At 43.5% G+C, this 144179-nt stretch overlaps 2 protein-coding genes across 6 annotated transcripts; both read left to right on the top strand.

The window, feature by feature from the left end:
* Window positions 1-6648: 6648 nt before the first annotated feature.
* Window positions 6649-19005, top strand: HTR3A (5-hydroxytryptamine receptor 3A). The gene is made up of 8 exons (XM_078870226.1): window positions 6649-6687; window positions 7527-7571; window positions 8972-9081; window positions 10030-10199; window positions 11163-11320; window positions 12071-12281; window positions 17437-17658; window positions 18725-19005. The coding sequence occupies exons 1-8, from the start codon at window positions 6664-6666 to the stop codon at window positions 19003-19005; spliced, it is 1221 nt and encodes a 406-aa protein (XP_078726352.1). The 5' UTR covers window positions 6649-6663.
* Window positions 19006-54161: 35156 nt separating this feature from the next.
* On the top strand, window positions 54162-114974 carry LOC144942969 (zinc finger and BTB domain-containing protein 16-A-like). Of its 5 annotated transcripts, none has more exons than XM_078870041.1 (11): window positions 54162-54570; window positions 62236-62500; window positions 62937-64013; window positions 64564-64824; window positions 66519-66680; window positions 67763-67929; window positions 76107-76201; window positions 85910-85996; window positions 101684-101857; window positions 105774-105944; window positions 106425-114974. In XM_078870041.1, the coding sequence occupies exons 2-11, from the start codon at window positions 62246-62248 to the stop codon at window positions 106652-106654; spliced, it is 2679 nt and encodes an 892-aa protein (XP_078726167.1). In that variant the 5' UTR covers window positions 54162-54570; window positions 62236-62245; the 3' UTR covers window positions 106655-114974. The 5 variants fall into 5 exon arrangements, with proteins under 5 accessions (XP_078726167.1, XP_078726168.1, XP_078726164.1 ...); XM_078870042.1 differs by having other exon boundaries at window positions 62228-62500; window positions 101687-101857; XM_078870038.1 differs by having other exon boundaries at window positions 62228-62500.
* The last annotated feature ends 29205 nt before the right edge of the window (window positions 114975-144179 follow it).

Genomic DNA, 144179 nt, shown 5'->3' with positions numbered 1-144179 from the left:
AATATGCATAATATAGGTTTTTGGGTCAGATCGCGTTATTTATAAATGTGTCGTAACCCTCCATCACCCGACAGAAGAAGTGAATTATTTTGTCCTTTGAAAAACGTGACACATTTTTTACTGTTTGGCCGTGTCGGGTGGTGGAGGGTTACGACACATTCATAAATAACGCGATCTGACCCAAAAACCTATCTTATGAATAATACTGGTCGCGAAAGCCTACGTGTTAAAATCACAATATGTCGAAAACGATCAGTGTAGTCGCGTATACATTGACATTGTCGTCACATGTCCATTATCTCCCACCGCTCATGGCGTTAGCGGTCAGTTTGAGCGTGCTGCGGCGTTAAAAATCTACCAGTTGTTAGCGATGACTAAGACGCAACAGCAGAGGGCGCTGTTTAAACCGCAGAGACAGCTTATGGAAAATGCGTAGAAATAATTCCGTTTTTTTTCTGTTAGAGGTTGTTCCTTCTTGGCTTCTGCACCTGCCGTCTGGAGTACTCTTACTTCCACTTGAACTTTGTGCAGTTCAATGCAATACTCAACAGCCATTTGTTTTCATGTGCATCAAGCTAAATAAAATAAAATAAACGTTGTATTTGTATGTTGTTGAACTTCTTTCGTATCGTGCGGGGGGGAGGACAACAGACTAAACACAGAAAGCGGTTCTAAAGAAATTAGTTTTAAATATCGAAAGAAGCTGTTGAAGCTTCTGGAGATGTGATTGCATTTAGACGCGATTTAAATGTAAATCGTATCGTATATACAAAAAAATATTTTTTATATTTAATGTACTACGGTGTAATTGTAATGCCCAAAATAAGGATTCAAGATAATTCTGCAGCATACTGAACCTACATCAGTGGAACATTTGGCAATCATTTCCAAATTTGATAAATCAATACAATTTATGGGTTTTTTTATACCTCTTTAAAGTGAATAATTCGTTTTCAGTCACCCTTGATGTAATGTCTTCTCAGCAAAGTTTCACTTTAGCTGCAACTTCCTCTGTCTAATAGTATTTAAAAGCACTTGCAGGAGGTAGATATGGATTGAATATTCAATAGTAATCGGATAATCGGTCCTCATTGCTCACAAAAATCCATCCGTCGTTTGGTACGTATCCTGTCTTGTCATATAAAATTACTTAGATTGAGCCGACGTGAACGTCTATTTTTATTTATGTCATTCTATTACTTGAGCGTGGCAATCAGTTACATTTGCGTGCCATTCGTTTCATTAATTTGGTTCTATCAACTTCAATTTTATGTTTAGATTTTATCCCCAATTTATTTTTTTCCACATTTTTGTGCGTAGCTGTAGGCAAGTCTACGCAAGTCGACACAAGCCAAAGCTACCGTGTTTTTACCAAGTCTAACGTACTCAACATAAGATCAGTTTCATCTTCTTGGTTCTTTCGGTAAAGTCGCGTAGAAGGGATATAATAAAATAATAAAAAATAAAACATAATAAAATAATTCGCACGACGTTTCGGCCACAACGCAAGCAGCCGTCCTCAGGTGAAGAACAGGTCTGTCGGAAAGACAGTGTTATTCAGTCGGAATGAACACCACCAAGCTTGGCAGCGTATATTTAAGCTAGGTTGGAGGGGGAATCGAAATTTAAGATCAGTTTGTCTACACGCCCACCGCTTGTTTACAAGTCCACCCACAGCCCCATATGTCCTAAAGGTTGACCATATCATACTCTTAGGTTTTTTCGGTAAAGTCACGTAGGTAAAAATAAAAATAAATAATTAAAATAATAGAAATAATAATAATAGAAATAAAATAATAAATCAAATCTAGAGTTGACCATATCCTTTATATATGTGTACGTACATGTCCGGCCCGTTCTGTAAATCCGCTGCAAGATGATGGCCGCCCATGTGATGCAGGCAGTGAGAGTTTTTGTTTGTTTGTTATAATCATACTTCACCACGCCGGTCAGTGAGGATTGGTCAAGTTGCGGGGTGGTGGGCAAGGCGCATGGGGGAGGGGATTACAGAACAACAACAACGCATTTTGCTGCAGTGCTGACTGCTGGCCAGGATGCCTACCGCACCCGCCTCTATGTAAGTGTAGTAGGTGTGCAATATAATTCAATACATACGGTGGCGTGATGTTACCTTCCTCGCTGGGTACGCAGGAGGTCTGGAGGTTCTATTCCGACCCTGAAGCCTGCTGTATGTTAGGAGTTTGCATGTCTCTCTCCCCGTGGATTTTTTTATCCGGGTCCCCCGGTTTTTATCCCTCCGCATTTAGAAACACGCGCTTAGAGTATTTGGCTGCGGTACATTTACGCGTGATGATAAGCCACTTCGTTGAGCTATCATTTGTGGCCAGGTCGCTTCTCAAAAAGAGTTATGTAGCTCAGCGGGCCTTACCTGGTAAAATAAAAATTGTAGTCTTTAAAAAAATGCTTCTGAGGTCTAATTCCGGGTGATTTGCTCATAGGTTTCATTTCTATGCTCGTCCATTATTGTTGGTCAAGTTTCTGGAACGTTTGTTACTCTCATCGGAGTTTGGTGAAGTAAGGATTGCTGGAGGAATTGTGAAATAAATATTCTTGCTAAATGACAATTTGGCAGAATGTTCACAGTAAAATGGACATGTGGGGGCGCACGTATTTTCAATTGCTGTTACGTGTATATGTAAAATCATAATTGTGTTTTTTTTTATCCATATGCATTAATAGTAGTTACTAACCAGTTTAAGAGTACATAACATACAGACTATGGTATACTAGTTTATTGTATTGTTTATTCACCTTGCTGAACCACTGTAATATGAGGTCACAAAACTTTATAAAAAATCAAGAGTAGGGAGGTATTCAGTTGCATCTAATTTTAGGTTATTGACTCGGTGATAATTGAGTGCAAAGTGAGTCATTTAATGTACTACGTTTGAGGGAATAACACATTTTCGAATGATTTCATAATGAGGAAGAATTGATCCGGGCCAACGTATAAGTGCATTTTTGGATTTTAAGTCATTTAATGTTTTGGCCAAATTAAATGATACAAAGAAGCCTTTTTTTAATACTCTCATGAAATGTAATGTAATAATTTAACAACAACAAAATTGTCACTGAAGCCTCACTGTCTATCAAGATGCTTGTCCAGGCGTCTTCAAATGTTTGGTCATACAGTTGCTGTATTTTATCACGTGGGAAGACACTGGAATGCCCATAGACTCAGAACGATCAGGAAAATAAGACTGAAAGAATACGCATTTTTCTTGAAAACATTACTGTACTACAGGGTTTACCAGTCACAAACATTATTTGGTGGCGGAAGTAGGTATGAATACCGGACCACTTTTTTCTCTCGCGACCAAATTCTCCGAAGTGTACGACAGGAGAATGCTGCAAATATGGTATTTTTAGATGGAAAGATGGCACGAGTTTTGGATTTTGTAAGCACGGATTTGAGGTTACCAAAGCACGCCTGTGCCTCAAGGCCCATTTCATCAGGCTCTACCTCAGCGCCATCTCCACAACCATCGAACAAGCCCACTTCCAAGTTGCTGTATGATGTGTACTATGCCACGTGTGCTAGTGGACAATTTATCGGCTTGCATTTTAGTTTGTGCTTATTGTTAATGTTCATTGGTGAATTACAATCGTCCGGTATGCAGGAGGTCGTAGGTTCGATCCCGACCCTGACGTCCTATATATATGGAGTCTGCATGTCTCCCCGCGGTTGCGTGGATTTTTCTCCGGGTCCTCCGGTTTTTCCCTCCACATTCAGAATCATGCGTTTAGAGTATTTGGCTGCTATAAATCTCCACGTAATAAGCCACTTCGCTGAGCTATCGTTGGTGGCCAAGTCGCTTCTGAAAAAGGTCTATATAGCTCAGTGGACTTTACCTGGTAATATAAAATATATATTTCTAGATTTGAAGCTTTCGTGACTGCAAGGATTCATATTCTTAGGTTTTTTCGGTAAAGTCACGTAGGTAAAACATTTCGGAGGCAACACAAGCTTCCGTCTTCAGGTGGAACCGTCAGCTGTCGTGGATGTGACGATTCCACCTGAAGACGGAAGCTTGTGTTGCCTCCGAAACGTCGTGATTTTTATTTTTTATTTTATTTTACTTTTATTAATTTTAATGTTTTACCTACGTGACTTTACCGAAAAAACCTAAGAATATAAAAAATATAGTTTGAATGGATATATTACTGCCCCTGTAGTGTTAACATTGAGCAAGTCTATGAGCTCATTGCAATATATTGGCAATATTGATCAAAAGTTTCCGAATATATGCCTGTCAATTATTGATGTTGTTTGAACAACGTAATTTTCCTTCCATTCTCATTAGGTGTAAAAGACTGTTTGAGTGCTCGCATTTCTAAATAATCTCATTAAATTTAATTAGATTTGCACAGTCATGCATTACCAAAGTTCCTTTTTTGAGACTTTTAGTTTTATGCAAGGATACTCAAAAAGGAAATGTAGTAATTACATTTGGCTCGATTTGACGAGTACCAGGTCATGTACACATGACGGCTATAATGGTATACTTTGAACTGCTTTTAGCCCTCAGGTTAAAATATTAATAACACGTATTTTCCAATACATCAATGGTGGCATTTCATATTTTAAAAGATACTTGTTTATTCTTATCGCAATGTTAAAGTAAATGCATACACACATTGTATTCTTTTTTTCCACTGCACAATATACATTTCTGACATCAGTGTGAACATACTGTTTTCTAATTAACACTTTAAAATGGGCTTGAAATTGAAATCACGACATTAAAATAAAATTAACAATCATGCTGCATAAAGTACTGTTCTTGGGGCTCAGTAAACACGTGTATTTTAAAATGTAAATACAGATCGTGGTCATTTACGTCCATTCCTAAATGCTCTGCTGGATGAACGCCTTGCGAATGCTTCGCTGTTCATTCGATGGAATGGTCATACTTCACCACGCCGGTCAGTGCGGATTGGTGAAGAAGGGGAGCCAACCAGTGGTTCAGGTTCAAATATCACACTAATTGGCATGGCAGGGAGTCAAACTCAGAATGTTGGGTTAATAGCACAACACAGTGCCCTAATGCCTGCGCTCACCAGAATTAATTTATTAATGCCACGTTAATTTATGTCGCTCCACTTAATATTGTGATGATGACATTCTGTTCGTTCCTTCTTATTTCTTCTCCTGCTTAATTTAGAACTGCAGTAAACAAAGCCTGAGGCCCGAGTTCCTTGTAATTGTGTTATTTGAGAAGAAGTCAATATTGGACTCGGATTACACCACAGATATAAGCTGCTTAGATGTCCCAAAAAACAGAGGAGTCCATGAACCTTCATATATGCCATGCAAAGTTATCCATTGTGTACCGCAACGTTTTCAAAAATATATATACCTAAAATAGTATTTTGATTTAAAAAAATTGCAATCAACAGTTTTTTTTTACTTTAAAGTTGCTATATGGTCTTCAGTAAAGATTTATTTCACCAAAATGAGGACACATAGGTTGTTGACATTGTCGGTGCTGGTCTTGAGTGGACTGATGTTTTTAAAGCACGGAGGTAAGGTGAATGTTTAAAAACTTAATTACTTAACCGCTGATGTTATATGCCTAAAATTACCTTACTCTATACTCGACTTTGCCTATATAAATGTTGACTATAATTAATTGAAATTACAGTCAAATAGAGTTATTGTTTAAATTAAAATTTAACTGGTGTAATTTCCCTGGCGAGTCTCTTCATTTGACAACTCCTGTTGATTTCCCCACAATGTAGTACTGCACATAATTTATCAACCGCGGAGTTATGGGCTGAGTCAATCACCAACTAGGATTTCAGAGCTTCTGGGCTCACGGGGTACTCAAAAATAAACTGAACTGAAGGCACAATCGTCTAAATATGAGCTGCTCACTCTAGCCCAGAGCCACCTGACTGTTTTTTTTTTTATATTTAAGAGGTGTGTGTTTAAAGGTAACTCATTTAGGAGGGTTTCCATTTTTGGTGGAATATAATTTTCTTTAAAAAAATATATATCTACGAATAAGTTAGCAGGATGGAAGATCGGGAAACAGTGAGCGAGGGATGATAAAGAGTATAACTACTGCAGGTTAGACGGGAGCCGGACTCGGAGGGGTGTAAAGATAAAAATGCTCGCTAAGTCCGGCTCTTGTGTTTTTATTTTCTTTATGTCCGGTGTGTTTTGGTTATCCCTTACCTCTTACTTAAAACAAAGTTACCATTTCCCCCTTCGGTGGGATCTTGTATGGTTTGGGGCAGTGAGTCCGATCCCCATCTTTCGATATCCGCTGCTTTTCATAACCGTTTTGGCTTCATGTTCACGTTGGTGTGCACGTGCGTCATGACGTGATGTATCGTAAGTATACGTTAATTACAATGCAGTGCTATGAATTAATTTTTGAGCATGCCGAGTCGGGTGACGCAAAGCACGAGACGTGTCGTTTAAAATTCCACCTCTTCTTGCTTTTAAAAGAGCGCTCAGCGCAACGTGCTCTCAGGAACCTCGTCCGAAACGCGTCTTGTTTTGCAGCGCACTCGACGAACGCGCACAAAAAGACGCCGCTGAGGAACTTGTCAGCACGCTTGTCCTCTGGATACGACAAAGGCGTGAGGCCGGTTAAAAACTGGCGACAGCCCATCATTGTTGCGATCGATGTGATGCTGTACGCGATACTCAATGTGGTAAGTACCGGCAGACCTCTTCAGTGCAAACGGAACAAATGTCGCGTTTGAACACAGATCAGAGGTCGCAACCGGGTACCCGATACCCGTACCCTATCCGATACCCGGCTACCCGTACCCGTTTGCGACCCTGGTGCGGCCGGGTACAGGTACGGGTAGGCCGTGAGTCACTGGTGAGTAACTGTTTGTCACTCATTTCCCAACGTCTTGTCTCTTCTCACCATTCAAGTTCCTAGAATCAACCCGCCCGCGCCTGCAACATGGCTTCATCCCAGAGGTCGCAATCAGGTACCCGATACGCGTTTGCGACCCTGGTGCGGCCGGGTACGGGTACAGGTAAGGAATCAAAACCCGTTTGCGACCTCTGACACAGATGCCGCTTCAGTGCAAACGGTGTCAAACTTGCACGCAACGTGGTGCTGTTGCAAGCGCGTCGCAGGATAAAAACGTGCTCATGTGCACACACATTCTAGTGCGGAAAATGCTCTACAAACACTGTGGCACAGCATTGCACACTAATCATCGTAATGCCCTATGCGTCTGCAACCACACAATTGCTTAAAATATTCGTGCCCGTGTTCGCAGTTAATTTAGAGCATTGGCAGCATATGCCAGGGGTACACAAGAGTGGCACCACAAGTGTCAACCCACCCAGCATAATAATACGCAACATTTTGTGTATGCAATTAAAGCATTGCATTTCTACAGAGGAGCTGCAATTTTCTTCGTGTCAGCAGCTCGGTATTTTTTCATACTAAATCTTGTAGCGAGTACAGCGTGTGGTCTGTTTATATTATTAATAATACTTGCCAAAGTGACGGTTGTTTTTTTCCCATCAGGATGAGAAAAACCAAGTGCTTACAGCGTATATCTGGTATCGACAGGTACATTCAGCTATTACGTGGCATTTTCTTTATTTGGTATTCATAATCATCAACCGTGATCTAGCCCATGTTGAATACCTCCCAAAATCGTTGCAACCGCTGATGGTTCCGCATTTCACAATCCATCTTACTGTCATGCATCAGCTGATCATGGAGCTTCATCCTCTTGAGTAGACATCGTCTCTGTTGGGTGTGTTCCTTCCTTCAGTTGCCATTCTGTCACCAGTCTCATCCATTGGTCCTTATCTGTACTCGTGAAGTGTCTCAACCAAATTATTTGGATCTTTCGGTAAAGTCATGTAGATAGGTTAAAAAATAATAAATAATAAAACTACGACGTTTCGATCGCAACACAAGTGACCGTCATCAGGAGGAAAACAGGGAGGGGGGCCTAACCAAGTCTACATTTCTAACCAAGTCTACATTTCTTGACAGTCAAGATTCCGCCTTTAATTTGTATTTGTTCACGGGTTTCCCCTCTCTGTTCCTCTGACTGTAACTCCCAGCATGCATCTGCCTATGCTGAGTTGCATGTTTGTAAAAAAATTATCCATGTTCTTTGCCAGAGTCCATGGTTTCAATCCATGCCATAGCAGTAGATTTGGTCCTCGTAAAATAATAATGAATATATGAAGATCCTGAAATCTGATATATATTTAAACTTGAATACAAAACTATAGACGTAAACTTGTACGGCATTTGAGTTACAGTTCAGATTTGTGCCGATTCCTGGAAATGGTGTATGGTATTAAGAGTGCTATCCTCTGAAAAAATAACATGAATGACCCTGTGATATAATTCACAACAATTTATGACCGATCCCCTTGCGTGCCGTTGCGGCCTTCATAGGTGATCGCTAACAGCACTTGACCCAATAGTATGTTAAGGTTATACGGGGGGGGGGGGGGGGGTCTTTGTATTTTTGTGGCATTCGTTACATGATTCCACTGGACTGACAAAAAATAATAAATAAACCACTAGAATGAGAAAGTATATTCTCTGAAAATATCAAAGGGGTCATTTATTTACTTAAATTGTATTATTGATAGATGTTTCTATATTTATTTCTAACCAGTGAGAATATATTGAAATAAACTCGAATTTGTTTATTTTCAGGCTATACGGGGGATTTTTGTCTATGAATTCACCTGTGGTATTGTTTAACAATGATCACTATTACCAGGCATTTGCATGGGAAAACATAAGAGCAGATGGTGGGATGCTGTGAGGGCAGATCTTGGAGGTCACCACGTGTCTACTGTACAGCAGCAGCTGCTGCCGGATCTTGCAGAGAGTAAAACCGAGTTGGTAGCGAGGTGCGGTGGCACCAACGGCTTTGTCCACGATGCCGTCTCGTCCTCGATCTATTGTTTGACTCCTATATTTGTTATCCATTGCAGCGGTGGACTGATGAGTTCCTACAATGGGACCCTGTCCAGTATGACGGCATTGAGCAAATATCAATTCCCACGAACAACATCTGGGTTCCTGATATTATGATAAGCGAGTTGTAAGTAGAATTGTGTACACACATTCCACGTGGTGAAATCGTGGTACATGCTAAGAGCACTGATTTCATTTCGCGCATTCCAATAAAATGTTTTAATAAAATTGTGCAGAGTAGACTCTCAATAATCCACGTGCTGTTTATGCGATTTGTGGATTAATCACGCATCTGAGATTTTGACATCTATTGACAACTCATCAATTTTCCCTGAAACCCAAATTAACAATCTACAAACAGTTCTACATTGTTATTATTGGAAATGTTTATTACAAGTCACGTGCTTAAACTGAACAATTATGTTGCTCCAGTTCATCCGAAATCCATGTGATCGCCTCTACAGTACAGTAGTTGCATATCTTTACAACAGTGGGCGGAGTTTGATTTTTCTTGGCGTGGCTCTGCTTTCCACTTAAGAGGCCGGGTCGTCTGTGTGGGAGCGGGAAAGTGTTATCACTGGGCACACGTTTTTGGCAAAGAGATCCGCGATCATTTATATTTTTATTTTCCTCGATTTTGAATTATCCACGGCCGTCCTCCCGTCGACTGTAGTAACTTTCACCGGTACTTTGTTCAAATGTAAACTGTGACTCCAAGTGTGGTTTTTCGGGTTGGGCTGAGTGTTAATGGCTGAAAAATCTTAACATATATATAGGACTGCAGAGCCTGGGCAATGGTTGGCACCAGCTCCCTGCCTTCTAGCCGTGTCTAAGTTTCCAAAAAAAATTTATCGAACAACAACGCTATATAACACTAAACTAGACATTGAGTCATTTGCATTCCATTCTCTATTCCCAAGGATGCCCGCAGTAGTGCGTGCTAAAATCTCAAGGAAATATATGCTCAACCGGCTGTCTAACCTGTAACAATAAAGCGGCTATAAAATGTACGTGTTTCCGTATATCGTGACCGTTTTTAATGTTGTCTGTGTGTGTGTATGATTTTTCAATACAGCGTGGATGTGGGAAAGTCACCTGATATCGGATATGTCTATCTAAGTTATAATGGCACGGTAATGAATTACAAGCCACTGCAGGTGGTGTCCGCGTGCAGCCTGGATATCTACAGCTTCCCTTTTGATGTGCAGAACTGCACTCTGACCTTTACCAGCTGGCTTCACACGTGTAAGCGCTGCTCGCCGGTTTGAAAAAAGTTCCGTGCACCCACTGACTCGCAGATTTGTTAACAAGCCGCTCCACCGGCGCAACTCGACATGACTTCATTCATTTATCTAATTGATTTTGCAGTGTGTATCGAGCAGAAACAAATTACAGGGTGTGATTACACATTTTTTCTCTCAGAAAAATGAGCAAACTGCACTAAGATTCGATCAGTGAATCAATTGATGAGTGTATTTGGCTGCTCATCATGCCTCCGTGGTTGATAAAAACAAGTACCACTTTGTGGGTAAGTCAACAACGGTTGTAAACTGTTCTCAAATCACTTAGACTTTTTGAGAAGAACAGGTTTTGTTTGAGCACACTATGCACGACCACTTTGAATTCAACACTTAACATTACACTGGTCAACAAAAAAACAAACAAAAATTCTGGCCTGGACTTTTGCAGCTGTTTTAGACTAATTTCAGGGTGCTGATTCCAAATCTGATCTCAGATTTGCTCTATCACATCTCATTTTTATGCTATCGGCATACCCCATTTTCATTGATTTTACCCGAAATTAACTCCGTCACTTATGATTGCAAGTTGTTGCGAGTCAGTGACTGCTTCAGTGTTAAAATATGGTGCTGTATTTTTAGGATAGTGTGTTTATAATATCATTTTATGTAGATATCCACATTTATTTTATATTTTTCTTCTGCAGTTTTTATTGAAAATGCAATATTTGATATCTCAAAAACCTGATGTGATATACAAAAAAACTGATGCCAGATTTGGAATCAGCACCCCAAAATTACCTTAAAACCGTTGGAATACCTTATGCCAGAAAAAGTGTGTTGACCAGTGTTATATTTGTTTGTGTACACGCTGAACTTATTTTTCGCGCCGTGCATAACCAATCACGCTAATCGGAGGTGTGGATGATTTGTATGATTTCATTTCAACTGCTACTTTGTTTTCACCTAGCCAATGACATTAACTTAACCCTGTGGAGGACCCCTGAGGAAATTAAAGAAGATAAGTCCATCTTTTTAAACTTTGGAGAATGGGAGCTGATATCTGTTCCCAATGAGTTACTCCATCCTCTCTATGGTGAAAACCGCTTCTCCGAGTTGAAGATTTACGTGAGTCTTCCCCTTCTGTTTTGTTCCTAGAAAATAAGCATCATTTGGAGGGGGGGGGTCCTGTGGTGGTGCAATGGTCAGCACACTGAATATGCGATCCAGAGGGTCACCGTGTTCGATTTGGCGCAAGTTTACTAAACTACCTCATCCCTGCCCCACCTCCACCTCCACCACCTCTGTCCACCCGTCAGTAGAAATGTGTGCACCACAGTTCATAGCCCGGCAAGGTCGAGTGTGGTGGGGTAAAGTGTGGGTATTTCCCGCCTCTTCCAAGACTTCAGGCCATTGTGGGAAAGTAGGACAGCTACCGTCTACAGCGTCCTCTAGTGGAGGCCCTAAGTGAGCAATTGCAGTGCCTTTCCATCTTACTCATCTTAGCTTCAGCAGGACCAGTCCATACTTAAATAAATAAAGATCACCTAGCTATTTAATCTTGACTTAAAGCTTTCGTGACTGCAGGAATTCATATTCTTTGGGTTTTTCGGTAAAGTCACGTAGGTTCAAATAAAATAACAAAAATAACGAAAAACTACGGTCGTCATCTTCCTCATCTTCCTGATGACGACCGCTTGTGTTGCGATTGAAACGTCCTAGTTTTTTGTTATTTTCTTTGAACCTATCCACGTGACTTTACCGAAAGACCCAAAGAATATCTATTTAATATTGCCTTTGTAACTCTCATTTCTTTGTCGATATTGACAACAACAAAACCCTCTTTATTATCCACCAATTTTGTTTGAACTATTGCAGGTGGTCATACGCAGACGGCCTCTGTTTTATGTGGTCAACCTGATCATGCCGAGTGCTTTCCTGATGGTGATGGACATCGCTGGCTTCTACCTGCCCCCAGACAGCGGAGAGAGGGTCTCCTTTAAGATTACTCTGCTTCTGGGCTACTCGGTGTTTCTTATCGTCGTCCAAGACACGCTGCCGGCCACTCCGATTGGAACACCACTCATAGGTACTTCCGTGCGTATTATTATCGACGTGTCATCACTTTTGTTTGCTCGCCTAGAGCAGGCGTCTGCAACCAAAACAGCAAGGGGAGACATTTTTTTCGAATTCGGTCAAATAAATTTTACAATGTTGCACGTGGTGACTGCGAGACAGTGGTCCTTCGTGAAAAAAAAACGTCGCAAAGCCGCCCTTCAAGAGCCCCATGCGGCTCCGGAGCCACGGGTTACCGACCCCTGCAGATAATTAACCGGACTTCCATGGTGAACCGGACTGTCATGTTGAACTGGACTTCCATGGTGAACCGGACTTCCATGTTGAACTGGACTTCCATGGTGAACCGGACTGCCATGTTGAACTGGTCTTCCATGGTGAACCGGACTGCCATGTTGAACTGGTCTTCCATGGTGAACCGGACTGCCATGTTGAACTGGTCTTCCATGGTGAACCGGACTGCCATGTTGAACTGGTCTTCCATGGTGAACCGGACTTCCATGTTGAACTGGTCTTCCATGGTGAACCGGACTGCCATGTTGAACTGGTCTTCCAAGGTGAACCGGACTGCCATGTTGAACTGGTCTTCCATGGTGAACCGGACTGCCATGTTGAACTGGTCTTCCATGGTGAACCGGACTGCCATGTTGAACTGGTCTTCCATGGTGAACCGGACTGCCATGTTGAACTGGTCTTCCATGGTGAACCGGACTGCCATGTTGAACTGGTCTTCCATGGTGAACCGGACTGCCATGTTGAACTGGTCTTCCATGATGAACCGGACTGCCATGTTGAACTGGTCTTCCATGGTGAACCGGACTGCCATGTTGAACTGGTCTTCCATGGTGAACCGGACTGCCATGTTGAACTGGTCTTCCATGGTGAACCGGACTTCCATGTTGAACTGGTCTTCCATGGTGAACCGGACTGCCATGTTGAACTGGTCTTCCATGGTGAACCGGACTGCCATGTTGAACTGGTCTTCCATGGTGAACCGGACTGCCATGTTGAACTGGTCTTCCATGGTGAACCGGACTGCCATGTTGAACTGGTCTTCCATGGTGAACCGGACTGCCATGTTGAACTGGTCTTCCATGGTGAACCGGACTTCCATGTTGAACTGGTCTTCCATGGTGAACCGGACTGCCATGTTGAACTGGTCTTCCATGGTGAACCGGACTGCCATGTTGAACTGGTCTTCTATGGTGAACCGGACTTCCATGTTGAACTGGACTTCCATGGTGAACCGGACTGCCATGTTGAACTGGACTTCCATGGTGAACCGGACTGTCATGTTGAACTGGACTTCCATGGTGAACTGGACTTCCATGGTGAACTGAACTGCCATGTTGAACTGGACTTCCATGGTGAACTGGACTTCCATGGTGAACCGGACTGCCATTTTGAACTGGACTTCCATGGTGAACTGGACTTCCATGGTGAACTGAACTGCCATGTTGAACTGGACTTCCATGGTGAACCGGACTTCCATGGTGAACTGGACTTCCATGGTGAACTAGACTTCCATGTTGAACTGGACTTCCATGTTGAACTGGACTTCCATGGTGAACCGGACTTCCATGATGAACTGGACTTCCATGGTGAACCGGACTGCCATGTTGAACTGGACTTTCATGGTGAACTGGACTTCCATGGTGAACTGGACTTCCATGGTGAACTGGACTTCCATGGTGAACTGGACTTCAATGGTCAGGGATCGGCAACCAAAATAAGAGCCAGTTTTTTCGAATTTTAAGAGCCGCACTGCAGTGCTTAAAGAGCCGCATGCGGGTTTGGGAGCCGACCCCTGACCTAGACGATCAACGGTGGCTTTGCCCCCAATGAGACCCTTTATTCTGAATGTGTCCAACATGTATCGACTCTCCTCATTACAACAGGTGGTTAGGGCTGTTATCACGCTTTTTACATTTGGAATGTTCCTCTCCCCGTTTACATCACGCCATTAGCCACCCTGCTTGTGTGTTGTTTTAGGCACCATTTGGCACCCAGTTCACGTAGTGTTTGCAGGCCTCCATCACTCAGTTTGTGACAGAATAATCCTCCGTTTGTTTATTGTACAACAACAAAAACAGGTTGCAGTTTCAACCAGGACCTTTGCTCTACTTAGATAGCACATTCCACCGTGCCTCAGTCTGCGTGGTGGAATGAACCAAAGTGCGAAGGGCTGTGACGCAGCTCGGATAGAACTGATAAATTACGCTATTTCCCCCACAATTCGTAAACCTGAAATTTATACACACAGGCTGTGGAATTCGGCACCTTTGGGCATGGCCGTAAGCGAGGCGAATGTGCCACCCTCTTCTCGTCTTAGACACAGATTCCTTCAACGTTTGCCTGAAGCACTCCACCACCCAATTGAGCCTCCTTAGATCTTCCAGCTGGAGGTGGCGTTGCTGGTTTCACGCCTGGCAGCATTTGTCCCCACGAGTGCTGATGTTTACACAACGCGGTACTCGTTTAAGACCGAGTCGACTAGGGAGGCCCAGAACCGATTATCACGGTTGGCTGCGTATGGTGCGGAAGAAGTTCAATTTGTTCGGCGACATGGGTCCTTAAGTGTTGTGGTCGTTAAACGAGTATAGGAAACTAGCTTGTTAGCCCGTCATAGGACGGAAGCTGTAATATGGCAGTGGTTTTTGCACGCAACTACGTCATAAAACACCTGACGTAATGTCACAGTAGCACTGTATTTGTAGTGGGTTCGATTGAGGCGCACACTCGAACTGGAGGCAACACGTTTATTAACTAACACAACAGGAAACTCTTAACGTTAACAGGATAACGACATTGGGTGGTAACCACCGCTCCTAACTTAGCTAACACACGGGGGATACTATATTACCGGACCAGGACAGCTCAACACGCTGCCTGGTCCACTAGCGGAGACCCGAGACCGAGGATCGTAGATGATCGGCTTCCTTCCCGGAGTTGACCCAGCGGAACAGCCCCGCTCCCTCCCGGGACTTGCTCAAGTTTTGACAGATTTTTGCGTACGTACTCAATGGATGGCCCCTAATAATACAGACCCCAAGTGGCTTTTGTAAGCGTATATTCGCTTAAGGCAGGCACCGTACATGTGTTAGGGTGAGTGGTAGTGCCAGCATGACACGTGTCCAGACGCCTCCATCTTGAACCTGGCTGACGTCCATGACCGCACCCACCACGACGCCAAATTCACATGGAGTCCGCACCACAGAGGAGGGCCTGACTCGAAGCCATGAACTCGGTGTTTGAAGCCGGCCAATCGCCGACTGTGCAACACTTCTAGATTTGAAGCTTTCGTGACTGCAAGGATTAATATTCTTAGGGTTTTTTTGGTAAAGTCACGTAGGTAAAACATTAAAATTAATAAAAGTAAAATAAAATAAAAGTCACGACGTTTCGGAGGCAACACAAGCCTCCGTCTTCAGGTGGAACCGTCACAGCCACGACAGCTGTATCAAGTAAATGAGAGATTGCAAGAGCTACCACTCCGTATATATAATGGTTGGAGAGGGGGGAAGGGCCACTTTTTATTCATATGGTAAGGTGAGGCTTAAGAGGGGAGCCTTTGTTATGGAGAGGTACGGTTTGTGACTAAACCTGGCCTACATAACAACACTTATCATTCGTGTACAAGTCTCGTGGATGTTCACAGTCGTGTAAACACTGCAACGTTATCAGCCCACCACTTTATTGCAGTGTCTCTCAGGGGGCAACCGCTGTCGCTAATTGTTGAGGTCTTATGTAAGCGGTCGGCTTGAAAGGTTTTTTTATGCTTTTGCTTACAGCCTTTCTAACGGGGGGATACCAAACATTTCGGGAAACTAATGAATAATCAAGGTTACTGTTATTTCAGAGTACTGTGTGGGTATTCACGCATTAAGTGGTCATTGAATATAAATTTCGAATATTGTTTTATCAGCTCGCGTAAAAATTTTAGATGCGTCGACTGTACTGTGCTTTGAAAGAAAAAAAGATGCTGCAGAAGTTCCCCTTTTCATGATCAGGGGTGTTTTTTTGGGTTCTCCGCGGGTTTTTAAGCAGGGGTCTCTTGTATTGTTTCAACCCTTTGGGGTTGACACGTGTGCTTTCTGGAGCTAGGAGAGGGAAGGAGAAAACATGACAAGTCATGGTAGCATTCATGCCGATGACCTTGACGCATTCTTGACACTTTTGCAGCGAGATGCAATTTCATGACTGAAGCTCGGCAGATTGCTTCTTCGTGTTGCTGCTGCTGCTGTCTGGAACCCCTTCCCCAAATTTTAGGGAAGGTGAAGCCATGTGGGAAGCCACGCGTCGCTTCTGCTGCATGGTGGCTCCTTATATGTCGTTGTAGGGGGGGGGGGTTCATCACCGCGTGCTGCTGCTACGTGTGTCCACAAATTCACGATTGTGTCTTGAGTGCGTGGCTCATGTAAATTATCACGATGTTTTAGAAAGGCACTTAGAATCAATGTAGTCACATCCGCTCATGATGAGACAAATCTGAGAAGCCAATATTTTATATTTTGGGCCCCCCAAAATTACTGTCCCGGACATTGATTGGTGTTTATCATTGGGCAAGTCACCCAAAAGTTGTAAATTGTTTGAGGTGTTGTGTTGAATTCTCACCCTATGGAAAGTTGCATTATTTTATTGTGAAAATAACTAAAGTGTTGAGAGCTCGCCTGCACTTTTCCCAGGGGGTACCCTGATGGCAGCTGTCTGCATGTGGGCATTCATCTTCCAGTCGGGGGTCAATATATATACAGATGTTTTCCTAGTTAAGTACGGTAAATTGCGAGTAAGTTTTCAAGTTTGGCAAAAAAGAAAAGAGCACGGTCATGTGTCTTCATCACGGGATCTCAAAGTCCACTGCGATTTAGATGGCGCGTATTGTATGATTAATAACCCAACAATGTTAATCGAGGCTGCCAATGGGTTGAACCATAGACCTCTGCAACCAGGAGCAAAGGTATTACTGCACGGCCATATCACCGCCCAAAAATATGCGATCATTAGTGAACAAAGTACCTTAATTTTGCTTCTGTGCAGCATGACACAAAACCCAACCTAATACCGGTGACTATTTTTACATGTACTGTACAAGTATATTTCACTGGTTATGATATTCAATCTATAATAATGTCTATGTCTCCCCCCCCCCCCTCTCTCTCTCTGGACAGCGGTGTATTTTGTGGTGTGCATGGCTTTGCTTGTGATCAGTTTGATGGAGACCATCTTCATTGTGCGACTGGTCCATAAACAGGATGTTCAGTCACACGTGCCTCCCTGGCTTAAAAAGTGGCTTCTCTCCAGAGGTTCCGTCATATTATGCAGGAAGCAAATTCCCTACCCTCGCAGTGTCACCTTTCCCAACGATGGAGCCCAGAATGTCGCTGATAATGGTGAGGCCTTCCAAACACACCCTGGCAATAACACGACACGTGATCATTATTACAGTACCAGCAGCAACTACAACTAATTAATGGATGAGGGCCTCCCCACGATGTATGACCGTGGGTTGCTTGACCAAACTTCACCATGCTGGTCAGTGCAGGTTGGTGAAGGGGACATGCTGTGACGTGCCAAGGACCAGTTCAGATATCATTCCTCGCCACTCGTGTGAACCATGGGCCTGGAATCAATTCATTAATGCTTAAAATGGTGTTCTAAAAGTTATTAGACTGTGACCACATCATCCAGAATGCGCCCAATCTCTTCAGATCACTGAAGCTGAGCAGAGTTTGGGCTTCGATAGTGCTTGGGTGCAGGTTGTTAGAGGCAGGCTACATGGTAATCAGCAGCAAAAATCTGTATTTTTATGCACTCAAGTCTATGTGCCCCGCCTTCACCAATCAGAATTGACTAACATGAAGTATGGTCAGGGAATTAAAAAATGTTTTTTATAAAAAATGTATTCTGGACAAACGGATGAGGTTATCGCCACAACATGCATGGTGTGGAAACCCTCATCCAGGAGTATATGAAACATGGCCTCTACAAGCGCAAGAATCAAACTCCAATTAAGACAGTGTTTAATATTTATTGTATTTATATATGCTTGTTTACCCAGTGAAGTCTCACCGAGTCCTGTCATGTTGTCGCAGTCGGGGGGTAATGTTTGCAATGTTTCATCCCAATTGCGTCATTTGCAGATAATGTTTCAGCTTTGGGATATTTGGACAATAGCAGTTACATTGTGTGTGTCTAGCTGTGGTAGGAAACCAGAGAACCTGGAGGAAATCCATGCAGGACAGGCAGGGAGTCCATACAAACAAGCTCCACACAGAAAGGCTCCCCTGAGTCAGGAATTTAACTGAGGCACAAGTATTTGTGCCTCGGTTGTCCGACTGAACATCTGCGAAAAAGACCTTAATTGTTCATCAGATATCTCCAGGCAAAATAAACATTCTGGTTCTGTTTCACGACTGTGCCATCCTGCCACCCGTTTGCCCCCCTCGTGTCTGTCAGAGAACCCAAGTCCCTTTTTCCGCTGTGAGGAGAAGGTCGGCGAGCATGGAGGCGAGGGTCAAATTCCGGCCGGCACCATGCGCCGTGTCCTCAGGGAGATTTCGGGCCTCAGGAGGCATCTGGACAAGCAGGAGGAGGAGAAGCAGGTGACTGGGGAGTGGCTGCAAGTAGGGCATGTCTTGGACAGCCTCCTCTTCCGCCTCTACCTGCTTGTGATCGTGATGTACACTCTCACCCTCGGAATTCTCTGGTCCATCTGGAGTTATTCCGAAACATTGTGAATGGTTTGAGTAATCTTCTTGGTTCTTTCGGTAAAGTCACGTAGAAGGGAAGTAATAAAATAATAAAAATAAAACATAATAAAATTATTCTCACGACGTTTCGGCCACAACGCAAGCAGCCGTCCTCAGGTGTAATTGATGATTTCCGCTACACTTTTGGTCATGATATTATTTTTAAAGCCTCTTTTTTCAACAGCGACAATAGCAAACACCCGTAAGGTAACAAACATCTCAAAACGCAGTTCTTTAGCCTTGGGGGGGAGGGGGGCCCTGATGGCAGCTGTCTCTGTGCAGCAGAATGTCAACACAGCACTGGCCTGAAAGTGGGCATTGGTCTGCCAGTATGGTGGGATGTTGTAAGCAATTTTACATTTTAAATATACAAGAAATAGAATTACATTGCTGGAAAGGAAACGAATTAGATTGTATATTCTGTAACATCAGTAATATGTCGGTAATATTTCAATTTTGACTAATTTGAACCTTGGTGCCAGCACAGGAGGCCGACCGTTTTTTTTCTTTCGTAAAACATCGGAGGGATCTTCAACGTCCACCATGATGCAGACGGTGGACATTGTACAGTTTATGCTGTCACAGGTATTAACCTGGGGGTCCAGGTTTCTTGAACCACAAACCTCTGCAATAGGCGGCAAATGTGCTACCGTACAGCCTTGTCACAGTTTACCTTCCATTGCGATCTATCAGGCTAAGCACTGGGCTGGTATGCACAGTAATTAAACATGATTAGCGATTTGTCACAGCGCCAGCTTTCATTTAGGAGCTGCAAAGTAAGGCTGCGGAGATTCCATCACTGCTTGTAAGAGCTGGTTGCCTGAGCTCATTCAGCAGGCGAACGAGATTTCATAGAACACAAAGGTGAAGATGTGGCACGCATGACAGAAGAACAAATAAACACATTCCTGCGGAGGGAGCTGGTAGGAACGTTGGGTTGCTCGGTCAATGGCCAGGGTCAACGGCGACGTGGTATATTCCGCAAATATGCCCGACTGTGCGGGCGGGCACAAGCCGCGTGAGTAGGTTAAACGTTGATAAAGGCACCAGTGGGAGAGCAGCCCCTCCCCACCCAGCCCCACCCCTCCCACCCCCCACCCAGCCCCTCCCCACCCTCCCCACCCAGCCCCACCCTCCCCACTCAGCCCCTCCCTACCCTCCCCACCCTCTCCTCCCCACCAAGCCCCACCCTCTGCACCCAGCCCCTCCTTCCCCACCCAGCCCCTCCCTGCACGACGGACGGACAAAATAATCCCCTGTGGGCTGGTGTAACCAGGAGGTTACTACCAGTAACAGTATTGAATTACATTGGTTGCAAATGACCTTTGCGATCCACAAAACACGGTTAAAATTGGAGACTTCTGGAGAGGACAAACATTTTGAAGGTCGTCTCAAGATTGTCTCCGTCATTAAGCATAAACAAGTGACCGTGATAATAGGAAGAAAACCCCCATCACATCACGGCGCTGTAACGGTAATCATTCACAAGTAGAATAAACAACATGGTCAAGTAGTTGCACAGCGGTTGGCGAACTGCACTACGATACCGAGGATAAATATCAAGCCGTGACATCAGTGGCGAGCTCTATTTCAGCTGGTCATGGGGTACCACCTTATCGGTGGCGAGATGTTAACTACCTCGCTTTGTACACGGGAGGTCGTGGGTTCGATCCCAACCCTGACGCCTGTATATTTGAAGTTTGTATATTCTCCCCGTGGTCACGTGAATTTTTCTCCAGGTTTTCCCCTCCACATTAAAAAAAAACACGTGCGTTTAGAGTATTTGGCTGCGATACATTTACACGTGAGAAACCACTTCGTTGAGCTATCATTTATGTCTAGGCTGCTTTTGAAAACGAGCTATATAGCTTAGTGGGCCTTTACTTGGTAAAATAAAAAATGAACCCGTAAAAAACAAAGTTTTTCACTATAAATCCTTTATATGCGTGGCGGCTAGAGTCCTCTCGTCCTCTGGCTTGAGATGACTGCCACCTATGGGTCAGATGATTGCCTGCCACCATTAAGCAATTGGTAATTAAATATAAAAAAAAATTCCTAAAAAGTGTAAAATTTTGGGAAAAGATTTTCACGAAAATAAATTGTCACGCACAACGAGTCTGTGTGCAAAATGTCAGCTCGATTGGATCACGGGAAGTGGGTTAAAAAACGACCGAAAGATTTGCACGGTCGTAAGCGCGCAAGCAAGCAAGCAAGTGAACTTAATATAAAGGATTTAAAAAAATAGTTTCGTTTATCCCTTCACCAACCTGCGCTGGCCAGCGTGTTAAAGTATGGTCAAGCAATCCGCCATATCCAACTCGGCATGGGCAGGCCTTTATCCAGAACGGTAGATTGACTCAGGGCTGTAGATAGTGCTTCTTAAGATAACGGACAGCATTGAGAATTTAAAAGTAGATTTTATGCATGCTAATGCTCCTAAAAAATAATAGTGCTTTTGATCGAAATACAGTGCCTTGTGAAAAAGTGATTTTTGTTTAACTTTAACGAATATAATAACACACCGCAATGTATGCAATGTGAGCATTGCTGAAGGGAAATTTCCCGTGACATTCGACATTGTATGACGAGACTAAACAAACTGACTGGGCTGAGATTCAACAAGGAATACATCAAAGTGAAATAAAGGTGTGTGTATATTGTTATAATGTATGGGTGGTCGAAAAAAACCGATGTTCTGCTTGAAATAAAATAGCCTACTTAATATATTTCTGCTATTAGAAATTGTTAATGGTGATAATGATGTGGTTTTCAGCTTGCTCTACCACAAACTTGATTTTTTTAATTGAAACGGGGCATTATATTTTCTGAAATAGTTTTTATTGTATCTCATTAAATGAGATAAAATACAAAATTAGATACATTTATTGTAGTTTGACTCCAGATTTTCATAAATTAACAGTTTTGTGGGGATTCATGTAATTTTCAAATCACCATGTGTGCTTTGGGAGATTTTTTTTTAGCAGACCCCAAAAAATTGGTTGTGCTGTTACATCTATCCCATTGCAATACAATTGTTTGTCCTTAGCGAACATCTATGCCAGTGGTAAGTGGACATTTACGCAAGTGCCGAACGTAATGTTCACTCCGAGAGGGTCAAGTGGTAATCTCGGCTCATATTTGATTTTACAAATAAAAAATAAAAACTCCCAGCTCATATTTTTTTCATCAGTGTTTACAGCCTCAAGCCAGGCGTGGAGGTTTCTGCAGAGTCTCTCCAAAGGACAACCACTGTTGACTTTCCCACAAAGTGGTACTCATGTTATCGATGCCAGAGAGATGATGGGCTGAATCAACCCCAGATCAGAATTTGAACTCGTAGCCTTTCCGATTGCGAGCTGCTCGCTGTGCCACCTGATCAGATCAAGTTTCATTTATTAGGTATAGGCCTGTGAGCCATGCGGCTCTTAAGTCGGGTGCAACCGCAACAAACAAAATATGAACACAGAACCTCCCAAAGTGACGACGCGCAACAGAAACGTCCTGGAAGAAACCAGAAAATATAAAAAAGTATTAAAACGCTGTGTGCAAAAATCACAAAGTGGTGCAAGCCAACAACAACAACCATAAGACAATTTAGGTTAACCATATGTTTTCGAATCACCAAAACAAAGCTATAAAAACAATGTAACAACAGAAATCATAGGAACTGTGATTTAAAATTTAACAATAAACGATATACATAACACGTACGACCAAACCTGCAGCCATAGCTGGCAGCACGACACTCCCAGTGCATGATGTGTGAGTGAGTGAGTCAGCGGCAGCGTGAGTGAGTGCATGATGTGTGAGTCAGCGAACGATGAGTGAGTCAGTAGTAGCTTGAGTGAGTGTATGATGTGAGTCAGCACACGATGTGCTTTAACGCAGCTGTAATTGATTTGCATTTTAAGCGTGCTCTCTGTCTTAGGGATTATCTTTATTTACGTGTACAAATATGGAGGCAATGTCATACAATTGTCATAGCTTATCAAATATTGATGGATGGATAAATACTGTACACGATGTTGGATTGTGATCATGATTTAAAAAACCTTAATTAAAACGTATAGCTTCCCATCTACGGAGTCCTTCATTAGATGCGTTTATTTGAAATGCTATAAAGTTATCAAAGTAATGTCACTGTATCTTAGTTTAGCATGGTGCTTAATTAAATACAACTGCGTTCCTGGACAGCATGTCCCCATTGAAAATCTGGAATCTTGTAAAAATGACACCCAACCCTTAGACATTACTGCCACCTATATGCAAGTTGTTGAATGGCAGCAGTTGCTGCCAAGCCTGTCTTTGAATTCACAGTCTCTTAAAACTATCTTAATATTTTATTTTACCAGGTAAGGCTCACTAAGTTTCCAGCTTTTTTTTCATAAGCGACCTGTCCACAAATGTGGGAATTTATAGCGGCCAAATACTCTAACCGCGTGTTATAAAATGTGGAGGGAAAAACCGGAGGCCCATGCAATCGCAGCGAGACAGACATGCAAACTACAATTATACAGGCGTCACAATTTGGGTCAAACTCACGACTTCCTGCATACCAGGCGAGGTAGTTAACATCTCACCATCGTGGCGCCAAACCCCGCCCTTCATCTGGCTTTTGTTACAAATTCCATAGTCCTTTGTATTTCGTCATGTGAGCTAATCCCCAACCATCTATTATTATTCATAATATTGGCTATGAAAAACGCCGTGTGTTCAGTTATAATCCATGTAATCGTATTCGTATGTGTAATTAAGATAAATAGCATCTGCCTAATATGTATTCACCGTGAGTAGTGCTGTTGAGTGCGAGTTTCTCACGCGTAGTTTATTTAATTCCTCAACGAGTTTCAATAAAAGTGAACATGACAGTTGTTGTTGTATGCATTATATTTTGAATGTTGCGGAGTGCTGTTTTGAATATAGTTGTTGTAATATCCCGGATGACCTTGCAACTTATATGTTTTCTTCTAACATGATTAGAAACGTGCCTCAAACTCTTGTCTTATTTGACAATATAAATAACCCAAAATGACATGACAAATAGGCCAAATATAAGGGAACGCATAGTACAAATGAACAAAAATATTACTGATTTCAATATTAATATATTACGGTATTATTATCGTTGCATTATTGAAGGATATGCATATATAGTCTTCTCCAGATTATAAACGACTTTTTGACCATGTATTTAAAACAAAGGTTGGAGAGTCATCTTAAATTCAAGTAGGTGTGTGTGTGTGTGATCATATTTGTCTTGACAGGGAGCACAAGTTAGGAGTGCATCTTATTTTCTGGACTTTCTTATAATCTGGGGATTACAGTAATTGTATAATGTGTACGTTCTTGCAGTGAGTGCTCAATATATACAAATGTTTTCTTCCAGCTTGAAGTAAAAAAACACATCATCCTCTTTGCAATATTTTTATGGGCAATTAAATATTTTGGATATTTAAACAGTCCATAGGGTTTATAATTTGTGATTAATTTAAAATTGATACTTGGGAATGATAAAAGGTAAACAGATGGTGCCTCTGTACAGAGTGGCCAAAAGTCAGGACACAGAGTTATTTAATTCATGTTAACAAATCACGTTGGGTTATTCAATTTATTTTAACACATTTTCAAACGGGCTTCCATTAACATCAATGCATGCGTGAATTCTCTTTGCAAATTAATTCAATAATTTTGTTTTTAAATATTGCAGCTGCCCTCTTTAGCGGACATAAGACTATTCGAACTTGTTCGTATTTCGTCACTTTTCTTTCCACTTTGAAATGTCGTCTGAAAAGGAAGACGAAAACTAATTTTAATGCTAATGTTCAAATACATTCAATAACCCTATGTGTCCTGACTTCTTGGCTACCCTGTATACTACACCGTGGATACTTAAATTGCTGTATTGGACACACAGACACAGAACCCTTTTGTGTCAGAAGCACTGACAAACCAGTGCTATATTTCATGCATGATGTTATTAGCCTCTATATTGTGTAATGCTGGTTTATTGATTTTCTGAAAAAGGGCAAATGTGAAGTGATATGACTTTTGCGAGACATGTTCGTGCAATGATGGGGCTTTTTTTGTTGCTCCAGACTATAATCGCTTTAAAGATGTTCACAATTTCTATTTTGCAGCATTTTAAGGTTACCTACGTTTAATGTATACACACGTGAATCCGTTTCAATGGCCAATAGAGGCCGAATTCACAAGTATGCGATATCCAACTATTCATAATGTTGCATGTTGATCTTTTTTGCAAGAAAGTTCATCACACTGTAAAAAAGAGCATTCCCCAGCTATGAATCTATGCGATTACTTGTTGAATTGTCATGGTGCGTAGCCTGTAATAAAACTGAACACGTGTCGTGGTGGAAGCCACTGACCTGCCCTGTGTACCATCTTTCATGGGGCAAGATATCTGCTCCAGAATTCCAAATGGCTGTTCTCTTGTTTATTGTTTTATTTCATAGATCATTCACGTGACACCCATTGCAAATTCTCCGGACGGTAATCACACGATTCAGATGATGTACACTTGTTTAGCTCAGTCGCACCGTTAACTGGAATTCCAAGAAATGAGAGCAACACAGGATGTCTCCATGAAATGAAAGAGGCATGTTAGAAAAGCCTTGCGAGATTGGTTCTGGGAATTGCAACTGAGAGACAGAAAGGAGACCGCATGGATTTAAATACCAAGCAAAGATATGAGATTAATTGACTGCTAAGAAGAGTCAGTGGGCTTAGACAGGACACACTGCTCCTAGGGATGATGGCATATACTGTGGATGAGACGTTGGATGAAGATGCAGCCAAAGGAGGGAAACGAGTTAAAATACACTGAAAATTCAGCTCTTGGGCAGGACTAAGTTGTATTGAGGCATCACAGATCCATGAAAAATGGCATCCAAATATGAACACACAATGGCTAATGATGGTTATATGTTGGTTAGTCTATTGAATTCTGCTTCCTTGATTTAAAACAATTTACATTTGTCTATGAGTACTGTACGCAGTGTACATATATACACAGTGGTGCCTATTTTGATGATAAATATTGAGAAGGTTTTCAGCGCTCTGAAATACAATTTCCATAAGGAGATTTAGCATGAGAGAATTTGAATAAGCGTATTCAAAATTAATCCCAAAAATCATACGAATGTTTTATTTTAATGTTAATTTCAAAAGTAACAGCATGGCAGCTCTAATTGGAATTTACATGTATAATTTACATGCAAAATATACACGTAAAATATACATGTAAATCATCGTACATGTGTAGTTTACATGTATAATTTACCTTTATAATTTACATATGTAATTCCAGCAGGAATGTATTATTTAAACGGCAGCATCTGACATCATTGGCATTAATTGAATAGCCTTTAGGGAGCCATTGAGTATTATCATGGAAATTCAAATTTTATGCATTAACTGTACTTCAAATTCCTGGCAAAATGCTTTAACATTTTCTAATGAATTTACCTTCATTGGAGCCACCGATGCATGCAAATAATCTTGTACATGTATATTATGAATAGTCAAAATTGACATGCTAATTTGCCACTTGTTTATAAAAGATATACAAATAAATAGACTGCCCTTTGTCCACTTCCAGCTAGGTTCAGGACTTCCATGCCGTTCGTTCATAGTGAGTGCTTGTCCAGACTTCACCACGCTGGTCAGCGTAGTTTGGTGAAGGTGAGGGACCAGGAATAGTTCAAATGTTTATTCGTTTACCAGAGTGTCTCACTGTAACATTGCTTTGTATATATTTGTGATATCGCATGAACCTACAGTAGATCTAACTTCACAATTCGATAGGGTAAAATAAATATAAACGTTAAAAACTTACATTATATTACTTTTCAAAACTAATGTCAGTATAAGAGGAGTGCACTCCTGCCTACGCTGTATGGTTCAGAAACGCTGACATTAACAAAAAATATCTAGAATGCCAGCTGAAGGGTGGCTAAAGAAATGTTGAGAGACACAGGTTATAAGCGAACATACCCAGGTTAATGAAAGCATCAAAACCGTGATAATTGGTGTTTTACCCTTTTATCTGGGCAACAAAACTGACACCTTTTTTACGAGGAGTCATGTTTGCATAGACCACAATACCTGCAGGTATGCAAACATGACTCCTCGTAAAAAAGATGTCAGTTTTGTTGCCAGATAAAAGGGTAAAAAACCAATTATCATATTTTTTACTGCCAAATGAGGTACCAATGGAGCATCAAAACCATTTTAAAACATGGCTTGTGCAGCAAACATCACAAGAAGAGATGAAGAACGAAGCTCAAGAATAACAACAAGAGTGGCAGCTGAGGAATGGAGCGTGCCCCCGAGAACACGTGCACTCATGAGATGCAGCGATGAAATCAGTTTGTGTACAGATGCCGTGTGCATTCATGCATCACACGATTGTGAGAGGGGGTGGCTCGCTTGGGGAAGCGCTTCATCCAGCAGTGGATTGACCATCGCTGATGGTGATGACTGCATATGCTTACGATTATCACCACACACACTGTGAGCTGGGTAGGTATATACACAATCACATGTTAAGCCTCTGTCTCATAGCAGTGGACAGATTAATTAATGACAAAGAAACTTGATTAATTTAATCGCATTGAGTAAATAAAATCCATTCCCACCAATGGCATTTGGGTCCCCTATATCATGATCAATGAATTACTTCTTTATTGTCACCATCATCACCACCATGCCAACACTAATCCTACCACCATCAATCCCAACCATTAATCACCTTTCAATCAATACATGGCAGGTTATGCTGTGTAACAATTTATCTGATTCTACGTGTAGTATACCTCTCAGTGTGTGTGTGTGCATGTACAGCCCTGTTGTCAATCCATAGCAAGATTAATTGGAAGGCAAATTGAATATGATTGTTGTGGTGCAGTAGTTAGTGATTGGGCTGAGACCCTCTCTCGAGAAACGGTGCCTTAATGCGGCGAGAGAGTTTGTGTACGTCTGAGAAGCTGATCGCTATACCGTCGAGAGCCTAGTGCTCTCAGAAGGGTCACCCAAGGCGGGAAGACTTCAGTGGAGACGTCAGACAAAACCCGTTTCGAAAGGTCCCCACATGACCTTTTCAAATAAATTGTGATCCAAGAAAGCAACGGGAAACTACTTGGATTATTTCTCCCTTGAAAACTTCAATGATGACAAGCAAAATCAATAAAGGCCCTGAGTATCGGCGTCCTTTAAATAGGACAGGGGTGCTAAGAATCTCCGAGCTTGTGTCAAAGAACCCTTTCAAAGTAGCAACTTGGAACGTTAGAAGTTTACTTCAAGCAGGAAAACTAGCCAATGTCATACAAGAAATGGATCGACTTAAAATCAACATAATCGGTCTAAGCGAAACTAAATGGCCTGGAACAAAAAAAGTTTATATCGAGCGAACACCACATCTTCTGCTCCGGAGGAGAAGAAAACACCAAACAAACATACGGTGTCGCCTTTAAAGTACACAAGAAATTAGCGAATAAAGTCAACAACTTTACCCCAGTATCAGAACGAATAGCACTACTACAATTAGCAGGCAACAAAGTCAACGTGAACATTCTACAGGTTTATGCTCCAACAGCAGATAAACAAGATCATGAAATCGAATCGTTCTATGAGCAACTAACCAACACGCTGAAGCCGCTGAAGAAGCAAGACATCACTATAATCCTCGGCGATTTCAACGCCAAGGTTGGCCACGGTCGAATGCAGAACATTGTCGGAGAACACGGACTAGGAACAAGGAATGAACGAGGCGACAGACTGGTTCAATTCTGCCAAGAAGAACGTTTCAGTATTGCTAACACGTGGTTCCAATTACCACCTCGACGACTGTACACGTGGACCTCGCCGCAAGACTCCGACAACAACATCGTCAGGAACCAAATCGATTATATCCTAATTAACATCAGGTTTAAGTCCAGTGTGATTACAGCAAAAACCTACCCTGGAGCCGATATATCGTCAGATCATAACCCAGTAACAGCTACAATAAGACTCAAATTGCGATCAATACAATGTACAAAGACGAGACGAGCAGACCTGGAGAAACTGAAGAACAACGCCGATAAAAGACAAGTACAGCAACATCTCAACGATAGCATCCGCTCAATAACAACAGAAACAGCAGATGTTCAGGAGTACTGGCGCTCGTTCAAACAATGCATCACAGAAACAACAGAAGTCATGCTGGGACATCAGCCACCGAAAAAGAAACAACGATGGATGACACATTATATTCTCGATCTAATGAGCAAACGAAGAATGTACAAAAATAACAACTTGGAGAAGTACAAACAAATGCAACAGAAGATCAGAGAAGCAATCCGACAGGCAAAAGAAAAGTGGATGGAAGAACAATGCGCCGAGATTGAAGAACTAATTAAAAAACATGACAATTTTACTCTGCACAAGAAGCTCAAAGAAGCTGGTAACATCTATAGACCAGCCCCAACAGCTACCTTGTATGCGGACAACAACCAACCAATCCTAAATAAACAAGAAAAAATGGACACCTGGACAAACTATATACACAAGCTCTATGGCGCCGCGAGAACACCTGCAGAAAAAGACCAACAGATGTCGAAAGACGCTCTACACATTTTAACATCAGAAGTAGAACATGCAATCAAAACAGTTAAGTCAGGCAAAGCGTGCGGGCCCGACACAATCTATGTAGAATTGCTCAAACTATTAGACAGTAAAAACATACGACAATTGACTAATTGGTACAATCAAATATACAATGGCAATAAAATTCCATCCGACTGGCTACAATCCATCTTTGTGGCCATACCAAAGAAAGCAACAAGCCGGAAATGCGAGGACTACAGACTGATAAGCTTGATGAGCCACGTGCTGAAAGTCTTCCTGAAGGTGATCCAACAGCGCATACGCTCCACATACGAAAATGCATTGAAGAACACACAGTTTGGCTTCTGCAAAGGACTAGGCACAAGAGAAGCAATCTTCTGTCTACAGATACTACTACAGCGATGCTACGAACATCAGAAAGAAGTGTACATCTGCTTCATAGATTACGAGAAAGCCTTTGACTCAGTCGACCACGACCGACTAGCAGCTCTATTAAAACAACTGGGACTAGATAAAAACGACATCAACTTCATCATTGCTCTTTATTGGAAGCAAACAGCCCAACTCCGATATGACAACGAATTGACAGACCCAACAACAATACAAAAAGGTGTACGACAAGGTTGCCCACTTTCACCCAGTCTTTTCAACATCTACTCGGAGCAGATTTTTGATCGAACACTAGCAGATAAAAACATTGGTATTAAAGTCAATGGACAATACATCAACAACATCAGATATGCCGACGACACTGCACTGCTGGCCGATTCGGAACAAGACCTACAACAAATCTTGGACGAGGTTGCCACAGAGAGTCAAATATGGGGCTTACGAATTAATAAAAAGAAAACAAAGGTTATGAAGGTCAGCCGAACTACAAGCGAAATAACAATCAAGCTTGGCAGCGAAAAATTGGAACAAGTACACCGATTTAAATACCTTGGTGTAATCATTGACGATCAGTTGAACCATGAAGTCGAAATCAAGAGCAGAATTGAACAAGCAAGGCAAGCATTTATTAAATGGAAAACACTCCTTGCAGACCGCAACTTGAGTACATCACTGAAACTGCGCACACTGAAATGCTACATCTGGTCAATTTTGCTGTACGGAGTAGAGACGTGGACACTAACAACAACAGCAACAAAAAGGCTCGAAGCTTTCGAGATGTGGCTGTATCGAAGAATGCTGAAAATCCCATGGACAGCCAAAACCACCAATACACAAGTTCTGCAAGATATGGGCACTGACAAGCAACTGCTGAAGACCATCATTAGCAGGAAGTGTTACTACCTAGGCCACATTGCCCGAAACGACCACAAATACCAGCTATTAAATCAAATCCTGGAAGGAAAAATCGAAGGGAAAAAACGACCGGGACGGCCAAAAACGACACGGCTCAGTAACATTAAAACATGGCTACAATTAACAACAGCAGCACAAACTCTACACGCCGTGCTAGACCGGGACCAATATCATCGTGAAGTCGTACACGCCGTTAGGCAGCACTAAAGAAGAAGAAGGGCTGAGACCACAAACTCGCAACGTTTGAGAACCTGGTTTAATCACTGGAGGTCGTCTGAGTTTAAACCCATCATCTCAGCGGTGCTGGCTTTAGTGCTTTGACTTCTGAACTACATCACTTCCACATAATATTATTTTGTTGTTGTCGTTGCCTTTGCACAACTATCAACGGCCTAACTCTGTATGTTTAATAACACCATTGCAAGTCACAGTGTTGGCACTGTTGTGTCATGAAGCTGATTCGTAGCCTTGAGACTGGTTACAGCATCAGAGACCATATTTAACACATTCCTGCGGAGGGAGCTGGTAGGAACGTTGGGTTGCTCGGTCAATGGCCAGGGTGTATTCCGCAAATATGCCCGACTGTGAGGGTGGGCACAAGCCGGCGTGAGTAGGTTAAAAGTTGAGTTTTATAAGGGCACCACGGGGTGACCAGCCCCTCCTCACCCAGCCCCACCCCTCCCACCCCTCACCCAGCCCCACCCTCCCCACCCAGCCCCTCCCCACCCAGCCCCGCCCCACACTCCCCACCCAGTCCCTCCACACCCTCCCCTCCCCACCCAGCCCGACCCTCCCCACCCAGCCCCTCCATGTACGACGGACACAATAATCCCCTGTGGGCTGGTGTAACCAGGAGGTTCCTATCAGTATTGTTCAGCTGATTCACTCTTATAGTCAGCAGTTCCAATGCGGACAAAGCAGTGGGTTTTATCCAAAACCAACAATTACATTTTTTTAAATAACATATTCTTCTACAACTCTATATCTAAACCAGGTGCGGACTCAGAACATCCAACACATTATACAATTTAGTTTTACAATATTACGAAGTTTATATCACGACGTTGGGGGAAAAAACCCTGTAAACGATAATGTTGTGGCCTGACTCAAAAACAAACATGGATTATTGAATTGGTTACACAAATCTACATTTTAAGTTTCAAGTTTTCGTTTAATGACTGGAAATTTTACTCATGTGAACATGTGTGTTATTTGTGCCATATTACAATTTTATAATTTGACTTTTAAGAATGTTAAAATGGCTCCACAAAAACAGCGAGCGCACGAGATCGGAAAGTTTTCTCATTCAAATCTTGGTTGGAGGTTGACAACCCATCATCTCTTAGGGGTCAATAAAGTGAGCACAACTTTGTAGCGAAGCCAACATTGGTAGTCCTATGGATAGACTCGTACCCATCGCGTGCGTTCAAATGCACTTCTGCGGCCGTCTGGAATGCTCTTCCAATATTAGGGAAGCCACTGGAGCTATGCACTTTTAATTCTAGAATGAAAACTCATTTATTTAGAACTGCTTTTTGTGTTTAGTTTGCTGTCTTTCCCCCCGCACCTCCGATTAGCACAGTTGGCTACGTACGGTGCGAAAGCAGGTTAAAATGCAGTACATAGGAACGTGGAATTTCCACCATTTGCTAACGGATGTAATAGAGGACATTATAACTGTCTCAATGCTCATTTGAGAAGAACAAACAAAATCACTTTGGTTGTTCACTGAACTCGTGAACAAAATCCATCTGAGCCGACAGCTTGGAAAGGGTGGATGAGGTCAGCACAACGCAGTGTGTCCTCAAAAAAATATATCGGGCCTCATGAGGCACGCGAAGCAGACAAACAGGTGGCCTAGGAGCAGCTGTAAGTGGAATATGTCCTGGACATGCTCCTCTCAACCTCTCCAGGCTCATGATTATGACACACGGCCTCGCCATGGGAATTCTCAGGTACATCTGGAGCTATTTCTCAGCAGTGTCAAAAGTGGCCCCTTGGAAGAGCAAGCGGAAATTGTGATTCAGTAACGATGCAATGCGCGCGGTTGACTGATTTGCTCAATTATACGTGGAGTGCATTCGTGAAGCGGAACGAAATTAATTGTTTTAAAACGAGTGCTCTTGGCTTATTTACATGTCTTCCCTCTTGACTAAGTCCTTTTTTGTCTTTCAAAGCTGAATTAGAATAACATTTCATATGCTCGCGTGTGATTTTATTAAAGTTACACATTTTATTGAGATTTTGAAATGTTTTCAAAACATATGGAAATATTTTCCCCTTGTGCTTTGGGAAAAAGGTTATTATAATAATAACAACAGCGATTTTGATTTCAAATGTTCTCAAACAAACACACTCAAGTGTATCAGCATGCTATGTGTGAATACCCAGGGTGTTACCACCCGTTCAGTTCCTCATCGAATTTTACCTAATCTTTGTCTCAGTCATGTGGATCGGTTTGGATGATTGTACAGACACAAACAGCATTCATACTATTTGGTCTTTTCGGTAAAAGTCACGGAGGTAAAAAAATAAAATGAAATAAATGAAAACTAAATTAAATCACGACGTTTTGGGCGCAACACAAGCGTCCGTCATCGGGTGGGGACAACCACAGCGAGAGAACTATCACTCTTCTTGGTTCTTTCGGTAAAGTTACGTAGAATGGAAATAATAAAATAATAAAAAATAAAACATAATAAAATAATTCTCACGACGTTTCGGCCATAACGCAAGCAGCCGTCCTCAGGTGAAGAACAGGTCTGTCGAGAAGACATTATGTTTTATTTTTTTAATTTTATTATTTCCATTCTACGTGACTTTACCGAAAGAACCAAGAAAATGAATCCCTGCAGTCACGAAAGCCTTAAATAGATTCTGAGATTTGACAAGATCGGGCAAGATTTGGGGTGATTTGATTGGAAGCCAAGTTCCAACCGTGTTAAAGAGTTATCCACTCTTTAACACGTGCCACTCTCTGCATCTCGTGTTCCCCCCCAACATAATACCTTCTCCATAATAGAGATGTTTCTGGGTTAGATCGCGAAAATATAAATGTGTCGTTAAACCCGCCACAACCTGACACGGCTAATTAGTGAGGTTTGTCATGTAATACAAAACATGCCAATTAGTTATGTGTTCGGCACACCGGTGTGTTGGAGAGTTCTGGCTGTCGCCTGATGAGACTGGTTATAATTATTGGCGAAACGTCATACTCGAATTGTAAATGTTGTGGGTCTACTCTCCAACACACTGGTGTGCTGAACTAATAACGAATTAATATTCTTAGGTTTTTTCGGTAAAGTTGCCTCCGAAACGTCGTGATTTTTATTTTATTTTTATTTTACTTTTATTAATTTTAATTTTTTACCTACGTGACTTTACCGAAAAAACCTAAGAATATGAATCCTTGCAGTCACGAAAGCTTCAAATATAGAATTAATAACGAATTAGCACGTTTTGTATTACATGACAAACCTTACTAATTCAATCTTAATTTAGGAGCTTTCGTGACTGCAGGAATTATTCTTTGGTTCTTTTCGGTTAAGTCACGTCTAAAAATAAAATAATAAATTAAAATAACATATTACGACGTTTCGATTGCAACACAAGCAATCATCATCAGGTATAAAAGAAATAGCAACAAAAAATCTAACTAGAAAACTATAGACAGACATACAAGCAGACAGACATCACAACGGCACACACCTTACTAATTGGCTGTATCGGGTGGTGGCGGGTTTAACGACACATTTATATGAACGCAATCTAACCAAAAAAACCCTCTATTATGGATAATATTTGTTGTGAAAGCCTACGTGTTAAAATTATACCTTCTGCCAGTTTTTTTAGATCGTTTTAGGGCCATTTACAACTGACAAGGGGTCACTAATAAGCGCCCATAACATTGCATGCTTCATTGACGTAATTTAATGTAACATGAAAGAAGATGTATATTTAAATATCAGTTGAACGTTGTTTTGGTGATTTATTTACATCATCCTGAATATTTCACTTTTGTTAGTTTATTATCAATGTTAACATCATGGTTCTCATCCATAAATTTACTGCGTAGACATTTAAACCAGTTTATATTTAAAAAATATTTTTTTTCACCGTTGTCAGTTTGGCAATTCTTCGTATTTCTGACAATTGTGCATAATCCTGTTCGATGTAAACTTTGACCTGACTCATTTCATTTACCAGTATACTGACCATTAAATTAATCAGCGTCTACCTCTTTTTCAAGGCTGAAACCCAATACCCCACTGACGTCCACTTGATTTTAAACTCACTTCAACTAAATTTAGAGATATGGCTGCAAACAGAGTGGACGGACAGCAGATGGAAGTGTTGCGATCCAGACTCACAGGGCTCTAGGAAAAAATATGTTTTCATCAAAGGTGTGGTTTGCACAGCCTTAGTCACGTTCGCTAGAGATAATTGTTTGGCAAATCAATACAATAAAATCCACTGCTTTTTTTAACCACATCTTTCTTTTTAGGAATGAGTACTTGCCTCGCCTCTCGATGCTGCAATCGTGACGAGTTAATGCAGGGCTTTCTCAGAAATACACTGCCCATCCTTCTGGGATGATCGATATCCATCGATCGGCGAAAGTGGATAACCCACACTGAACTCACCTGTTGATTGGCCGATTCACAAGATGGAATATGCACGGGAATTATACGTCACTGATGTGCGGCATGTTAGTGGCCGTCCATAAATAACGTCAAGCGATTTTGGACGATTTTTGACCTCCCCCCCCTCGTCACACGGCGTCACAAAAAGTCAGACCCCCTCAAATATGACGTCACAAAGCTCTGCCCCCCCCCCAAAAAAACCATGCTTCAAATCGCTTGAAACTATTATAATTGTAGTGCGTATTTAATGTGGCACTGCACTCTGATGTTGTAGGAGAATTTTTATTTATTAAAAAGTCAATTTAATTAAGTAGAACGTGTTGTCTATATTTATTTAAAGTTGCGCATTTTGATGTGACGTCACATTTCTCAAACCCCCCCCCCTCGTCACACATCGTCACAAATGTCTGACCCCCCCCCCCCAGGTGCGTGACGTCATTTATGGACGGCCCCTAAACGCGCAGTATGTTTTTTGGGGGAGGTTAGGGGTTGTGTTTATCTTTGTTCACGTTTACAATGGCTAAGTAGTCCATTACAATCGCGTGACAGGAACCAGTGTTTCATCCTCCAAGCAACATCATTTACGTATTTAACAAACCCGTACCGCAATATGTCCAGCTAGATATGCCATTGAGATCAGGCGTTGCTACGTACTGAATCATATTTCAAAATAAGCCAATGTGATGACATATTCACATCTACACTTGATACAAAACACCCACTCTTAAATGTAAAAGTACATTTGTATGTCCTATTGTGAATCCAGCACTGTATAAATGGCGCGTCCCCCATGTCATCTCACTCATGGGGTTTATTTGACCATACTTCACCACTCTGGTCAACACGTGTTGGTGAAGGATATCACTTGCCACTTATGTTCACCATGGCCTGGAATTGAACTATGTGGTTCCTGGTTTTGTATACTTTGCACTTTGTCAGCACCCCACTGCAGCAATGTTGCAGAATATTAATTTACAGAGACTTGGACTTAAACATTTCCCGAACATTAATATCGTGTAAAGTAGAATCTTTCTTCAGTCTCATCTTGAATGTGTCCGTCACCAGCCAAACGTATTTACCATTCTGCTAAGATCCATTTTAGGTGATGTAATTTAGTCTCTATGTATCCTTGTCGATTATGTCTAAAACAAACATTAATTCGCAACCTTTACCCCGCAGCAAAGCATTTCCAACTGACGGTAGCGGGGTGGTGGGCGAAGAACAGATGTGTCATTTCCGTATTGTTGGCATGCGCTTCCCTTTATAAGTCGAAGCCCCACGTTGTCTTTTGCCAATGACTGAAGAGGACAGTGTTTGAGCAAGGAGGGGTTTGAGTGGCCTTCACCGGGGGGAGGGATGGAGGGAGCGGAGAGAGGATGGAGGCCAACACAGCGCACCGCACCTCGAGTGAGATTTTTGTTTTAGCTCTCAGGAGGCATCTTGCACAGGGGTGAACCAAGAGGGCAAACAGGTGGCTGGAGAGAGGCTTGTGAGGATGGGTGGGGATGACACGCTCTGGATGCCATCCTCCCTCCTTCATGCCCCCCCCACCCTCGCTCATGATCCTCACGTGCGGATTCTCTTGTGGAATTCCACGGTGTGTCCATCTGGGGGGTTCATCTGTATTGTCACTCACGTTACATAACACTGGTCAACATACTTTTTCTGGCATAAGGTATTCCAACGGTTTTAATGTAATTTCGGGGTTCTGATTCCAAATCTGGCATCAGTTTTTGTCTATCACATCAGGTTTTTGAGATATCAAATATTGCATTTTCAATAAAAACTGCAGAAGAAACATATTAAATAAATGCGGATATCTACATAAAATGATATTATAAACACACTATCCTAAAAATACAGCACCATATTTTAACACTAAAGCAGTCACTGACTCGCAACAAGTTGCAATCATAAGTGACAGAGTTAATTTCGGGTAAAATCAATGAAAATGGGGTATGCCGATAGCATAAAAATGAGATGTGATAGAGCAAATCTGAGATCAGATTTGGAATCAGCATCCTGAAATTGTCTAAAACAGCTGCAAAAGTCCAGGCCAGAAAAAAAATGTTTTTGTTGTTGACCAGTGTAATTATTGTTGCGCCATGTGTGGATGTGTCCACGTGTGTTTGTGTGCACACGTGGGGAGCGGTTGGGGTTCGATTCCCCCTCACTGGCCAATACCCAGTGACGATTATCTGAACCGGTGCTGGGCCTCCCCTGGGTCGACTCGGCCTTAAATGAATACCTGGTGTGGTGTGTAAACATCGCCACTGGGGAGACAAAGGCGGCTGGCGTGGTTGCCGGCCACCCACCACCTCGTGTGCCATGCCGACCTTCATAGGTCCTCGCTAACAGCACTTGCCCCTACAGTCCGACAAGGCTAATGGGGGATTCTTTGTTCTTAGTTTTTGTTGTGCTGGCCACCCGACCCCTCGTGTGCCGTGCCGGCAATGCACAGGGCGCTCACAAACAGCAATTGCCCCAAAACAGTTCGTCGAGGCAACAGAGGGGGGGGATCCGCTGTCTTTGTGACTTAAGTTGTGTGGGGCAGCTCAGACGTGCAAAGCGCGGTCTGAACAGGCGGTGGGAGCAAGTGCTGGGGGAGCGAGAATAACGCAACAGCCCCCCCTCCTCCTCCTGCCTGCAAAACCAACATTGACGTCTCACCCGTGACCTCTTGTCAGTCTGCCTTCACCACTCGCAAAGTCTCTTGCCAGTGCAGCAAATCTGTCAAAGCCGCCTTGGCAATAATGCATCTTTACTCTTTGGGTTTTTCGGTAAAGTCACGTAGGTGAAAAAAATATATTTAAAAAAATTAAAACAACTAAATTAAACCACGAAGTTTCGGAAGCAACACAAGCCTCCGTCATCAGGTGGAACTGCCACAGCGAAATTACTCTAGTCACGAAAACTTCAAATCTAGAAATAATGTATCTTTGTTATGAAGTTAGACCACTTTTATATTATTTGGGTCTATCGGGCAAGTCGCTTAGATGGGTTCAAATTAATCATAATAAAATAAACAAAAAACTACGACGTTTCGATCACATTATACCACTTTTATGATGCCGACGACAATTAATGACGATAGTCTCATGAACCGTGTACGCGGTAGTGTTTTATTCTTGCGCATGGCAATATTGTTCATGGAAAAGTATAATACACCATTACACGTATGTGTATCTCTTCATACGGAATCTATTCATACGAAATGTAATTTATGTATGTATTTACTTCACTGTTTAAATATGTATTCGCCCATTGGTTTATTTATATCTTAATTATTCACGTCAAAAACAAAACAAAACAATACAATAGAATATGAACACTAATACATCACGATCACTTGGGATAAAATATAACTACCAATTTACACAAGAAGCGATTATGTAGCTAAACAGATAGGGAAGACAACAAGGATGAATAACCGGAATCTCAAATTTCAATATGTTAACATTGGTGTAACTGCATATGGAAAATACTCTTTCTTAAAATGTGCTGTATTGTCATAATAAATACGACGACCTGCATGGACATCGTAACATTGGGTGTGAGGCAGGCCCTTTTGTAGTTAAGTAATGTTTTATTTAGATGCAAGCCAAGTGTGTCTAGTCCAATAGAAAAACATAAATGAGATTCTACCGGTGTACATGATTTCAGCTCACCAGTTCCAACCGCATTCATTTAGAGCTGGTAAAATTATCTCGGGGAAATGCGCATGTGTTGTGCATAAATAAAATATTATGATTTATTAATGTACGGGGGGGACATTGTTTATTATTTATTATGGCTTTGTGGGAGATAAACATAGAATTATATTTTCAACTAACTTGACTCCGAAAGAGACTGCCACTTTAAAATGTATTGCGCATTAAAGCTGCAAACGGATTGTGTTTGATGTCTCTATGGCATGACGTACATGGATAGTGTGGATGTGAATAATTTGCGTCGTGACAAATTCTAATTGAAAACAACGTGTCAAATTGTGTATCATTACATACAACAGTATTGTATCATTAAAGCACATTACTGGCATGACCAGTTTTGCGTATAAAAAATAACGTCACATTTTTTTAATACATTCACATTTTCCAAATTATAAAAACGCTTGACATATTTCATATTTAAAAAAATAATGGTACCAGTAAATGACAATTATTCGTCATTGACTTGTCAATGAGCGATTCTGTTTTTTTAAGAAACAGCATTAAGATCTTCACCAGTTCCTAAACATATAACGACTTTACTGTATATGCATATAAATTGTTGTCCTTTATCATACACGCTTCTTAATCCTACACCCATTTTAAGTGTATTGAAAACAGCCAATTAATTAACATACAAATGTGTTATCAGTCTCTATCTACACTTCCTAGTGATATATATTTAAGAAAACAACGTCAGTTAAAGTCCTACAAAGTGGGACTTTAACGCCCGGTGTGCCATTATTACCATTAATAATTCAGTAGAGGGCAGCACGAAACAACATTGCAATTTGAGGCAATGGAATTGTAATTTCTATTCCTACCTGTAGGGTTTCATCCCCGTGGCAGTGAACATAACGAGATGTTAAAGTATCGCCGTTGTTAACATTGTTGAACACTGCTATTACTGTGCTGCATATGTACACTTTACATTGTGCCGTAATTTTAATGAGTGCCTATTGAACACTATGAGATCTCTTTTACCAGTGGCAAAATATAATGGTAGGTTTTTACCCTTTTAACTGGTACAATAAAGGTGTCAGTTTTGTACCAGTTAAAAGGGTAAAAACCTACCATTAGTGCCTATTGAAGTTTAAAAAAGCCCCTTCAAAATGTCGTCTACGTCCTGTATACAAGGCAAAGAATTACCCACAATTGTAGATTTGTAATATTAGCAACCACACTAGATAACAATACTTTTTTTTACCATCCACTATCATTTGTTGTGCTTTTGTAATGTCCACAGTGTCATTAGATATGGGCGGAATCCACAACGTGAATTATTGCAAAGTAGCTCAACAGGAAGAAACCTCACCAAGAGGATATCCAGCTTACATTGTCTTTACTTTAGCTGTGAATGGTAAGCACATCCCCTACTAAATCTCAGTTAAATATACCGCGTAGACTTGTTTGACATTGTGCGGAAGCATACGCGCACCGAATGAGCTGTAAATATTGGGAGTATTTGTTAATGGGATGCAAAACACAACACCATTTACAGGCTTTGTCAATTTATTTTGGGATGATCTCCCTGTGCCGTTGCAGTCATGGGGGTTGTTTGACCATACTTCACCATGCTGGTCAGAACAGGTGAGTGAAGTGAGGTAACCAATTATGCTCGCCGTGGCAGGGAATCAGAACGCAAGCGGCCATCATGCAAAACACATTTAAAGTGGAAATAATTTCTATAATCAAAAGGAATATAAACTAGAAATAGTTCTCCATGCCAATAATATGTAAAACTCTCTCTTGCTAGGCTACCATCTTTTCTGTGTGTACCTTTTATGCATCATTGACAATAACGGTGTGATCGTAGCATTATAATGATAACAGTTGGCAAATTATTCCCATTATCTTGCATCGGTTTGCTTAAAAATTTGCAACGGTATGAAATCCATCAAAAGCAACTGTGAAAAGTTGAAAATATTCGTGTGAAATAGACTTATTGTGTGAACGTTAAGAAAAATGTCCCTCCAAAAGTATTTTTAGAAAAGTTTTGCATATTGTCTTCACTTGTGTAATACATGACTATGCAGTATTGTGTATAAAATTAAAGGTGCATCCCCGCAACTGCTTGCTCATACCACCGCTGACAGAAGGGCTTCCCCAAGAAGCTCATCTAGATAGCCCCACCCTATATGGTAGTTTGACCCACTTCTCCACACTGGTCGAACGTATTGGAAGAGTGGGCAGATACCCACACTTTACCATACCACATTCGGCCTGCGAATCGACTAACTAATTACTGGGCATCTGTGAAAAAGAGCTCAATAGCTCATGATGATTCCTCCAGTATAAATAAATATTTTAATTTTAACAGTGGTGTACCCATTTATACTTTTGTTTGCACAGAGATAGTGGGTGGGTTAAGAAACCCATTATTACAACTGCCAAGCAGGGAGATCGAACCGTCCAAAACACCGTATACCGTGTTTATATACATGTACAACAGATTGCGTAGAAGGAAACCCACCCAATACATCATGGCCTGCCCTCACAGAATGTGGTATGGTTCCAATCAGGATGGCTGTTGACCTTTTGTGTTCGGTTTTTTTTTGTGGTGGTGGAAAGGCCACACGACTGGGAGCGGTAGCTCGAAATCACACGGCAATGCAAGCAGCCCCCTCCCAGTTACAACATCTTAAAGGGAGATGGTTAGCAGGGTCCACGGTGTCCTTTTACATCCTGGTGAGCACCACTGGAGCGTTTACATCAGAGCTGTGGCCAGATGTGTCTGGTTTCCGGCGTGCAGTTGTGAACTGGCTGTTCCTCTATAGAGAGAGAGGGCATTGCCGTACAACAGATAAGGAGCACATAAACTGAACAACAACTACTGCACAATTGGCTCAGCTCCAGCAAAGTGTTTGCTAAATGTGGATTGGTGTTATGGGAAGTAACGAGTAAAATTGGGTGGCACACAATTGAATTTGTGCACTGTGTGGCCCTGATGTATTATATTTTGTAATTTTTATAATTAAAACAAAGATGTTGCAATCACTTATGTATAGCGTGCATATCTTAATTAAAATAAATATAAATAAAAAGCATGTGTCCATTTAATTTTAATAAACATACTGTCGACACATGCTTTTTTAGTTTTGGTTTTAAATGCAGGCAGAAATCTAGAGAGCCCCTTCTTGAGGGTTAAACTAAACTAGGCTATATTGTTTATTTTACCATGTAAGGCCCACTGAGCTATGTAGCTCTTTTTCAGAAACGACCTGGCCACAAATGATAGCTCACCGAAGTGGCTTATTACGTGCACATTTTACAGCAGCCAGATCATCTTAACGCATGTGGAGGGGAAAACCGGAGGACCTGGAGAATAAGCCATGCAACCACGGAAAGATCATGGAAACTCCAAATATACAGGCGTCAGCATCGGGATTGAACCCACATACTCCTGTATACCAGGCGAGGTAGTTAACATCTCGCCACCGTGGCATACTCTTTCACACTGGCCAGATATCTTGGGAGAGGCATGAGATCCCATACTTTAACCCACCACAAACGCCACCTACCAATCTACAAACTGGTGTTCCCATTTATACTGTATGTATTTTGAACTTCTTTTGCACCATACATAACCAACCATGCTAAACGTAGGTGCAGGGGAAGGACAACAAACTAAATACAAAAAGCAGTTCTAAAGAAACGACTTTTCAATCTAGATTTAAAAGTACATAGGTCCAGTGGCTTCCTAATATTGGAAGGAAGCGTGTTCCAGAAAACCGCAAAAGTGCATCTGAAAGGGCGCAATCCAGTGACCGTCTTTGTTCGATGGCGAGCCAAAAGGCGCTGCGAGGATGAGCGGAGTTTGCATGACGATTTATGCTCCTTCACGAGACAAGCAAGGTGTTACGGTTCGTTTGTGGCAAATACTTTTGGTGAATACTGCTGGCAGGAGAGAGGTTGGGGGAAGGATTTAAGGAACATTTGTTTCAACTGTCTTGGCCGGACAACTCTGGATTGCAAGTCCAGTGTGCTAACCGTTACACCACGGCAGGATCCCATCATTAACTTGTAAACTACAGCGATCGTCAATGGAACACGAGCAATATGTTGTTGTTGTTTAAAGATACTAATTAATTACAGTTACAATATCTACTGCCGCCTTGGATTGGTTGAAGGACCTTAACATTCAACTATGACATCTATACAAACTGTTGCTTACATGCCATACAAAAGAAGAATTAAGTACAGGAAGCTTTGTGAGCTATTAATAACACGAAATCATTTGTGCAGTGCACGGATTAAATATATTTCTTCGTCAGGATATCAATGCTACTTGCCATTATGTTGCAGAATAATTATATAAGACACATTTCCGATGAAATTCTGATTTTTAAAGAAGCTGACATATTGGTGTTTCCTTTCACCAAAAACTACGTGCTGTATTATACAACCATTTTACAAAAGATGCTTTTACAGAGCTCGTAAACAACGGCATGTGTCAGGCAAACTTGAAAAGAGGAACTCCACATAAAGAAGTGTACTATATTCAGATGGCCCACTTGAACAGTTATCTGTCACATATGGAATGTTTCCTGAATGGCAGTTTGTTTAGGAATTTTGGGAATGTATTTATGTGTGTGTGTGTGCGGTAGTAAGCATGCAAAGGGCTTGTCCATGATGTTGATGTCGATTGCAACATGACAGAGGTTATTTCTGGTAAGATCGGTTCAGTATTATGTCGGATCGAGCTTCGTTTTAAACGTTTTATATTTTGCATAGTTGAGTACGTACTATATACCGCTCCCTAAATGTGTAAACCTAATTGCAATTTAATGCTATAAAGCATAAATCAAATTTGTTCGATACTTATACGTGTTCAACAACATCATTTTCGCAGACACTTGTTAAAAAATAAATCGATTCTATACATTGCTTTCATTATACTGTAGTTTAAAAATATATACACATTTGCACAATGTATCCACGCGCGGAGATGTACGGCACTTCGTGGTGTTGTGAAATCCATAAGCAGAAGGGAACCAGATTGGATTTTAACCTTTGATCCCCCAACCCCATGCAAGCACACACGCTATGAAGTTACTCTCCCTGCTGTCTCATTGAACCCAAATGGTCATAATCAATATTTATTAAGAAATCAGTTAACCCTTTTAGATAAGATGTAGTTTAAATTACACCATATTCAGTTACTGCGGGTATGCCGGACTCGACCTGCTCTCGAGTATTTTTTTAAATCCTTTATATTAAGTTCACTTGCTTGCTTGCTTGCGCGCTTACGACCGTGCAAATCTTTCGGTCGTTTTTTTAAAATCCTTTATATTAAGTTCACTTGGTTGCTTGCTTGCGCGCTTACGACCATGCAAATCTTTCGGTCGTTTTTTTAAAATCCTTTATATTAAGTTCACTTGCTTGCTTGCTTGCGTGCTTACGATCGTGCAAATCTTTCGGTCGTTTTTTAACCCACTTCCCGTGATCCAATCGAGCTGACATTTTGCACACAGACTCGTTGTGCGTGACAATTAATTTTCGTGAAATTTTTTTTCAAAAATTTTACACGTTTTAGGAATTTTTTTTATATTTAATTACCAATTGCTTAATGGTGGCAGGCAATCATCTGACCCATAAGTGGCAGCCATCTCAAGCCAGAGGACGAGAGGACTCTAGCCGCCACGCATATAAAGGATTTATAGTGAAAAACTTTGTTTTTACGGGTTAATTTTTCCCACTTAAGATACCGCGTAACATTGTTGAATGCAATGCATTCTCAGCAAATGTAATTTACATTGCAAAGTATAACAGACAGATAGGTGGGTAATCCTGTATTTTTTTTAATTTAACTTAAATTTCCTGAATAATATTCCAACCACTTTGCTGTGCATCTGAAGCCAAATAAATTACATTTTATAAGGAATAAAAATGTTATTGGATACAAAAAGTAGTTTTTCGTGTAAATGTGGACTATTTTTTTAAATCATTTATTTTCTGAACAAACTTAATTCTCACGTCGATGGGGGATCACATCGTGTACAGTTCGCAGAAATGATGTGGTCATTGATGCCGCAAAAGATTGACAGTTTGCACCCTCTATGCTCGTAGCACCCGATCCCTCAGGGTGATTGGGGGTTGCAAGAAAAAAAACTGACAGCACATCGATGTAAAGACACCCTTGGAAACCCACAATCATGGACTATGTTGCTAGGGTCCTTTTGTGATGCCTCTCAGAGGCCACCTTGAGCTGAGAACCTATTGTTTGCAGCTTGAGGAAAAGCGGTTCCCGTGATCACACGTTCCTGCCCCTGAATGTAAGGACTCTCTTAATAGACTTCTGCCAGGGCACAACTGTGCAATTCCTCAAGTAGCACGTGCAAGATGTCAATTGTCTGTTGTTGCAGTCATAGAGGTCTTATATTGCAATTAGACAGCTGGGTGATGGGTAGAAGAGAATGTGCAAAGCAATCTTTCCTTGGGTGATGAAAAAATCCATTTTGGCTCAACACAGGCACATTACGGCTTACCACATTGTTATTTCAGGCTGCGCTCCCAGAACAGAGCCTATTTTTGCCTGCCTTACTATGTATTATGCTGTTTGGTTATTTTTTTTAAAAGAATACAAGGTTTTGTTCCCGTAGATAAATTGGCTGCACATCATCAGCTCAAATGTACCACCAGTAACGCAATGTTCGATACTGTGCTGGAGTGCCAATACAATTAGAAAACGAAGGCACATAGTGTATTTATTAAATTATATATATTGTTTTAAACCCTGCTTACTGGAGTGTGTATAAGGCTGCGGCATACCTGACTCCTCAGGTTACTGTGAGTGGTTTGCCTTTGGAATGTAGTGCTCTCAGGTATATGGCGTTCCATTCATGGAATGCACTTCTTTCAAAACCATGATCAGCTGTTTTCCTTTTGGATATTACAGATGGTGGTGGTGGGCGGGAACTTAATATTAACAGTATATATAATATATATCTAAATAATATACCCTACAGTATTTGATTATGCTTTGTCTTTCAGTTGCAGTTATTTAGGCAACAGGTGCGATATGTACACAATTACTGCAAAAGCTTCAGATGACATGAATATCAAGGTACACTGGTTATCGCTGGACACTGCTCATGCATTTACATGCTTTCTTTCGTTAAACAATGAGACGACTGGTCTGTTGGCCACCTTCTCTTTGTTACATTTGCAATGGAAGGTTATATTAAAAAGTAAATTCCAATCACATCTTAACCCTTGATTTTTAAGCTTTCGTGACAGCAGGAATCCATACTCTTAGAAAAAATTTTAATTTGTATTTTATTTTTAAATAAAAAATTAAATGTATTTTTATTTTATTTCTAACTACGTGATTTTACCGAAAGAACCAAAGAGTACATCTTAACCCGTTTGGTATTACATCTTGATTGCATTGATTTGATTGGTCCTTGGGAACATACGTGACTTGAGAAAAATATACTTTTTTAACTCGCCTTAAGCTCTTTTGCTGAAAGCTCATTCATTATCAGTCGTGTTAAGGGCTGCTTAAATAATCATTTTAATAACAATGATGTTTAATTATTATTCCCTTGAGTCCATCTGATTGACGTGTGTTATAACGATGTTTCGTAGCGGCGAATAATGTTTTAAACCTTAATTGAAATTGCGCACCACCATGTAAAAACAATTTTAAAATGTCGTGAAGAATTTGTGGCTAGAGGCATAGTTAGATAGGCACCAATAACAAATCCATGCACACACTCTATCTCATCATGATTAAAAATCCAAGGCTGCCCAGACTACCCTAGAATTGACGAAATGTTGGCCCTTTGTTAAATGCAGCCTAAAAATATTGCACTGCCGTTTATTTCAAATGTATGTCTATTCCAGTGTTTTGAAGATATCGAGTTAACTATGGAAATAGTTGCAAACACAAACATAAAGTACTGTAATGAGCTTTCGTGTAGAGACAAGGGGACAAAACACGAATTACGTATTAACATTATGCCTTTGTCTGCCATAAATCCTGTTCCCACGCATCATAAAACATGATGAAAAAATGGGCAATTTTTTTAAAGAAAAATACATTCCCATTGCAATGTCATTTGCTGACAGTTTGTTTTGTTTTAGAGCAATTTGTCGCGCTATATTCCAAGTTCAGTGACTGAACACTCCGCGTGATACAAATGCCATTGTTCTGGGAGAGCTGATGTGGATTAAACCGAACTTTGCTCCTGCACACATGCCATCTACTGTAAGTATACCACCTTGTCTACACTGCTGCAGCATGCTACATGCCACTATGTACATTGAACGCACTGGGTCGTCAGTCCTGTTATATGACTTACACTGTTGACCCATTATATTACAAAACTAGAAGAAGAAAACATTCTGCAAACAGTGCATGCTATTATTTCATACATCAGCTAATTAGTTTATATGATAATGTTTGTATGCTTGCCAAGAACTGACAAAAAATATATTTATAAAGTGGCAGGCAACATCTTCATATCCATCGCTACACGATGTTTTAAATGGAAGCAGGGTGAGATCATTTATGTGGCAATTACTTGCAGGGACAGTGAGGTGCCCGAGCTGACACTGCGACAAATATGTTCCCGACCTTTCACTGTGTCAAATGTAATGTGATTGTTATTTCCTTGTATGCTTGGGGTTGTATGCAGACAGTCTGGTTTTTTTTCCTCCCACATTAACATTCAAACAAGAAATTGGCCAAAACATTTTCAAACAGGGCACTCATGATAAAAAGAGTTTCCAGACTCAAGCTTCTCTCAATAAAGAAATCTGTGATTATTAAAGTGAGTTCATAAAAGCTACTTCAATGTCCTACCAAGGATCTTACAAATAGCCGTTGTTAAAAGTGTACGTTTTAAATATTTAATTTGCTGTTTAGTTATGTTTTGCAACGATGCCCAGGAGGTGAGATTGTTTTCGCCGGTAATTTATGAAGAGTTCTTCGCGCAAGCAAAGGCATCTGCGGCATCACTAAGTGCAACTAAATATGTAAAAACTGCATTGGTATACAATACTCAACTATTAACTTTTGAAACATTTGTAATGCAAATCCATAATGATTAATTAAATGCGATGCTGCATTCAGGGCCACAAAATAAATCAATGAAATCCTTTAAAGCCAAGATAGTCCTTTGAGATACAATATAACTTTTGCAAGGGGGGAGGAATTGAGTAATAACATAACAGTTGTAATGAATGCAGTTAATGTTGTTTTGTGTTGACAACAATGATTGTAATACAGTACTGTAATAAATAATGGATTTGCATCCCTAAAGATTTTAGAGAGTGCATGCTGACATAGTACACTCAGTACAATTTAAGTACAAGTAAACAAAGCGCGTGCGGATACATAACAAATTAATTACGCTATGGGAACCTCATTTGCCAGTAAAAATATGATAATTGTTTTTTTACCCTTCTATCTGGCAACAAAACTGACACCTTTTTACAAGGAGTCATGTTTGCATAGACCGCAATACCTGCAGTCATAATACAAACAGGTATTGCGGTCTATGCAAACATGACTCCTTGTAAAAAGGTGTCAGTTTTGTTGCCAGATAGAAGGGTAAAAACCAATTATCATATTTTTACTGGCAAATGAGGTTCCCATAGTGTAGATGCTTGCCCCGAGCTCTCATACTCTGATGGTGCATTGTCTTTGAGTTGTGCGCCTTTTGGCGTCATCTGGTCCAACCCATCTGAGACTAGGCTCTAAGGAAAGCTGTCTCGGGTGTGGACCAATCAACTTCAAGGACAGTGCACATTATCAGAGTTATGTCTTTTGTTTGTATTATGACTGCAGGTATTGCGGTCTATGCAAACATGACTCCTTGTAAAAAGGTGTCAGTTTTGTTGCCAGATAGAAGGGTAAAAAACCAATTATCAAATTAATTACGATTAAAATGTTCAGTACCGCAATTAAGGGAAACAAAACCTGTATTCAATGTGTGCACACATATTTTTGACTGTTATACAATCGGCATTATCAGCCATTGTAGTTACTATATTAGTTATTATCCAACCTTTAAGCCAAAGACATGAATAAAAGATGTGAACATCCTTCGTGTCATTACCTATTTTTAATGTTTGTACGATTCTACATGCAGTTTTATGAAGGCATACGGCACTCTGTAAATACCAGGCATGACACGGTTGCACACTTTTATGTCTTGCAAAAAAAGTCAAGTTACATAATCAGCAATCATCACGTACTAACGTCTTCATCATCAACACCATAAATATTGATCATCAACTTCTTATAAATTGCCACCATAATCACTGTCACCACCAATCACCATAAATTATTAATCAGCTGTGCCATTATTATTTTGTGTGAAAAGCATTAAAACCATGTTTTCCCCTTTCACATTGGCTAAGCATTGTAATCAAATATTTTATACTGTGCTGGGAAATAAAAACTGTGCGTTTTGGTTGACTGAGTCTAACATCTTTATGCATCGTGTGCTGTGTGGACAAGAGATAATTAAATAAGCGTCCTTGTTAAATTGGTTTTAGTCTCTCTAAAAGGCAAAAGAACGTTACTTTATTCTTCAAAATGCGAAATTATCTCGAAGCCTCTCGTCTCAAGCCATGACTGGCAAATCTTATCAATCACACTACACAACGGCATTTCAAAATCCGGGCACTGTGGTTAATTGTTTTTCTCCACTTGCTCCCGATAACATACAGCTTACATTTGCGCCACGTGTGCAACGTTGCAATTCACAATGTGATGCTGATGAGTGCTAAAAATTAAAAAAGCTTCACCCAACTGGATGGTTAAATTTCGATTTAAAGCTTTCGTGACTGCATGGATTCATCTTCTTGGTTCTTTCGGTAAAGTCACGTAGAATAGAAATAATAAAATAATAAAAATAAAACATAATAAAATAATTCTCACGACGTTTCGGCCACAACGCAAGCAGCCGTCCTCAGGTGAAGAACAGGTCTACAGACTCTGTCTTCTCGACAGACCTGTTCTTCACCTGAGGACGGCTGCTTGCGTTGTGGCCGAAACGTCGTGAGAATAATTGTATTATGTTTTATTTTTATTATTTTATTATTTCCATTCTACGTGACTTTACCGAAAGAACCACGAAGACAACTGGATGGTGTTGCGCAATTTGGCTGTGGTTCATATTGACCATTTAAGGTGCCTGGGTCAAAAAGGTTGTCTGGGTCAAAAGGTTGTTTTTTTCTCTCTCTTACTTTCAGCAAATAACTTTTTGTTCTGGTTGAAGTACTGTACAGGTACTTTCATTTGATTTGCCGAAAGCAGCAGGCTTTACTCGTTCCACCACGCAGCATAGCTCACTTTGACTGTCATGAAATTTTATGTTGTGCATGGGGAGTAGAGTTTCTGGTTTATTGATTTCCCCATCAACCCCACCCCCTCGCCCCTTCCTATAGTATTGTAGCAACAGTACAACATGTCCTGGTATGTAACTTCGACTTTACTACCTGCTGCCTGTATCGTAAACACATTTGCCCTTATTGTGCGAGTATGTCACGTTTAAAGTGCCCGCATGTACAAACGGAGGCACGCCATAAAGCATGTACTACAGTAAATAAGCGTCACTTTGTTGTCACTCTGAATGTATTGCAAAGGCAGTGACGCACGCATCTGTCACTGCCTTTCACGACCAAAGCACACGCTCTTACATTATTGTTATATCATCTCCTATTACAGCAGCTATCCTTGCGCAAGCGTCGCTTTGCATGCGCGTGGACCCGAAATTCACGCGTAGGGTCCATAACGTTTAAGCCAACAACCTAAATGCCATTGTCATATCTATATATATTTTTTAAAAGGATAAGGATGTCTGCACACGACTCAGTTGGCTTACAAATATATGTCGATCTATCAAGAGTCAGATCTTTGATTCACTTTGTGTTGGAAAATAAATTGACAAATTGTGTCTTCAGAGAAATCTTTGGTTACAAAAATGAGTTAAAATGTATGCACGAATGTTTAATTATAATCTGCGTATGTTACGCCGGGTACAGCTAGTGTCATATGTTTAAGCATATACTCTTTATACTGTACTCCATGTGACTGGACGAGGTCTCATATTTTAGATGGAGTGCTCTTGCCAACAGCATACGCTCGGGTACTCCGACAGCATTGGTATGAAAATGTCGAAATCGGGCCAGACTTTGCTTGGTTAAACAAATGCTGCTTGATATTGGTCTCGAAAGCAAATATGCTGATGCAAAAAAACACATGTTTTATTTATACACGGATACAGAGAATGAAATTATGCTCATACACGTATTTATCTGTGTCTCTATATTCTACACGCAGCATATTGGAACATCTGTAAGCAAGCGTGTACAGAGAACGTGGGACCAATATCCGTCTGAGGCTCGAGATATATTTTGTACTTAAAAATAAACACGTACACATTAGCGTACTATATATAGTACACAGCCTATGCATGGAGTGTACAGTCCTGTAATACGCACAGGAGGTATGCCCTAGGGTATTTCAATGTCAATCTAACCAGGTCAGAGCTTATTGAGACATTTCCCTTCGTGTGTGCAATAAAGGCTCCATAACACCTACGGTTTGAAAATGCTCGCAATCCTGTACATTCGACGAAATACATTTTTTCTATTGTTAGTAGACCGCTGTGATCCGAGTTAAAATTATGTAATACATGGTTCCATATACTGCATGTAGTGTGCATTGTGTAAACGGTACACATGTGGCACGCGTCTGTATATGGGGGGTGCAGGCGCAGTGGTTTGCTCAGTGGACTATGAAACCGACCACATGAGTTCAATTCCCGGTGATGGTGAGGATCCGTGGTAAGTGGATATCTGAACCGTTGCTGCGATTTCACCGCCCATCCCCATTCACCAACCAAGCATTCACAAGCGTGGTGAAGTATGGTCATACACCCCCCCCCCCATCTATTCATGCTGTCATTACAGTGATACAATTGCTCCAACGGAGGAGATATTTGGACCGCAGTGACGTCAAGCGCGATTTGAGCGTGTGTCAAAGATGGATAGGGATGGAATGAGGGATAGAAACAGGGATAGAGGGATGGATGAAGAGGGGCAGGATGGAAGTGAGAGAAATATATAAATATTGCCGTCGGGGTTTTTTTTGGTATTGGGGAGTTGATAAGAGGATGAGATGGAGGCTGGTAAGAGCGAGGGATGACTGAACACGTGGAATGGAAGGATGGAGTTGGGTAGGAGGGAGGGATGGAGGAGAGCGGGAGAAAGGGATGGAGTCAGGTCGCCAGGAGGAAAGATGGATTGAGGAAGGATTGGGGCAGGAGGGATGGAGTGAGGAGGATGGAGTGGGACAGGAGGGATGGAGTGGGGAGGGAGGGATGGAGTGGGGCAGGAGGGATGGAGTGGGGCAGGAGGGATGGAGTGGGGCAGGAGGGATGGAGTGGGGCAGGAGGGATGGAGTGAGGAGGATGGAGTGGGACAGGAGGGATGGAGTGGGGCAGGAGGGATGGAGTGGGGCAGGAGGGATGGAGTGAGGAGGATGGAGTGGGACAGGAGGGATGGAGTGGGGACTGAGAGATGGATGGAGGATTTAATGGGGCAGGAGGGATGGAGTGAGGAAGATGGAGTGGGGCAGGAGGGATGAAGTGGGGCAGGAGGGATGGAGTGGGGCGGGAGGGAGGAATGGAGGAAGGAATGAGGCAGCAGGGATGGAGTGAGGAGGATGGAGTAAGACAGGAGGGAGGGATGGAGGATTGAGTGGGACAGGAGGGAGTGAGGCAGGAGGAGGAGGTAGTGGTGTGGGGGGGGGTGCAGGAGGAGGAGGTGGTGGGGGGGAGGCAGGAGGGCTGGAGGAGGATTGAATGGGACAGGAGGGATGGAGTGAGGCAGGATGGAGGGATGGAGCGAGGCAGGAGGAGGTGGTAGTGGTGGGGGGTGCAGTGGGAGGTGGTGGGGGTGGGGGGGGAGCAGGGAGGCAGGAGGGATGGAGTGAGGCAGGAGGAGGAGGTGGTAGTGGTGGGGGTGGGGGGGGGAGCAGGGAGGCAGGAGGGATGGAGTGAGGCAGGAGGAGGTGGTAGTGGTGGGGGGTGCAGGAGGGGGAGGTGGGGGGGGGAGCAGGGAGGCAGGAGGGAGGGATGGAGTGAGGCAGGAGGAGGAGGAGGTGGTAGTGGTGGAGGGTGCAGGAGGTGGTGGGGGGGAGCAGGGAGGCAGGAGGGATGGAGTGAGGCAGGAGGTGGTAGTGGTGGGGGGTGCAGGAGGAGGTGGTGGGGGGCAGGGAGGCAGGAGGGAGGGATGGAGTGAGGCAGGAGGAGGAGGTGGTAGTGGTGGGGGGTGCAGGAGGAGGTGGTGGGGGGGGAGCAGGGAGGCAGGAGGGAGGGATGGAGTGAGGCAGGAGGAGGAGGTGGTGGTAGTGGGGGTGGTGCAGGAGGAGGTGGTGGGGGGGGAGCAGGGAGGCAGGAGGGAGGGATGGAGTGAGGCAGGAGGAGGAGGTGGTGGTAGTGGGGGTGGTGCAGGAGGAGGTGGTGGGGGGGGAGCAGGGAGGCAGGAGGGAGGGATGGAGTGAGGCAGGAGGAGGTGGTAGTGGTGGGGGGTGCAAGAGGAGGTGGAGGGGGCAGGGAGGCAGGAGGGAGGGATGGAGTGAGGCAGGAGGAGGAGGTGGTAGTGGTGGGGGGTGCAGGAGGAGGTGGTGGGGGGGGGAGCAGGGAGGCAGGAGGGAGGGATGGAGTGAGGCAGGAGGAGGAGGTGGTAGTGGTGGGGGGTGCAGGATGAGGTGGTGGTGGGGGGGGCAGGGAGGCAGGAGGGAGGGATGGAGTGAGACAGGAGGAGGAGGTGGTAGTGGTGGGGGGTGCAGGATGAGGTGGTGGTGGGGGGGGCAGGGAGGCGGGTGTTCGGCTCACACCGCGCGCGCACACTCGGCTCTCAATGACTCCCGCGATCGGCACGCGCAATCGCGCGCGCGCCACCCAACTCCAACAACAACAACAACAGCGGCAGCAACAACAACAACTACCGTAGCTGCGTGACCACAACCAGAACAATACAAAAACACAACAACAACAACAACAACATCACCCGACAACAACAATCGTAGACAACAGTTTAGAGAAGCACTCGGTGCTGTCGAACAACAAGTACTTTAGTAGCGCTGTAGTTGCTAACCACCGCAGTCGAACGGTGGAGTCGCTTATCACAGGCGACCGCTGCGAAACGAACGCAGCAGCAACAACAACAGCAACAACAGCAGCAACAACAACAGCAACAACAACAGCAGCAACAACAGCAACACGGCGGCGGTGACGTCGTTAGAGGAGGTAACGCGGTGTTTGGGGGGTGATGGTGGTTGTAGTGGGGGTGATAGTGGTTGTAGTGGGGGGTGATAGTGGTTGTAGAAGGGGGGTGATAGTGGTTGTATTGGGGGGTGATAGTGGTTGTAGTGGGGGGGGGGGTGATAGTGGTTGTAGTGGGGGGTGATAGTGGTTGTAGTGGGGGGTGATAGTGGTTGTAGTGGGGGGTGATAGTGGTTGTAGTGGGGGGTGATAGTGGTTGTAGTGGGGGGGGGGGTGATAGTGGTTGTAGTGGGGGGTGATAGTGGTTGTAGTGGGGGGTGATAGTGGTTGTAGTGGGGGGTGATAGTGGTTGTAGTGGGGGGTGATAGTGGTTGTAGTGGGGGGTGATGGTGGTTGTAGTGGTTGTGGGGTGATGGTGGTTGTAGTGGTTGTGGGGTGATAGTGATGGGGGGGTGATGGTGGTTGTAGTGGTTGTGGGGTGATAGTGATGGGGGGGGTGATGGTGGTTGTAGTGGTTGTGGGGTGATAGTGATGGTGGTTGTGGTGTGATAGTGATGGTGGTTGTAGTGGTTGTGGGGTGATAGTAATAATACATCGCAGTAATTGCGCTGTGCCAGTTGTTGGTGGTTGTGTGTGCGTCGCATATTGCAGGCAGGCGCGTTGCATGCATACTTGTGTGTTTATGTTGTATAATACGTTCGTGTGTGTTTATGTTGTATAATACGTGTGTGTGTATATGTAAAATGTGTTTAACGCGTGTGTCAATGAGCGCAGCTGCCTTATGGCACGTGTCTTGCACACTTACACCCACACGTCATATTGTGTCATTAATGTGTCATGTTTGTGTCATGAATGTGTTATGTTTGTGTCATGAATATGGTCATTTAATGTAGCGGCAAATTGCTCGTGCGTCTTAATGTGTCTTAATGAGCGCGATTCCGGCTCAAGGCCGAGCAATAATAACAAGTGGCGAGATGTGTGTACCGGTTCTGGCTCTCCGCTAGGTCGACTCGGCCTCAAATGAGTACACGACGCGCCGTGTAGTGTAACAAACAAAAAAATCGCCACTGGGGAGACAAAGGCGGCCGGGAGTGGTGCCGGTGGCCACCCCCATCCCCCTCGTGTGCCACAGTGGGGGGCATTCATTGGTGATCACTAAACAGCACTTGCCCCCCCAACAGTCTGTTACAGGAGGGGATCTTTGTCTGTGTGTGTTGTGTGCACACACACACACAAATACAACACACACCACATACAACACACCACATACAACACACACAACATACAACACACATACAACACAACACGCACACACACAACATACACAACATACAACACAAATACAACACACCACATATAACACACGCCACACAACATACAACACACATACAACACAACACGCACACAACATACAACACACACACAACATACAACACACACACAACATACAACACACACACAACATACACACAACATACAACACACACACAACATACAACACACACACAACATACAACAACACACACCATACAACAACACACAACATACAACACGCACACACAACATACAACACACAACATACAACACACATGAGACTCGCTCACATCGCCCACGAGTGGCCGGGTGACACGCGTGTGCCGTGTGGTTCAGCGTGCGCGTTCCTTTGTTCGAACGCAACCATCAACCACAACCACTACCAACCTCCTCCCCCCCTCCTCCAACCACCACTGACCACCATCAACCACAACCACTACCAACCTCCTCCAACCACCACTGACCACCATCAACCACAACCACTACCAACCTCCCCCCCTCCTCCTCCAACCACCACTGACCACCATCAACCACAACCACTACCAACCTCCCCCCCCCCCTCCTCCCACCATCACCACTGACCACCATCAACCACAACCACTACCAACCTCCCCCCCTCCTCCTCCAACCACCACTGACCACCATCAACCACTACCAACCTCCCCCCCCCCTCCTCCCACCACCACCACTGACCACCATCAACCACTACCAACCTCCTCCCACCACTGACCACCACCACCAGCACAGGGACAGTGGTTCGGGGGCTCCATTCATGGATTCAGAGGCAGCGGGGGTCGTTGTTTAGCGAGCGGCGAGGTGCGTAAGTGTGTGCGTGTGTGTAACGTGCACAGTGTGTGTAACGTGTACACTGTGTAACATGTACACTGTGTAACGTGTACACTGTGTAACATGTACACTGTGTAACATGTACACTGTGTAACGTGTACGCGTGTACACTGTGCGTGTAACACACACTGTGTGTGTAACGTGTTCACTGTGTGTAACGTGTACACTGTGTAACGTGTACACTGTGTGTGTGTAACGTGTACACTGTGTGTGTGTAACGTGTACACTGTGTAACGTGTACACTGTGTAACGTGTACACTGTGTGTGTGTAACGTGTACACTGTGTGTGTGTAACGTGTACACTGTGTGTGTGTAACGTGTACACTGTGTGTAACGTGTACACTGTGTGTAACGTGTACACTGTGTGTAACGTGTACACTGTGTGTAACGTGTACACTGTGTGTGTGTAACGTGTACACTGTGTGTGTGGAACGTGTACATTGTGTAACGTGCACAAAGTGTGTAGCATGTACAATGACTGTAGCTTGTACAATGACGGTCGTGTGTGCAATGTGTCGTCTCTACAAGTATTGTACTGTAGTGTGTGCAATGTGTGTAGCCTGTACAATGTAGCCTGTACAATGTGTGTGTACAATGTGTGTGTCGCCTGTACAATGTGTGTGTAGCCTGTACAATGACTGTAGCCTGTACAATGAGTGTGTACAATGACTGTAGCCTGTACAATGACTGTAGCCTGTACAATGACTGTAGCCTGTACAATGACTGTAGCCTGTACAATGACTGTAGCCTGTACAATGCGTATGGCTTGCAGTGTTACATCACAGTCGCATGCGCACGCTTCAATAGTTTGCGTTATAGCGCAATACAATCTACCGTGTCGCTGTTGGTGTCTTCAATGCAAGTGGAATTTACGAATTAGCGTAGAGTAATTACCACGGGAGTAATTCCATTCACATAGTGTAGAGTAATACAACACGTCTATGTAATAATACATATACCGTGTCGTAACTATTGCAGTAATATTCACTGCATAACGTTTAAAGAGCTACGCTTTGCTGAACCGGGACGTAAAGTACATGACACATGGAGCTTTAATTAAATGCAGCAAGTTAACGCAATGGATTCTATTGTTAAAGGGTAAAATAATGCGTATTTAAAATTATTATCGTGTATATGATCTCATTGTCTCAACTGCAAGGTGGCATCGCCTCCCCTATTACAGTACAGTGTGTGGTTTTGTATACATGGCATATTTACTTAACTCGTGTGGTAAAATATAATGTAGTCGTGTGTACAGTCGGTACTAAGATGACTAAAGTTACATTGACTTGGGACAGCACAGGAATGTACTGTAGATCCATTGTCCACCGATAGTGTGTTTTAAGCACGGGGCACTATGTAATAACTTTACTTTGTACGTAAATGTTTCATGTAGTAGAATAGCACGTGGAACGAACGCACGTATTATCAACACGACAGTTACGTTAGTGAGACGTAGTTTCATTCGTGTTTGTTTTACATGATAACAAAAACAAAATCACTATTAAACACGTGTATTCATTACATAGTGTGTGAACAGTATTCATTACATAGTGTGTGAACAGTATTCATCGTAATCATTTAAATGTGTTAAATAATTACGGCATAGTATGTGCACGGTGCAGTTTACCGCATTAAGGGGAAATGCACGTGTTGGTCAAATGTGCTCATACAGTAGCCACCGATTTGTGCAAGAACTGCACATTACAGCTTTAACAACTACGTTACAAATATAATCACCGTGCTCATGAATAACCACGTACACTATTGCATTGTACATCTTATACACGCCCTCCCAAATTTTTAACACGTAATCCGTTAACGTTTCGCAACTGTGTGTGTGTGTTCTTTAGCTCTGTGCCCTTTGTTGTGTTCCACGTGTTTCGCCATCCTCTAGCCGCCGATACCACGTTGGGGTTGTCCCATTGACACTTACATCACTCGCCAACTTGGTTTTCCCCAATGCAGTGGAGGGACGGCTACTTACTGGCGCCTTTCACTGACCAAGCATTTGCTTTAGCAAAGGGCTTCATTGGCACTCGTGGTATAATCAAGAAATACCAAAAAAAATATGGCACGAATACTTTACGGATTGAGATTCTGAATGTCCTGGGATCGTGGTCTTACCGGGACTTTTTATTCCTAGCAACTGGGGGGTACACTACTTACTCGTGCCTTTTTATATGACTAGAATTTCCTTTTCAAGTGGTTAATTTGTACTCCCTTTTAAATTATATATGGCACTGATACTGCTAATGATTGAAATTCGTGGATAATGCTTTTGGCATCTCTTGTTTCCCCCAGCATAGTGGAATACACGATCTATTGATGCATATTCTAACTAGAATTTGCAAGTGCCTGTGGTGAAATAAATATGGCACCAATACTAATAATGATTGAAATTCGTGGATCATAAATTTGCCAGGGCTTGTTTATTCCTAGCACCGTGGAGTACACTACTCACTGGTGCTTGCTGTTTGGTAGAACTTGCGGTTAGTACTCTTGTGTAGTGCAATCTTAGTTGGCGATGATACTGCTATTGCATGGAATTTCTAGATCTTCACGTTGCCAACAATTCCTTATTATAACACAGTGGAGTACACTACTTTCTGACATCTAAATGGCCCCAACAGTGCGACAATATTGTGTTCATTTGCTACCTCTGGATCTTAATATTCTCAGCTCTTGTTTTTCCTCGCGTAAGAGGAGTACACGACTCACTGGAGCTTGCCCAGCTTCTTTATTCTGCTGATGATAAAATAAAATCTGAATGGGGGCCCTGTTTGCTTACCCCACTGATGCACGTGGGTGAAAACGTGTGGCAGCAGTGTGGCATGTGGTACCTTGTGTTGTTCACTGTCTAACACATGGACATGTACCGTTGGCACCTCGGCGACCACGCTTTTGTATGAACAGGGCACAGGCATTTAACACAATAGAAGTGAACCCTCCCTTTTCCCACCAAAACACATTCACCCCACCCCCCCTAACATTCCCCCACTATCAATTCTTGCGCTATTAACTTTTACATCATGTGTCCAGGTCGCCTTTTTTTTTATAAAGGGCAGCATGCCGAAATTGGACGTGGTTTTAATACCCGGCCAGCATGTATTTATACTCCGTGTACCACACATATTTTTGACGTTCGGACCATAATGTTTAAAGAGCATTTAAAAGGTCAGGTTTGTGAGTGGACAATGTTTTGGGGGATGATGTAGTTGTGATGGCGTGTTATGGATGGAACACACATCATTGTTGTTGGTGTTATTAAAGAAGGAATGCTTTTAAAATGAAATCACCTTTCCAATAAAGCAGCAGCTGACTGCTTTTGTGCAGCGGTATGAGACAATGGAATCACGTGGGCCGAGATGTCATTGCTGATTATAGTAATACTGATAGTATTGAATTACTTGCGTATGCTCTGCATGTCGTTTATCATCAGCCGTGATATACAGTATTCCATGAACATTTTCTCCAATTTTCATTAGATGGCTGTCCAGGCTACACTTGACGTAAAGCAATTTGTGAAAATTTAGTGTGCATTTTCATTAATTTCCTCTATAAGAGATATGTTTAGGCTTTTTAGTGGCTTAAGGCAAAATAATTGTCCGTGGGTTTCGTGGCTTTACAGTGGTGCAATTCATGTTGGTATTGCTTCGATTTTCAGAACAATGTCTAAAAGGATGGCTAACGCTCGCCTTTCTTTACTGTTTGGGTACACATTTCCATGGCCAGCGTGTGTGTGGTGACTGTTTGCACAACATCGGGACTGCAGTTCAACGAGAGTTGCTATTTATATTGGGGAAAAACAAGCGTTGAGATAAATTTAATACGTTTGTGTTTGAAATGAAGCATTCAGTCACACATTCCATACAAGACCCTGCTGAAAGAGTTCTGGGTTTAAGCCTGTCTCCTGCACATTTACTGAGCACGTTTATGTATGCAGCTGTGGGTGGTGTGTAAGGTTGCCACATACCAAACGGGCTAACTGGAGAGAGGCGGGTAGATTCTGATAGCGAAAGCTTTTAAAAAATGTTTTATTGGCATGCTTCTCTTAAAACTCGACCTTGTTTCCTTTGGCAGCATGCTGTTTTACATGTAAATAACAAAACAGCTGCTGTGCGCTCTCGTGGGCAAATTCATTGAGTTCCAATGCACAGCAGTTAATGAGCTCCAAAAGGAACCATTACTCTGTAGCCATTCAGTGCTGGAGTGTTTTAAGAAACCCAAAGAAGAAGAAAATCCTCCTTAGATGTTCTCGTTTTATTAGACATGATATTTGTAAACATTTTATCAACTGTGCCACGTGTGTCGCACGGTTTTTTAATGTACACCCATTTGGTTGGCGATTTTACTCATTTAAGGATAGCTGTTTTTTGTTGTTGTATAAAGTATATTTTTTGTTGGGATGCCAATTGCAAGTGGTAGTTTGATTTGTTACTTGCGTTCTGTTAAACCGTTTTGAACAACAATTACGAGCTAAGTTACGAACAAAAGCCCTTTTTGCTGCTCATTTTGAAATGATTAAATTAGATGGGACAGTTTTGCTATGCATGCCACCCAATATGATGATCACAAGGGCAGGCTGTGTTCCATGAGAGTTACTTACATTGCATTCAACCAGCCGGTACGGGCAGGGAGCGCTGTATAAACACGCCTTGCGTCATTGCTGGAAGTATGTCAGGCTATTTATAGGCAGGCTGGCACTGTTTACAGTACAGTGAGTTCCCATGTGGAGGGGCAGAGTGTGGCTCTTGATCGCAGGAACGCAGTCACAGTCAACCGATCCTCTGGAGTAGGAATGTGCAGCTTGATATTCGCGCAGAGGAGTTGGTAGCGGGCAACGCGGTGGCGTACGACCTCTCACGGCGAAGGGAATATTTCAGCACCCACCCCGTATTCAGCAAAAGTAACGACTTTAAAAGGCTACTCGTACGTAGGAAACGTTAGGGACTTTGCATACTTTCCAGTTTCAATTCTTGCCAAAAGACCGGTTAAATGCCACTGCAGTGAAGTGTTGCATTTTTTTAGGGTACGCATCGTGTTGCTTATAAGAATGACATGGGTGATGTTTAAGGAACGGAAGCCAAGCCTGTTGTACAGGCTTGCATTGTATGTCATTTTAAAACCGGTTTGGCACTGTTTTGTAAAGGGCTTTTTTTGTCTTCAGACATAGATTAGCGAGGATTATGCTTTCACAAGAAGGACGACACAGTGGATGCGGGCTTTAGATGGACCTTGACTATATTCTGTATAAAATGCCTACAATGATTTATTCTGTTTAACTTGATGGCTGACTCCTAGTTTAGTTTTTTGGGGAGAAAAAACACGGAATAATGTAATCAGTGTTCAGTCTTGCACGCAAATTATGAACTGCAATTTTTTTTTTAAATGTAGTACAGAAGAATGCTTGAACATTGGCATGCAATTATTACCATTCTGCAGAGTGGCCAATTTTTGGCTTAAGGGGCGGTAATGAGCGAACGGACGAAGAATTTCGAGACGAGTACATTTCTTTCAGGCTAGCAGGAGCAACACGATGAACGTGCCAGACGCCCCGGTGGCCATCCGGCTGGTGAACCCCTCGCACCCAGGGGCCATGCTTCACCGGGCAAACCAGCTGCGGCAAGCCGGCACGCTGTGTGACGTCGTCATCCAGGTGGACGGGCAGCAGTTCCCGGCCCATCGCGCCGTCCTGGCGGCGGCCAGCAAGATGTTTGAGCTGCTGTTTGGTCAGCGTGGCGATACTACGCGCTACACTTTGGACTTTCTCTCGCCTCGCACTTTCGCGCAGGTAAGGGCAGAGTGTGGGCGTGGCCAGCTGCGATGGCCCTGAACCTCTATGCGGCTGAGTCGTTGGATGTAAATGAATAGTGGGCCTTGTGGGAAAAAAGCATGGGGAATATAAAATGTTTTGTTTGTTAATTACATTTTTAAAATTAATTAATCACGGGATATTTCCTTTTGTTATTGATGTTGGGAAAAAAATCCATGCTTAATATGCACTGTGTACATTTGTTAAATTTTTTGTTCATTCAAAAGGTACTTAATAAGTGATGAGATTTGAGCCATTATTACCTCAAAATAGTACAGATTTTGACATTTTCTCTAAATTATTAATAATCGTTTTAACAGCAATTCTCATAAGTGACCCCAAATGAACACAACGCATTCATAAATCTATTATGTCTAGGTATATGGTTAATATTTTTCTGTCATTGCCTCCTCAGGTGCTGGAGTATATGTATACATCAACATTGGAGGTTCGGCCAGAAGATCTGGACGATCTCCTATATGCGGCTGAGATATTAGAGATTGAGTACTTAGAAGAACAGTGTTTAAAACTCCTTGAGGGCCTGCAGGGTTCAGAGGGCAATGAGTCAGAGGTTACGGAAGATGAAGGACACCAAAGTGGTGCCAACATTCGTGAACATGGTGACACTGCCAGAATGCCACACGGTGTCTATCTGCAACACACTGTGGCTGGGGTTTCTGTGGCGGAACATTCACATCGTGATTTGTACCCAAGAACATCGCAAGCTGCTTTGCAGATAGCAACCGAGGCGAGGCTGCCTGGTGTTGGGGGCCGCAAGAAACTCTACTCGAGAACGTCACGAAGTGCAACACACCGACTCAGCGAAGGTTCACTGTCGACTGAAAACGCGGACGCTGCTGTGCCTTCTCACAGCCTAGAAGGCATTCAGTCCGAAGAGTCCATGGCACCAGAGCAGGTCGAGAACAGTGCTTTCGAATCGGCTTATTCTGTCGGCGAGGATGGGCCTCAGAGGTCCATAGACCGTACCAATAGCGATCCCAGTTTGTATCTCAGACCGTCGAATGCCGACGAAGAGGCTGTAACGGTAAGGGAGCAGGGACGAAGCAGTAGCTTCTCCAGATATCGGGAGGACACCCATGAAGATCGCCACAAAAATGGCATTTTTCTGAGATTGCAGGAGAAGGCTGCAAAGGCTGTGGTTACAGAGGTCATCGCCGACGAAGGTTCCATGCCTCAGGACCTGGCGTGCTCGTCGCAGAAGTTGAGCAGGGGTGAGCTGGAGGCAGCCCGGGGTAGGGAGGACCCTTCGGGCCTCTATCTCAGAGCGCCTTCCCATCACGCGCTGGAAATGATGGCCGCCATGCTAGGGGAGCAGCATCGCCTGACAGAGGCCCAAGCGGCAGGCTTGCAAGCCGGCTGCTTCTCGCTGAGCCCCCGACGAGTCGCCGTGGACAGCCTCATGAGCCTGCGACATTCGCTTGTTGCTGGCCAGCACCTTGGAGGTTCGAGCCAAATGGAAACCTCAGGAGCGGTATGTCTTTTTGTTTCACCCCGACCTACACTTGCTTCTTTAAATGCAGAACCTTCTGCTAATGTGTGATTTTACATTAATGTACAAACAGTTACTCACTTGGCTAAGTGAGGTGACATAGGATTGCTTTGCCATATTGTCTATTTTAATTGGTGAGAATTTGACGCGTCAAAGGCAAGCATTAACCGAGCATTAATATTCAAGTCAGGCTAGTTGCGCTAATATAAAATATGAAATTACTTCAATGTGCAGTTATTTTGTGTACTCATGTTCTGGTCACATTGCAAAACACGGACATTTTGCAAATGAAAATTGACTTTAATTATAATTGTGTGGTATGTAAGCCATTATTTCATTCAAATAACAAACATTTGACGGCATTTTAATGATAAATTTCCGATTAAGCGTTCAAATATTTGTTTGACCGACAGTGCTTGGTTATTATTGCCACTGCAGAAGCGAAACGCCGAGCCTGGCTTGGTTTTCGCAGTGTGTATATATTTTAAAAAACGCGTGACAAATGACCGGCCTGGTGGCTTTTCGGTAGCAGGATGGGAACCAGGCCTCCGTAGCAACACGGCAAGAGTCGATGGAGGAGAGGCAGGAGCGGTCGGGCTCTGAGGTGGAGGAGGCGCCCGGGACACCCACAAGAGGCAGCGTGATCACCAGCGCTCGTGACCTCCACCGCCACTCGTCGCAGGACGACCCCGAAGATGTGGTGATGCGGCAGCCGCTCGACTCCGACGAGGAAGCTATGGTGTCTCCCCCGGAAGTTGCTTCAAATGTTGAGATCGAGGGCCACACTCCTTACGTAGGTGTTGCGATTAATGGTGATACGCGTGCCCAGGGAGATGGGAGAAGTAGGGGAAAGAGAGAGTTTTTTTTAACTACAGCTGTCATCCTACTTTACGATTTAGAAATTCCAAATCGGGAGTGCTTTATTAGGAAACAAAATGCAGTGTTTAAGAAATATATTTGTAACATGTAAACGTTTTGTATATACATCACATTGCTTCATGGTAGATCTTGCATTTCCGTTGAGCTAGCTGTGCTAGACATCACATGAATATAAACATTTAACACGTCGTGACATAAAAAAAACTAATCTATTAATGCAATTTTTATAATTTGTGATCACTTAAATTTTCATCTCGCTAGGATTAAGTATATGGACATCAGGTTTTAACCCAGATATGTCAGGTCCCAAGCATGTTTTTTTGCTGATTTGTCATTCTGAGAGCTGTGCGTCTGGAATGACAGCTTTTAGGGAGTTAATCTTGGCTATTTTTATAAAGCCGTCACAATGACATTTTTCCCGTAATTATATTGCTGTAAGACTGGAAGTGCACCGCATTATAATAAGTCATTTATCCATGCATATTACCTTCGTATGCCTTACCGAATGTTAATTGAATATGCAGCTGAAAAATGTCGCCTGGGATATCAATTTATGCTGACAATTTGGCCGTCGTTTTTGACGGTTGTCCATCATGACTGCACATTTATACAACGTCCAATATAAATATTGACTGACCTCTATTTCCTGTGGAGGTCTCATTTCCCATATATGTTTACTCTGTTAATAAAACACTAAGAACAACTAAGAGCATTATTGAATGGACTGCCTGTTCATTCTTTTATCTATGACGCGTATATACATCTAGATTTTAATATGTGCAGTCTATAATACACAATGACCTCTTAAATACATATATGGCTTATCTATGGAGCCCTTTTATTGCAAACTTGATGCCATGTAATAAGTGTCTTTGGTGTTTGAACATCTTAACACCTGTATTATTGGCAGAACGTGTAAAACCTTATTTTGTATATATATATGGCTTGTTTACAATAAGGTCCTGATTGGTAGGTGCACCTCAGTTTTCCACATTATCTTGTCATTCACAAGAACTACCTTGGTGTTTACCTGTTAGCTGTACTGTGTTTTAAAAAATGAGGTTATTGTTTGTGTAATTTCCACCATGATTGATCTAATGCATTATGTTATATGGAGGATGTAAACAAATGTTTTAAAAAATTCCTGCTGTCTAAGTAAATGTGTGTAGTGGCATGTTAGCCTTCCCTGTTACCAGATCCACATTTTGAATAAAGCTGAGCAATAATCTCAGTGATGCCTTCAGTCCAAAAAGATGGGATATTAAACAACACAGATCTGGCCACTGAAACGACCCATTTTCCTTTGCTTCAGCTCAGGACATGCCTTGCGAGCTTTTCAATAATGTAGCGACAATATCAGTAAAAGGCACTTTCGTAGAATGCTCATTGTACATAAATGTATTTTCAGTCATGGGTGGGTCATACATATTGTGAGCCAAAGGTCCATTCCTAATTATATCAAGACCTTTTAACGATCATTTGCTTGTGGAAATTATTCCACTAGTTTAAGCCGCGGTAGCATTCATGCAGACAAAGGTTAAGACTCTGCCCATTGTGTGGTTTTTAAGCGGGTAAATTAACACGCGCTAATGCTTTTTTCCACTCTAGCATCGGGTCAGCCGGGAGGCTACGCGACTGGAGCTGATGGACCCCGCGCTCATCTACAACATGCACATGCTGGGCGCTCTGGGCTCTGGTCTTTACCCCCTCGCACTGCATCAGCAACACCAGCACCAGCAGCAGCAGCAGCAGCAGCAGCGAGCCTTCCAGGTTTGTGTGGCCTTTCGCACTCCTCGTGCACCGGGCCCTCGCCAACTGTGTTGTGCTTGTGCGATAACGCGGTGTGACCTCCGATTGCAAGAGCAGGTGAAGACTTAATCATTGGCTTTAGCGCAAATTTGCTCCTTTTGTAAATTAACTGCGTGCTGCACTCGCAAATATATATTCGTGCCATTCGTGCCCCGGCAGCGTCGGTCCGCAGACATTGAGGGAATAGTTGGAATTAATGGTATGTTATCGGGACCACTTTTTTGGGGTGGGGGAATATAACTGTTTCAGATATATTCCCAATTTCAGCTTTAAAATACGGTAGCAAGGCCTCAGTGTGGGGGCGTTTCGGCAAGCCCCTGAATTCCCAGCATAAGAAGACGACCCTCGGGGTTTTGAACTTCAATTGTCTTCACAACTCACCAATGGGAGCAGATCATTGTGCCAAATTAACTGAAAAATAGCACCTGTTCTGCCCTGAGGATGTCATTGACTTCTTCACCTCGCTCAAGTTGGTGCACACCGCCACTGAGGAGCTTCGTAGCTGATCGAGGGATTTAAGATTGCAAAGAGGTGTTCGTTGCATTGTGCGCTGCTTGTGAAGCTCACCTGCGACAAACCACCTGAAGCGATAGCAGGCCCTAGGCACGTGTGCACGTGGCTTCGGCAGTTCAGTGTGAAATTTAACCGCTCGCAAAAATCTTGCCTGTGCTCATGGTACAATTACATTTGCTCTTGTAAATGCATTGGACAGTTGATTGTGTGGACCTGTGTTCGTACATGATTTGTATTATGGTGATACCACTATTTTAAATGATTATTTTTAAATGTAAAGCGTGTAACATCCTAGCATTTTGCGAATTATCATGATGCTGGGTTGATTTTTTGTTTTACGATTAATTTAATTGTCTTATTTTTGGTGAATTGTCTTAGTTTTGGCCGTATCATTATTTTGACTCTCGTGATTTTAATACGTGTATCTTGAGCATTCGTAATCAGTTCCTACAAACGCATTGTTGCACGTCTAGTTATTCGGTGGAACACTCTTTAAATTCATTACCTGTTTCTGTCATTGTCTCATCCAGGCCCAAGAGCTTGCCAGCCGCCTGGGAGAGATGAGCTCTGCGCTGAGAGCAGACCAGTCAGCCATGCAGCTCTACCTTCCCTCTGGTTCCTCGTCAGCTCCCGGAGAGGAGAAGTGTGACATATGCAATGTTTCCTTCTCAAGTCGAGAGAGCCTGTGGGAGCACAGGTTTGAAAAACAGCAACATTTATGGCGGCGTAAACTAAACTAAAACTTGGCTTGGCAAAGCCACTGTGTGCAAGCTAGTTTCCATGAGCACGCATCATGCACAAGGCATGTTTGTACGAGTGGCCAAAATCCAGCTGGTACGAATCCTCATCTGGAATTTTGCACTCGGAGTGTATGCCAGCTCATAGCTAAACTGGCTCCAAATTTGTTTAGGTGCATCATCCATAGCTTTCAGCTGTACATGCTCGAAGACAGAATGTTAACGGACTATTAACTGTCATTCATACAGTCATTGAGTTTATGTTTTAACTGCAGCACATTTTCTCACTTTGGCACGTTTTGAATTCACAAGCGGGCACATTGAACCCACACTTATCTTACTTGCATCTCATTTTTGGCCCCAATTGGCTTGGCGTGCCAGTTGTTCCATCGGTGTGATACGTGAGTGGGTTTTGTATTACTTGAGAAGCAATTATGCTTTGTATTCTAGTTTTGTGGTGTCTATTTCAATACCTTTTATCAATTGGGGGATAAATAGACTACATTGTTGTGGTAAATATGAGGCTGTGAGTTTGTCACTTTGGTCAGTCACAGTAGGTATGGGTTGTACACATTTTTAATACAAACCACCTGAATTTATATATCAGGAGTAAATTGTACTGTTTTACGTTACCCTCTTTCACGTAAAAATAGAGTTATTGCAGTTGGTAGTTGGTATTGGTCACAGACTTGTTGAGTGATGCATAATCTTCCACTGCAGTGTGACACTTTTTAAAGAGGCCCCTGAGAAGGACCTCTGTGCTCACCTTCCACAAAAAAATGCTCAGATATTAGGTAATAGTGCTGAGTCGGAACGATATAGTGATGAGCTTCCTGCTGAGACTGACCAGTGTGGCGAGACACACGACGGAAACGCAAGTACCCTAGACTTGTTTAGGCCCTAAAGAAAGTCCGTCTGGTGTACACCAATCAGTTCCATAGACAATGCATATATTATTAGAGCATGTTTTTGTTTGCATATTCACCACAAGTACGTGTGGATAATGCAGACATGATTCCTTGCAAAAGGTTTCTGTTTGGTGTTTGAACATATTAACACCTGTTTTATTGCCAGAAAGTGTAAAACCTATTCTTATTTTTTCATACCCTATATATGTGACATGCGTAACGTTGGCCAAATGTGCCAGAGTTAAACTTTTGGTATTTGCAGAAGCCTTGGTGACTAGTACTGGTGTTGGATGGTGGCCGTGTTTGCCCGTAACAGATAACGTTTGAGTAATGGGTTAGGGACTGGGCGGGCGGGTTGAAAGGGCACAGATAAAGCCATTATCACTTGTGTTTACTTGCCAGATAAACACTTTTGTAGGGACCTGGTAATGCTTGAAGCTGATTTTATTTCACATTTTTTATGTTGCAGGTGCAATATTGTGCCGCATAGTCACAGTTGGTAGCCAATAAAATGTTGCGCAAGGTGTTGAGGAAAAAGTGTTATGCCCTTGGAGAACTGTTTAATGTAGTATTACTAAATAACTTTTAAGTCATGATATTTTGATGAATACAATCTGGGTGCATTTTCTGTATGCCTTCTAAATTCGAGGTAATTTGTCCGTAACTAGAATGAACAAATAATTGTTGATGCAAATGTAATCAAATATTTTGGCATATTTGTTGTTCTTAAATGAAGATGACAATCCATTGAAACACTTATAATGGACTTTATACACGGAGGCTGAAGAAGCAGCAATTGACTTGCACTTTTCATTAATTTTGTGGATGATTCATCTTGGCGTAAGTTTACCATGGCTAGCAATTGAAGCTAGGCAATGATTTCCCAATGTACCCATATGGCAATGCACTTTTTGCATATATAAAATGTATTTAGACACAGTATTTCAAATAGTATATTAAATCAAATGCATTTTACATGCGTGAATTTTAAATAGGACCGTTAGCACCATCTGTTGTGTAGAACAGATTTTTTGTTTGTTAGGAATGGTTCTATCGCATGGTTTTGCATGCAATTTCCTCTTTTCATTCAAGATACTGGTAAAAAAAATGACGTTAAAGAACTCTTTTTTTATAGGATATTTCAATGGCTTGTGTACAAGTGTAGAAAGCACGCTGCAACATTTTGCCTGTAAAGAATGTCCCTCGCCATTGTAGTACCGTAATTATATGGATGGAAAAAAACAATCACTGGCGTTGTAGACTGCAAGTTGGCATTTTTTTGTGATTGGAGGTCACGTGGAGAACAATGGAAGAAATCTGCTGGGTCATTTGTCTCCCTGGGAATACACTGTAGTGCCATTCATTTAACTGGCTGCTTATCAGTGGCAAGGTCAGAGGTGATCTCCAAAGGTTCACTGTAGAGCCATTAAAGGGCTGTAATCAAGTGTATCTTTGCCTCTTCGTTTGCAAAGAACTCCTCTCAAGGTCTCCAAATGACCGTGCATGGCCCAAGCTAAAACGTCTTAATGGACAACACCTGCGAGAGTCAAGCCCTCCTGTAAATTGCAAAAAGGGTAATTAATTAACGTAAGGTGTGTGCTTATTTGGGGGGGGGCGCTCTTTTTTTTGTGTACCTTTGCACGCAAAATAAAATTGATCAATTGGTGCGGCGAGGAAGGTTTCTTTTTGGGTCCGAATAAAATCACCAGAGAAGCCCCGGGCAATTGGTCATCGGGGCAACTACTGCGTGTGCTTTAATGTCGGCGTTTGAAAAGTTACGGCAGTTCACGGAACCCCCACCCTCTGTACACGATTTAGCAGCAGTGACTCATGAATTTTGTTTCAACTGGCAAAAACACTTTTTTTTACATGTGGCGTATGTTTTATATCTAATTTTATGTGCCCATGAACGAATATATGGACTGATGGTGACCACATGCTTCTACAAAACTTGCCCTTTTACAAATTTGGATGCTTTTCGTGATACCCTAATCTCTGCAGGCTCCATCCATGAAAAAGTTTTTAAATTGGCAGAACCTGCTGAATATCTTGACACCAAATAAATAACTTACAGAATCTCTAAAATGTTATTTGAGTTTTCGCTGACTAATGTAGTATGAATAAAGGCTATTTATACATATTTTTTGCCAAAAAACACTCCCAACTGACTTTTGTAATGCTTCTAATAGTAAAAAAATGACAGTACTTGCTTGTCAGCTCTTATGTGCTTTGTCAAAACAGTGTGTTTTGTTTAAAACTGATATCAGTTTTTTTTCAAATGTGGTATTGAAGTTGTGGCTTACCATAAAATGTGTACATATTAGACCATAAGGGGGAAAAAATCCAAATCTGATCAACAAAGTTAAATAACAGTACGTAGTTGGCAATTTTGTGGTGTAGTTTGTGCCCGTTTTGTGGCCTTAAGAGTAGCTGCATTGTTCCTTATTAGCACTGGTATTGTGGGTTACTGTTCTTATTGTTCTGTGTGGTCTTTTTGGTGGCTGCATTGCAGTAGTAACTTCTTGTCAATTAAATACAAAACAGCAAATGATCGATAATTCTGTTCTTGCGAATGCCTCCGCTTCTTTCCAAAGCATTTCACAACATTTTAAAGTGTTTTTGAGGTTTGTCAAACATAACAAGGGCATTGTTTTATTTTGCTTATCGGAAGCAATTCTTATTGTATTCTTGCATATGGCAATATATTCAGGAGATGATTGCCAATGTCGAGGCCTGCTAGCCATGAGATGGCTTCAGGAGAAAGTTTGTGTCGTTAAGCTATTCCTTCGTGGAAGGAGAGCACAGACTGCAGTGGTGTGAAGAAAGCAATTAAAGTTACCCATGGGTTTTCATGTACGAAAATTATTCTGTAATTTTGTGGACACATTTGGTTCTGAAGCTAAGCACTAAAAAGTGTTGACGGTCTGAAGCTAATGCCCACATTGTTTTTTCCCTCCAATTTAATCTTGCAGATGTATCGCAAACCACATTGCCATAACCTGCTAATGCGATTTTCCATTCACCATTTTTAGCATTGAAGTTTGCTTTGATAACTTTCTATTTTACAAAAATAAAACCCACAAGAATACACGTACATGTAAATAAAAAAAATTGCTCATCGATAGAAAAATTCTGAAGGTAAATCTCACACCGATGTGGATTTGCATGAGAATTTGCAGTACGGTCCACATCTCAAGTTTCTGCGTACGGATCCCCGCAGACGGCGTAGGTGTGGCTGAGGCTATTGCAAAGTTGGGGTGAGATAGTTTCCCATAACGTGTGGTCCCCTGCACCACGCCGCCAGTGGTCAGACGGTTGTTGCCCATGTGCCCTTTGGCCAACATAGCTTGGTTCACCGCAGACTTGTGTGTGGTGGGTGCAATGCACCCATTCAACAACACGTCCAGGCTTTGGGTGGCATAAACTTTCCTGCTATACAGCGCGCTGGGTTTAGTGTAGCGCAAAATTTGACGGTTACGCCGGGCAGATGAACACGATTAACTCCTTTCCTGTTGGCAACCGATACGGATCTTAAATCTTTGCTAAAGTAGTCTACATTTTCACGTGGAAATATGCTTACACTGGATGCCTAAGCAGCCAACCTCAATTGTGTAAACATTGTCAAATGAATATATACATTTATCAACTCGCCAAGCTTACGTTTCATAAACTCGTGTAATCAGCCGTTACATATTTCCACCACTAAAATTACAAAAGTACAATTATGATCGGTACCATAAATAAGTGCTTCGAATAAAGGCTCCAGTATTTTTACTTAATTTTTTCTGAACATTTTGATCTTCTCATAGTTCCCTAGATTTTGTTGTTGTTGCGCTGGTCCTGTAAATTGCGGTCTATTCCACCTCATTGGTGCCAGTAACACATCACTTTCCTGCGAGCGTTGAGCAAGGGTAATGTGTTAATAACGCTTGTGGGCAAGCAACAATGAAGTCTGAACTTTTTTGCGAGCACCATGAATGGAATGCCATGCGTTCCAGAGAAAATGTTCTCAGGCTCACGACTTCTAGCAACTGCTACCTGATTTTTTTACAGGTTGGCGTTATACAGTGTATATGTAAGACACGTGGTAAAAAAAGGTTTTGAGAAATTTGACGTAAAGGAAAGAAGTCGCATCCACCCAGTGTTAGATTTATTTCATTTTGTAGCACTCTGTACAGAAGCCATTTAATAGAATGTGCATTGATGTTCGTGTTTCCTGAATTGCAATATAAATCAAAGCATCTGAGGCTGTGAATATTTAAAATGTTACGTTATCAACAATAGTCTTTTCCCCAAGTAAAATGTACTTGTGAATGTGTGGCACGATGATGCAGTGCTTATCTTCTGTCCTACGATACGATTCTTGGGTCTTAATCTTGAGTGCCAAGAAGTATGTCATCCTGGCCTGGCACTTTCTTCGGCCAACTCTGCCTAAGTTTATTATTACCTGTTGTAGTGCTTTAACAGTCTAAGGCTTTGCGTGGTGTGGTAATCACATCACTACCCTTGTATGATATGCAGGCTTTAAATATATACTATACAGTCAAAGTCAATAAGACTTACTGAGCTCGCATCTTAGTCTTGGTTGTTGTCTTTTGTGTAAATGTTCTTAGTAGCTTGAAAACTAATTCTATTAATCCTGAACTTGAATGTATCTTTAACTGCAATGTTTAGTGCAACAGTGTTTGCCATGGCAATCCTTTCCATGCGGTGAATTAACGAAGCTTTAAATTGAGTGACATGTTAATTTTGTTGAACTTTTGAGTCGTCTTAATCTTAAGTTGTGAGAAGCTTATTTCAGGCACTCGTAAACTTTTAAACCAAAATGTATTGTCCTTTTCTTTTTGCGTGCCATTTGCAACATCACAGACAAAACTATCGTTGGGAAACTAATATTGTTATGAAGGGGGGGCAGAGAATGTATAAATTATTACAGATGCTTCGTAAAGAATGTGTTCATTGTATTTTTGAGGTGGAATGTGGAATTGTGGCGTCCCACACTGTTCTTTGCAAGTGTGGTTTGCAGCTGAAAACCCACAAGATTTGGATCTTGTTGACTGCACTGTAGTCGAGGCGGTCGTTTCTTTCCCAAAAAATACAAATATTTACCCGGAATCCAGGGAGATATGAAATAAAGGCATTCCAGTTTACAAAGTCTTGAGAAAAAAAAAGAAATGTTTTTTTTGCGCTGAAAGTAAATTGAACATTTGGTATTGTGACATAGTTGCTATTCATTGGGATGGCCGAAGACTTGTTATTAATGACCATTTGGTTTACAAGCATGTTATGTTGCCAGATACATAAACAAAGTTTATTTATAGCTGTGTACGGGGCAAGTTCGGTTTAATGGACAATTGATCAACAAAATTGTTTGTTTTGCAGGCGCCCTAAGCATATTTCCATTCCTTTTGCTTTTTCATTTCCTTTGCCTTTTTCCGCCACTTTGTAACAGAAGTGTGTAGTGTAGCTTGTTGAAGCCATGGTTAAAATGGACAACTTAAGCCTCTGTGACAGAGGTCATTTTCCTACAAAATGCTTTTGTGTTTAACGTTTGGACATGTTTCCAACCGGAGTCTGAGATATTTTTTTTCGCAAATGCAAACACGCGTGTACGAAAGGGGACCACACACTGCTTAAATCATGTATCCTACATATTAAATTATGTTCTTCGCAGCGCGACGCGCATTTGCATGCGCGTACATTAATACCCAATCGCCTCCCCTTTCACCTGGTTTGCACAAAAAACTCAAATTATTTCCGTCTCCTGAGCTCCAAAGATGAGGCGCATATTTTTGTTTAAATATCTTAACGTTTTTGTTCCTCCCCATCTCACCCCCGGTGTCCATGCTGTAGATTTCAAAATTTATAGTGCGCCATATAAATAGGAATAGAATGGGTTGTGCAGTCAGATTAATAATGCATGCCTGCTGCTCGACACACCAATGCGGTTTTGTTTTGCAGCCTGCCATTCAGAGTCGCGTTAAGCTCTTGTTGAAAGCTGCTCACTGACCTGGAACATGCCATACTGTATGAGCCCCCCCCACCCCCCCCGTATGTTTTTCTCTCTTTCCTTTTTTTTTGGACCGACGAACATTCTCGTAATAACTTCCCCGAGCCGCAAATGGATTTCTGTCACTGAGGGACTGAATTAGCATAGTTTAATTTCACTAATATGCCCACAAGGCGCCATGCATTTTCTCTTATGCTTAATAATTAGAAATGACTTATATTGCACGGTCGTCATTGTACCGTGAGTCGGGCAATGCAGTACCTGGTGGGGGATAGGGTTGTGTCGCTGTGAATTGATGCGTGGAATGCTACATCGTGTGTAACGTTACTTTGCCTCACTTCACTCGGCACCTGTTTAACCCCCTGCACACGATGTGTCGTTCGATCGTGGATACGTTTCACGTAGGTGGTGCAGCCTCTCACGGTCATTGGCTGATGCCAATGCTGGCAAGAATAGCCTCTTCTTGGTTCTTTCGGTAAAGTCACGTAGAAGGGAAATAATAAAATAATCAAAATAAAACATAATAAAATAATTCTCACGAGGTTTTGGCCACAACGCAAGCAGCCGTCCTCAGGTGAAGAACATGTCTTTCGGAAAGACAGTGTCTGAATGACACTGTCTTTCCGACTGAATGACGCTGTTTTTCCGACAGACCTGTTCTTCACCTGAGGACGGCTGCTTGCGTTGTGGCCGAAACGTCGTGAGAATGATTTTATTATGTTTGATTTTTATTTTTTTATTATTTCCCTTCTACGTGACTTTACCGAAAGAACCAAGAAGATGAATCCCTGCAGTCACGAAAGCTTTAAATCGATAGAAGAGCCTCCTCCACTCCGATTAGCACAATTGGCTACGTACGGTGCGAAAGGAGTTCAACATACATACACTAGAGGGAGCTCTAAGAAGCCCCCTCAAGAGGTAGTTTGGCCTACTTTAACATGCTCAAGAGCCACACTTGTGTGCAAAGAGGGCTTAATTAGGATTTTGACTTTTATGTTTTTGAGTGCAATGATTTTGATGGGATTTTTTTTTATTTTTATAGACAGAAACTCGAGTCAAATTTTTACCCCTGCAGTAACGGCAGAATGGCTTGACACACAAATGAACATGCAAGGATTCCTGTACGTTATTTCACCAATGATTAAAAAAACAATCCGTAGAGTTTCTACAAATCCACACGTCTCTTCCCATTTGTTTTTTGTTTGTTCTGTGCCCACAGAAAGCTGCACATGGAGAAGGGCTACGCCTGCGATCTGTGCGGCAAGCGCTTCTTGGACAGCCTTCGCCTTCGCATGCATCTTCTGTCTCATTCGGGTGAGACTCCTGTCCACATTTGAGCGACATTCACGGGGTATGGGTTGGGGGTGTTGTGTGCGTTGCGCAGCGGTGTGTCGGAGCGGCGTGGTATCCGGCAACTTTTGTAACCGGGCTCTGGCAAGTATTCGGTGGCCGAAGCGGTCACCGGTGTCCGCTCACTTTCACTGCACACTGCGGTGCCGCAGTTTGTGTATTCTGGTGCGGTCTCTCCCGCACTTTGGTTGCATTGCGTTTCGCAGCTGTCGCGGGCCGCCCCAGCAACCCCGCCCGCCCGGTACCTGGCGCATCACAAAACCCCTCCCCCGCCTCTCCACATCGCCCCTCACCTTCCTCCATCCCTCCATCCCTCCCTCCCTCCTCTCCCCTCACCTCCCTCCCCTCCCCTCCCTCCCTCCCCCCCTCCCTCCCCCTCCTCCCTCCCCCCCTCCCCTCCCTCCTCCCCCCTCCCCTCCCTCCTCCCCCACTCCCTCCTCCCCCACTCCCTCCTCCCCCCTCCCTCCCCCCCTCCTCCCCCCTCCCTCCCCCCCTCCTCCCCCCTCCCTCCCCCCCTCCTCCCCTCTCCCTCCCCCCCTCCTCCCCTCCCTCCCTCCCCCCCTACTCCCCTCCCTCCCCCCTCCCTCCCTCCTCCCCCCCCTCCCCTCCTAGTGGCACATTTCTCTAAACAACGCGACCCGCGCATTGGCTCGTGCGCCGGCGCATCGTGCGTCACCACGCGTGTGCAAAGTCGCCAACCGCCCCCACGGCCACCACCACCACGGCCTGCCACATTAAAACGGTTGGGGCAACCGACACGCCAGAGGACTGCGTGTACGAGATACAGATGTGGCAAGCGATGACCACCTCCTTGCTGCCCCCCCGGGCCATTATATTCCTACAGTGATCCAGTAAATTCATCCAGGGTGGCGGTGTGCAATTATCGTCCGCGCAGGGTGCCCCTACTGCAGGCTGTGCGTTGGAACGTGATGCTGGGTTTTGGATACGGCTGTCGAGAGCCGGAGTGGGCAGCTTGCCAGAGCAGCAGGGTACAGTATGTACAGTCTGTACCCAGCCAAGAGATTACTTACTGGTTTCCTCGCCCGTAAACAAATAACTAACCCAATAAACATGCTGGCTGCTGCTTGGGCGCCACTCAATACCACGACGCATGCCAGCCACAAGCCCTCGCAAAATGCCATGAATATATCAGATCTTTAACTTGATTCCAGGGGAAAATAGAGGGTTGTTTTTTCTCCTTCATTTATTTAGATTTTGAATGCATGCCTTATTCATACAGTCCTAAGGGAGATCTCTAATACTGTGTGAGGGTGCATACAAATTAGTGTTTTGTATTGAAATTATGGCACAGGCGTTTTTATTTCTCGACAAGGGTTTTTATTTTTGTATGTAAAGCTGTATGATCTTTCCACATAACGGGCTAATTTATTTACACATTAATTTGACTTCACGAAAGGCCCCCATGCCCATGATTCATGTTTAGTGTGGTCGTTATAACAGTACATGCTGTCAGTGGGAATTGTAATGCATACCACCACAATCTGCAGTGTCGCGCTCGCCTCTATTTCAATGCTCTTTCATTTTGAAGCCCTGTTGGTCATGTTCCAGTAATTTCTTTGGTGTTACTGTACACTTTGTTCTTGGCTGAGCTGGAGTGCTCACAGCATGTGCATTTTACCCCTTCCCCTGCCCATTTCCTCCTCTGCAAGAGAGAACAGCTTGTGAAATATTGATTAACCCATTCGCTGTGACTTTGCAGGCACAGATCATGCTTCTCAGCGTGAGCAAAGGATGCAAAGTACGAACTTTACGTAACAAAAACATTTATAGCTTGCGTAAATGTAGTCTGTTAGCCTACGTTTTTCTTCTTTGTATGGCTAATGGTGTTGAAGAGCAACAGCTATAATGTTAGCCTATGATTTGCGTCGCAAATCATTGTAGCACAACAAATTTTTTATCACAAAATTTGCGATATAAAATTTGTTGTGCTACTTTGCTTTTACAAAAAAAAGAATATCATCATACCCATCTTATTTAATCCAAAGTTGAATCACATGGAACTTGCCATGGTCGCCTTAGATCTTTATCATCCAATATCTTTATTTCTATCACAGTTTTTTCTCGAGTCATGTACATTTTTTATCTGTAATAGCTGTTAATGCTCACATGCCAGTCACTCGTATATACAATATTAGGTCGCTACTTCTGCATAAAATATAATTTTTTGAGTAAGCGACAGTTTCATGAAATTGTTAAAGAAGTAATTTTTGCTAATTTTTTTTTTCTAATCGTTGGTTCAAGGTTTTGCACAGACGTGTTATTGGATAAACTACAAGTCACAGAATATTGAGACATTTATTTATTTATAGTCGTCGGTCATATGCTGATTTAATTTATGTATTTATAGTCGTCGGTTATATGCTGATTGAATTTAAGCTGGCTCTGAAAATGCGTGCTAAAGTTTGTGCTGGGAGAGAGTTAATAGCGAGTCACGCGCTTATAAGGGAAACTATGCTGCCTAATAGGCCATCCTGACATGCATGTCACCGTGATCTGGAGCAAGCAATGTTACGAGCTTTAAAAAGAACAGATCTGGTCTTCATTTCACTTGCCACTTCACTCGTGCCGAGATGTTGCACGTAATTAATGTGGGTAGAGATAAAGGACTTGTTGATATACGGCCATAATGCATGTAAGCAGCTGTGTACGGGCTTGCGTCTTACAAAAAACAAATCTTGATCTATGCCATTAATTTACTTGGCAAGGGAAAAAAAAACCTCATTATTTATCCAGCACTCCCGTATTACTTATGTTAGACAAAAGAGGACAGTTTTTAATTATCCTTTTCAATTCATATTTTTATGTTTTTAATTAAATTTAATTACTGTTTTGCATGGCACATAACTCGTCCGGTACAAAATGTTTTGAAGGATTAGGGGGGGGGGAAACATCCCAGCGACTATTTCGATTTATATTCTTTTGCCTGCGGTTTGTTTGTGAATATTTGAAGGGTTATCACTTCAAGATTGGTGCACAGAATAGAGTTGGTACATGTATTAAGTATAATGTGTTTTCTATGGTGGTTCATTGCTCAGTTGCTCTGCCAAGCATCTCAAGCTGAATTTTTTTTATCTGTTGACTGTACTGACTGGCTGTTGGTTAAGTGGGCGGGCAGGCTGCCTGGCTAGGAAGGTTCCAGGGTTTAGTAAACACGCAGTGTTTGGGAGGTCAAAGTGACCTCATTGGCGAGCACTCGGCTGATTCAGACATTGCACGATGTGCTATTGGTAGGACCGCTGCTTGGCAGGGCACATCTGCATGATAAAGCATAACTGTTATGTAAATGTATCTCAAAACAGACCGCTTTGTGCTTTATATGGCTATCTGAATCGGGTTTCCATATTAATTTAATGTTTTCTTAACATTTTATGACCATTTCGTCTGCATCGGTAGCAAAGTTATAAAAATAGTTTACTGATCATTTTTGGAGTTTTTACTTTTGAGTTATGATGCTTTTTTTTCTTTTTTAAACGTAGGTTATATGGGCTGCTTAATTTTGTGTTGGATTTATATTGTACTCGTTAAACGTAAATAATGTATTGAACTATTATTATTATTAAGCCTAGAAATCTCTTTGTTTTAGGATGGCTTCCAAGACAATAGCTCACTGTTGTTTAATAGCAAAGGCACACACATCTCTACAACAACATTATTACCTTTGCAGATTAATTTCCTCGCCCCTTTATAGCTTTGCTTCAAGGATGACCTGCCGTGGATGTTTACCACTTTGTTTTATTGTAAAGCCGTGCAGAGTGTGTAAGAAGATGAATAATATTTACCATGCCACTAATAAACTGGCCTCCCGTGCATATGTGTGGAATTTGGAATGGGATGGATGCACTTTGGCCCACACTAAGGAGGCAAAGTTGCTCAATAACCACATGTGCCATTTAAAAGTTGGGTTTGTGTTCTGTTTATGACCTCTTTGAACAGGAAACTGGCAGAGACACTTACGAAGCCTTCCACCTGTTGACATACGTCTCATTGCCTTCTTTCTATTGGCTGGGTACGACATCGGGTCGCACTGTTTATATCTTTTCATAAGAGGGCATATTTTATTTTTATTAAATCATTGCCTGCTGTAAAATGAGTAAGGAAGCCTTTTTTTTAATGGTCACAGATTCAGAATGGTCTTAGCTCTCTTGCTGATTTTGAGTCTTCATATCAATCACTCTGGGCAAACAAAATACGATTTTTTAAAGCAGCGTGTCGCTCTGGCTGAACACAATAGAATTTCAGTTGCATTGTGTTAAATTGTACACCGTGTCTGACCAGGTTTTGTTGGGGATGGTAGGCGGGATTGTTTAGTATTAAAGTGATGGAGGATCGTAACCGTTGCCCTCATGTTGATAGCAATTGACAGGAAGTTTTCTCGTGCGGTGAAATTCGCATCCGTACTGTGATTACATGTCGTTACAGTCCTTTTTTTTTTAGTGCCGGAAGAAGAAAGCAAAAATCAGTCGCCAAACTGACGAGATGTTCATTCTAGATTTGAAGTTTTCGTGACTGCAAGAAGAAAGCAAAAATCGACGAGATATTCATTCTAGATTTGAGGTTTTCGTGACTGCAAGGATCCATACTCTTTGTTTTTTTTTCGGTAAAGTCATGTAGGTAAAATTTTTAAATAAATTAGAAAAGAAAACAACTAAATTAAATCACGACGTTTCGGGCGCAACACAAGCGTCCGTCTTCGTTGTCCGCACCTGAAGACGGACGCTTGTATTGCGCCCGAAACGTCGTGATTTAAATGAGTTGTTTTCACTTTTATTCTATTTTATTTTTTACCTACGTGACTTTACCGAAAAAAACCAAACATATTCATTGGCGAAAAGTGTGTGTGTGCACGGGAGGGTGGTCGTTAATATCTTTCTGGCAGTGCCACAGTACTTGTTGTAGTCGACAGCTGTTGTTTACATCTGTTATAAGACTGCATAAACGATGGGCCAAAGGAAGAAGTGAGATCATCATCCACCGGAATGGTGAAGCAATCAATCAACATCTAGACTTTCACAACCCACATTCCACCATGGTGCACTGCATAATAAATGCCTTACATCGTAACTTTCCCCCCCTTCCCCATTGGTAATCATGTGTTCCCTAAGTGGGGTATAAATTGTGGCGTTCTATCAAAATCTCAATTGTTGTAGATCAGTAGCTTTTTTTAGGTTCGAATTTAGATTTTTTGACAGTACCCTTGTACTTTTTACAGGTTTTAATAACACATGAGTATGAAAAAGTGTAACAGTACGGGGTACATAAAATAAACATATGCTTACGTAAAAATCTTGTACTTAAATGTTATTAGTTTCATCAAATTTTATTGACAACGTTTAACCGGTCTCCCACCATTTCACGGCAGAGAAAAACAGAAATAAAGTTGCAAAATGTAGTTCCGTACTTCATAAAAACCCAAACAAAAGTATGTGCGCACGCAAATAAGAAACTTAAAGGCCTAGAGCACCTGCCATGGGTGACCTAAAGTGGACTGACACTGTATCACAGGCCAGCTGCCTCTCAGAGTTTCCCGTGGGCTTTTTGACCTGCTCAGGATGTTGTTAGATCTGCATGCCGATAATCCCGCTTCCCTCTGGCTCCGGAAGAGCCAGGGTTAGTCTGACTGCACAGGACGTACATACAAGAAATCCCTCGGGGGCGTTACAGGGATTTTCTTTTGTCGTAGCTAGGCCGCAATTATGAAGAGTTGAGGAGCACGTGTAAGAAAAATCGTCGAGGGCTTCTTCTGGTCAGGCACGTGTTACTGCAAAAATAAAGATCCCCCGTTTCGCCTTAACAGAGACCGTTGGGGCAAGTGCTGTTAGCGAGTAGCACCTATGAAGGCCGGCACGGCACACGAGGTAGGTGGGTGGCCAGCACCACGCCCTGCCACTATATCTCCCCAGTGATGTTGTTTTTACGCACCGCATCAGGTACTAATTTGAGGCTGAGTCGACCTAGGAGAGGCCCAGAACCGGTTCAGATAATCGTCACTGGTGTTGGCCGCGAATCGAACTCGGGTCGTGAGGTTGATCGCGCGCTAACCGCTACACTAGTGCTGGACATGTATGCTGGGGAGCATGGGCTGACTTGGCCCCTTGAATAGAGCCACCAAAAGAGGCACCAGCAGAGGCACCATGCGTTCACAGCAGGGCATGTGGCGTTCACAGCACATGGGGTGGTGTGGTGGCACGGTATTAAAACATTTTCCCACTCCCCGAAATCAAAAACGCCCCCTTCATGTTGCAAGAGCTTGCTTGAATCCATAAGATAAAAATAGACCTTAATTAGCCCCGCTAACAGATTTCACAGTGATATTTAACATTGTTTAGATTTTTTATCCTGCGGCAGATAGAAAAAAATCATATTTGCATTTTGATGTATTATTTCTCTAGTGCCCACTTTGATTTAGTAGGTAATTTTAAGCTGCTGTTTGAAAATGAGTTGGCGTTCTGTTCAGCTTGCTACATGTGGTATATAGAATTGAGGTTCAAAGAAGAGTATTACTTGTTTCGAGATGTGTTTGTAGCTTGGAATTCCAACCAGGGGAAATGTGATCTCTGGTTTGCCTACTCCTGATGGAGAAAAACACATCAACACAGGAAAGTGGCCGTAGCATGCTATCATTTTACATGTACCGCAGCTTGTGTTGCAGCCTGCCGTTTAAAACCATTTATTCCCTTTACACGTAGACCTTCAAATACACGCGCGCACAGCTCCACTTTCAACAGCCAAAAGATGCGGCCATTCCTGCAAGGACGCTTTTAAACGGGGGTGGGGGGGGGTCCACTTAGTGCACGGCAAAATTGGATTGGGAATCGGTAACAAATTTGAAGTCAAATATTGGCAGGACCTCGTAGAACTTTCCGTAACCCAGAACTTAAAGTACGCAGGTGGCTGAATGGGAAGAGGCCCCATTTAACGTAACACGAGTGGTGTTTTGGGCTAAAGGCTTGGCCAGACCCCAAGCCAATGATCATTACCACGTGTTCGGGGACTATTTATTGCTCACAGTTGGCTATAAGCCCTCGCTACATCCCGGTTACATTCTTCTTTGACAGTTTTGTCAGGTCATGTTTACAATTCACTGAAAGAAGTGTAATGCCGTGCGCTACGGTATGGTATGCTGTACGTCATGTTGCCACGAGTGAGTGCCGCAAATGGCTTTTAATTCTGGACCGGCGCATGCGTACGATGCCGAAAGGATCTGGTGCATTTGTGTGTGCTTTTTTTTAAATTAGTTGGTCAAAAAAAGTGTGTTTGGTGTTCACAAGTCAAATAGGTTTATTTATATACTGTGCACATTCCGTTAGAGGTTTGTTTTCAGGGTCTATGCCCATTTTTACATTGGTGCTTTGGGGTCGAGCTCTGAGATTCTGCTAAATTGCGCTGTTATTCCAGCAACCCGAGTTCGATTCCCTGCCCTGGCTGACCTCAGCAAGGTGATATCTCAATCAGTCTTGTGTCAACCTCCTCCCAATTCACAACCTCCTGTGACGAATAAGGCCATGGGGGGGGGGGGGGGGTCTTCATTCAGCAGTAGATTGATAACAGGGTGTAAACCATTACGAGTGTTTTAATGTACATGCTTCACGTAATAGGTATATTTAAGGGAACATTGTTTAACCACGTTGTGATATGTGGTATATATTACGTAAACATTCATGTCCTATGTTATTTATTGCCTCAGTGTGGCCAAGTGAAAATTGAATTTAAATGTTTGAATTCCTTATGCGGTTGGACTGAGATTTACTTTTCAACGTAGGTCCTTGGGACTGTGTTTTTTTTACATACCCCCCTGACACCACCTCCTCTGCTTTCAGTCGTGAGTATGAGTTACCGGGTGATTTGTAAATGATCAGACTTGCTTCATGCCTGGCGGGCGGGGAGATGCTAACCCCTAGGGTAGGACGTGTAGGGTTGGGTGTTTACAGAATGGCACCACTCCTGGTTTAAGAGAGCGGAGAGAGAAACCCGGCTGTCCTTTTTCCAGCTCTGGAAAACACCGGATGATGGCGCTTTCTATTCCTGAACGTCCACACCCCCCCCCTGCCCACCAATCACCCACCCATCATCGGCGACACTCCCTGATCTAAACCTCGCTGAACCTACGTGCCAGCGCACGGCACGTGTTGATCGCGGTGTTTCTTACAGGACGGCTGCGTATTATTTCGCGTACCTATTTTAATTAGAATTAAAGTAACCCCCCCCCCCCCCGTGTATATAATAAATGCGCATGTGCAAATGTGCAACGCGCGTGTAAGAAGGGGGAAAAAATGCCACGGAACATTTTGCATGTGCTGGGACAAAGGCCATGTCAGGTTTGGCTCAGGTGCTGTGACCTTTTGCAGTGAACACGTTCCAGCATTAGGGCCCCCAGTGTTCATTGTTTACCCATGGTGTGACACTTAAAAAAAGGTTAATTAAATTCATTTAGCATATTTATTCCTCTTACCATTTTTTTGGTTTCGAGCTCAAGTCTGATAAAAAAAAATGTTAACTGCACGTGCATTACGAGTACTCTAGTACGACTTCCGTTTTCTATTTATAATTCATAATTGAATTTTTTTTTAGCAGATTTGTTTAAAAAAACGCATTCTTTTTTCCCCTCATTATACAACATCAGCAGGACCTGATCATCTATGTTTTCCTGAATGTACGCACGCACGCACGTGTTCGTGCACTTGCGTGGGCGCAGGTCCAATACTGTACACTTTTTGTCACGGGATGCCAAAGCCATTAGCGCTAGCGAAACAAATGAGGAACTGAATTTATAACAAAAAAACGTTTTGCAGTGCAACATATCCAGCTGCTGCACACAAAAAAATTAGGAACCACGGTGGTTTGGGGTCTGGCCTCCAAAGTGTACAGTGACTGACCCATGCCAAACTTAAAACCCATTGGATATCGGCTCCACGAAATAATATGAACATCAGAAATGGTTTGGAGTTTTTGTCACCGAATTTTTATCCTCGCTGTGCTCTCGCTATCTCATGAGATGAAGAATCCATTCAGATCTCTCACATTTAGCAGTGTAATAAGCCTCGTGTGTTCGAGAACAGGTCACGGAAACGGTTATAACACAACACTCCTTATTCTGTGCTAGCGCTACGTGCCTTGACCGAAAGAACCAAGAATATGAATCCCTGCAGTCACGAAAGCTTTAAATTAAAAAAACAATACAATACTCCTTATGCATTCCCTGAAAACATTACTGCTTATGAATTCGCTTAACACAGTACCACTTATGATTTCCCTTTAACTGACGCCTGGTCATTTTCCCACCCTGCCCTACCACAGAGAGTTTTGTTTTTTTCTCCATTGCAATACATAGTCTTATAGCCCTGCAGGTATTAACAACAACACAACTGTACCACCATTGTAACCTCATTTGCCAGTAGCAAAATATGATAATAGTTTTTTTACCCTTCTAGCTGGCAACAAAACTGACACTGTACTCAGTGGTAAGAACACTTACTTTGTGCAAATGTAACAACCACAATGGACAAATAATTAAATATTTTTTTATTTTTATTTTGGGTGTTCGAAATTCAGTGAGGTGCACGTAAACGTTTATGATGGTGGGTGGTGTGTTTCAGTTGCTGTCTTTTTATTTAAATCGTCCGCATGTTTACTGTTTTCTTGTTTTGTTTTTAGCAAACGGGCAAAGTTACTCCTGCGAACAGTGTGGCGCCGCATTCACCAAAGAATCCAGTCTGGAGCATCACAGGGAGGCACACAGAGGTAAAACAACAACAACAAACCCTTTAATAAACACTCACAGTATCTGTCGCTTTCACGAACAAATGTTGTCGATCAAAGCTCCGCAACTTGTCGGGCGAAACACATGTTTATTCAAGCACAAGAGCCGAGCGTGATTTCTGAGGCCCTTCAAAAGTTCTTGCCGAGCTCACGTTGGCAACTCCCATTGACAAAGTTTCCTTTTTTAATTGAATCGAGTTACTGTACAATACATTCCTTAAAGTCAAGTGCAGTTCAGTGCACGCGTGAGTGCCAAAAGAAGGTGGCACGGCTGCTACATAATGTATATTGCATCGCATTTTGTGGCTTGGTATTACGCCAGGCAGCACAGGGGTTGGCATTTTGCCAAATCTCCTAAATAGTCACAAGCCGTCACATACTACAGGGTAGAGGAGGAGGAGGGGGGGATGAGAGCGCCACGTTATTCAGCCGTGTGGAGTTGCGATGACATTGCGGTGCACAAAGGAGCCGTCAGAATTATAGTATGGCTATCCGGCTGCGCTCTTGATCTACTGTATATCCCGTAGTGTCAACACGGTTCGTGTTTTTCTGGCCCGTGTTGCGATCCGTCACCACCATCGTATTATTGACCTTCGACATAGAGCCTCTGCTCTGGGCTCCCTCTACCGCACCGCCCCCCCTGTTTACCCCCCCACAAAACCACCCCGTGTACCCGGGCTCTCCGCCAAGAGAACATTGTGTTCCTGTGGCGTGCAGCGTAGATCAGAGGCAAACACTGTGTGTGCGTCTTGGCCGGCACGGCCAGGGGCTGCTGAAAATGCGGTGGTAAATAAGCAGATCTGTTTCCACTCCGAATACAATAAATGATGCATGAAGATGCTTTACTTTCCATCACGTCACACATGAACTAGCCATCCTTTTATCATGACTAATTTACGACATTAAAACCGAGCTGCGACACGCGACTTGTGGCTGCTGCTTCGTGCCCACATCTGGTTTGGGTGTAAAGAGCGGGGGATTTCAGATGTGCGATGCAATGTCAGAGGACATCGGTGCCTTTGGAAAAAAAAACACGTTTCACGTGTTTCGACAACAACTCTCGCTGCACGCTTTTGTTTCTTACACAAATGTACGAGTAAGGTGTGGTTTGGCTGAATGCATTACATATGTATCAGTTGTGGTATTCAACATCAGTGTTGTGTTGTGCAGTTTAATTTGGTTGCTTCGTAGTCTAGGTCTCCATTGAAACAAATATTTTTAGACTCAATGAGATGTAATCTGATATCTGTACAATATAAATATGAAATAATAAAGCATTTCGCGTAGCTCATACAATGATGACTTAACTGTAGAAGCGTTTGTGACATAACCCGCACAGATATGCCAAATGAGAATTGACTAATCCTTTGTAGCTTTGTCATTCACAGCTCATAATCCATTTGTATATTAGCTGATGTGGTGTGCAGTAGTTATTGGAGTGGCATTAGCCACTCTGGCCATTGGGTAAGTGAAGTGGCGTTGCCTTAGGCCTCCGGGTATCAGGTTATAGGATGCATTAGAGTATAAGGAAAACTGAGAATTAGCATGTCCCTATTATGGGTAATTTGGCCAGGAATACTCCTCCTCTGGGCATATTTTAATTTGTTAACAAAGCACAAGCATGGTTTTGCGTAAAATAAATCTTACATTACAAATGCTACCGTATAGGCATTTTAAGAGCTGTGGTTTGAAAGTCGGGTGCTTCATTGGACATTGAAAGGAGTTTAAGGCATGCGTGTAGTTATTTATATAAACTTCCAACAGATGGTTTATCGAAAAAAAAGGTTTATTTGACATAGCAAAGTTATGAATCAGACAGGATGTACTTCAGCAAATTGTTCTTTCCAGAGTGCTTAAATAACAGATGTATTTAAGTACAAAAAACATTTTTTTTCAAATACCCCGAAATAATACCACTTTGGGTTTTTTAAAATGGTTTTTACTTTATTTTAATGTTGTGAGTCACTAGCTCAGCAGCGTACACAGGTCGTGTGCCTGCTGTGCTTGAGAAACTTGTTGTTCGACTCCGTGCTACTTCTGTGGCATCATCAAGTGGACTGTGTTCAATGTCCCTGCCAGGCCAGGCCAGCCCGATGATTGTGTCTGCAGGCTGCTCCAGATGTTGGCCTTGCCCTTCCGGCACTTCGCATAGACTTTGCCGCTAAACTGGGCAGCACATGCCAGCCCTCATCAGGGGTAGTTTGAAATTGATCTTTTGTGTTATTTTGTGGTTCTTACCACCCCCCTTCACCCCCCGCCCCCCACCGCTACTGCCACTGTTATTTGTGGGTTTACGTAAGAATACTCAGTAGCGTGCTTTTTCTGCCTATGATAGAACTCGTAAGCAACTGTTATGGTTTTCCCACTTTTGATCTCCGACTCACTTGAAGGAAACTCCTAACCAACGTGAAGTGATACTAATCTGCGTGAAATATTCCATCCATTCTATGTTGATTTAATGGGCCATTATGTACATACTGAAGTGTACAAGTACGCATGTATGTGATGGCAAATTTTATTTAAAATATACTTTGTCAACAATCATTGAAGGGCATTGCCGTATACAGTTTTATCAACAATCATTATAAAATGGCATTGCCTTATACAATTAGAGAGAGAGAGAAAAAAGAACAACCATACAGAAGTATATGTTATAATTAAATAAATATAGTATTCCCCAAACGTTAGTTCAGGAGCAGGTACATTTTATTACATGTGGGTGGCTGTGTTGTTATTCTATGCACCTTTAAGGCTATTAGGTTAGTTGTGTTTTCTTTGAGCATTTACTTTATCTGTGGTACGGTGAACAATTGGCCAGTGTTTTCGAGGAATGCCCACTCGAGCATATTGTGCAGACGTCTAAATTGGCTCCTTTTGGCCGAGGGTTCGGATGTACCGCATAGTTGCGCAGTAACAGTAGATGAGTTTATTGGGTCAAATGGCCAAAACAGCTGTTCTCAATCTTCTTTGAAGCCGTTTAATTCGTTCACGGGCGCATGCAAAGTTTGTTTTTCGTTGCCTACCAGCCATTAAGTGTGATTATGGCGAGTCTGGAAGTTTTTGGGAAAGTTTGCATCGTGACCTATGCACACACGACATGTGTTTTAATTTGCAAAAATATTGCTCGAGTTTTTATCGGTTACAATAACGTGCAATGAGAAACGAATAGGATAATCAAACATTTTTTCAAAGGAAATTGACAATATAGATTTAATCATTACGACATGTTATATATTGCATGTGTCACTTAGAGAATAAAGCTTGAAGTGCAATACCCCGTAACTCACACGTGCCGCAGCATTACATAATGTTTTATCGTGTGCATTCGACTTAGTTCAGTTTCCAGGTAAAGGCCAATGATTTAAATAAATTGACTCTCTTTTGGCACGAGAGACTTTCGCGAAAATACAAAGGGAAAAAATACGCAGAAACGGGAGAACAAGGTGCACCCAATCGGTGTGACCGAACTGGCGGTAAATATTACGCAGAACGCCTGTCTCGGCAGAGATCGTAATGCGGCGCATTTGGAATGTTGTTTTCCAAACAACTGTAAAGCCACTAACATAATAAAGCCAGCTTACAACAAAAAAAGAGACCGGAGCTTGAAAGTATTAACCCTTCCCCCTCCACCACCACCACCACCATCGTCGCCCTCCCCCCAATGGCTCTGGCCGGAGACGCAGGGGCAGCGGTTTCCATTTCCAGGCTGCTCAGTAATCCCAGTTCCCAGCCCATTCCCTGCTGACTGCCCAGAAATTCAGCCCATTCAGGGTCCCTTTCAGCAGCCAGGGGTCAGGCCTCGCTTGACCTACCCCACTGAAAACTGGAACACCCCTCCCTTCGTCCTCCCCGAGCTCTTTGTATGTACAGTGCTACCAGCCTGGGTGAGCGGCGTTCTCATGCCTCACTTTTTAATTCACAATTGTAAGGATTCCCGTTGTGTCTTGTTGCTTTGTGGCTCAGTCTTTGGCATTCATCAAGGGTTCATCCCTCATAGTAAAGAGGGAAGAGAAGGGAGTGGGGTGGGACATGAAATGTATTCAGCAAAAGAGATACGTTATACTTATTAACTTATGCAATGTAAACATTGGCTACAAAAAGGCCATAGTTCCAGACTGTGAACACGTGTGTGTGTTTCGGAGGACAGAATGTATCTTCGTTTGTGATACTTTACGAACCGGGCAGAATATTCGATTTGACCTCATTGCAATAGAATGGGGGAAAGTGTTGAAAATATCGCCCGAACTTTTTTGTCCGTTTCAATTGTCCACTGTTCTACGCACTGCCCCCCACCCAAATGTGCATTTGGCCTGGGTAAAAAACTCTGACATTCCATGCTGACCATGCTTTCCGGTGGCTGACTGCAGATTAAAGCTGCCTTGTCTCGTGTTACAGCCTCCAGTGAGAATTCACGGGGAGATTTACAGAATACAGGTTGTGGCAACGGGTTAGGGATTTAAGTTGTTGTTTTTCTCAACGTTGCCAGTTTGTAAAGAAAATGCCACTGTAAAATGTTTTGGTATCCTGTCTGCATTACTGCTTTACAGAGAACGGAAGTGTGTTATCTAAGATTTGTGCAATGCGTATCGTTGTTGTCGAAGCTTATTCAAATGTGTACCATACATTTAAAAAAAGTATTTTTTTTATACGGGACATTCACAGAATTCGTGAAAATGAATCATCCTTTTTTCTTTGTTGAAACTAGTTTCCCAGTGTAGAATGCTTAGTGTCAGCCTCAGCTGCTTTACGGCTAAATTTAGCATGTACTGCACACACATCTTCCCCTCCCATCGAACGGATAATGACTTTACAGTAGGGAAACACTGCCGCCTCCGACTTTCCCATCCTAACCCTGCTTTGTCCTCTAGCACCTCCAAGTGTCAACATGAAAGGCAGTAGGCAGCATCGGTGCGGGATGGATAGCTTCCCATTATAAGGGGAAGCATATTGTCACTGATAGCATCTCTGGAAGGCTGACAGATGACTAGCAAGCCGAGAGCCACCACCTCATTAAATGAGCCTGTGAGGAACAGCTGCCCCGGGACTTAAAAGGGCCCACGACTGTAATGTGCAGAAACAAAGCAATTGAAGAAGTACTGCCATGCATGCGTTAACCCGTTCCATCTTACGAGAGTTTGCCTTGCGATGGCATGCGCTCCCAGCATTCGGGAAATCCAGTGTACGTGTATTTCACAGTTTGCCTTTGTGCAGCGGTGTAACCTGTGTTCTGTTTAGTTCGCGATTCAGGCATGTAAGGCAGAAAAAACACATTTATGTTTATCTTACTCTTTAAATTTGGATGGTGTTGGGTTTTGACACTTCCCCCCCCCCAAGCAGGAAATATGTGTTCAAGCCCAATGCACTTTTGCGTTTTATTGATCTGCTTTATGCTTTAAGATATTTGGCGCAGTGTGGGGCGCACTTTACTACGACAAAGCAATTCAATATTGGAAACGTTTCCAGTACAATATGTCTGGCACATCGGAGCAATGAGAACGGGTTGGCTTTTATTTATTTTGTTTCGTGATAGCGATGTCGAGGCATTTCAATAGAATTAACCAAAGCCATTACACTCGCAGAAACACGATTTGGTTTACGTTATCTTTTTTTTTAATGCATCGATGTTCACGTATCTTTTAAAACCAAATATCTGGATTTATAAACGTGAATGCGTTGAGCTGACAAAGCAACATGCGTCTTTCCCTCTGCCCGGGCAAAGCAGTCGGAACAAAAGGCAAACAAAGGGTTGCAATGGGGGTTTGGCAGTGTTTGCAGGGAGTTAAGCACAGGCCACTGTATATGTTTATCAGCCAGTTCGTAGCTGTAAATTATCCCAGATGAAAAAAAACAACTTGTTGCCTCTTAAATATATTTACCATTGCCTTCACTATGGACGGACCCCCCCCCACCCTTTCATGCAGTATTATTATCATTATTTTTCTTCTGGCATTTGAACTATACACGCTTGCAATGATAGGGGTGAGAGAGAGAAAAAAAATTAGGCTTGGAAGCGAGCATAGTGTGACGCATTTCGACCTTCATAGGGATGCTAAAGCCAGCTCCGCAGCATGCTGATATTAGTGATGCGACGACATTTACACGTGAGCAAAGCTGCCGGTACGCTAAGCTCTGTTCCCGCCTCAGCCCGCTAACTACTGTCTTGCTCTTACATCGAGATGTGTTTTTTTTATCTTTGGACCTAATCTGCTTAGACTACTGAATTTGGTGGGCAGCAGAAAACCTCCAAAGATTATAGTTTCATTGAGCATGGGCCTTGATATTTTGACACGCGTGACCTACCGTTGACCCTGAAAAATACTTTTTTTTCGTACAGCACTTAAATGAGTGTTTTATGTGCTTTAGTGCCACGTTATTAAAATGTGACCATGCATGGCATGTATTAACTTTAATTACCCAATGCGACCTAGGTGAATAGAAACCACCACTTCTAACACTTTTCCCAAAGCATACTGAGCGTTATTGCGAAATTTATGCGTGCGGCTACGAGGTTAATCTGTCTGTATTTTAACTAGGTTTTCAGTTTTGATTCCAGGGTTTTTTTTGGACCCGTTTCAAATTTGTTTTGAAGATAACATTCTTTTTTCATTCAGGAGTTCTATTTTCAGCACTTTTTTTCTTTTCTTTTAAAAATCATATTTCACAGATTTCACCAAATGTGTAACAAGGGTGCGTGCCCACTTTTAAGCGACTTTTGAACCAGTTGGTGTTCTTTGGGGTTTTGCGTAAGTGTTCCTGCGATGATTATTAATTTAATGACTCAATGTGTAATGTGTTCTCGTACTAAGCCACTGCATTTAGCTGTGGTGCATCAGCACATATCCTGTTTTAGAAGGAGGCCCTGGGGGTGGTACGCTCGTATTATGTGCGTGGTCAGTTTGACCGTGATTCAAGCACATGACGGCCTGCTCCAGCAAATAGTTCTGGCACGATGACCATGCATCTTGCCCAACACCCCCCCCGCCCACCACTAGCCTCCCCTCTAATGGATAGGGCTTCATGAAATGATTTGGCCCCACTGGCAACATGGATTACATTTTGCATTGGTCACACGTTATATTCAGATTGGTCACGTGTGGAGTCAAGATGACCACGTTGCCCCCCACCCCCCCAATATAAATCTGCCATCTACACGAAATAAGAAAATACCTGGTCATAGTTCATAGAGTCGTGCTACTGGATAGACTGTGCACATATCCACAATTGGAATAAAAACAGTGCAACACAGTCAAATTGATAAGGCCTGTCTGCCTGAATTAACTTTGATTAGTTTATAAGTATTTTTTCCTTCGTTACATATCCAGGATATAGATGGTAAGAGGATGGTCATTGATGGAGGTGGCTTAAGCGCCTATTTTATCTGTACTCTATTGAATTTGTCTATGCATATGAAATACTTGTTCACATTGCTTTCTTAAACCAACTGAGAGGCATGCAATCATTGAGGCTTTGCATCTCTTTTGTAAGGGTGACCTAGTTAAGGTAAGAATGTCTTTAAGAAAGTCTTAATTACAAATCATTGAAAATGCCTTAATTAAGTACAAGAACCACGTTATTGACTTTCTCAGAGAGAGAGAAGAACGCCTTACACTTTCAAGTGTCGGTGCAGTGGTGTTTCCAGGACTCACGAGTCCACTTGTGTCCATGGGAATGGGATGTCGCAAGCATTCTGGTATCGTCTGGCTTTGACAACGACCAGATTGTTTGTGATTGTTTGTGTAAGCCAAGCCTGCATCCTGCACTAATTGTGCCAAATAACAAGCACATGTGCTAAAAAGAAAAAGAGCGGGGCTTACAGGTTGTTCACGAGTGTCTTGCGCCACAAAAGAGAAACCTTTGTGAGTTTTCAGACAACTTAATTTTCGTACTTGTTGCACCATTATGTTATACTTACCAAAACATGATGTTTCTGAATGTAGTAATGCTGATTTTTGTTTCTTTATTATTTTTACCACGATTCATCAATACTTTCCACAACCTCTTCACGACTTTCGTGGACTACGTTCTGCGTTAGATATTTGTTGCCAACAGCCATGATCAATCCACTGCTGGATGAAGGCTTCCTTCCGCATGTTGTTGCCAGCCGTCGTGGTCTCGCCGATGCCGTTGTTCGTCTCGTCACTGCACCTTTGCACTCATCAAGTCGCATCATCTCTCTGTGCTGCTCCTTCCTGTCGGACGTTTTTCCTTATTTTGACTGCCATTTCATCACCACCCGTCTTGTCCATTGGACATCATCGTTCATCTTAGCGACGTCCTGCCCGTGCATTTGTTTTTCTGAACTACGTTTGTTCTGTTCTGGCTTTTAGCGTGTGTCTCTCTCCGTCCCCCTTTGTTGAATGTTTCCGTTTTTGTTCTGCTTTCTGTGGCACTGTCCATGCGTCTGATTTTTGTCATCGTAGTTAATATGCACCAATTGACATATTTTCCTTTAGGCATATTGTTGAATGATGCTTTTTGAATTATGCCAGTTTTCCAAAATCACTCCATCCAGATCTCTTTAATCTCACATTTAGATCCCAGTCCACATTAAAAAAATTACCCAATTGGAACCAATGCCATTTGTAATTAGTTTACAGTTAAATTCCTCTTTTTTTGCAATGATAGGGGGAAACTAGGGGTAGGGGCCCTATTATCTGTGTTTTTGGTCACATTTTGCTTCTTTAATCCAAATGAAGTAGCATAAATAAATGTGGATAATAGAATGACTGGCGTATTACTGAAAGACCACTTCTGGGTAAATTTTGGATTAAATGCGCAGATTTTCTTTTTACAGATAAATTAATTTAAAGTGACGTACGGGGCATTTTTCTTATTCGCAAAAAGCAGATAGTAGGATACATTTGTCGTCACTGTGTACACTTATCAGCACTTGAGTGCAGATAATAGGTTGAATGATAAATCACAAGTAAGATATTGTAGCACATCTGGGCCAATTCTCACTGGGTTAGCTGCATGATCAGTGTAGATATTGTGATACATTTACCACCACTTGCAGGTTACTCCTATTATCTGTGAAGTATGGAGAAGATCTGCACAAACAGAAATCATAGGAAGGTCTGCAAATCGTTTTGAGGTTGCGGGGGATAATGTGCAGCGGGTGGTAGGAGGTTAGATAAAATCGGTTTCGCTGGACTGCATTATCTAAACCCTCAAACACTTCAAAATGCCTTCACGTGCTCCATCTAAACTCTATCCTGTGACATGTGTGTGAGCAGTGGTGATGATGTGTATCTTAAAATGGTTATACGTACAGTGCTTAGTTTAAAAAAAGATTATCAATGAGCAATCAATGCCATGAGGAGATTGGCGCATCCCCATATTTCTGGAAGTACGGTCAGAAATGAGAGTATTTGCTGTTCATTTTCATGCTTGAACCGCAATGGTTTTACATCATTGCCTTTCAAACAGGTATGATCCATTTTAATATTGCAGTGTGTATGTGTCCGTGTGTTCTATGGTATAATGTGCACGTCAATATACCATAATATTGAAAGGATTTCTCCCTGCAGGGATATCCCTGGACATTAATTCTCTAGTGTGTGTCCTTTGACTAAGGTATCTGTCTCCCTGCTGTATATGAGCCTTTGCATCGGATTTCATTTTTGTGTAGTCCCCCCCCCCCCAAGAATGGATATTGAATTGAGTGAGAGCAATGCTCAATGCATTCTATAAAATTAAATTGCTGCGCATGTGAAAACTGTTTAATTGGCACGAAACCACCCACATTAAATACATATTCCGCCTGCTAAATACGAATAAAATATGAACTAATTATCAATGCAACGTACGTCGGTTTTATTTGCCCATTGTGAACTTTGGGCGTGCGTGTTACACGTAATGCATTACATAGTTTACGTACGTGTCTTAGATGCAAATAATGCTTAAATAGCGACATTATTGTAAAATGTGCGCGCACATAACAGTTTAAATCTTGACTTAAAGCTTTCGGTAAAGTCACGTAGATAGTACGTGACTTTACCGAAAGACCCAAAGAGTACGAGTACATAACAGTTTGTTTTGTGTATCTCTCCGCAGCATGAAGGGCCACAGGTTTGTTCGTTGAAATGTTTTCCTGTCCATATACTTAAATTATAATGGACTTGCAATTAACTTGGTCTTGTGATAGTTGATATATCAAACGTCGCAGTGATTTGCTGTTCCATCTCCTGTGTACAGCCCTTTCCAGTGATGGACATTTCACATTCCTATGGCCAGTGGGGGGGATGGGGGGGGTCTACCGAGAAACCAACCACTGTCGACTTCCCCACAAAGTGGTATTCGTTTTATCGACTCAAGAGAGATGATGGGTTGAATCAACCCCCAGCCAGGATTTGAGCTATATATACTCGTACACAATAGACTCCACTCCACCCCCCCCCCCCCATTTGACTGCGTGTTTATTTTAATATGCCAACCCCCTCGTATAATTTAAATTCATTTCCTCTCCTTGTTCGCACTGCTTGTAGCGCATACCCTCCGGTGTGAGGCTGGCGGTGGCCGCGTGGTGAATTTGTGTAGGTTGTTTTAATTAGCGCTGTGTTTTTGGCGTCCGTGTTTGTGCACGGGGCTTGCGCGGAGCGACGCACGCGAGTGAGGAGAATGCTAATCTCTAGATTTTCCCCTCTCAGCTTAAACGCGCCTCCCTCTCCCACGGGCCTTTCCAAGCGCACGGGGTTCACAACCCCAGAGAGACGTGCGTAGCTCAAAGGGTCGGCGAGAGATGATTTACGAGTACGGAATACAAAATAACCATTCTCATTAAAAAGCCAGAAACCACTGAATAATACAATAAATGGTATTCTTAACCCCTTGGTACATTACAGGCCAATTTGTGCGTGTGCGTATTCCAAAGGCATGGCAATTAACATATTGATTTTTGCTGCGTATCAGTAATTTCATATTATTCTTATGCAGATGATTTTAGTGTGGGTTTTGGTGATTTAAAAAATAAATAAATCGGCTAACATTTTACTACTATTTCCCAAACCTACCATTCTTAATTGACATGTTTTTGTATGTACACTATATCATATCCTCTGTTTGCACACCATAAATGAATCCGCTTTTTTCATGTTTCTTCCCAAACACATCGTAACGGTAAATTAAGAGAGCCAGTCGCTTTTGAAAGAGGTGTCTATACAATGCATAGCACGCTTTCTCTGTGCCTGCACTGTCATTATTCAAATGTAAAGGATTTGTACGCTATTAAAATACGCTGCCCTGGCCACTTACATTTCAACAAATATGCACAGTGTTTTGCATTGTGATTGTGCGTCCCCATTATGTGGTTCGTGGCTCACGGAATTGGCCTTGCTCGAGTCCAACCCAGCAAGCGCCCGCTGTGTTTAGCAACTGTGCTCTCAAGTGTTATACACTGCATTCGCAAAAAAAACCACACATTTAAAAAAAATTCTCATTGTAAACGATTTCTTGTATCGTGTGCAAATGTACCATTGGTCGTATATGCACCCCATTATGTAGACATTTGCAGGACGGATTGTATATTTAATATACGCATGTATATTTTTTGTACGATATTGTGTGTTTAGGTGTGGACCTAGGGCGAAATTTATCTTTTATGGCTCTACACACACACACAACATCATTTCACTTGCCGTCGCGTTGGTGATGTTTGGGTGTTAGGTGTTTGTACATTACAAGGTCTTAGTCACTGCTTTTGAAGCCAACCAAACGGAAACATTTCTGGGGAATACAACCGCCAAGATATTCGTCCAACTGCTTTAAGGCTGAAATCCGAGGCGACAGCTGTAATAAGACGCTGTGCTGACCAGATCTTGGTGGCTGCAATTTGCCAAATGTCAGTCAAAGCAAAATCAAGTGCGGCCTGTAAACCACCCTTAATAAAATGTCTTCCTTGTGTTCGGCAAGTCAGGTGAAACAGTTAAATCCTGTGTGTACATTAATATTTCCATTGCTCTTTTTCCTGCTCCGTTCATCTTGTGCCATCTGCAGACTGCCCTCTAACCCAGGGCAGCTGGTTTGCCACAGGCAGCCTTCAGGGGCCACTACACATTATTAGCGGGCAGACTTCTATTTTAAATTCAGTGACCCACTTCCAACGAAACACTTGTGACCAGTTGGGACATAGTCACGGCCCTACAACAGCTGTTGTCCAGTTCCTCGAATGATTTAAACCCTTTACGGGTTATTGTGGCGTACAATAGAAAAGTAAACACGCTTGTTTTTGAACCATATGCGCCACACGTGTATTAATTCGAGACCACATAATACACGTTGCACAATTGCGGCGCGTTCATGTGACGATGTTTAAACCATGAAAAATTGTTATTGCTGATCTGTTTACCCCAAGGGTTTGAAGTACTTAATGTATTGTATGCAAATGTTCTATAACAGAACATTTTGTATGGTTTTGGCAAGTCCTTTTTTTCATGAAATGTCATACATTGAGCTTGATATTTTTTCAGCATTCACGATAAATAAACGTTTCTTAACTTTTTATTGACATGTCAAACTTTGATGTTTGTAATACAAGGTCAGGCAAAGTAGGCAGAATGGTTTTGATTGAGTAGGCATGCTGCCATGCTAAATAGAGCCAGTCTATTTATGGTCAGATTGAGCAATGTTTACATTTTACTATTGCAGTACTTGTGAGGATATTTTAGTTTTATAAAAATTCCCCACATTCTTTGGCTTAAATTTGTAACAAAAAAATGGCGTGGGTGGTGGTGGTCATTGTGATATCATAAATGCATCAACATTTAGTTGGCATTTATCGTTGCTGTAAACACTGCAGTTAAGTACACAGAGTGTTGCAGCAGATCGGCTCAGTAAGAAACCGTGAAAGGCATGTATATCCCACTGCCTTGTCAGGTTAGATTTGTCTTGGTCTGGGTGGGCTTATCTCCTCCATTGTGCTAATGCCCAGAGCAGCAGATGCTATGGTCTGTGGAAATGTCTTTTATGTCTCAGGCTATGCGGACTGGTTCCTGCACTTTCCCTGGAAGTTTTCTGGAACGTGAAACAATGCAAAAACCTATGCAAGGCATGTGTCGCTTTACTTAGAAGTGCCAAAATATGGTGAAGATGTTAAAGGAATGTAGATTCTGGATTATGATTTCAGTTATTTTTTACTCCAGAAACCACTCATGTCTATTCACTTGAGGGCTACAAGTGAAAGCTTAATATCAGGCCTTTGCCACATCTTCATGTTTCGTGTTTAATACATTTCCAGCATTTAAATCACCCTTGCAATGTAGTCCCATTGCAGTTAAAGAATATAACAAAAAAATAATCCTTGTCGGATGAGTTAATGCTTGTAAAAAAAGTAAGGGATTTGTTTTTTTTTATTATATGGGCCGTGACGCTGGAGGTTAATAAGCTTGCTTGGGCTACACGGGGGTGCTGCCATCTTGAAATTCCACAGTCCCTATGCAGCTTTGCGCTTGCGTAACTTTGCCATTGCTCTGCCGCATATGAAAATTCCATAAAAGATCCGGGAGCAACCTCGCCAGAGGAACAAGAATAACAAAAAACACCCAAGTCCTTTTCCATCTCTTACATTGCCATCTGTGTTGCCAGTCAATAGAGTAAAGTGGATGCCGAGTTCAAGATTGAATGCAAATTTTGCCCAAAAAATATTTTTGTGTGCAAAGTAAGCTCTAAACAGAGAAGGAGAGTATTCAAACCACCGCCCGATTATTTAACGCTTTTTCTGCTGGAACCATGTTCAAATTCCACAGCAGGAGGTAGGACATTCAGGAACAACCTTTGACCCTGCACGTTTTGACCTACAATAGTCATGCTCGTAGCTTTACATTAAAATGAGAGTACACAGAATGCAGAATGCCACTTGGGGGGTTTGGAGTGAATTACACTGCCAAGGCTTGGCTACAGCTAAGCCAGCTTTCTTGGCTAACATATTTGCTTGGGTTTTTTTTCAATATAAATTTTGCTCTTGCAGTTAGCTTAATTAGCAGCGAGTTTACGTAGTCGAATTTACACAAAGGTGTACCAGAGCTCTAAACTTGGAAAACATAAGTGAATGACACAGATTAAAGAGTTAAGCAGCGTTATTTAAAATAAATGAATATGTAAGTCCACATGCTGGATTAAGGCCTCCTCAAGTTTTGTCATTCATTGGGGGGGGGTGTGGGGGAGTGATTAGTTTACCATACTTTACCCATTCTGGTGAGTGTTGGTTGGTTGAAGGGTTGGTGCCAGGACTGGTTTAGATATCACTGACCACTGACGCTGGTCTTGTTTGGGACTTCAACTCATGTCGCGAGTTTCATTGTGCAATGTGCCAGCTGCTGTGCTGCTGGTCCGTATATCATTGCAATGCGTTGCTCAATACAATCTTTTTAAGTTATTTTGTTTGTCATCGAAGTAAAACACGTTGCTAGGTTTGTGCCATGAGTCACCTCAACTTGGACAAAGACAAATTTAAGCTCTTCTCTGAATAATGGGCATTTCCTGAAACATCACTCTGCCATACAGTCTTATGTTATTATGCAGTATTGACGACGATGAGTGTGTTGCTCTTTAATTGTATTTTGAAGTCCGTATTGTCGCGTACTTACAGACTTGAGTATTCCCACTGATGCCCGCGTCAAATACTTATTGGCTTCTTGCGTTGCGGTGTCATAACCGAATTTACTCCCTCAATTCTGTGCAGGTCCTCTTCGATTTTGCGAAGCTCTCTCATTGGGCAGTTTAGTCTCTTGTGAGCACCACAATGAATAAACAGAGATAGCCTGTGAGCAAATAAGTAGCAAGAGTGTAGAATTAAGGAGAGTGGCTCTATGCTTGTGTGTGCAAGTGCTGGCACGGCTGTTAGCTTCCTCTGCCACAATCTCCTGTGATATTGGTTTGATAGCTGTCCACGACTTGTTCAGATACCACTTGCCACTGGTAAGTGGTGTACAATCAAGGTTGGCTATCTTCGTCTCCACTGCAATGATGCCCAGGGACTCAACTCAGGCTGAGTAGACCTAGAAATAGCCACTTACCAGTGGCAAGTGGTATCTGAACGAGTCGTGGGCTATTGCTAGGTCTACTCGGCCTTATTTGAGTCCCTGGGCATCATTGCATTGGAGACAAAGATAGCCAAGCTTGGCTGTAAGCCACACAATCCGTTATGTGCCGTGCCAACCTTAACAGGTGTTTGCTGTTTAGAGCCTGGAAGACAAAGTGGAAGTTTATTTTAATAATGCATTTTTGTTTATTCCAATTGTGTTGTTGGAATCATGTCACAGGACGATGACGTGTTCGTTCGAAAACTCTGCAGCCAGCAGAACATCACCCTGTGTTAGAGAACTTGATCCTGGAATGTATCACCTCTGAACTACTTCTGAAGTGACTAACATCCCTTGGAGGAACCTATTAATTGCACGCAAAGTTTGTTTACCTCATGGCAATCGAACTAAATCTTTTAAGTCTCAGAGTTGAAATGAACCACGTTTCGTGAAACTGCAAATATAATGTGATTCTTGTTTTTGTTCATTTATTCTTGACCGAAATCGTCAACTCGCTACACTCGAGAATCCCGGTCTAATCAACCGTGTGCCGAGTTAGTGCTGTGACCCCCTAAGCCTCCTGGACCATCTCCTAATTGGAGGATCTCTTGCTCACATGTGCACGTGCGTGCGTGTGTGTCTCCACTTACAGCAGAGAGCGGAATGGCCTACTTCTGCTTGCTGTGCGGGAAGCGTCTGCAGACCCAGAGTTCCCTGCTGCAGCACATGGAGGTGCATGCTGGGGCGCACGAGTACGTGTGCGGGGAGTGCAACCGGACCTTCCCCAGCCACTCCACTCTGAAGCGGCATTTGCGCTCACACACCTGTAAGTTGTGCAGCCGTCCATCCCTTCGTCGATGCTGGTTGGAGGGATGGCCTCAAGTGCTCTTCCCAAGATGGAAAGTTACACGAATGTTTAGGTTTTCTCAGCCAAGATTATGATTCCCCAGTTGATTAATTTGGGTTCGGTTCACGCGCTGATCCTGCCAAAATAGAGACGTTAAGAGTCTCCACCAGCCAACACAGCCAAACATTAAATTAAACATTAAATTGTCACCTTGTGTACAACAGTGCAACGTGTCAATTGTTATGATAGCTCACCGGTAATTAAAAAAAAAATCCAGAAAGTTAGATTGACATGAAGTCGGATTAACTTAGTGAATTTTTATTTTTACTTCCTGCAGCTTGTCCTGATGATGCTTGACTTAACCAAAAACGTCGTATTTACTTGCTATATTCGTTTGTTAGTCCTGCTCTTCAACTTACTGGTGAGCGTATGCATTATTATTTGGCTCGTTGAACGCTCGTAAATCACGTGACAATTTCATTTGTCTTGGTGTGTCAAGCAGAGGGGGGTCTTAACGACACAATTTTTGGCAGATGATTGTGGTCTATCCCATAAAGCAACTATGAATCAAGTGCCTGTGTAATTGTGCAGGGATGAGTGGAGATGACCCAATGTTGTCCTTGATGTGGACGTGCTGGTGGGTGATTGTGAATGGCGGTTGTATGTTAGTGTTAATAGGCTTTAAATGCACGTGATGGAAGAGCGTGTGGAATATTTCCAAATTAATCAGACAGATTTTACCAAGTTAATTGTAAATGCAAGATTTTTTTTCTCATATAAATTAGCTTGTGGCATCTGTACCTCAATATGTTTTCAGTGCCTTATTCTTGGATTGTGTACTATCTCAAGATACAATTTTTTTGTTTGTATTGAGTAAAATTGTCATCATTGTACCGTGAGTGTTTTTACTGTGCATGTGTAATTGAAAATGGACCACACAGCCTGCCCATTGTGAACATCATTATACTGTGTGCCTGTGGAGAACTAAACACGTCTTACCCATGTGGGACAATCCTGATACGTTTGTGAGTAATGCAGTGGATGCAACGCTGAATACATGCGTGCTATGTATATCTCTTGGCTCTGCTTTTTATGCCCAGTGCATTTGAAATGGGCAGTATGGCATTAACGGGCACACATTCACTTCATTGAGTGTTTGGTATCGGATTATGTTGGCAAGCCCATTATTTTTTTATAGTTACATCAATGTTTAAAAGCATTTTTACAGAAATGTAATTACACATGTGCATAATTTAATCTCCAAGCACACATGCGTTTGCATGCTGCTTCCAAATATTTTTGGAACAATTTCGTTGCCGCAGAATGTATTGGCACCTAATTATTGTGGCACACGCATATTTATTTATGAGCCCCAGATGTATATTCATTGCGATGGGTTTCGTTGAGTGTTGCATGTCACGCTGATTCGACGTACTTCTTATCCTGAACTGCACATACGTCTCGGCCTGACAGTGAGAATTAGGTGAACGATCCATCATCAACGAAGATTTATGGTGTGGTTTTGTGTCACCTAATAGTCACTCGGTACACTGCTGTTGGTGCTGTTCAAAATAGGGAAGAAATAGTGACTTTGCTCCTCATGAAGGAGGATTTATTTTTTTGTCCATCCCGGCACCTCTGATTAGCACGGTTGGCTATGTACGATGCTAATGAAGTCCAAAATATATACAAACATTTTTATTAATGTTGCTGAAGCTATACATTCTGCAGGTTTCACGTAAAATCAGCCGGTGCGTTATCTAAAATGAGTTTTCTTTCACAATTAATGTGCTTTTTATTTTCTATTTTCTGATTGTTTATTTCATCATCAGGAGAATCTCGAGTAGTTAGGGTGATGATTGCCATGTAGATTTGAACTGACAATGGCCTACTTTTTTCGAATGATGTAATGGGATCTTTAACATCTGTTGTGAAGCAGACGGCACCTATTTGTTTACGCTGAATTAGACCCGCATTATTAAACGGAGCGGCCTGCCATATTCAAACTGTGCACTTCTGCAAAAAGTGACAGACGCTATCACTATGTTATCAGTATCACCTATTTTCAATGCTTTTGAAATAATAAAAAAAAAATCTTAAATTTAGATGAACATCGTGTAACAAATTAAGTATTGACTTTTTTTCATTAAAAAATAACTTTTAGCGTGTAATATTTTGCGAATTATTATGTTGCGTTTTCAGCATGTGCCACGTGGTGCCACTTGTCTCTTTCCGAGTAATATTTCTGTTAAAGAAAACATTCCTTTTTCAAAATGCGAAAACGAATATATGGAGGGGCATATTCCTAACCGATTTGCAAGCGTCTGAAGCGGAGTACATTAAAAACATTGAATTGTTAGCGCGGAAATAGAAAAAAAGGCATCGTGTTCCCGTTTATATGTTATGCAGCTCGTCGTGTCGGCTTGACCTTGGTAATTAGGAAAAAGAAAATGGCATTAAGGTGCACAAATGATCGGCAGACGTGGAACAGAACGGTCTGTCTCTCACTTGTTAAATTTAACGCGCGTTCACCGTGACAGCTTGTGCGGGTGCTGTTTTTTGTTAGAAATAGTTGCAGCGAAGGTGTTGTGGAATGAGAGGCCCTGTGGCTAACCACCCATGGTTAACTACCCATGCACACCCAGAGCACATGCCAGCCAGCACCCTGCATGTATTACAGAAGGGGAATAAAAAAAAGCTGAAGGTTATTACACTGTTTATAGTAGTGAAAAATATTTCATAGAATTGCTTATGCCGCCTGGCCTTAATTGGTCTTTTTGTTTTGTAGGTGGGTTTACATCTTATATTGATTTGTAGCCAAGGCATGCTTGCTAAAGAAACACAAATTCAGTGCAGATATCACTAGGATTATACCAGTGGAATGGAGTCTTAATACGATTTCTGTCCTGGTGAAATTTGGCATGGTTTATTTTTTCACTTTCTTTGTCTAGAGAAATGATGATGCAGCAACTGTAAAGTTTCTCTCTCGACATTGATATATATTTTTTAAGCGTACATTTTATTTGTAGCTCTTACTATCGGAGCCCTAAGAGTGTATTGGCATCGTGCAATGCGGTCGGATAGGAATGCTAACATTTTCCCCTGGTGGAAAATGTTAAAACCAGAGGCTTTGCCAAAGGCGTTTGTTTTTTGTGTATTCTTTACTTAACATTTATTTACTCAGGAAATCCATACTGAGCCTCAAGACTGATTTTCAGGAGGGTCCTGGCAGGTTTCAGAGGAGTTTGTAGTTTAGTAGAGAAACCGATTGGGTAGCTCTCTCTTGTGAGCTGCTACTTTTTTTAAGTTCAACTATAATTTGGATACATTCCTGTAAAAAACTATAAGAAGTACTAATTTTATGCAGCCGTATAGCTTCTCAACCATGCGCTGTAAACACACTATTTGCATATGGTCTAGCATCTGGCATAAACAAATTTAGGTCAAGCATTGGCATCTCTCGTAAAACAGGTTTCTCGTGCGTATTTTTTTTATATTTCTGAAGCATCATGATTTTTACGTGGCTGACTTGGCTGATTTGAAAAGTGGCTGCCAGGGTCTTTTCGGATTGTGGTTCCATTGAGTTGAATCATTCTGTTCACGTTACTTAATGATGTGTACATTATTACCAATGGTGCCCTATTTAAAAAAAAAAATCTGTGTCCGTTTTTGAAAATCTACTTTGAATGGGACTGTAAATTGTTCGACCGTTTGTAATGCAAAAGTAATGCAGCACATTCCTGTTTTCTTTTCCGCGGCGGCTGTACGTTGCGTGTCCATTCAAAAGGACACCGCGTCGCTCTCTGCTGGCAATGGAGGAGCATTGCGCGGGGATTCAAACGCCCCGTTGTGTAAGCGTTGTCTCTCTCTGCGGGGGTCGCCTCTTGTGTTACAGCCGGAGAACACCCGTACGAGTGTGAGTTCTGCGGCAGCTGCTTCCGCGACGAGGCCATCCTTAAAAACCACAAACGGTTGCACACGGGGGAGAAGCCCTACGAGTGTAACGGCTGCGGCAAGAAGTTCAGCCTCAAGCATCAGCTGGAGACGCACTACAGAGTGCACACTGGTAAATGTGGTCACGCATTCTAAAGTTTCCCCGCCCCCCCCCAAGCGAGACGTGCAGGCCGCGTGGGGGTTCTCGTCGTCACCCCCACGTAGGGTTTTGTGGTTGTACCGTGTTAGCTCTCTTCGACGGGTCTTTCGGGTTGCTACTGCGCGTGCGGTTTTGGTGTGATGAAGAAGCTTCCCAAGAAGACGTGGAGCGGAAAACCTCGGGGGCATCAAATCGGAAACGCATTGCAGAGTGAATCTTTCATCAACACTGAAATTCAGCCTCCGTAGCTACTTGTTTTGAACATCTTGTGATTTATTTTTATCATCATCATCATCAGCAGCAGCCATTGTCTATCCCCTGATGCACTTAAGACCCTGCCCATTCCTTTGCCGTGTCTGTAGCCGCGATGAAAAACCATTTGAGGAAAGAGAAGGATATTAACTATACACCTTTCCCCCCACTCCCTCTTTACCCTTCCAACCACCGGTGCAGGTGAGAAGCCGTTTGAGTGCAAGCTGTGCCACCAGCGCTCCAGGGACTACTCGGCCATGATCAAGCACCTGCGGACGCACAACGGTGCAGCGCCATACCAGTGCACCCTCTGCCTGCAGTTCTGCAGCAGCCTGGCCGGCATGCAGAAGCACATGAAGGCCCACCGGCCCGAGGACATCCCCCCGGACTGGCGCATTGAAAAGACATACCTCTACCTTTGCTACGTCTAGCAGGAGAGGAGGCGGGGGGGGGGGTATGAGAATGATGGAGGCATACAAAGTGTGGGTGGAACCCCATATCCATCACCTTTGTACTGTGAGAGGGGAGGTGCCTCCCCAGCTCTGCGGCGCGTTGGGTGCGAAGGTGGCACAGGGTTTGCCAGGGGGGCGTTTAGAATGAGCGGGCGAGTCCGTTTTTTGCCTGTCGGAAGTGACGGATGGCGACAAGTCATGTGGTGGTTTGGACGTTGTTGGATCCTGCGATCTATCTCGTGCGTTTATCATTGGGGGTGTGGAAGTAGTTTCAGAAAGTGTATCTAAAGTGTATAAACCGAAACCTATTTTTAGCACTCGTGAGGGCCCTAGATTGAGAACAGTCATTGTGCGTCATTAAAACTGCAGCCGAAGAGAAAAAAAAAATGGGTAAAAAAAATATTCAAAGTGCAACGACAAATACGAGTGTTGGACCGACAGACAGGTACTGTTTGATTCACGTTGGATTCTTGCTATTTTATGACCGAGCTCATAGGCACCATGTGACCAGAAGAACACAGGTGCAAGGGAACCGATATTTAAGCTGAACTGGTAAATGGTATGGTGGAATAGAAATATGTGTGCGTGGTATGTTGAAAATGTCATTTTCAGGAATTGTTTTATGTTTGGTTTGTATACTTTATTGCAAATGTCGGTGTGTAATTTGTGCAGCAGGTCTCTGAATAGAAGTGATATTTGAAAAAGAAATTGAATTACTGAAGATTGTTGTAAGTTATTCATTACACAGGTTCATCTGATTCTCACTTGGATTTAGTATTGATCATTATATATAGATAGTGTATATGAAGATATACATGGCTTTTGTTGAAATGGTAATGATTTGGGCAGGGAATGGGCCTCTGGTACTGGAAAGGTGGCCCAAAACACACGTGGATTGTGAAACTTTTCAGTGAGTAGGTAAAAATGTATTTTGTGCTTTCTGAAGTTAATTGTCTAAAATTCCCACTGCAGTTAGGCCATAATTTGAGCATATACCATCACCTTGGTGAGGGGGTTGGAGATTTTAGTAACACTGATTATATTTACGTGTTTTTGTATGCACTTGTATTGCCAACAAATTTCCCCAGTTCGTGAATGCATTTTTTAAAACTTTTTTTAAGGCATCTGCTTATTGTTGGCCAAAGCTGGCCAATGAGGATGCGAATAATGTGGAATGGATACATTACCCCCCCCTTCTGGTCCTCGCACCTGATTGGCTCACAAATGACGATGTCACATTTATCCCTCAAAGACCGAAACAGGAGTATTTCTCCACAACTCTCGCTGTCGCCTGATGAGGCTGATTCTAATTACTGGCGAAACATCGCACTCGAATTGTCAATGTTGTGGGTTTACTCCCCAATACGTCGATGTGCTGAACCTTGTAACGAATTGGCATGTTTTGTTTATGTGACAAACCTTGCTTTTTGGCAGTGTTGGGTGGTGGCGGGTTTATTGACACATTTTTACGCGATCGAACCCCAAAAAATCTCTTATGGATAATATTGGTCGCAAAAGCCTACGTCTTAAACGTGAAATTGTCGCGAGTGCTTTTCCTCGACACAGTTGAACAGACATTTTAATGCAAGAGTGTTTCAACCCTCACAGTATAAAAACTCCACGAAGCGTGAGGTTGACGGCCAAATATTAATAAAAAGAACACTTATACCCACGCTGAATTTAATTTCGGCATATCTCTATTATGTTAAGGGTTATGGGAATTGGTGGAAATGCTGCATTGTTATGGAGTAGACCAGTCTGTCGGATAACTGCTGTTTTCGTTCAACGTTGGTACTCGACCAAGTCAGCATCCAGGTGGGATTTGAAGTCACTACCTTTCCAACTTTGAGTTGGGCATTCTGCCACTGCGCCATCTGGCCAGCTTTTCCACCAAATTAAACTTGTTTTTTGTTTGTAGCTAGCTTTACCACCTTTTGGGGTTCAGGTAGAAATGTTGTGATGAATAGTTTGGTGTACTTGAATTTTTCCAGTTGTATTGTGGGGCAACTGTTGCATGGCAACTTTCTGAGCCAAGAAGGTTTCAGGTTGTGTACCTCGGTTATGTTTATGTACAGGTTCAGGGCCTCTGTTTGGAGCTGTTGCTAGCATCGGTGTAATATTGACGAAAGGTGAAAGTTTAAAATGGCATTAATTTGTATTGTGTATTGACGCCCGCTTTTTAATGAATAGTTAATTATAGATTCAATAAACCAAAACCTTGCCTATCGCGGAAGTTACATTCTTGAATATTGCCGCAATCGGCGAATCCGTGATCCGCAAACTCGAAGGCAAATGGGGAAAACTAAGGGTTTGGTTCACGGTTCGTAATACAACAACCCCCCCCCATCTTTTTAATTATGTTACCTACAGTAACCCAAACGTGAAACGGGAAGTATTGTAACGTAAAGTATGACGAATATTTTCGAAAGTGTTAAACATAGCTTCTCCATACTCGTTGGTTCATTCGGTAAAGTCACGTAGGTAGAAAAAATAATAGATCATGACGTTTCGATCGCCACACAAGCAATCGTCCTCAGGTGGGATTCGACTAAAAACTTCAAGCAATGTAAGAGAAATCGCGCGGCTAAATCTCACCGCCTCGCTCGACGCTGGGGAGCACGAAGTGAACTGGGTCCTGCGATGGGCGAGATGGAGGCGAGATGGCCATGTGCATTCTTCCGCAGCAGCAGCAGCAGTATCATCATCATGGCCATCATCGCGAGCAGTGCAGTTACGATGCGTACAGGAATCTCGCTGTCGACCATGAAAGGGTCGAGGCACAGAGGCGCGATCAGCGAACTGTACCTTAACAACTTTTGCGCAAATAGTCAAATCTGCGATGGGCAAGGTTTTGGTGTACCATTAGATCTGACATTCCCAAAAAAAATTTGACAATTTTCTATTGTTTTTTTTTATGTACCCCATGCTAATGGTTTTCAATTGATACTTATTGATTAAAGTAAATGCTACATTTTCTTTATTTGTAAATGGAAAGGAAGAGCTACCAGCGCAGAGTGTGCAGTGTTGGATGTGGGCACTCTTTCAATGGTGATATAAACTAAACATTGGAAATGTAATTGTTGAGTTGTAACAATTGTAGAGATGCACAGCGTTATTTTGAAGGCATTTTGGTTGAGCAAAGAAGAAAAAATAATAACTATATCCTGTACGTTATATGTGAGAGTATTTTCCGGATTGTATCATTTTCATTTTTGTGTAATACTAAACATAATACAATGCACTCGTTAAATGAAACACAATTAATTTGAAAGGTATTGAACGCAACCGACGTTTATTCATCAAATAATGCTATATTAACTGTAAGGGTTACCTGTTTTATTCATTTTGGGGGGTGGGGGTTATAATTTGTTTGGTACTTTATAAAAGCCAAGTATTGGGTGTAGCCTCTAGGGTAATTGTTATAACAAGGAAACCATAACCATTGACACATTAAAGTTATGTGAATGCTGCATATCTTTATTGTGTAGACGCTTATCAAGCTCACGGTTTGGGAGTTGCATTTGTCAAGTTTTTGCCACGCCTCCGATGAGTACGGCGTGAAAGAAGTTCAACATACATCCATTCATGCTAATTCGGTAGAAAAGGTACAAAATTCGAGACGATGCTTGCGCTTTCCTTTTTAAAAATGGTATTAATTTCATTATGAAAAAATATTAAGCATAATGATTGTGATTATAGCAGTGGGTAGTGATTAACAGAAGCAAGCAATTCATTAGTATCATAAGGTAACATTAACTACCAGCGGGGTGTTGTAGCAATCTGCCCTTTTATTCAAAGTGTGATTTTCTCGTGTTTTTTTTTTGCATTTTGTTGGGTGCAATGCCTTAGCCCACACTGAATGATATGGAGGACCTTATATTATCGTTATAACAATGCAACTTGAGAAAGTGTTGCAGGAAGATAAGTGCTGCAAATGCTTAAGTTGTTTTGATGTGTTCGCATTGAAAGACTGCATCTGAATGTTTATTTTGTGTGTGCCAAGATCTGTTCCATGTATTCTTGCCTAAATGCAATGTGATTTTTGTTTTTGTTTTGTTTTCTTCTCCCATTTGTGCAGGGTTTTTGTTTGAGCATTTTTTGTTTATAGTCATCTACCTCTTTTCTTGCTTTAAGGTATGCTCTTGTGGTTCACTATAGAAGGTAGCCGAAATGTTTGGGTGTAACTATTGCATTGTGTCGGAAGTGTTATTATGGTCGTATTACGGAGGTTGACTTTCTAACAGTGTATGGGTTCCAGAATAGGATTATTTTTAGTAATTTAGAAAGGGGCAACAAAAAGACAATTGTCACGAGATCTCTTGTAAGAAACATTAAGTCGAGTTTGTGAGCTTTTTATTTTTAAATATAAACGTAGTGTTTGAGAGCGTTCATAGTTGGGCATTATGTTGTAATTAGAGTGTACTTGTGTTTGCTTCACATAAATCCATTGTTATGTTTAGCTGATAAACTCTACAAATTGCATTTTTTTCTGCTTGTAGGAAAAAAAAATAAGAGTCTCTTGTTATTTGGGAAAAAGAAATGTACTATGATGGATACGTTCTTGGTGTTTTTGTCACAGTGTAAAACAAAAAAGCATCTTGTCCGCATTTCAAACAAAACACATCAAGCAGTTTATAATATTTGATTGCATTTAACAGAAAAAATAGATTTTTGGAGAAAAAAGAAGATGGCTAAATGTGTCTCTGAGCGATAGGTTCATGAAACAAGACCTGATGATACACGGATAGACCTGTTGACAAAATAAGCTAAGGAAGTATAGAAGGTTTTAGTAAAAACAGCGTCTGTAGTGTGAACCACTGTGTGCCTGCTAAAACAAGGGCTTCCTCATATTTCACTTTTCAGAGCAAAACAGTTGCGTCGTTTTATGCTCAGCACGGCATTGTTAGTAATACCATAGAGGGGAAAGAAATGCGAGTGGAAGAAGCTTTATTTAAGTGAAACATTAATGTGCCAACACCCAACGGAGTTGTATAGGGCCCCCCTCTAAACATACACAATCGCATTAAACCATTTCATTTATATCATTGTGGTGACGCTGCTGTGTATGACAGGCATGTTAAGTGATGCAGAAGTGTTGTTTTGCTGGTAGACGGCCAATACATTTTTTTTTCATCCTAAGAAATGTTTTTTGCTTTGCCTCTTGTTTAACCTTGACAAGTTTACAATGCGGAGTTGTTGAAGTTGAGTGAATTATAGCGTTCTTATTTTTTATTTGCATTTTCAAACATAATGCTAAGGTTATTCTCATTCAATTACTGTGAATTGATTTGGACGTTTTGCATCGGTAGCCAATGTAATGAAAAAAAATCAAAAATATAGCAATTTACGGTAACATCTTTCTTTTTTTTCGAATTTTGAAAAATTATCAACCGTGCGAGCAATTATACACATTCATTGTAAGGTATCGTTGAAAGGAATGTAATATAAGCATTGTCATAGTTGTTTCAGCACTGAAAACATTGTTGTGGACCAATTTTTTGTTGATATTTTTCTCTCTTTTCAGTATTTTAGTAACAATTGTGAAGGTTTTCTTTTTTAATGGCTGCTCATTATTTCCAGACTTCAACATACGCAATAGTGAATCTACCTCATTGTGAGCTTTGACATAATTGCTTGTTTTAAGTGGTGTTTTTATTGTTATTAAATGAACTATGCTCTGCGACAGTGACCTTTGACCTTTGCAAATGGCAAGACCTGTATCATATCGAGGAGTGGCAACCCTGAATGAATACGCTGAGAATTAGCGGAGCTAAGTATTTGTGTAATGAAGTCGGGTTTTTTTTTTGTTTAAATATAACATTACCATTCTAACAGTACCAGATGTCAGAATGTTTAACAAAATCAAAGAGCACATATCTTGTCAAGTTTAAAGAAGGCAAGAAGCTTTGCTTGGTATTATTTTATTTTTTTAAACCCCCAAGTATGCTCAAGTGTTTAAACAAGAAAATGTAGCAAATGCTTACAGTAATCCTCTGCTTTACACATTACGGTTGCTGGTGTACTTTGCCTAACTATAATATTCTGCAAGTTGGTTAAATATTATAAACACATAACTGGCATATCAGAATGTAATTGCATGTCAACAGATATATAATTAAACAAACAAAAAAACATTTAACAAAAACACATTTTTTTCAATCAAACAATGCAAATCACATCCGTACCGTCTGAAACCATGTATTTCCACTTCACCGTCCTGTATTTGCAAATAATTTAAACATTTAATAGGGATGTCACAATATGTTATTGTAATATAAAAAAAATACTTAATATCACGATAATGATGCTAAGCTATCGAACCTTAAAATGAGATGGAAGGGGATTATTACCTGCATTCATTCCCATTTGAATGTGTACACAAGCACTAACCAAAATATCGTAACATTTTTATCCGTATCATTTAAAAACTATATATCACATTTCTGTAAATGTATGTTACCGCATCTGTCTTGCATTGTGATACTGTGGATATAAACAGTTATCACTTTAAAACGTGGTCTGGTTATAGTTGGGTTTATTATCGTGATACGTTCTTCTGCTTTGTATATTGTGACATCCCTATGGTATAATATCGACTTGATGTAGGCTCACTTCATTTGCAGGAACGCCACCAACACAGCTTTTACTGTCATCGCTGTATTGTTTACCTTGCAGTTTGCCGGATTTAATTAGTACTGCTGAATTTTCTTTTCCATTTTTTTGTCACATGTAGAAGTCACTAAGTGATGTGCCTTTAAGAGCCAGAGATTATTTTTACATTGTACCTGTTAAATGGTAGTATTTTGTAGAGAAGTTGTTTTGTATTTTGATATGTAATGTACATGAGTACTTTTTTTCCATTGTTTATCATGATTGTAGTGGTAGGAAAAAAATAAAAGTTTTAAAATATTGAACAATTTAATGTGTGGCTAAACATAGAATACTGTACGCATGTCTGTTTTATAATATGTATTTTTTTGAGAAACCATATTTTGTTTTAACGAGCATGCCTTTCCACCTAATTGCTTTTATCAACCAACTTATTCTTATTGGATAACTTGACTTTGTGAATTTTAATGAGCCTCTGTTGTGAATTTTAATGAGCATTCTTACCACGGTCAACCAACACCACGCCCAAAAACTACTACTCAACATCTTCAACAATGATAGGCTTAGATCTTGACTTAAAGCTTTCGTGACTGCAAGAATTCATATTCTTTGGGTCTTTCGGTAAAGTCACGTAGATGGCTGAAAGAAACTAACAAAAAAACTACGACGTTTCGATCACAACACAAGCGATCGTCATCAGGAGGAAAGAGGCGGAAATCTGCTGAATGCAGACTTTTATGGGGTGTAAGTCCTATGGTCATATGATAGAAACGTCGTAGTTTTTTTGTTATTTTATTTGAACCATCTACGTGACTTTACCAAAAGACCCAAATAAAAATGATAGGCTTGGTGTAGCCACTTGGATGAAGGCCTCCCTGCATCTTTGCCAAGCATCTGGTCTTGTGAATGCTACAAATCCATCTTGCTCCTTCGCGTGAGCAAATCTCATTGCCGCAACTCTGCACTGTATGTTCTCTTGGGCGTGCTCTTACTTTTGGTTGCCATTCCATCATCAGTCTTGTCCGTCGATCATCATTCTTCGGGCGCCGTGTCCTGCCCAAAGCTCGCTTATTTTTCTTAACAGCATATTGTCTTTTATTTTTGCTCTCTGATCCATGGTGTTTCTCCCAGTGTAATCCGTAGAATGCTCTCCCAACATTCTTGTTTGCGCACTTCAGCTTTTGTTCCGCATTCTTGTCATTGCTTCTGATCCACGTGGCATAGAAGACTATATATTGTGTTCTAAATATTTTAACTTTGGCCACAATGGAATTTTGTTTTCACAATTAAATTCAGTTTTCCAAAAATGCTCTAACCTGCCCATTGCTTGCCTGTTTATTTCACCAGTTTGATCCTAACCTGCATTCTGTAATTTCCCTTGATATATGTAATTGTCTTACCTTCAAAATGTATTTTATTTTGTTGAGTGAACATGTGATTTTGTTAATATCTATTTTTCCCCTATTTTGCAGCCTTCTTTATTCATGACTAGTCCTTCATTTATGTTTATGAATGTTTTTCCTCAAACCAACTTTTAGAAAATACTTTCTAATGTTGCTGTGCATATTCCCGATGGGGGTATATCGCTGCTTGACTCCTCATTTGTATTTTGTTGTATGCAATCTGAGAGCTCCATATTTATCAAGTGTTGGTGAATTTTGAGGTTTAAAATAAACGCTTTAGTTCGTGATATCCTCAATGAGACATTGGTTTTTGAGATCTTAGATGTCATAATTTGCCACCTGAAGAAAATACCTTTTCATATTCCACAATCGAGGCATAATGGTATTTGATCATTTGTGTCCTTGTTATAACCTGATTTATAGTGCTTATTTTGTGGTCAATGTAATAAAACTTTTCTAAATCCAAATCCAGCATACTCATGCAGCTCGTTGGCTTCTAAATTTTCCCGTGGTTAATAAATATCTGAAAATGTATTTATTTAGAATATATTATTTTGTTTTAGTACAATAAATCTACATAGAATCCCCGCCTGTTTTGTGTTATGGTTCCATCTTGCTCTCTCTGACTATTATTTGTGATTTACCAACCAAACTTTTCACTTTCGTGCTCTCATTGTTACATCTTAAATTGATGTTTTCGTTGTGTTCCCTCTCTTTTCTCTTTCATTTAATAATTGCTTTACAGGCATAGTCTTATCATCAATTTTCATGTATTTTTCTGGAACATGCTTTGTGTGATTTCAAGTAACCTATACTCTGCAGTTTTTTTACTTTGCCTCATTTTCAGTGCAACTATCCATTACAATGCTAGTTCATTATTAAAGTTGTGATATCCATTTCATTACTTTGCTTCTGGATTGATTTTATTTTGTTGCTTAGAGTCAGTCTAATTCGTCTACCCCCTGACCTATATATTTGGTTCTGTTAATTGCATCTTTGCCTGTAATTAACTTTGCCTTGACCTTGATAATGTTGAAGTTTAACTTGCATTGCAACTGCCTGTAATAACTTACTGACCAGACGGGTGAAGTATGATTAGTTAATCTTAAACCACAGCCTCCAGTCCGCAACAGCTCTGGGTTCGCCCAGCTGTGGTGTTGGATGGATAGGCGGAAGAGCAGATGCTGAGAATCACTGGCTAAGAACAAGGGTGCCTCCTGGAGTTAGCTATTAATACATACAACGTGCAGACTTTGGAAAATAAAACCTCATCAAACGTTATACCATTCTGGCACATGCACTCAATTGAGGTGAAAATAAAAGGCCATTACGCCACGCGTTTTCTATTTCTGGGGGAGATGTGACTACTTCCAGTGGAGTGTGATTCTTCGTTTCTCCAGAAATACCTAGGCTTCACAGATTCAAGAGGACCTCCGATGGAGTTGCCCAGATAACATCAATGCCTTTGAACCACTTAATTCCAGATAATTCAAATCTATTCTCAAAACAACAATCCATAGAGATACAGCAGTAGGCCAACTATGAAGAGAGTAACCAAATCAACAAAAGGGCCTAAAACGCTACAAAATCACAATGGGTGACTTCAATGCAAAGGAAGGTAAAAGGTGCACAGATGAGGGAATGATTGGTACATTTTGTAGAGAAGTGAGGAACCACTATACGTACGTATGTCACTGGTCAGTTCAAGACACTAACATATACACCAATGAATACGTTTAATATCTGAAATATATGTTGAGAAATAAGCAGTCAATGAGACAAGAAGATTGCAAATACAGGAGTGAATATACATCCATGGGAACATCACCTTGTGCAGGTCCAGTTGAACTCGGCATAAACAGCGACGAAGAAGATCCCTCGCTTCAATACTCCGTGAGGTTTATGGGCAACCCTAAACTGCATCCACAAAGACCATAGCGGATGCCGTTGCTTTATGGGAAAAATGTGAACACCTTCGGAAGTCTACGACTTTGGTCACCCAGAACAGGCTGTGGAACATATCGCGACTCAATGTCCGATTCATTAAAATACGAAGGAGGCGTCATCGCAGTGATGCACGCTTGTGTTGTGTGCCCGAAACGTCGTGATTTAATTTATTTTAATGTTTTACCTACGTGACTTTACCGAAAAGAACAAAGAGTAGTGATGCACCACTCCGCCTCTCCAGACGCAATTACCTGGCTCAACCATCTCAATGTAAAATTCTAGTCCCTGCTCTAAATAAAAAATCGACATTTTTTATTTTACCAGGCAAGGCCCACTAAGCTTTGTGACGTTCAGAAGGGAGCTGGCCATTAATGATAGCTCAGCGAAGTGGCTTATCACGTGGACATTTATAGCAGCCAAATACTCTTAAACGCGTGTTTATGAACGTGGAGGAACTAAACCGGAGGCCCAGGAGAAAAATCCACGCGACCACAGGGAGAGAGAGAGAGAGATACGCAACTCCAAATATAGAGAAAGCGTCAGGGTCGGGATTGAACCAACGACCTCCTGTATACCAGGCGAGATAGTTAACATGTCGCCAGCGTGGTGCGCTTAACAGCCATACGAAGATGAATACTGCGACTGATTTCAATATTTATAGAATGCACATTTTATTTAGTAGTGAAAAATGAATAAATATGGATATAACATTATAGAGAGGGCAGCGTTGTTCCAGCTTACATGTACTGTATAATGAGTTAAAAGTCTTAACAAGTTTTATGTCACAAAGTAAATGAAATCTGAGACACATTTCAAAATGCACACCAGCTGCCACGTTAGAAAAGGGATCACATCCTCTGCAATGTGCGCTATTTATTTCGAGAGAGAATTTATGTAAAAACACCAAACCCTAAAAGAGACGTTACAATGGCCAAGGTAAGCGGGTCACATTGTGAGCACAATTTGGCTCGTCCTGTTTCATTGATGTGTGGACTCGATGCTGTTGCACATGTGTACCTAATTTGACATGAAGGTCATTACGACATTCTAATACTTTTAAACAACAGAATGTCATGGCATAAACTTGTCGAAGATTAACTTTCTGTTTAAGCATTCCATCCATATTTATACTTGCCAAAGTCTCATTTTGCCTAAACAGTTTGTAGTAGAATCATAATAAATCATACATTTGTTTTCACGTCGTTTTTGATATGAAGAAAGTTTAATTAAACAATTTTACGATTTGTCTCTTGTTCATCTTGGCTAAACAGTTTTTAGAACGATCTGAGAGAGAATGTTCATGACATTAATTTTGTTTAATTTCATGTTATTGTTTCTTATTGGCCTTGGGCTCATGAAAAGTGGATTCTTTGTGGAGCTATTTGCTTTGTCGCTCAACAAAAAAAGTTACGTTTTGCTTATATGAGCAGAGGCAGTGGCCCATACCGGGTTCTATAGCCCTGAAGCGGTGGCGGAAACGTCACACACCGACGACCAAGGTTCGAACTCGCTCACCTTCCGATTTTGAGCTGATCACTCTCCCACTGAGCGAACTCACCTGGATTTTTTACTCAGCTTTAAGCAAATGGCGAACTTTTAGCAAGTTATCTTAAACGGCGTATTGTGTTATATGCTCGATTGCATTTTACAATATTACAATGTTTGTGACTTCCATTCCAAGCCGCTTTGCAGTTGTGCTGCAATTCTGACTGCAAAACCTCAGTTTTACCACAAGGTGGCATTGCTTTAAATTTGATAGCCCAGAGCCCGTTGTATGTATGTTGAACGTCTTTCGCACCGTACGTGGCCAGCCGTGCGAATCGGGGAAGGGCAACAAAACTAAACACAAAAAGCAGTACTGCAAGATATTAGTATTCAATCTAGATCACTTAAAAGTGCTTTGCTCCAGTGGCTTCCGAATATCGTCAAGAAGAAGCGTTCCAGACGGCCACAAGAAGCAGCGAATCAAAAAAGCGCCGCGCGATGCAGGGAGGCATAGAAACGGATCAAAATGATTATGAAAATGAAACTGAAGTGCCTACATGCTGATGGTGCATATTAAATATGAGAGGCGACCTTCGACCTCGAAGGCCCGGGGGCCATACGTGGGCCTGCCACTGCACGTGACACGGCCACACGAGGCGTTCCTGTTCAGTATCATTTGATATGAATATTATCCGTCACTTTTGAAAGTATTTTTGGCGCACTAATCGGGTACTCGAGGGGCAACGTGTGTTACCTGGCAAACACTGCGTCGGTTCAACAGTCGTCTGTAAGAATTGGTTTTACTCGTTCTGACAATAAAACAGGTGTTACGATGTTAAAACACCAAACAGAGACCGTCTGCAAGGAATCCTGTCTGCTTTAACCACACATACTTGTGGTGAACAGGCAAACAAAAAAAACATGCTCTGGTAATACATACTGTCACCTGTTGTTTTTATTCCAAGCACAGTAGTTCTGAGCATACGGCCAATGCATAGTGCTGGCGCGATACACGTGTAGTGTAAACTTGTGTGTAGCCCCGTGATAAATGTGCTGTGTTTGATAAGTCTTATTGATACCTCAGGATAGCCATATCTTAAACCCAGAGCAGTGGGCCTGGAATTCGGAAGATATTGATCTTAAGTCTTAAGATGATTATGACAATAATGTACCACAGTCTGTCATCAATTAACCTTTGTTAACGTTAAATTAGCTCATTCAAGAATGATAACCAGAGGTAAGTGACAGAGCCTGGAGGAGCGTGCAGGATTTTTTGTTCAATAATTAGCTTGAGGATGGAGTGATGAACCATAGGCCAACAACAGTGAGCGACAAACCTGGCGACCCGAGTTTAAATTCCTGGCCAAGGCTATTTAATGAGTGAAGAGTGACGGCCGAGGCAGTGCTCGGACCCTCCTTCACTCACAACGTGCCCTGCCCAGCGCAGTGAGACGTGAACAACGACTGCCGTGGCTGACACGGTTGGCAAACCATAAATGTGTGACTGTAACATTAATTTTGGCTATACAGCAGTGGGCATTCCGGGCCAGTGTTCTTCGATGCAAGGCCCTCCGTGCCACTGGTGGCCTTTAGCGCGGCCCCCGACAATAACACAACAAGTGAAATCACCCCCATCATCATCATGATCGTGCTGCTGTCAAACCCTCAATTGTTTCAAATGTGTGGCGGCCCTCAACACTTGACGATGTTTCGATTTAAAGCTTTCGTGACTGCAGGGATTCATCTTCTTGGTTCTTTCGGTAAAGTCACGTAGAAGGGAAATAATAAAAAATAAAACAATAAAATATAATTCTCACGACGTTTCGGCCACAACGCAAGCAGCCGTCCTCAGGTGAAGAACAGGTCTGTCGGAAAGACGCTGTTGACCAGCCAGCTCACACGTTGACCAGCCAGCTCAAAGATGACCCTCAATCTAGACATCATTGGGCAGAGCCGTGCAGCATGGACCCTGTACTTTATGGACCGTCACACCATCTACTTAATTTTGAATCGCCTAATACATGACCTTCCAAGCGGTACGCAGTGTGGAATATGGCCTTCAAGTGTTAAGCTCGTGCCATAACTCTGCTGTTTATGAAAGATTACTCGGCTTACACATGACCTGCAAAGCCATTGGAGAACCATATCATTCATAGTAATGTGATCATATGACATCGATTAAAGCAAATCGAGTTTAATAACCACAGGAGTGAAAGCAACGATGTATAATACTTACACACCTCTGTCCAGTACCGAAAAATAATTATAACAATCCAATTCATGGGACCTCTTTGCCAGTATCAAAGTATGAAAAAATAAGAATAGGTTTTACCCTTTCTGGGAATAAAACAGGTGTTAAGATATATTAATAGGTTTTTACCCTTTCAACTGGTACAAAAAACTGACACCTTTATACAAGGCATCATGTTTGCAATAACCACAACACAAGCAGTCAAAATGCAAACAAAAAGAAACAACTCTGATAATGATAATGATATGCACTGTCCTTGAAGTTGATTGGTCCACACCCGAGACAGCTTTTCTTAGAGCCTAGTCTCCATTGGTGTTGGTCCATGAGTGATGGACCAGAAATGCTTACCCCGAGCTCTCAATACTCTGATGGTGCGCTAGGGTCGACTTGTATATAAAGGTGTCAGTTTTTTGTACCATTTGAAAGGGTAAAAACCTATTACCATATTTTGCCACTGGTAAAGGAGATGTCTCATAGTGTATAGGTGTTAAGATGTTCAAACACCAAATAGAAACCTTTTGTAAGGAATCATGTCTGCATTAACCACACGTACTTGTGGTGAACATGCAAACAAACATGCTCTGATAATTATTTAACTATAATTATTTAACAATACAATGTTTCCATTCAACGCACGCTAATGGTATTGCGTGATCGACTAAATAATCCTTATGGCGGTACCCCGGGGTACCAAATAATACAAAATCGCCAAGGCAATGAAATGCTTTATTTCTGGCACGCTATTTTTCCCAGGGGTGGACTCAACTCCGCGACTGGGGTACCACTCAATCCGAAATCGGTGCCACTCCGCGATGTCGAAACGCAGCGAGGACGACTGCGCCGAAACCCTGAACGCTTGCAGTACGCACCGTAGTGGTGCATCGTGAGTGTACAGCTCGTAGAGACGAGCTGATTGCCACATCGCCGACCGTCAACAGACTAAAAATTACTGGATCACGAATATTATGCGAGAGCCGGGGTACCATGGCACCATGGCACCCCGAGGTACCGTCACACAGTGGTGGGTAAGAGCCCTGAGCCGGAAAAAGTCCCATGCCTTGCTCCTAGGCCTCGGCAAGGTAAGGTAAATTACCTTTATTACCGGGTAATAGGTTAAAGGGTAAAGGTTTCGACATGCTAAGGGGTAAGGTAAAGAGTAGGGTAAAGGTAGCTCAGAAGATTTACCCGGTAGGGTAAGGGTAGGGCGAATAATTACCCGGTAAATACAGTACCTTGTTTACCGCTAAAAGTTCCGTGGCGCAGTGATGCAGTCCGTGGCCTCCATTTTAAAGTGATGGCGGAGCACATGGAGACGGTCCACGTTCTTGAGGTCGAGGTACTAGAGAACGAAGATGCCAGCAACGGCTTTTTTGGGGTTGCTGCGAACAGCAATCGAAAGAGGCAGCGGTATGCGTTCTCGTGGGAGCACACACACGATTGGATGGAGGGTGATCCGCATGCACAGCAAGGGAAGCGGCAGTGCGTGCACTGCCGCAAGTGGTTTTCCACCCACACGAACGCGTCGGGGTGGAAAGCCCACCTCAAGAAACACAACGTGCTCGCCCCAGGCAGCGAGGTCGGGATGTCGGCGAGCCGCCTAATACAGCAAACGCTGAGCCGGCCAGCAATCCCGGATCGCCTCCTGGTAAAGTTTGAGAACGCGGTGGTGGATTTTGTTATCCAAGGTGCAATCTCTTTGCGAGCCGCCGGCAGCGACAAGTTCAAGACCTTGGTCAACACATTGACGCAGGGATACGAGGGCCCATCGACCCGCACCATCATTCGCAGGATTGTCGAGCATCACGCCATCATGCTGCCCATCGTCGGGGCGTTCTTCTCCAACCTGGACGTCGCCATCTCGCTCACCATCGACGGGTGGTCGAACAGCAACCTGAAGGGATTTTGGATGGTCACGGTGCACTGGATCGACAGCAAATCTGGTGCGTCAAAATCCATGCTGCTGACAATCCTCGATGTGCAGTCCGGAAGGGGTGTCGGCAAGCGCATTGGGGCCGCTCTGTTTGAGCACCTCCAAAGCCTCGGGCACAATATCTCGACTAAGCTGCTCGCTGTCACCAGCGACAATGACTCCGATGCGAACAGTGCTGTCAAGACGTTGTTCGCCCTGGTCAACGTGGACGCCGGATATGAGCAGTTGCGGGCTTGCCACCATATTCGATGTGCGGATCATTCCGTCCAGATCAGTGTCGTCCAAGTTCTAAAACTGATCAAGTCAACAAATGCCGAACTGCGCAAGGCGCTCGTCAATATCAGGTGCAGCAAGGTCGTCCGGCAGTCGTACCGCCGCAAGGCTGAAATCGCCAAGCTCGCCAGCAAGGAGCCGACGCACCAGGACTCGCCGACCAGGTGGCATTCGACGTTTGACATGGGCGACGATGCCATCAAGAAGCGTGTCCCATTGGACATTATCATGGCGCGCTTCCAGGATGTGATCGGTGTCGGTGCTTTATCTGAACTGCAGTGGGCAAACATCGAGGGCGTGACAGCATTCCTGCGAATGCCGCGCCAGGTCATGGCCTCGTTGTCGGCGGACCACAATTCGACATTGGATCTCGTGCCAGTGACGATGGAGCACCTCGTCCGTCATTGCGATCACGGTGAAGCCGCCCTTAGAGCTATCGATGAGCCCTTGACTGCGACGGAGATGAAGGCCGAATTGGTGCGGTATCGCCACCTACTGGTTCAGGAACCCGCCATTGTGGCATCCTACTTGAATCCACAGCTGCCGAAAACGACAGACCAAGACGAGCTGGCTACACTGAAGGCCACAATCCGCTCTGTCCTGCAGCATCGCTACTCGGACGTGCTCACGATCTCGCCGACGGCAGTTGCTGCCCATATGGAGGAGCGGTCGCTGTTCAGCACCCTGTTCAGCAACGTCGGCAACTCCATAGACGACGGCGATGAAGTCGATCGTTTTCTGAGCATGGGCGTCACGACCGCCAGCGCCTTCATTGACGTAATGCAGTGGTGGTTTCTCCGCAAAGAGCTGCTCCCCGCCCACTACAAGATGGCCTGCGACTACTTGGGAGCGCCGGCGACGTCAACTCCCTGTGAACGTGCAAATAGCGGAGCCGGGCGGGAGTTCACATGCGTTCGCCAGTCGCTGTCAACGACGCTCTTCATAAAGTCCATGTGCTTGCGCTCATGGATCACGGCCGGCTGCCTGAAAGTTCCGTTTAACTGGGCTGGAGCGGCGCAGGATCTTATTGCCTGTCGTCCGTCCAAGGATGATGGCAATGACGAACTTGATCAGGTTGTTGATGAGATCGCCATCGATCAAGACGACTGGGACGAGGAGGTTATGGAGGACGGTGTCGTCGACAGCCTAAACGCCCGATTTGAGAGAATTCTATATGAATAAAGTGTCTTCTTGGTTCTTTCGGTAGAGTCACGTAGAATGGAAATAATAAATTAATACAAATAAAACATAATAAAATAATTCTCATGACGTTTCGGCCACAACGCAAGCAGCTGTCCTCAGGTGAAGAACAGGTCTGTCGGGGAGACAGCATCTGAATGAAACAGCACCATGCTTGGAGCGTATATTTAATCTGAGTTGGAAGGGGGGGAAAGGGCGCCTTGACAAAATAATTTGCATATCAAGAGGAATTTTGCATATTTATGGGAAATGCAGGTATGTGATTAGTACTACTTATGCCCGTGCATTATGCAGGATTAGCAGCATCAAAGGGAGGGGATATGGGAAATGCAGGTATGTGATTAGTACTTCTTATGCCCGTGCATTATGCAGGATTAGCAGCATCAAAGGGAGGGAATATGGGAAATGCAGGTATGTGATTAGTACTACTTATGCCCGTGCAATATGCAGGATTAGCAGCATCAAAAGGAGGGGATAGGGGTAGCATTAATAAAGGGAAGGAGTGTTAATAGTATGTAGCTGCAGTAACTACAACCACCACGTAAACAACTAAAGTTTAAACTACATAGTATCATCAGTATACTAAATATACTCTACAATAAGCTGAGTTACTAACAGTAAGTAATACATTACAATTCTACGTCGTAAAAAATATAATATGCTTCCATCTAAACTTTATTCTCTTACATCACACGAGTCTACACCATACTATATACTGCCATAGACAAACCCAACATTAAATTATATACTGTATTGCTATAAACCACACAAACTCCACTCAACATCCTGGCACCAGACAAACTCCACTCTACATCCTGGCACTAGACAAACTCCACTCTACATCCTGGCACCAGACAAACTCCACTCTACATCCTGGCACCAGACAAACTCCACTCTACATCCTGGCACCAGACAAACTCCACTCTACATCCTGGCACTAGACAAACTCCACTCTACATCCTGGCACCAGACAAACTCCACTCTACATCCTGGCACCAGACAAACTCCACTCTACATCCTGGCACCAGACAAACTCCACTCTACATCCTGGCACCAGACATACTCCACTCTACATCCTGGCACCAGACAAACTCCACTCTACATCCTGGCACCAGACAAACTCCACTCTACATCCTGGCACCAGACAAACTCCACTCTACATCCTGGCACTAGACAAACTCCACTCTACATCCTGGCACCAGACAAACTCCACTCTACATCCTGGCACCAGACAAACTCCACTCTACATCCTGGCACCATACAAACTCCACTCTACATCCTGGCACCAGACAAACTCCACTCTACATCCTGGCACCAGACAAACTCCACTCTACATCCTGGCACCAGACAAACTCCACTCTACATCCTGGCACTAGACAAACTCCACTTTACATCCTGGCACCAGACAAACTCCACTCTACATCCTGGCACCAGACAAACTCCACTCTACATCATGGCACCAGACAAACTCCACTCTACATCCTGGCACCAGACAAACTCCACTATACATCCTGGCACCATACAAACTCCACTCTACATCCTGGCACCAGACAAACTCCACTCAACATCCTGGCACCAGACAAACTCCACTCAACATCCTGGCACCAAAAAACTCCACTCTACATCCTGGCACTAGACAACCTCCACTCTACATCCTGGCACCAGACAAACTCCACTCAACATCCTGGCACCAGACAGACTCCACTCTACATCCTGGCACCAGACAAACTCCACTCTACATCAGGGCACCAGACAAACTCCACACTACATCCTGGAACCAGACAAACTCCACTCTACATCCTGGCACCAGACAAACTCCACTCTACATCCTGGCACCATACAAACTCCACTCTACATCCTGGCACCAGAAAAACTCCACTCTACATCCTGGCACCAGACAAACTCAACTCTACATCCTAGCACCAGACAAACTCCACTCTACATCCTGGAACCAGACAAACTCCACTCTACATCCTGGCACCAGACAAACTCCACTCTACATCCTGGCACCAGACAAACTCCACTCTACATCCTGGCACCAGACAAACTCCACTCTACATCCTGGCACCAGACAAACTCCACTCAACATCCTGGCACCAGACAAACTCCACTCTACATCCTGGCACCAGACAAACTCCACTCTACATCCTGGCACCAGACAAACTCCACTCTACATCCTGGCACCAGACAAACTCCACTCTACATCCTGGCACCAGACAAACTCCACTCTACATCCTGGCACCAGACAAACTCCACTCAACATCCTGGCACCAGACAAACTCCACTCTACATCCTGGCACCAGACAAACTCCACTCTACATCCTGGCACCAGACAAACTCCACTCTACATCCTGGCACCAGGCAAACTCCACACTACATCCTGGCACCAGACAAACTCCACTCTACATCCTGGCACCAGACAACCTCCACTCTACATCCTGGCACCAGACAAACTCCACTCTACATCCTGGCACTAGACAAACTCCACTCAACATCCTGGCACCAGACAAACTCCACTCTACATCCTGGCACCAGACAAACTCCACTCTACATCCTGGCACCATACAAACTCCACTCTACATCCTGGCACCAGACAAACTCCACTCTACATCCTGGCACCAGACAAACTCCACTCTACATCCTGGCACCAGACAAACTCCACTCTACATCCTGGCACTAGACAAACTCCACTTTACATCCTGGCACCAGACAAACTCCACTCTACATCATGGCACCAGACAAACTCCACTCTACATCATGGCACCAGACAAACTCCACTCTACATCCTGGCACCAGACAAACTCCACTCTACATCCTGGCACCATACAAACTCCACTCTACATCCTGGCACCAGACAAACTCCACTCAACATCCTGGCACCAGACAAACTCCACTCAACATCCTGGCACCAAAAAACTCCACTCTACATCCTGGCACTAGACAACCTCCACTCTACATCCTGGCACCAGACAAACTCCACTCAACATCCTGGCACCAGACAGACTCCACTCTACATCCTGGCACCAGACAAACTCCACTCTACATCAGGGCACCAGACAAACTCCACACTACATCCTGGAACCAGACAAACTCCACTCTACATCCTGGCACCAGACAAACTCCACTCTACATCCTGGCACCAGACAAACTCCACTCTACATCCTGGCACCAGACAAACTCCACTCTACATCCTGGCACCAGACAAACTCCACTCAACATCCTGGCACCAGACAAACTCCACTCTACATCCTGGCACCAGACAAACTCCACTCTACATCCTGGCACTAGACAAACTCCACTCTACATCCTGGCACCAGACAAACTCCACTCTACATCCTGGCACCAGACAAACTCAACTCTACATCCTGGCACCAGACAAACTCCACTCTACATCCTGGCACCAGACAAACTCCACTCTACATCCTGGCACCAGACAAACTCCACTCTACATCCTGGCACCAGACAAACTCCACTCTACATCCTGGCACTAGACAAACTCCACTCTACATCCTGGCACTAGACAAACTCCACTCTACATCCTGGCACCAGACAAACTCCACTCTACATCCTGGCACCATACAAACTCCACTCTACATCCTGGCACCAGACAAACTCCACTCAACATCCTGGCACCAGACAAACTCCACTCAACATCCTGGCACCAAAAAACTCCACTCTACATCCTGGCACCAGACAACCTCCACTCTACATCCTGGCACCAGACAAACTCCACTCTACATCCTGGCACCAGACAAACTCCACTCTACATCCTGGCACCAGACAAACTCCACTCTACATCCTGGCACCAGACAAACTCCACTCTACATCCTGGCACCAGACAAACTCCACTCTACAGCCTGGCACCAGACAAACTCCACTCTACATCCTGGCACCAGACAAACTCCACTCTACATCCTGGCACCAAACAAACTCCACTCAACATCCTGGCACCAGACAAACTCCACTCTACATCCTGGCACCAGACAAACTCCACTCTACATCCTGGCACCAGACAAACTCCACTCTACATCCTGGCACCAGACAAACTCCACTCTACATCCTGGCACCAGACAAACTCCACTCTACATCCTGGCACCAGACAAACTCCACTCAACATCCTGGCACCAGACAAACTCCACTCTACATCCTGGCACCAGACAAACTCCACTCTACATCCTGGCACCAGAAAAACTCCACTCTACATCCTGGCACCAGGCAAACTCCACACTACATCCTGGCACCAGACAAACTCCACTCTACATCCTGGCACCAGACAACCTCCACTCTACATCCTGGCACCAGACAAACTCCACTCTACATCCTGGCACTAGACAAACTCCACTCAACATCCTGGCACCAGACAAACTCCACTCTACATCCTGGCACCAGACAAACTCCACTCTACATCCTGGCACCATACAAACTCCACTCTACATCCTGGCACCAGACAAACTCCACTCTACATCCTGGCACCAGACAAACTCCACTCTACATCCTGGCACCAGACAAACTCCACTCTACATCCTGGCACCAGACAAACTCCACTCTACATCCTGGCACCAGACAAACTCCACTCTACATCCTGGCACCAGACAAACTCCACTCAACATCCTGGCACCAGACAAACTCCACTCTACATCCTGGCACCAGACAAACTCCACTCTACATCCTGGCACCAGACAAACTCCACTCTACATCCTGGCACCAGGCAAACTCCACACTACATCCTGGCACCAGACAAACTCCACTCTACATCCTGGCACCAGACAACCTCCACTCTACATCCTGGCACCAGACAAACTCCACTCTACATCCTGGCACTAGACAAACTCCACTCAACATCCTGGCACCAGACAAACTCCACTCTACATCCTGGCACCAGACAAACTCCACTCTACATCCTGGCACCATACAAACTCCACTCTACATCCTGGCACCAGACAAACTCCACTCTACATCCTGGCACCAGACAAACTCCACTCTACATCCTGGCACCAGACAAACTCCACTCTACATCCTGGCACTAGACAAACTCCACTTTACATCCTGGCACCAGACAAACTCCACTCTACATCATGGCACCAGACAAACTCCACTCTACATCATGGCACCAGACAAACTCCACTCTACATCCTGGCACCAGACAAACTCCACTCTACATCCTGGCACCATACAAACTCCACTCTACATCCTGGCACCAGACAAACTCCACTCAACATCCTGGCACCAGACAAACTCCACTCAACATCCTGGCACCAAAAAACTCCACTCTACATCCTGGCACTAGACAACCTCCACTCTACATCCTGGCACCAGACAAACTCCACTCAACATCCTGGCACCAGACAGACTCCACTCTACATCCTGGCACCAGACAAACTCCACTCTACATCAGGGCACCAGACAAACTCCACACTACATCCTGGAACCAGACAAACTCCACTCTACATCCTGGCACCAGACAAACTCCACTCTACATCCTGGCACCAGACAAACTCCACTCTACATCCTGGCACCAGACAAACTCCACTCTACATCCTGGCATCAGACAAACTCCACTCAACATCCTGGCACCAGACAAACTCCACTCTACATCCTGGCACCAGACAAACTCCACTCTACATCCTGGCACTAGACAAACTCCACTCTACATCCTGGCACCAGACAAACTCCACTCTACATCCTGGCACCAGACAAACTCAACTCTACATCCTGGCACCAGACAAACTCCACTCTACATCCTGGCACCAGACAAACTCCACTCTACATCCTGGCACCAGACAAACTCCACTCTACATCCTGGCACCAGACAAACTCCACTCTACATCCTGGCACTAGACAAACTCCACTCTACATCCTGGCACTAGACAAACTCCACTCTACATCCTGGCACCAGACAAACTCCACTCTACATCCTGGCACCATACAAACTCCACTCTACATCCTGGCACCAGACAAACTCCACTCAACATCCTGGCACCAGACAAACTCCACTCAACATCCTGGCACCAAAAAACTCCACTCTACATCCTGGCACCAGACAACCTCCACTCTACATCCTGGCACCAGACAAACTCCACTCTACATCCTGGCACCAGACAAACTCCACTCTACATCCTGGCACCAGACAAACTCCACTCTACATCCTGGCACCAGACAAACTCCACTCTACATCCTGGCACCAGACAAACTCCACTCTACAGCCTGGCACCAGACAAACTCCACTCTACATCCTGGCACCAGACAAACTCCACTCTACATCCTGGCACCAAACAAACTCCACTCAACATCCTGGCACCAGACAAACTCCACTCTACATCCTGGCACCAGACAAACTCCACTCTACATCCTGGCACCAGACAAACTCCACTCTACATCCTGGCACCAGACAAACTCCACTCTACATCCTGGCACCAGACAAACTCCACTCTACATCCTGGCACCAGACAAACTCCACTCAACATCCTGGCACCAGACAAACTCCACTCTACATCCTGGCACCAGACAAACTCCACTCTACATCCTGGCACCAGAAAAACTCCACTCTACATCCTGGCACCAGGCAAACTCCACACTACATCCTGGCACCAGACAAACTCCACTCTACATCCTGGCACCAGACAACCTCCACTCTACATCCTGGCACCAGACAAACTCCACTCTACATCCTGGCACTAGACAAACTCCACTCAACATCCTGGCACCAGACAAACTCCACTCTACATCCTGGCACCAGACAAACTCCACTCTACATCCTGGCACCATACAAACTCCACTCTACATCCTGGCACCAGACAAACTCCACTCTACATCCTGGCACCAGACAAACTCCACTCTACATCCTGGCACCAGACAAACTCCACTCTACATCCTGGCACTAGACAAACTCCACTTTACATCCTGGCACCAGACAAACTCCACTCTACATCATGGCACCAGACAAACTCCACTCTACATCATGGCACCAGACAAACTCCACTCTACATCCTGGCACCAGACAAACTCCACTCTACATCCTGGCACCATACAAACTCCACTCTACATCCTGGCACCAGACAAACTCCACTCAACATCCTGGCACCAGACAAACTCCACTCAACATCCTGGCACCAAAAAACTCCACTCTACATCCTGGCACTAGACAACCTCCACTCTACATCCTGGCACCAGACAAACTCCACTCAACATCCTGGCACCAGACAGACTCCACTCTACATCCTGGCACCAGACAAACTCCACTCTACATCAGGGCACCAGACAAACTCCACACTACATCCTGGAACCAGACAAACTCCACTCTACATCCTGGCACCAGACAAACTCCACTCTACATCCTGGCACCAGACAAACTCCACTCTACATCCTGGCACCAGACAAACTCCACTCTACATCCTGGCACCAGACAAACTCCACTCAACATCCTGGCACCAGACAAACTCCACTCTACATCCTGGCACCAGACAAACTCCACTCTACATCCTGGCACTACACAAACTCCACTCTACATCCTGGCACCAGACAAACTCCACTCTACATCCTGGCACCAGACAAACTCCACTCTACATCCTGGCACCAGACAAACTCCACTCTACATCCTGGCACCAGACAAACTCCACTCTACATCCTGGCACCAGACAAACTCCACTCTACATCCTGGCACCAGACAAACTCCACTCTACATCCTGGCACTAGACAAACTCCACTCTACATCCTGGCACTAGACAAACTCCACTCTACATCCTGGCACCAGACAAACTCCACTCTACATCCTGGCACCATACAAACTCTACTCTACATCCTGGTACAGACAAACTCCACTCAACATCCTGGCACCAGACAAACTCCACTCAACATCCTGGCACCAAAAAACTCCACTCTACATCCTGGCACCAGACAACCTCCACTCTACATCCTGGCACCAGACAAACTCCACTCTACATCCTGGCACCAGACAAACTCCACTCTACATCCTGGCACCAGACAAACTCCACTCTACATCCTGGCACCAGACAAACTCCACTCTACATCCTGGCACCAGACAAACTCCACTCTACAGCCTGGCACCAGACAAACTCCACTCTACATCCTGGCACCAGACAAACTCCACTCTACATCCTGGCACCAGACAAACTCCACTCAACATCCTGGCACCAGACAAACTCCACTCTACATCCTGGCACCAGACAAACTCCACTCTACATCCTGGCACTAGACAAACTCCACTCTACATCCTGGCACCAGACAAACTCCACTCTACATCCTGGCACCAGACAAACTCCACTCTACATCCTGGCACCAGACAAACTCCACTCTACATCCTGGCACCAGACAAACTCCACTCTACATCCTGGCACCAGACAAACTCCACTCTACATCCTGGCACCAGACAAACTCCACTCTACATCCTGGCACCAGACAAACTCCACTCAACATCCTGGCACCAGACAAACTCCACTCTACATCCTGGCACCAGACAAACTCCACTCTACATCCTGGCACTAGACAAACTCCACTCTACATCCTGGCACCAGACAAACTCCACTCTACATCCTGGCACCAGACAAACTCCACTCTACATCCTGGCACCAGACAAACTCCACTCTACATCCTGGCACCAGACAAACTCCACTCTACATCCTGGCACCAGACAAACTCCACTCTACATCCTGGCACCAGACAAACTCCACTCTACATCCTGGCACCAGACAAACTCCACTCTACATCCTGGCACAAGACAAACTCCACTCTACATCCTGGCACTAGACAAACTCCACTCTACATCCTGGCACCAGACAAACTCCACTCTACATCCTGGCACCAGACAAACTCCACTCTACATCCTGGCACCAGACAAACTCCACTCTACATCCTGGCACTAGACAAACTCCACTTTACATCCTGGCACCAGACAAACTCCACTCTACATCATGGCACCAGACAAACTCCACTCTACATCATGGCACCAGACAAACTCCACTCTACATCCTGGCACCAGACAAACTCCACTCTACATCCTGGCACCATACAAACTCCACTCTACATCCTGGCACCAGACAAACTCCACTCAACATCCTGGCACCAGACAAACTCCACTCAACATCCTGGCACCAAAAAACTCCACTCTACATCCTGGCACTAGACAACCTCCACTCTACATCCTGGCACCAGACAAACTCCACTCAACATCCTGGCACCAGACAGACTCCACTCTACATCCTGGCACCAGACAAACTCCACTCTACATCAGGGCACCAGACAAACTCCACACTACATCCTGGAACCAGACAAACTCCACTCTACATCCTGGCACCAGACAAACTCCACTCTACATCCTGGCACCAGACAAACTCCACTCTACATCCTGGCACCAGACAAACTCCACTCTACATCCTGGCACCAGACAAACTCCACTCAACATCCTGGCACCAGACAAACTCCACTCTACATCCTGGCACCAGACAAACTCCACTCTACATCCTGGCACTAGACAAACTCCACTCTACATCCTGGCACCAGACAAACTCCACTCTACATCCTGGCACCAGACAAACTCAACTCTACATCCTGGCACCAGACAAACTCCACTCTACATCCTGGCACCAGACAAACTCCACTCTACATCCTGGCACCAGACAAACTCCACTCTACATCCTGGCACCAGACAAACTCCACTCTACATCCTGGCACTAGACAAACTCCACTCTACATCCTGGCACTAGACAAACTCCACTCTACATCCTGGCACCAGACAAACTCCACTCTACATCCTGGCACCATACAAACTCCACTCTACATCCTGGCACCAGACAAACTCCACTCAACATCCTGGCACCAGACAAACTCCACTCAACATCCTGGCACCAAAAAACTCCACTCTACATCCTGGCACCAGACAACCTCCACTCTACATCCTGGCACCAGACAAACTCCACTCTACATCCTGGCACCAGACAAACTCCACTCTACATCCTGGCACCAGACAAACTCCACTCTACATCCTGGCACCAGACAAACTCCACTCTACATCCTGGCACCAGACAAACTCCACTCTACAGCCTGGCACCAGACAAACTCCACTCTACATCCTGGCACCAGACAAACTCCACTCTACATCCTGGCACCAAACAAACTCCACTCAACATCCTGGCACCAGACAAACTCCACTCTACATCCTGGCACCAGACAAACTCCACTCTACATCCTGGCACCAGACAAACTCCACTCTACATCCTGGCACCAGACAAACTCCACTCTACATCCTGGCACCAGACAAACTCCACTCTACATCCTGGCACCAGACAAACTCCACTCAACATCCTGGCACCAGACAAACTCCACTCTACATCCTGGCACCAGACAAACTCCACTCTACATCCTGGCACCAGAAAAACTCCACTCTACATCCTGGCACCAGGCAAACTCCACACTACATCCTGGCACCAGACAAACTCCACTCTACATCCTGGCACCAGACAACCTCCACTCTACATCCTGGCACCAGACAAACTCCACTCTACATCCTGGCACTAGACAAACTCCACTCAACATCCTGGCACCAGACAAACTCCACTCTACATCCTGGCACCAGACAAACTCCACTCTACATCCTGGCACCATACAAACTCCACTCTACATCCTGGCACCAGACAAACTCCACTCTACATCCTGGCACCAGACAAACTCCACTCTACATCCTGGCACCAGACAAACTCCACTCTACATCCTGGCACTAGACAAACTCCACTTTACATCCTGGCACCAGACAAACTCCACTCTACATCATGGCACCAGACAAACTCCACTCTACATCATGGCACCAGACAAACTCCACTCTACATCCTGGCACCAGACAAACTCCACTCTACATCCTGGCACCATACAAACTCCACTCTACATCCTGGCACCAGACAAACTCCACTCAACATCCTGGCACCAGACAAACTCCACTCAACATCCTGGCACCAAAAAACTCCACTCTACATCCTGGCACTAGACAACCTCCACTCTACATCCTGGCACCAGACAAACTCCACTCAACATCCTGGCACCAGACAGACTCCACTCTACATCCTGGCACCAGACAAACTCCACTCTACATCAGGGCACCAGACAAACTCCACACTACATCCTGGAACCAGACAAACTCCACTCTACATCCTGGCACCAGACAAACTCCACTCTACATCCTGGCACCAGACAAACTCCACTCTACATCCTGGCACCAGACAAACTCCACTCTACATCCTGGCACCAGACAAACTCCACTCAACATCCTGGCACCAGACAAACTCCACTCTACATCCTGGCACCAGACAAACTCCACTCTACATCCTGGCACTACACAAACTCCACTCTACATCCTGGCACCAGACAAACTCCACTCTACATCCTGGCACCAGACAAACTCCACTCTACATCCTGGCACCAGACAAACTCCACTCTACATCCTGGCACCAGACAAACTCCACTCTACATCCTGGCACCAGACAAACTCCACTCTACATCCTGGCACCAGACAAACTCCACTCTACATCCTGGCACTAGACAAACTCCACTCTACATCCTGGCACTAGACAAACTCCACTCTACATCCTGGCACCAGACAAACTCCACTCTACATCCTGGCACCATACAAACTCTACTCTACATCCTGGTACAGACAAACTCCACTCAACATCCTGGCACCAGACAAACTCCACTCAACATCCTGGCACCAAAAAACTCCACTCTACATCCTGGCACCAGACAACCTCCACTCTACATCCTGGCACCAGACAAACTCCACTCTACATCCTGGCACCAGACAAACTCCACTCTACATCCTGGCACCAGACAAACTCCACTCTACATCCTGGCACCAGACAAACTCCACTCTACATCCTGGCACCAGACAAACTCCACTCTACAGCCTGGCACCAGACAAACTCCACTCTACATCCTGGCACCAGACAAACTCCACTCTACATCCTGGCACCAGACAAACTCCACTCAACATCCTGGCACCAGACAAACTCCACTCTACATCCTGGCACCAGACAAACTCCACTCTACATCCTGGCACTAGACAAACTCCACTCTACATCCTGGCACCAGACAAACTCCACTCTACATCCTGGCACCAGACAAACTCCACTCTACATCCTGGCACCAGACAAACTCCACTCTACATCCTGGCACCAGACAAACTCCACTCTACATCCTGGCACCAGACAAACTCCACTCTACATCCTGGCACCAGACAAACTCCACTCTACATCCTGGCACCAGACAAACTCCACTCAACATCCTGGCACCAGACAAACTCCACTCTACATCCTGGCACCAGACAAACTCCACTCTACATCCTGGCACTAGACAAACTCCACTCTACATCCTGGCACCAGACAAACTCCACTCTACATCCTGGCACCAGACAAACTCCACTCTACATCCTGGCACCAGACAAACTCCACTCTACATCCTGGCACCAGACAAACTCCACTCTACATCCTGGCACCAGACAAACTCCACTCTACATCCTGGCACAAGACAAACTCCACTCTACATCCTGGCACTAGACAAACTCCACTCTACATCCTGGCACCAGACAAACTCCACTCTACATCCTGGCACCATACAAACTCCACTCTACATCCTGGCACCAGACAAACTCCACTCAACATCCTGGCACCAGACAAACTCCACTCAACATCCTGGCACCAAAAAACTCCACTCTACATCCTGGCACCAGACAAACTCCACTCTACATCCTGGCACCAGACAAACTCCACTCAACATCCTGGCACCAGACAAACTCCACTCTACATCCTGGCACCAGACAAACTCCACTCTACATCCTGGCACTAGACAAACTCCACTCTACATCCTGGCACCAGACAAACTCCACTCTACATCCTGGCACCAGACAAACTCCACTCTACATCCTGGCACCAGACAAACTCCACTCTACATCCTGGCACCAGACAAACTCCACTCTACATCCTGGCACCAGACAAACTCCACTCTACATCCTGGCACCAGACAAACTCCACTCTACATCCTGGCACTAGACAAACTCCACTCTACATCCTGGCACTAGACAAACTCCACTCTACATCCTGGCACCAGACAAACTCCACTCTACATCCTGGCACCATACAAACTCCACTCTACATCCTGGCACCAGACAAACTCCACTCAACATCCTGGCACCAGACAAACTCCACTCAACATCCTGGCACCAAAAAACTCCACTCTACATCCTGGCACCAGACAACCTCCACTCTACATCCTGGCACCAGACAAACTCCACTCTACATCCTGGCACCAGACAAACTCCACTCTACATCCTGGCACCAGACAAACTCCACTCTACATCCTGGCACCAGACAAACTCCACTCTACATCCTGGCACCAGACAAACTCCACTCTACATCCTGGCACCAGACAAACTCCACTCTACATCCTGGCACCAGACAAACTCCACTCTACATCCTGGCACCAGACAAACTCCACTCAACATCCTGGCACCAGACAAACTCCACTCTACATCCTGGCACCAGACAAACTCCACTCTACATCCTGGCACCAGACAAACTCCACTCTACATCCTGGCACTAGACAAACTCCACTCTACATCCTGGCACCAGACAAACTCCACTCTACATCCTGGCACCAGACAAACTCCACTCTACATCCTGGCACCAGACAAACTCCACTCTACATCCTGGCACCAGACAAACTCCACTCTACATCCTGGCACCAGACAAACTCCACTCTACATCCTGGCACCAGACAAACTCCACTCTACATCCTGGCACTAGACAAACTCCACTCTACATCCTGGCACTAGACAAACTCCACTCTACATCCTGGCACCAGACAAACTCCACTCTACATCCTGGCACCATACAAACTCCACTCTACATCCTGGCACCAGACAAACTCCACTCAACATCCTGGCACCAGACAAACTCCACTCAACATCCTGGCACCAAAAAACTCCACTCTACATCCTGGCACCAGACAAACTCCACTCTACATCCTGGCACCAGACAAACTCCACTCTACATCCTGGCACCAGACAAACTCCACTCTACATCCTGGCACCAGACAAACTCCACTCTACATCCTGGCACCAGACAAACTCCACTCTACATCCGGGCACCAGACAACCTCCACTCTACATCCTGGCACCAGACAAACTCCACTCTACATCCTGGCACCAGACAAACTCCACTCAACATCCTGGCACCAGACAAACTCCACTCAACATCCTGGCACCAAAAAACTCCACTCTACATCCTGGCACCAGACAAACTCAACTCTACATCCTAGCACCAGACAAACTCCACACTACATCCTGGCACCAGACAAACTCCACTCTACATCGTGGAACCAGACAAACTCCACTCTACATCCTGGCACCAGACAAACTCCACTCTACATCCTGGCACTAGACAAACTCCACTCTACATCCTGGCACCAGACAAACTCCACTCTACATCCTGGCACCAGACAACCTCCACTCTACATCCTGGCACCAGACAAACTCCACTCTACATCCTGGCACCAGACAAACTCCACTCTACATCCTGGCACTAGACAAACTCCACTCTACATCCTGGCACCAGACAAACTCCACTCTACATCCTGGCACCAGACAAACTCCACTCTACATCCTGGCACCAGACAAACTCCACTCTACATCCTGGCACCAGACAAACTCCACTCAACATCCTGGCACCAGACAAACTCCACTCAACATCCTGGCACCAAAAAACTCCACTCTACATCCTGGCACCAGACAAACTCAACTCTACATCCTAGCACCAGACAAACTCCACACTACATCCTGGCACCAGACAAACTCCACTCTACATCGTGGAACCAGACAAACTCCACTCTACATCCTGGCACCAGACAAACTCCACTCTACATCCTGGCACTAGACAAACTCCACTCTACATCCTGGCACCAGACAAACTCCACTCTACATCCTGGCACCAGACAAACTCCACTCTACATCCTGGCACCAGACAAACTCCACTCTACATCCTGGCACCAGACAAACTCCACTCTACATCCTGGCACTAGACAAACTCCACTCTACATCCTGGCACTAGACAAACTCCACTCTACATCCTGGCACCAGACAAACTCCACTCTACATCCTGGCACCATACAAACTCCACTCTACATCCTGGCACCAGACAAACTCCACTCAACATCCTGGCACCAGACAAACTCCACTCAACATCCTGGCACCAAAAAACTCCACTCTACATCCTGGCACCAGACAACCTCCACTCTACATCCTGGCACCAGACAAACTCCACTCTACATCCTGGCACCAGACAAACTCCACTCTACATCCTGGCACCAGACAAACTCCACTCTACATCCTGGCACCAGACAAACTCCACTCTACATCCTGGTACCAGACAAACTCCACTCTACATCCTGGCACCAGACAAACTCCACTCTACATCCTGGCACCAGACAAACTCCACTCTACATCCTGGCACCAGACAAACTCCACTCTACATCCGGGTACCAGACAACCTCCACTCTACATCCTGGCACCAGACAAACTCCACTCTACATCCTGGCACCAGACAAACTCCACTCAACATCCTGGCACCAGACAAACTCCACTCAACATCCTGGCACCAAAAAACTCCACTCTACATCCTGGCACCAGACAAACTCAACTCTACATCCTAGCACCAGACAAACTCCACACTACATCCTGGCACCAGACAAACTCCACTCTACATCCTGGAACCAGACAAACTCCACTCTACATCCTGGCACCAGACAAACTCCACTCTACATCCTGGCACTAGACAAACTCGACTCTACATCCTGGCACCAGACAAACTCCACTCTACATCCTGGCACCAGACAAACTCCACTCAACATCCTGGCACCAGACAAACTCCACTCTACATCCTGGCACCAGACAAACTCCACTCTACATCCTGGCACCAGACAAACTCCACTCTACATCCTGGCACCAGACAAACTCCACTCTACATCCTGGCACCAGACAAACTCCACTCTACATCCTGGCACCAGACAAACTCCACTCTACATCCTGGCACCAGACAAACTCCACTCTACATCCTGGCACCAGACAAACTCCACTCTACATCCTGGCACCAGACAAACTCCACTCAACATCCTGGCACCAGACAAACTCCACTCTACATCCTGGCACCAGACAACCTCCACTCTACATCCTGGCACCAGACAAACTCCACTCTACATCCTGGCACCAGACAAACTCCACTCTACATCCTGGCACCAGACAAACTCCACTCTACATCCTGGCACCAGACAAACTCCACTCTACATCCTGGTACCAGACAAACTCCACTCTACATCCTGGCACCAGACAAACTCCACTCTACATCCTGGCACCAGACAAACTCCACTCTACATCCTGGCACCAGACAAACTCCACTCTACATCCGGGTACCAGACAACCTCCACTCTACATCCTGGCACCAGACAAACTCCACTCTACATCCTGGCACCAGACAAACTCCACTCAACATCCTGGCACCAGACAAACTCCACTCAACATCCTGGCACCAAAAAACTCCACTCTACATCCTGGCACCAGACAAACTCAACTCTACATCCTAGCACCAGACAAACTCCACACTACATCCTGGCACCAGACAAACTCCACTCTACATCCTGGAACCAGACAAACTCCACTCTACATCCTGGCACCAGACAAACTCCACTCTACATCCTGGCACTAGACAAACTCGACTCTACATCCTGGCACCAGACAAACTCCACTCTACATCCTGGCACCAGACAAACTCCACTCAACATCCTGGCACCAGACAAACTCCACTCTACATCCTGGCACCAGACAAACTCCACTCTACATCCTGGCACCAGACAAACTCCACTCTACATCCTGGCACCAGACAAACTCCACTCTACATCCTGGCACCAGACAAACTCCACTCTACATCCTGGCACCAGACAAACTCCACTCTACATCCTGGCACCAGACAAACTCCACTCTACATCCTGGCACCAGACAAACTCCACTCTACATCCTGGCACCAGACAAACTCCACTCAACATCCTGGCACCAGACAAACTCCACTCTACATCCTGGCACCAGACAAACTCCACTCTACATCCTGGCACCAGACAAACTCCACTCTACATCCTGGCACCAGACAAACTCCACTCTACATCCTGGCACCAGACAAACTCAACTCTACATCCTGGCACCAGACAAACTCCACACTACATCCTTTCACCAGACAAACTCCACTCTACATCCTGGCACCAGACAAACTCCACTCAACATCCTGGCACCAGACAAACTCAACTCTACATCCTGGTACCAGACAAACTCCACTCTACATCCTGGCACCAGACAAACTCAACTCTACATCCTGGCACCAGACAAACTCCACACTACATCCTGGCACCAGACAAACTCCACTCTACATCCTGGCACTAGACAAACTCCACTCTACATCCTGGCACCAGACAAACTGCACTCTACATACTGGCATCAGACAAACTCCACTCTACATCCTGGCACCAGACAAACTCCACTCTACATCCTGGCACCAGGCAAACTCCACAATACATCCTGGCACCAGACAAACTCCACTCTACATCCTGGCACCAGACAAACTCCACTCTACATCCTGGCACCAGACAAACTCCACTCTACATCCTGGCAACAGGAAAACTCCACAATACATCCTGGCACCAGACAAACTCCACTCTACATCCTGGCACCAGGCAAACTCCACAATACATCCTGGCACCAGGCAAACTCCACAATACATCCTGGCACAAGACAATCTCCACTCTACATCCTGGCACCAGACAAACTCCACTCTACATCCTGGCACTAGACAAACTCCACTCTACATCCTAGCACCAGACAAACTCCACTCTACATCCTGGCACCAGACAAACTCAACTCTACATCCTGGCACCAGACAAACTCCACTCAACATCCTGGCACCAGACAAACTCCACTCTACATCCTGGCACCAGACAAACTCCACTCTACATCCTGGCACCAGACAAACTCCACTCTACATCCTGGCACCAGACAAACTCCACTCTACATCCTGGCACCAGACAAACTCCGCTCTACATCCTGGCACCAGACAAACTCCACTCTACATCCTGGCACCAGACAAACTCCACTCTACATCCTGGCACCAGACAAACTCCACTCTACATCCTGGCACCAGACAAACTCCACTCTACATCCTGGCACCAGACAATCTCCACTCTACATCCTGGCACCAGACAAACTCCACTCTACATCCTGGCACTAGACAAACTCCACTCTACATCCTGGCACCAGACAAACTCCACTCTACATCCTGGAACCAGACAATCTCCACTCTACATCCTGGCACCAGACAAACTCCACTCTACATCCTGGCACCAGACAACCTTCACTCAACATCCTGGCACCAGACAAACTCCACTCTACATCCTAGCACCAGACAAACTCCACTCTACATCCTGGCACCAGACAAACTCAACTCTACATCCTGGCACCAGACAAACTCCACTCAACATCCTGGCACCAGACAAACTCCACTCTACATCCTGGCACCAGACAAACTCCACTCTACATCCTGGCACCAGACAAACTCTACTCTACATCCTGGCACCAGACAAACTCCACTCTACATCCTGGCACCAGACAAACTCCGCTCTACATCCTGGCACCAGACAAACTCCACTCTACATCCTGGCACCAGACAAACTCCACTCTACATCCTGGCACCAGACAAACTCCACTCTACATCCTGGCACCAGACAAACTCCACTCAACATCCTGGCACCAGACAAACTCCACTCTACATCCTGGCACCAGACAAACTCCACTCTACATCCTGGCACCAGACAAACTCCACTCTACATCCTGGCACCAGACAAACTCCACTCTACATCCTGGCACCAGACAAACTCAACTCTACATCCTGGCACCAGACAAACTCCACACTACATCCTTTCACCAGACAAACTCCACTCTACATCCTGGCACCACACAAACTCCACTCAACATCCTGGCACCAGACAAACTCAACTCTACATCCTGGTACCAGACAAACTCCACTCTACATCCTGGCACCAGACAAACTCAACTCTACATCCTGGCACCAGACAAACTCCACACTACATCCTGGCACCAGACAAACTCCACTCTACATCCTGGCACTAGACAAACTCCACTCTACATCCTGGCAACAGGCAAACTCCACAATACATCCTGGCACCAGACAAACTCCACTCTACATCCTGGCACCAGACAAACTCCACTCTACATCCTGGCACCAGACAAACTCCACTCAACATCCTGGCACCAGACAAACTCCACTCTACATCCTGGCACCAGACAAACTCCACTCTTCATCCTGGCACCAGACAAACTCTACTCTACATCCTGGCACCAGACAAACTCCACTCTACATCCTGGCACCAGACAAACTCCGCTCTACATCCTGGCACCAGACAAACTCCACTCTACATACTGGCACCAGACAAACTCCACTCTACATCCTGGCACCAGACAAACTCCACTCTACATCCTGGCACCAGAAAACTCCACTCAACATCCTGGCACCAGACAAACTCCACTCTACATCCTGGCACCAGACAAACTCCACTCTACATCCTGGCACCAGACAAACTCCACTCTACATCCTGGCACCAGACAAACTCCACTCTACATCCTGGCACCAGACAAACTCAACTCTACATCCTGGCACCAGACAAACTCCACACTACATCCTTTCACCAGACAAACTCCACTCTACATCCTGGCACCACACAAACTCCACTCAACATCCTGGCACCAGACAAACTCAACTCTACATCCTGGTACCAGACAAACTCCACTCTACATCCTGGCACCAGACAAACTCAACTCTACATCCTGGCACCAGACAAACTCCACACTACATCCTGGCACCAGACAAACTCCACTCTACATCCTGGCACTAGACAAACTCCACTCTACATCCTGGCAACAGGCAAACTCCACAATACATCCTGGCACCAGACAAACTCCACTCTACATCCTGGAACCAGACAAACTCCACTCTACATCCTGGCACCAGACAAACTCCACTCTACATCCTGGCACTAGACAAACTCCACTCTACATCCTGGCACCAGACAAACTCCACTCTACATCCTGGCACCAGACAAACTCCACTCAACATCCTGGCACCAGACAAACTCCACTCTACATCCTGGCACCAGACAAACTCCACTCTACATCCTGGCACCAGACAAACTCCACTCTACATCCTGGCACCAGACAAACTCCACTCTACATCCTGGCACCAGACAAACTCCACTCTACATCCTGGCACCAGACAAACTCCACTCTACATCCTGGCACCA

Source organism: Lampetra fluviatilis, chromosome 29, assembly GCF_964198595.1.
Source record: "Lampetra fluviatilis chromosome 29, kcLamFluv1.1, whole genome shotgun sequence".
NCBI classification, from domain to species: domain Eukaryota; kingdom Metazoa; phylum Chordata; class Hyperoartia; order Petromyzontiformes; family Petromyzontidae; genus Lampetra; species Lampetra fluviatilis.
The sequence above is the reverse complement of the archived record's forward strand: the minus strand, read 5'-3'. Positions and strand labels throughout refer to the sequence as shown.

Coding starts and splice junctions, on each gene's coding strand:
- HTR3A (XM_078870226.1), top strand. CDS start 6,664: ATGCTGTACGCGATACTCAATGTG. Junction 7,572..8,971: donor CGTATATCTGGTATCGACAG/GTACATTCAGCT, acceptor TATCCATTGCAG/CGGTGGACTGATGAGTTCCT. Junction 17,659..18,724: donor CCAGAATGTCGCTGATAATG/GTGAGGCCTTCC, acceptor CGTGTCTGTCAG/AGAACCCAAGTCCCTTTTTC.
- LOC144942969 (XM_078870041.1), top strand. CDS start 62,246: ATGAACGTGCCAGACGCCCCGGTGGCCATCCGGCTGGTGAACCCCTCG. Junction 64,014..64,563: donor AAATGGAAACCTCAGGAGCG/GTATGTCTTTTT, acceptor TTTCGGTAGCAG/GATGGGAACCAGGCCTCCGT. Junction 64,825..66,518: donor TCGAGGGCCACACTCCTTAC/GTAGGTGTTGCG, acceptor TTTCCACTCTAG/CATCGGGTCAGCCGGGAGGC.